The 144179-nt window shown below is 38.2% G+C and overlaps 5 protein-coding genes and 1 long non-coding RNA gene across 12 annotated transcripts; 2 read left to right on the forward strand and 4 right to left on the reverse strand.

Annotated features, from left to right (window-relative positions):
• Positions 1-4168: 4168 nt before the first annotated feature.
• LOC127438626 (antithrombin-III-like) lies at positions 4169-9994 on the reverse strand. The gene is made up of 8 exons (XM_051694326.1): positions 9861-9994; positions 8788-9152; positions 8252-8467; positions 7670-7807; positions 7363-7581; positions 7095-7269; positions 5476-5537; positions 4169-5353 (listed from the first exon to the last, which is right to left on the reverse strand). Exons 2-8 carry the CDS (start codon positions 9145-9147, stop codon positions 5174-5176), a joined length of 1350 nt encoding a protein of 449 aa, XP_051550286.1. The 5' UTR covers positions 9148-9152; positions 9861-9994; the 3' UTR covers positions 4169-5173.
• A 302-nt stretch (positions 9995-10296) lies between these two features.
• LOC127438621 (roquin-1-like) lies at positions 10297-40723 on the reverse strand. 2 transcript variants are annotated; one of them, XM_051694315.1, is made up of 20 exons: positions 40486-40723; positions 34583-35013; positions 31137-31257; positions 30744-30983; positions 30460-30635; positions 30122-30322; positions 28569-28701; positions 27998-28116; positions 27788-27900; positions 24277-24564; positions 23817-24016; positions 23342-23724; positions 23016-23189; positions 22761-22904; positions 19975-20173; positions 19534-19618; positions 19331-19421; positions 17815-17946; positions 17270-17361; positions 10297-16474 (listed from the first exon to the last, which is right to left on the reverse strand). In XM_051694315.1, the coding sequence occupies exons 2-20, from the start codon at positions 34811-34813 to the stop codon at positions 16339-16341; spliced, it is 3258 nt and encodes a 1085-aa protein (XP_051550275.1). In that variant the 5' UTR covers positions 34814-35013; positions 40486-40723; the 3' UTR covers positions 10297-16338. The 2 variants fall into 2 exon arrangements, with proteins under 2 accessions (XP_051550275.1, XP_051550274.1); XM_051694314.1 differs by having other exon boundaries at positions 19975-20176.
• On the forward strand, positions 28553-33006 carry LOC127438631 (uncharacterized). Its single transcript, XR_007896772.1, has 3 exons — positions 28553-28657; positions 32277-32379; positions 32611-33006. It is a non-coding gene; the product is annotated as an uncharacterized LOC127438631 (long non-coding RNA).
• Positions 40724-41022: 299 nt separating the features above from the next.
• On the reverse strand, positions 41023-56704 carry stil (STIL centriolar assembly protein). Its single transcript, XM_051694313.1, has 17 exons — positions 56419-56704; positions 56076-56162; positions 55758-55865; positions 55549-55664; positions 53425-53606; positions 50389-50630; positions 50174-50257; positions 49933-50019; positions 49272-49419; positions 48571-48680; positions 47137-47263; positions 45959-47017; positions 44252-44393; positions 43959-44160; positions 43464-43602; positions 43039-43328; positions 41023-42268 (listed from the first exon to the last, which is right to left on the reverse strand). Exons 2-17 carry the CDS (start codon positions 56159-56161, stop codon positions 41536-41538), a joined length of 3855 nt encoding a protein of 1284 aa, XP_051550273.1. The 5' UTR covers position 56162; positions 56419-56704; the 3' UTR covers positions 41023-41535.
• Positions 56705-58260: 1556 nt separating this feature from the next.
• Positions 58261-92016, forward strand: LOC127438623 (epidermal growth factor receptor substrate 15-like 1). 6 transcript variants are annotated; one of them, XM_051694318.1, is made up of 26 exons: positions 58261-58324; positions 59115-59156; positions 61417-61506; positions 61600-61647; positions 61770-61865; positions 61997-62062; positions 62203-62328; positions 62436-62495; positions 64687-64929; positions 65125-65282; positions 65391-65547; positions 66744-66806; positions 67505-67590; positions 69827-69899; positions 69985-70146; positions 71607-71804; positions 72080-72244; positions 74712-74817; positions 74951-75001; positions 76267-76403; positions 76495-76555; positions 77462-77544; positions 77685-77775; positions 83069-83274; positions 86881-86897; positions 87690-92016. In XM_051694318.1, exons 1-26 carry the CDS (start codon positions 58298-58300, stop codon positions 87757-87759), a joined length of 2682 nt encoding a protein of 893 aa, XP_051550278.1. In that variant the 5' UTR covers positions 58261-58297; the 3' UTR covers positions 87760-92016. The 6 variants fall into 6 exon arrangements, with proteins under 6 accessions (XP_051550278.1, XP_051550277.1, XP_051550281.1 ...); XM_051694317.1 differs by having other exon boundaries at positions 83069-83227; XM_051694321.1 differs by lacking the exon at positions 87690-92016 and adding an exon at positions 87613-87632.
• Positions 92017-97783: 5767 nt separating this feature from the next.
• On the reverse strand, positions 97784-100355 carry LOC127438627 (Krueppel-like factor 2). Its single transcript, XM_051694327.1, has 3 exons — positions 99983-100355; positions 98808-99717; positions 97784-98686 (listed from the first exon to the last, which is right to left on the reverse strand). The coding sequence occupies exons 1-3, from the start codon at positions 100052-100054 to the stop codon at positions 98511-98513; spliced, it is 1158 nt and encodes a 385-aa protein (XP_051550287.1). The 5' UTR covers positions 100055-100355; the 3' UTR covers positions 97784-98510.
• Between the last annotated feature and the right edge of the window lie 43824 nt (positions 100356-144179).

The following is a 144179-nucleotide window of genomic DNA, read 5'->3' on the forward strand; positions in this document are numbered from 1 at the left end:
GAGTCAAAGAAATACGGAGACGAACCAGAATGGACTTGAAATGGTCGTCGAAGCTGTTTATAAAACAGAAACCGTATGTCTGTGATGACTGGGAAACGACAAAATGCCACGGAACGACTTTAGTGTAAGATTTCCCTTCATCCAGTGGATGGCACTTTAACCTTTTGGGGTCAAGTGCCTTTACACTTGACTTACGAACAGATGTTTCCAGTTGGTGCTATTGATGTGAATTTACTGAAGCTCTCAGTAACCAAAGGAACCGATATATACAGTGCATCCGGAAAGTATTCACAGCGCTTCACTTTTTCCACATTTTGTTATGTTACAACCTTATTCCAAAATGGATTAAATTCATTATTTTCCTCAAAATTCTACAAACAATACCCCGTAATGACAACATGAAAGAAGTTTGTTTGAAATCTTTGCAAATTTATTAAAAAAAAATAAATCACATGTACATAAGTATTCACAGCCTTTGCTCAATACTTTGTTGAAGCACCTTTGGCACCAATTACAGCCTCAAGTCTTTTTGAGTATGATGCTACAAGCTTGGCACACCTATTTTTGGGCAGTTTCTCCCATTCTTCTTTGCAGGACCTCTCAAGCTCCATCAGGTTGGATGGAGAGCGTCGGTGCACAGCCATTTTCAGATCTCTCCAGAGATGTTCTATCGGGTTCAAGTCTGGGCTCTGGCTGGGCCACTCAAGGACATTCACAGAGTTGTCCCGGAGCCACTCCTTTGTTATCTTGGCTGTGTGCTTAGGGTCGTTGTCCTGTTGGAAGATGAACCTTCGCCCCAGTCTGAGGTCCAGAGCGCTCTGGAGCAGGTTTTCATCAAGGATGTCTCTGTACATTGCTGCATTCATCTTTCCCTCGATCCTGACTAGTCTCCCAGTTCCTGCTGCTGAAAAACATCCCCACAGCATGATGCTGCCACCACCGTGCTTCACTGTAGGGATGGTATTGGCCAGGTGATGAGCGGTGCCTGATTTCCTCCAGACATGATGCTTGCCATTCAGGCCAAAGTGTTCAATCTTTGTTTCTCATGGTCTCAGAGTCCTTCAGGTGCCTTTTGGCAAACTCCAGGCAGGCTGTCATGTGCCTTTTACTCAGGAGTGGCTTCCGTCTGGCCACTCTACCATACAGGCCTGATTGGTGGAGTGCTGCAGAGATGGTTGTTCTTCTGGAAGGTTCTCCTCTCTCCACAGAGAAACGCTGGAGCTCTGTCAGAGTGACCATCGGGTTTTTGGTCACCTCCCTGACTAAGGCCCTTCTCCCCCGATCACTCATTTTGGACGGGCGGCCAGCTCTAGGAAGAGTCCTGGTGGTTCCAAACTTCTTCCATTTACGGATGATGGAGGCCACTGTGCTCATTGGGACCTTCAATGCTGCAGAAATTTTTCTGTACCCTTCCCCAGATCTGTGCCTCGATACAATCCTGTCTCGGAGGTCTACAGACAATTCCTTGGACTTCATGGCTTGGTTTGTGCTCTGACATGCACTGTTAACTGTGGGACCTTATATAGACAGGTGTGTGCCTTTCCAAATCATGTCCAATCAACTGAATTTACAACTGAAGTTGTAGAAACATCTCAAGGACGATCAGTGGAAACAGGATGCACCTGAGCTCAATTTTGAGTGTCATGGCAAAGGCTGTGAATACTTATGTACATGTGATTTTTTTTTTTTTTTTCGTTTTTATTTGTAATAAATTTGCAAAGATTTAAAACAAACTTCTTTCACGTTGTCGTTATGGGGTATTGTTTGTAGAATTTTGAGGAAAATAATGAATTTAATCCATTTTGGAATAAGGCTGTAACATAACAAAATGTGGAAAAAGTGAAGCGCTGTGAATACTTTCCGGATGCACTGTATATATATATATATTGTGGAAGTCCTTAAACTCTTAAAGGAATAGTTCACCCAAACTCATATGACTTTATTCCATGGAACACAAATTGAAATGTTAGGCAGAATGTTCTCTGTTCCACAGAAGAAAGTCATATATGGGTTTCAAAACAAATTGGGGTGATTGGGTGAACTAACCCTTTAAGATTTGGAGGAAGAATAAAAGAGCTTACATCAGGCACTTAAAGATAGGGTGGGGGTATTTTTATTTTTATTTAGAATATTTGTATATCTATATACATGTCACTTATGCATATTTAGACAGATTTATACTTAAATGTAAAGAGGCAGTTTTTACAGTGATCAGCAAAAGGAAAGATGTTTTAAGCGAAAGTAAAACTGTTATTAATTATAATTTTTTATAAGGCTGTGAATCACAATCGGTTGTGACCGTTTTTTAGGAAAGGGTTTATGAATATTATAAAAAAACAGCTACTGATGTTTCCGATAAGGATTTTGAGCGCCTCACCTCATATCCACTTTTACCGTCACTCACATCTGTGAACACAGGTCAGCAGGTAAACACTTCTTACAAATATCAGGAACTCACTGTTTACTTTTTGTGTTTACCTTTTTGGTTTGTACCAAGTAGTTTTTCTTTCTTGGAATTCTGGCTCTGGGTAACTCGGGTCGCCATATTTCACAAGTGCAGCAAAAAACGTACACGCATATGAACATTTCCTCTCGATGTAAATACCCATCTCTCAAGATGCAGTCGCAGTGAAATACAATCCTGAAACTGTCTAATTTCAACTTCATTGTACAGTGCAGAACCCAGGTAAATAGAAGAGCATGACGCTTTTATTTGTCACAATGCAACCTCATATTAATAAAGAATGGCAGATGAATTTGTTAGTAAACTACATAATCATAACCTAATATGTTTTAAGAATATGAAAGGTTCTTTTAATGGACTTTGCCTTTAATTTTTAGAATTTTAAATTGGGGCATGGGCTTGTTTTGTGTATGCCAATCATATAAGACTTGGGTGATAGTGACTTAAACTCTCTCTATAAGAATGAAATAACAACAGTTTAATAACAAGGGATCTATATCTGTAATCAAGCATTCCAGTTATTGTATTGCACATTTTAGCAGTCTAAATTTAATATGAATTTGGGTTTTAGGGCTAATGATAATGAAATTTCTGCATGTTTTCCTTTTATGCATATCTATCATTGGCCTTCGAAACTTTGATGGTCAACCAACCTGACTGTTGTTTTCTTTTCATTGTTTTGAAACAATATTATTAATTCAAATATTATGTGTTTGGCTTTTGTATTTGTTTTTTAAGCTTTAGCACGGCAGAGGATAAATGTGTTGCTACAGTGTATATATTAGGCTGTAATATTTAATTAATGTTCTGTATGAAAATACATCTATTGCAGTTTAATGGTATTGACTGAACAATACCAAATTATGTCTGATCATAACACAGTGTTACAGAATGTGTAGTTTGAACTACCTACAAAGCAATATTTCACCCCATTTCCAAAATCGCCAAGCTGCTTTTAAATAAAGTGGTGCGAAAACTAAAAGACACCATAACAAACACCAATGTATTTTTCACAAGTTGCTCAAAATTATTGTTTTATGCCAATATATTTCAAAATTTGACCTAAAATTAAATGACTTTAAAATTAGAAGTTAAATGAAAAAGATTGTGTCTTCTTAAATTAAATTTTAAAGCAATTATGCATTTTGGCAAATGCAATTGAAATTAAGTGGGCAACACTTTTCGATAAGGTTCTGTTTGCTAGATATAATGAACAGTATGCTTTTACAGCATTTATTAATCTTGGTTAATGCATTAACTACTTTTAATTGAAAGAAATGTATTAGTACATGTCGAAAACATTAACATTAACCAATGTAAATACACGCTGTAACTGTTCCTTTGTTAACTAATGTCGGGAACAAATGTTAACAGATAGAACCATATTGTAAAGTGTTTTTCTTTTTTTTTTTTTTCATGAACAACATTGTGAAATGTGATAAATGCATGTCTCTACTTAATAGTTTTTTGGGAACACCAAATGACCACTGAACTATCACTTCAGTTTGTTCAGTTGCGTCACATCAAAGTCCCTCTGGAGCAAATATGTTAGAAGCAACACATTTCGGAAGAGGACATTTTAATGCAAATAGCCTCCACATATATCAACACTTTGTCTGAATAAGCAAGCAAACGTGATACTTTATCAAAGAAGTTGTCAACTGTTTTCTTACCTCAGAGTCTTTGTACAAGGAAACAAGACAATTTCTTTTTCTACTGACCCTCAGTAGAATTAGTTTATTTGCATGTTGTATTTGTCTTTTGTAATCGCCAAACATAGACATTTTTTAGGCATCTAAATTTGCACCAAGAGAAGCCAAAATATTGACCTTTACAATCTGTCCTGCTATATTGTTTAGCTCACAAAAAGCAATATAGTCTGTAAAGTTCTTTCCATATGTCTTATGAAATGTTACTCACTTTAATTAAAACCTTATCTTAAGAAAAATATTTTATTTTACATAACCATGAGATAAAACAAAATATAATAGGTATTTCATTGTTGAAAGTCCAAATTTCAAAACACAAGCATTAGCATCGTAGAAATCAATAAGTCAGTCTAATTTTAATAGCAAACCAATGTATATATTGAAACAGCAAATATATTCTGTTTTAAACGTTTAGAAATTATATTCATAGGCGATTAAAGGTATAATTAGTTATTTGATGTTTATGATTACTCAAAATGTTTGCGAGGATTTTGCCCTTTTAAAATGGTACAGGAAGAAGGATGATTAGTCGTAATTAATAATGTGAATGCCATTTTCACAATAACCACTATGTCTTTTTTTCACTGGCAGTATGTCAAGTCCATTCTTCTAAAAAGAAATAAAGCACTTTAAGTGTAACTGTGAAGGATTTGTAATTATGTTCTTTAAATGTATAATTATGTACGCCCAGATTGTGTGATACTGCTAAACCCAAATTTCTAATATGAAAAATAATAAACCTGTTTTATCCTTGTTCTGTGCGTGTACATATATTATTAATGCTATTCATTCTTTTTCGAAACTTAAAGATGCAAACTTTTGAACCTCTCGACATGCTCATTTCTAGTACTTGCTTGGTAGATTTACAAAAAAAAAACAGCCTATTGTGAGAAATTTTAAGTTATTTTTATACCAATAATGAAGAAACAAAGCAGCCTCATCAAGTTGACAATAAACCTCAATGATGATCAATAACCATCGTCGTAGTGCCAGATCCATATTAACTGCTCCCACAAGGATTTGCCACTCGGCCGGTGAAGAGCAAGGCATTGATACTGGACTCACGGATCAGCAGAAGGAAGGGCTTGTTTGCTATAAAATGCTCCCGGAAGATGTTAAAGGAACGCCCTTTGGCGACTACCGCTGTGGCAGCAGCTGCCACGCTTCCCTCCTCATTCACCTGAAGGGACGTAAAAATCAGGAAGAAAATAAGACATTTTGAATGGCAGGTCTTGGTCTGTCTTGCAGTGCAGTTACGCCAGCAATGGTTTTGTCATTTTAAAAGCAATACTAAAAATTTACCTCAAGGAACGCTTTGTGGTAAGCTTCAGAGATATACAAGGCAGGCCCCTCAGTAACCATGCCTAGAAAAAAGTACAATATAACCCCACGAAAACAATGGCAGTACGTTTTTGTTAGGCTTTTCAAGTAAAGTCTTATGCCGAAAGTATGCTTGTTTTCCGTCGAGAGTTGCATAAATTTCATCATCAGCAGTGTCCAGGCATAGCCCATTTTTTTTTGTATCCGTGCGGACCTGCAATGACCATGTAGCTTGCGAAAGTTCATGTATCCTGAAATCAACCCCATACTGATGAACTACTGACAAGTGTCATCCCCCATCAGACAATTTGCAGCAATTCACTTGATTAAAACTTTCCCTCTAGCACTACTGATTGCGCAAGCTTGAGTTCTGGTCCCATGGGAACCAGGAAGTAATAGCGTTCACATAAACAATGGTGTGATTTGGAGATTGCATTTTTGTTCTAAATTACATTTTTATTCCACTGACGGTTAGGTTTAGAGTTGGGGTGAAGTTAATCAAATATACATTACTGTTGACTGAATTACATCGTTTACAACTATAAATACAACTCTCTTTTGGCATCACTCTGTGGACATTTCACCTGGAAACTGTAGCTCACACATGCCCATATGTTTAACAAAACTTCCATCTTTGGGCACAGGGGGCAGTGGTTCGAATTTCGGTAAGCAAAGACCGATTTCAGCGGGAGAACTTTCAACGTACTGTCACTGAATTCACAGTGTGATCAGTCTGAAACAGTTGTAGTGCACATGCATCAAACTATTCTTTTTAGTATACTTTGAAAGGCTAGAACACTCAATTGAGTGCAAGACGTAACAGCAGGCGAAAAAACTAGGTATTCCTTCGGCTTAATTCACACTGCCCCAACAGATGTCAATAAACATGGTTTTTGGGTTTGGATGGAACAGTGTGTTAACCCAAAGTCTCTAGCAAGTCAGTCCACTGTCGGCCATCTTTGGAACGCTCTCGGTAGGCTATTTCTAATCATGCCAGTGCAGCTCCTATCTACTTGAATGGAGAAAGACCAAAATCTCAAAAACGGTTGGTCACGATTACGATCAAAGAACATATTTCAAATCAGCAATATAATCTGACAATTCTGGTATCATAAATTGTGATTCTTTACCTCATATTATGCTAAAAAACTACATTTTCCCGGCTTGTATAGAGAATGCACATGCACGTTCTAGATGTGATTGACAGGTGATGTCTGTATCTAACAGTTGATTGGCTCTTTTAACTATAAGGCGGGACTTCCTTTCTACATCCATTGACTGTTGGGCACTTAGAGCTCCTTGGTTGAATGTTCTAGTTTCTCCCATTCATTTTAATAGAAGTGGCCCGTCTCTGCTTAATTATCTCTGGTTCACCCCATTAGAGCAGTGTGACAATGACAGTTATGCTTCCTAACATTCTTAATTCAACATTCCACTTTAGAATGTTTGAAATGTTGGGGTTTGTTGGAGTATGTTGGGTCAGTGTGAATTAGCCTTTAAATGTGTAACCACATCGGAGTTCAAAAAGGCCACAGTATACATACTGTAGATGGACCAGTATCACTGGCATTGAATTTTGCAGCTAAAGTGTAGAGTCATACCTGGGAGACTGGCATGTGCTGGACTAAAAAGATGTTCAAGGCCCATTTTCTTCAGTTGCTCTTTGAGACGTAAGCTATCCTCAATTCGGAAACTAGGGATCTGCACAGCCACTGTGGTCTCTTTCATGGCATGTAGCCAACCAACAAGTTTCTTGAGGTTCATGCTTGCCACCACCTTAATTAGATACAATTATGTTACTTGGATTTCCAGGAGAGGATGTTTAAGGAGAACATTTACTTTTTTGCAAATCGTCTTAAAGAGACTTACTTCTGACAGAGATTTATCGTCGGTAGGTAATATGAGCACCATTGTGATGTCACCACCATTGTAGGGCAACTCAAGTATCTGTACGTTGTCCTCTTGGATTCTGGCATACTGGAATTTGTTCTCTTGGTACATCATGGGGACTGGACACTTCTGAATCCCATCAATGTGAAAGTCAGCTTCTACGACATTTTCCTTTTCAAACTTGTGCTTCCATTGACCCTAGAATGCAAAAATCAGACCTTGTAACAAAGCTTGAAAGTGGGAAATTGTAAGTTAAGGATGAGTACCTACATGTATCCACACTTACTTTGAAGTAGATGGCATTTACCAAGACTAATACGGTCATGGAGTCTATTGAACCTTCTGGCAGGGTGTCTTTTACTCTGTTTTTTGTCTTGTTGGCAATCCATTCATTTATCACCTTCCTTGAAAAATCAGGGTTCTCCTGGAAGACAAAACTTGAAAGATTAGTTCATGGGAAAGCATTGGATAGCCTGCACTGTAAAAACTAAAAGAAACACAAGGTGCTATTTGGGGTTCCTCGACTGCCATACTGGCAGAACCTTGTGGAGACCCCCAGGCAACCTTTTAGTTCTTTGTGAAACTTTTAGTTTCGGCAAGAACTCTAAAGAACTGTAAGGACTATCAACAGTTCCTTCAATAACTCCATCATAAGGGAAAGGCCTCGAGGCTCTTGAAGTATACCCTGAAGTTCCTTGAGTACATAAATAGGCCATGTGAAGCTCTTTGAAAGGGTGCCTGGAGGATCTCCTGAGGGTTCTGCCAGTTTGGCATGTGAGGAACCCCAAATGGAGCCTGGAGTATCTTTAAGTTTTACATTAACAGTTACATACTTCGAAACTTGTTCATGGAAACATTGACAACTGACCTTAAAATTGAGGGGCATCAACTTGGCTCCATAGACCATCTCACTGATCTGCTGGTAGGTCTCATTGAACACTGTAGATTTGTCTCCAAACAAACGGTTAGCGGAGATCAGTTCGGTCGTCTCGTGCTTTTTGCGGTACAGCCGACAATTCAGCTTGGCAAAGAAGTAGTGAACCTGGTCTGATGTCTTCTCCTTTATCGAATCAAACTCAAACACCTACATATTGAAGATAGAGAGGTTGTTGACCTGCATTTTATTACTACACTGTCTGAAATTGTTTTGCAAAAACTGTACCTCTAGGGGTACAACAGCTTGTCACTGGGGCAGTACCTTCAAAGGTACACCCACTGTACACTGTACCTAAAGGATACATATTAGTACCTTAAGGTGTAAAGAGTGTACAGTGGGTGTACTGAGGGTACTGCCCTAGTGACAAGCTGCTGTACCCCTAGAGGTAAAATGTTTGCACATTCACGTCAGTGTATAGTGTATTTATTTTTATTTTTTTGTGGTGTTGTAATTATTTGACAACTTACTTTCATGAGCTGCTCCAGTGTGGTGTTACAAGCCCCGAGCTTTGTCATGGCAAAAGCAGTTGAGATACTAATTGGCGACAGAAAGATATTTTCATCGCTGGGTTTTTCCGCAGAAAGCTGCTTGAACAACGAGAGGGCAAAACCACTGTTGGCTTTGGACAATTCCCACACACGAGGGTTGGTACCAGCTGGGATCTTCTCAGGTTCCTCAGTCGGTTCTAGTTCGGGGTCTGATCTGCGGTAGACACACATTGGCCCCAAGGGCAGGTCTTTGGGCTTTGCGTTGCAGATATCTTTGATTGCCTGAACCGAGCAGAGGGTGAGAACCCAGAGAGCCCACGTACATGCCAACAACTTCATCCTACCTGAGGTTGAAGGAGAAGTCAGTCCAGGAACAGTACCTAAATGAGATGACTACTAGCAGGTTTTCTTAGTCCTAAAATGTGGTCATCAATCAACTCAGAATTGCATGATAGTGATAGTTGCAAATTTGAAAATAATTTTTACAGTGGTACTGCACAAATTTTGTTACCAGTTTAGCAATTTAGGGTAAAATGTTTCGTAATGCTATTTTTTTTTTTTTAAACATTTTTAGAATGATCCACATGCAAGAAAACAAGACAGATTTTATATTAACTGCTAAAATTGATGTAAAGAAATTAAACAACTTGATGTTTACTTAAACTACTAGCCACAGTTGCCTTTGGCTTGCTAAATAGAGGTTTGTAAGGGACTATTCTGTTCTATTTCTATTTTTATAATGCTGCTTTGGAATGATTTATATTATGAAAAAAAAAGAAAAGATTTTTCTTTTAATTTATATTTTATTAATCATACATAGAGTTTCCATATTACACAAAGCTTTGACCTGAATTGCACTACCAATGATTGACTGCCCATTATTCAAGAATTATATCGAATTGGGATGAAAATAAAAATCGGTCTGTTATTACATCAAAGGTTAACCCTAGGATCGACCAAGACACATACAAATAATTCTTTTAACAAAACAATTCTTTCTGATTAGGCCATTTGTGCATTTAGTAAACTAATGCAGTATATTTTTCACTTACCTGATGTCGTCCTATTTGCTTTTTTTAAAGATCTGTTTGGGGCTATGTTCTACTAGAGTTGGCAGCAAACTGAAGCAAAACACTGCTCTCTGGACAGGTCAGTACCCTTAAGAGCACTCCAATGAATAAAGACACAAAATTTACTCAGACCAACCTTTGAGCTATTGATTAGTGCGGTTTTGTTAGTCACAAGAAGAGGAGATATGATTCATAATGTGGAATCCAATCAAAACAATCATTGTTAAAACCATCTCTTTCAACCCAAACAAAGAATAGTACTGAAGTGTACAACAAATATTCTGTTTCTTATCTGTAAAACTATTAAGACAGTGGTAACTTAACAAGGTCTTTAGTTCAATGTTCAAAACACCATCATCCAAAACTAGTGGTTGTGTATACATATGCATGAATTAGTAAAAAAGACCAGAAAAGGAGATGGTTTACAATATCATTTATTCATAATTCATGCCAGAATCACTGTTGCACATAAAATACATTTCTTATTAAATAATTTCAAGTTTCAATATCTAAAAAAAAAAATAAAAAAAAAAATCCAGTTAGTAATACCCACTTGCCCTCTCAAAGAAGAAAAGGAATTGTATTATACAAAATTGCAATCCAAAATTTCACACAGTGAAATCTTGTACAAAGAAGAAAAAGAAAAAAAGGTATTACAACTACATCCACATTGGAGAAATATAATTCTAAACATTCCTTAATGGAGTATAATATACAAACATTTATTTTCTTATTCATGTAGAAGTTAAAGTGTACCTTAATTTAAGCAGTCTAATATGAGATAACATGGGAGAAATCATCAAAAGCAATTATATTTCCCAATGTTATGAATCATGGTAAAAAAGACCACGAAACAGTCAATACATGAGTGCAAGCAATGAGTATGTTGGAACAAATAGACAGAAATGAGATGGACAGCACTCCCTTCAGACACATCAGAACACACACAATCACTCATTTCAAAACTACATCCTGCAGCTATAAGCTAAAACACTAAAGCCTGTATTTGTGTGCACAACCCTTATGTTTTCCAAGTAACATTGTGACTTCTCAATTTACTACTGAAATGCCCTCCTACGTATGTATGTGCAATGTATACTTTTCCCTCAAGACCAGGGAACAATATGTACCATTAATCATTTATCAGTGTGGGAAAACACTGCAATCTTGGGTGTTTCAGGCACTAAGTGTCAAAATTCAGTTTTCAGCCATTCCTATTTCCTCATATAAATCTTTGCAGTTTTACGACATTTTACACTAGATAGCACTACATTCTCATTTTAAAAGAGACCCTGAATGCATTCAACAATCACTGTTTTTTATATGCAAATGAGTTCCAATGAACACTGAGGCTTTTCATTGGACACTGATCATAAGTAAGACATACGTTGTTTTTAAAAAAGTCAGCACTGGGTGGGTGGATCCCACAGAGAAATGTCAAGGTCATATTGCAAATAATATTTTGCATGAAGAAAATTAAGCATATTTTCTATGAAGATTTTTTTTCATTGTGATGTTTTCATTTAAATCATAATTTAATTCAGCACATTATCTTCCAATTCTCATTACTGTAATATGACATTTTATTATTGTTACCAGAATGCAGTAATGAAAATCCTGTCCAGATGCATTTTTTCCCTCTCTTTAATTTAATTTAATTTTTTTCACATCACATCACAGTAACGAGAATGAGATTCTTGCAATACCGTAATAAGAATTAAAAGAATTTCATTAAGGTAATGAGAATGACATTTTTGCGTTACAGTATTGACAGACATTTTTTGCATTGCGGAAATGAATGATATTTTTGCATTCGGTAATAAGAACGACATTTTAGCATTAGGTAATGTGAAGGAGATTTTTGCTTTACGATAACGAGAATGGGATTTTTGCATAACCTTAATGAGAACTAGATTTTTGTGTTACGGTAATGTGAATTACATTTTTGCATTGCGATAACGAGAATGGGATTTTTGCATTACGGTAATGAGAATAACATTTTTGCGTTACGGTAATGAGAATTAGATTTTTTGTGCTTCATTTTCTTTAAACAAACAATATATATATATATATATATGTGTATGTATGTATATATATATGTGAGTGTGTGTGTATGTATATATATATATATATATATATATATATATATATATATATATATATATATATATATACACACACACACACACACACACACACACACACACACATATTTTTGGGGTGAAATATAACCTAGACATCTTGACAAGTTTCAAAAGATTCACCCATTTTGGTAAACATTTTGGTTCCCTATTTAAATCGAAGGTGATCCCCACTGGCTCATGGGGAGATCATGTTGCAACAATAGTTACAATTCTTTTGTACATTTTCAAATGGCTGACATCAAGTACATAATTTCAACACCACAGTAAATCAAGCCCTTCTTTGAGAGAGTAGTTCATATCTGCGATTCATTCAAGGAAACTTCAGTACAAAGGAACTGTCTACTATTTTTTAAATGGCTTATATGAAAATGGCAAACCTTGAACGTTTACCTGTATCCTCACCTTCGATAACATCATGAATCATGAAATAAGCCATGGTACTCCCTCTCTCAATAAGAAACACCACAAACTATGACAAAATACACAAATCAACAGGCTGTCCTCGTTTTCCTGATCCATTTCAAACCTTAACACCAAAAAGATGGAACAATCACCATCACTCCATGAAACACACTTAAATACTCAAGTTCACTTGTATGAAGATACACAAAATGGCTACAAAAAAACAAAACAAACAAATGACCTGGCAATAATTTCCTTTATCTCAGAAAGGATAGGCAGTACTCAGTTGGTGGCCTGAAAGCCTGCAGATTTTAAGAGATCATTTAATATAAATGCTGACTTAGAAGACTGAGAAGATCTGATTATTATTGAATATAAACAAAGATGGTTTGGCTACATCTAAACACCCAACACATTAATATTTGCAGATTTGTATAAAGGCACAGTCTTGAAGTGTTGAAACTGTGGTCGAACAAAAATCATAGTCCAGAAAAAAGTGTAGGCAACAGGGCAAAAGACGTTTACACCCAAATATACTTAAACCAACCCTCAGATAAAGACAGAGGTTTTCTTTTTAAAATAAAACAGAGAAAAGGATGAAGATCATTGCTAAAATGTAGATGTTATAAAACAGGAACAAGATACTCATCCAGAATCAGTAGATTGGCTCCACAGCGACAAAGCTTCCAGCTTTTCACCTTTTCTTTTGAACCAACTTTCCTTAAAGTCTACATTGTGAATCACAGATCAACAATTATCAAAACAAAAATGAAATCGAATTTGTAAAATTCCAATCTTCCAATTTTGACGATTGCTTAAATGCCAAAAGCTCAGACCGAAGCCATAGTAACACTATATCAAAGATAATGAGACAACGGAAATAAAGCAATAGCAATCAACTCCACCTTAAGAGAAGTTCCACCAAAATAGGTGCTTTTAAGGAATCTGTAGGATGTCTTGTGAGACCATTTCATGCTGGCAGAAAAAATAAAAAATAAAAACACTCTCCAAATTGACAGTGTTTTGTGTCAAGAGATGAGATCTCTCTACTGAGGAAGTGATCTACATGGAAGAATGTAAGTTTGAGATTTACAGCGAATAGTTTATATTTTTAATCATTTTGCTGATGGATTTAGTCGTGTTTGAATGCTATTGCATACAAAAATTTGTACCCGTAGAAAATTCAGTAGTATTTGAGCCTGCCATTCACAAATTTCGACACATTTCCTACCCTTTGCCTGTTCATCTATTAAATACATTTTGATTTTATTTTTGATTAAAGCTCATTTTAACCAAATGAGTGCTGTTCGTAATACTTCCAACCTGATTGTTCACTTTACGTGTGATTATATACTTAATTCCAGACAAATGCTTGATTTTGTTCAACAAAGATTAACAGCTAAAGGGTTTGTGTTCAACTTTATCATTAAACAACAACATCAATATTTCACACCCAACAACACACCATGTATAACCTATATTTTTGTCTGTCTGTGATGCACACAATAATAAAAAAAAAATGCTAAATACTTTTGCCTTGGGCAAACTTCAGTAAATAAACTGGAGTAACTTCAGAGAGCTCATTCATTACTAAAATACAGATAGAAAGGCTGGTGGTGGAGTACAGAGCTCACTGACATTGATGTAAAGAAAAAGCTAAATTTTTGCGGAGTAGGCGCAAAACAGAACCCAAATAACATACTAGTGGGGAAATATTCTGACCTCGCTTAGGGGTTTGGCTGTTTTGAAGATAAGACGTCCAACTCTTTCCAGTTCAAACAGTCCAACATCCTGTCCACTATCTCAAAGATTTTAGACAGGTCACAAGACTTCAATGTTCAGTGAACCAATTCATCCAGGGGCTTCGTTATTCCCCCTCTACAGCAAGTATATGAATGAAAGTGAGGAGAACTGGTCGCTCATACTGCCTGTGATTCGATCAAACCAGCCCAATAAAACAAGATGTTCTTCACACTTCAAAGAAGTTAAATAGAATTGAAAATGGAGGAGTCTTGTGGTGGTTTTAAGAGGATCAAAGTCTTTTTTGGACTGAATATCAATATGCCACATCATTCAGAAATGAGTTACCTTTAAGAAACAGTACATAAGAAATGTTCAAACATTTACGAATAAATCACCAGGCTTCCAGATTATGGAATTTATGCTTGTTTTTAAGATTGTTATTCCACTGACAAAGTGAAGTTTGATATATTACATCTGCATTCTTAAAACAGAATGTATGTTTATGTGTAGTCATAATGGCTTTCTTTTCATCCACAGGATGAAAAATTTAACTATACCCACTATATAAAAAACAAAAACTTTAAGTGGGGTACAAAAAGCATTTAAGTTTGATATCCTCCCAACCAACCACAGACTCCACATCCATATCTCTCTTTATACTTGTGCCATGCACAGAAAGAGTGAACTGGATTGGTATTTCAATTCATTAAAAAAAAAAAAAGAGGCCAAATAATGCATCCCTGAGAACAACTGCAATGATTCTCCATCATACGTAGCAGAAGATTATTACACCAACTCAATCGAAGTCTCCAGGCAGTTGAGAGAACAATATAAGGGCCCTATTAAGATCAGAAAAGGGTTTGTGGGCATGAGCAGAATTAAGATTAATTTAGTGAACCCTTGGGTTTACAAGCATTACTATTAAGTATTACAATGGACATTTACATCACGCTGTAAACACAGGCTGGTGAACAAATGAAGCCCAATGCAAATAACATCTATATATAGTTTTGACCCCCATCATGATGAAACTGATCACATGATAAAAAGTGTAACACTTTACCCTAGCCTGGCACAACACGATAAAGCGTCAAACGATAAAAGCTTTTTGTTTGAGTTTTTGTCCAAACCACCATTTTTTACATTACTAGGTTTCTATGTCTGCAGTGTTGTGCTAGTTTGCCTGTGTAAAATCAAAAAACTGGTCCAAAATCTTGCTCCACATTACGGCGCATTAAACATCAATTACATTCGGATGTGTTCGACGCATGCGCATTTGATGGGTTTGTGGTACTCTTAGCACAGCTGACGCGCAAGGACGTGGACTGCCCACGTATCTACTGTGCTGATGACGAAGTTTGCGTTAAGTACGCTGAATGTGAGGTGTAGTGGCATGCAGAAAAACTAAGTATACTTTGGCCTCAATATAGATGAAAATTGCTTATAGATGCAAACTTGTGCCGTGCCTGGTTAGTTGCTGTTGGATGAATATGCAGCAGTTCAGTTACTGTACTGTACATACAATAACAATTCTTATATTGATTTAAACACTGTAAACTATGTGACAGAATAAGTGTAAACGTGACTCCAAGCAAACTAAGCAATAGAGCAACTACCAAAAATGTAGCGCATATGACAAAAACTCAAAAAACGAAATTCCTTTCGAAAACCAAAACAGTAGACTTACCTAACGATAATTAAAACAACACTATTCCTGTCGAATTACTGTACACGTTGCCTGACAAATATTTAAGACTGAGGATATTTCTTATTAACCCTGGTTTAGAAGGCGGCTTGTCTCAGGAAAAAGGTGATTCACACAGCAAAAAAATTTAAATACTCAACAGAAGGTTCTGTTGTAAACAGAGGGCAAGATTGTGCAAGTCTGTTTAGGCACATCCACAGTGAATCCTAATGGACTCCACCCATAATTGCCTGACAAGTGTTAAATTGTCATCTAGCCCTTATCTATTTAACAGAACAACACTCAAGAACAAATGAAACAGAATTAAGCAAATGAGTGGTGTGTTACACAACCAAAGCTTGGGGGGGTGACGAAAGTACCCTGTAGGAGTGAACCTGGGATAGAGAAGCTGACTGGTGCCCAGGGCTCCATAGAGTGGGATGGTGTTAATGGAAATGGAAGTTGAGGTAGAAAGACTCAGAGTAGACTAAGAATGAACAACTCCGTTCTCCACCTGTTCCGAGGACAAACTGAGAGAGGATGTCTTGCTGGTCAATGAGGACATACTGCTGCTGATGAGACCACAGTCATGTGGCAAGACAATGGAGCCATTTGAGCTTTCACTACAACCAGAGAAGGAGAGAGAATGGTAAATACCGTGATGGACATATTGAATCATGTACAATCACTAAGGCTGGGCGATATGGGTATATTTGGTTTTAGAGTCATGACGCAAATGAATCATTGGTTCATTGGAACAGATAATTTGAACCGATTCACCCAAATTAATCAAACTTAGCATCTCTTAATGCTGTTTTCGCTACTGAAGTTTAAATGAGTGATGCTTTTAAAACATCTTAATGCTGTTCAAACCAAACGTGTTTTTGCATACGTGAGCTGTGTAACTTGTGCTAGGGGTGTCAAACTCAGTTTCGTTCCAGCCCTGCTCCAAAATGCCTCCTTGTAATCTTCAAGCACTCCTGAAGACCTTGATTAGCTGCTTCAGGTATATTTAATTAGGGTTGGAGCTAAACTCTGCTGGACTGTGGCCCTCCAGGAACAGAGTTTGACACCCCTGCGCTAGACGGTCGTCTTCAACCGTTGTTGCATGTCTCATGCAGGAGCACCACGTCTAGACGCCGTGTCAAGTTCAAAAGAACGTCAACTTTTAAAAACACTTCTCAAAACATCTGCGTTCGGCTCTATTCGCTTACTTCACTGGGTCTAGCTCTTTTCGGCGCATGAGCACATTCAGTCTTAATGGCCCTATACTCCAATTGAAATCACAAACATATCGCAGCCCTCGTAAATCAAAATTCATCCTAAACAGTGGGGGTAATTCATGTATGTCTGAAATCAAATTTTGACTTGTACTGAAAGACAGAGCTCTGTATTTAGGTTAAATAATAACATCTCACCTGCGAGTCAGTGGATGCTCGTCTCGTTGCAGAGCGCGTTCCTCTTGGCCGTTTTCGACTGAAACTAGCTTGTACTTGCCATCGTGGTTCTCCTAGAGGTGAAATAAATCAAGCCCGATCACAGGGATATAAATCATATGATGATTTTAACACTAGGTGCATTTCTGAAATCGGTCAGCATAAATATTAAATCAGCCACCGATGATTAATTAAAGGGATAGTTCACCCAAAAATGAATAATCTGTCATAATTTACAGTACATTTACTTTCCATTAACATTCTGCTTAACATCTCATTTTGTGCTCCACAGAAGAGGGGAAAGTCATACAAGTTTGAAAGACGTGAACGTGAATAAATGACAACAGAATTTAAATTTTTGGGTGAACTAACCATTTAAACCCTCTGATTCAAAGACTGATTCAAAACATCTCTTAGAAAGAACTTTGCCTAAAATCTAATTTCTGCTCATGAATTATTTACAGGTAATAGAATAGATTAATAATGAATGATTAATATAAACTCTACAGATTGCAAGTCTCACTAACCATAGCCATCCCCTGTGTCCTCATGCCGATCTCTCTCTCCACCTGGTCCAGTTCAAGACTCAGCTGTTCACTGGATAAACTATGAGAGGACCAGTCCACTCGAGACGGTTGAGACATCACAGAGCTTGAGTTCTGCAGAGAGAGAGAGAGAGAGAGAGAGAGAGAGAGAGAGAGAGAGAGAGAGAGAGAGAGAGAGGCTGAATCATCACACTACCACTGACTAATGGAACTATTAGCAAATGTTAAGTTCTATTATATTCAACCGTTCATCTCATACAGCTAGAATGCACTTTATGGCTTATTCATAACAAGTCCTAGGACTGCACAATTATTACAAAAATCATGATTGTCAATTACAATATTTATGTTTCTTTATGTAGGCAGCATGTCCAAAAGAAGCATAGAGCTGTGTTCCTGAATTACTTCATTTGCATGAAAAACAAAAATTGTTATTCAAATTTTGCTTAAATTATACACAAAGTGAGTGTAAGGGGGTTCAGTGGAAAGGAGGCGGCGAGAACCAGCTTGACAACTTAAATAATAATTTAATAAACAATTTAAACAAAACACACAACCAAAAACACACAGTACAGCTGCCTGCAATTCTCTCTCTCTCGAACTGTCGTCCCCGGCCGCCTTTATCCCTCGCGCGCCCCATCAGGCTGATTGGGGACCGGGTGTGTCTCATTCCAGCCCGGCCCCGCCCTCCTCGGCTCTACAGTGAGCAACTCAACGATTATAGAATACCAGGTTTGTCCTTACTGATATGCCGATAGACTACTGAAATTTAAACACTTCTGATTTGTTATTGCATTCTTGCACTTTCAACACAATGGACAAAAAAAACAAAAAACATTGCGAATATAAGATTTTGTCGCAACAGAAGTAAACCTAAATGGAATGCTGTAATTTACAATTTTCACAATTAGTTGATTGCAGCAGCAGTTATTGTAATCTTTATTATTTTTTCGATTAATTGTGCAGCCATAAGTCCAAAATCTTGGGCATGAAAAACATGCACAGGAAAATTTTAAACGAAAACAATGCATCTCAATTCCTCCAAATCTGTACCACAATGATCCATTGTTTTATTCATTCAGAGTCTATGTTGATTTTATAATATTTTAAATGTCAAACATCTCAATCAGGTCCTCAAACTTGTTAGGAAAATAACAAAAATTTCATTCGAGTTGTATGAACAGTTTTGGAACGAAAAAGTATTTGGAAAGATTTTATTCCACTTGTAGTACATCAAGCCCAAATTTTTGGAACAAAAAACATGCAACAGCATGTGTCTAAAACAAAACAACACATTTCTATGAACTCTTTCAAGCTAAAATTGTGTACTGCGATTGTTTTTTTTTTCATTCTGATGCTATAATTTTTTTTTAATTGTTTGCATATTGAACAATTGATGCCGAATCCAATTTTTGTGTCAATTTAATTGGATCTGACATGATGCTGTCTGAAGTGTTTACGTGGCCTAATACACAATCATCAGGACGGAGAATCTCACCTCCAGGCCACGGCTCTGTTGGCTGATCTGTTGGTTGACCTGTTGGAGCTCCATCCTCAGCTGTTCCCTCGCCTGCACCACAGGGGACAAACTGGAACAGCAGAATGAGAAAGAAATACTCACCATTTGCTACTTAAGGACATGTAATTTATAGGATAAAACATAACTTAAACGATGAGTGGACTGTAGACGGGGCAACATACCGTTCACTGAAGTGTCCCTGAGACATTTGGTGCTGCTGGTAGGAGTCGCTGCTCCACCCTCTGTGGTTCCCATAGGTGTAGTCAGCTAAATGACAAAGAGAAGATAACAACCATTCAACACATTGAAATAAACTTGCTGCCCCATTAGCAGCAATAGTTTTGCTCATTTGGTAATATTTACGACTACCAATAAAAGAGTTTGGTTAACACATTTTTAAATGTTTAAATCCATTCCACAAATATCCATAGATTTTGCCCAAACATCATTGCAGAAAATGCAGAAGTAGTCAGCAGATTCAATCTGGGCCTGCCCATTAGCAATGCTGCGGCAAAACGCGACAGATGAGAATCGAGATTCAGAGTTTACTGTCATTGGAAATTAAAAGGCATCCCAGAAACGGCAGTTCAAGCGCAGTATATCAAGCTGTAGGAGGAGTTTACCAGCAGAAGCTGTATGTTTGGCAGAGTTTGGCAACGGTGGTATTGGACTGTTTGGCGGATAGCCCGGTTTAGATGTGCGTGAGATGGCTCCAAAGCGGGACACGGTCGGCAGGGATCCAAAGGGAATGATGGGGTCATCGTCTTTGACATCTCTGCGTTGAAGCTCCAAGCCGTGCGCTCTTAGACCCTTGCCCGCATTCTGCTGGGGGAAAATCAGGAAGAAATGTGTTTACAATTTTGATTAAAGAGTTGTTTCATTGCCACAAGAACTAAATGGAATACACTTTGATTAACTTTATTGTTTCGATATCTCAAAAAATGTCATATAATCCAACCTATTACAATGAACAAGGCTAAGCCATCCACAAATTCACTGTTCCTCTAAATTATATTTATGGCCTTTGGTTTGTCAACAGTATTAGTACAAAGTAGACAGAATAAACAGATAACCTTCTGTACTGAAACACCTACTGTAAACACAGCACTTATTTGAGCGTGTGGGAGAAAATGAGACAAAATCTCTTTGTAATGTGAATCCTTCCTCTTAAAGTCCGTTTTATTGACTTTATTCTTACTTTAAGTCAATATTGACATAAGGGGTTGACCGAAAGTGGATTTTGCAGATACTGATAACTAAAGTGGTGGAAAAAGCAGATAACATATTAATCGCCCGATAGTTCTTAAAATCGATTTATTGAATGTTGACAAATTTTCTTAGTTTCCTTACTGTGAGATGCATAGACAAAAGAGGCTGCAAGAGTCCTTAATGAGTAAAATCCCATATGTGTGTTTGTTGTGCAACCAAAATCTCAAAATACACCAGGGACTTTTATTTTTAAATGTCTGTGATTCCAGCTCACACAAACACACAAGGGAAACAAAACATGCACTCTTACAATCATCTATAATATATTGCAATTAGAGCTGTCAAAATTAACACGTTAACGCATGCGATTAAAAAAGTTTAACACTTTTTTTTTTAATCTCGATTAACACATTTACTGTTAATAAAGCAAAAATCAGCAGAAACACTGGAACACAGGACCTTTGTGATGCATCCGTCTGTATTCACTACACTTACGCACACACCACAACACTCTGAGATCTGTGATGAAGATAGGACCTCCTATTGCTATTTTTTGTACAAAACAAGCCCAGATGGGACTTGTGATGAAAATCAAGTACTTTGCAGCCTCTGTAAGGCGTAATTAATTACCACAGAAGAACATTAAGTCTTAACGGAACACTCAGTAGTTTATTTCTTCATTTAAAAATGTTTACTTCTAAAGAAATGAATAGTAATTTTGAAACATATGTATAAAATCATGACCACTCACATGAGATGAGGACTCTAGTCATAACAGTAACCTTATAAAAGCTGTTTTATTCTACATGGAGAGGGTCCACATAGGGGCAGCCACAAAATACAGTTTTCAAATATATATATTTTTTACTGAAGCAAAAAAGATATCCAACACCTATATCACTCATGTGAAAAACTAACTGCCTGTGAAAAACTTAATAGCTGGTTGTGCCACCTTTGGCAGCAACAATTGCAACCAAACGTTTCCGATAACTGGAGATCAGTCTTTCAAATGCTGTGGTGGAATTTTGGCCCACTCTTCTTTGCAGAACTGCTTTAGTTCAGTCACACTGGAGGGTTTTCATGCATGAACTGCCCATTTAAGGTCCTGCCACAGCATCTCAATCGGGTTCAAGTCAGGACTTTGACTAGGCCACTAGCAGAATTCATGTTTCCCTCAATTATTTCCTCATCATTTCTGGAATTTCTTTCGACCTTGGCATAATGTGCTACTGGGTGAGACTTTTTAGCCAACTTCATGCTGCTGAAAACATTGATTGAACATTGAAAACAATATTGATTTGATTGAATAGGGCTGGCAGTAATCAGGCCTGGGTATATCTAGTCCAGCTGAACCCCATTATGAATGCAGTTTCATAGATTTGGGGATTTAGTTACTAAGGGGGCAAATACCTTTTCACACAGGCCCAGTTGGTATTGGATAACTTTTTTGCTTCAATAAATAACATTATCATTTAAAAACTGTATTTTGTGTTTACTCAGATTCCATTTGTTTTAAGTTAGATTTTGTTTGAATTTATGAAACAATTTAGTGTGAGATATACACAAAAACAGAAGAAATCAGGATGGGGGCAAATACTTTTCCACAGCACTGTAGATAATCAGCGATCGCTGATTTGAGTCTTGCTTTATATGTAAATATTATGCTTTTTGTAGCCTAAATATTCACCAGATGAAGGGGTTTGGCCACAGAGGAACACGGAAGAATAAAATAAAAAAAATAAAAAACAACCATCAGCAACTACATGTGTCGATTTTTGCCGATAACGATAGTTCCGCAATGTAACTATCGGCACCGATTAATTGGTAAAACCGATATATCGATCAACCTCTAAAAAGGGGATCATTTACCATGGGAAAAACACATTTTATGAGGGAAATGTGAGTGGTCCTTGCCCATGCAAAACTTGCCACCACAATGCTAGGGTGTTGTAGGTAGTTGCCAGGGAATTGCCACGTAGTCGTTAAGGACTTTGAGTGGATTTATTGCATTGCTATGCGATGGCTCAGGTACCTTTTCTTTAATGTATGTATATGATTTTTTTGCACCCGCCAAGTGAAAGTCAGAGGTCTAATAGCACAGAAAGTCAACAAAAAGCAGAAAATATCAAATTTACGAACTGCCTGAGAATAGTCAAACCCACACAATGTGTACCTATAAACAGGGAGATCATGAACTTACTTCAATGGCGTTTATGCCTTCTTTGGACTTCATATCCTTGCTTCCAATGTAGGAACCAAAGGTGTCACATGACCAAGGTGAATATGAAGCGGTGTAGTCCGTCTCCTGGATATGTCCGAAACCATGGGAGTTCTTCTCCATGTACTGCAAAAGTTACGAACATAGCCCATTTATTAGTGCTGGAAATGTTACCAAAACGATACTATGCCTTTTAGATTATAGAAATATTGGAGAAATATTCTTCTTTTAGCTTACATGGCTTTGTCCCCTCATTTCCTGAGGGTAGTTGGGGTCGTACAAGTGCGAGAGGGAGGATGAGGACCCAAAGGTTGGAGGCGAGACAACAGTTCTCTCCTCCAGCTGGGCCATGATCTCCTGTCTGCGGCGGTGCAGGTAGTCCAGGGACGGCTGTGCTCGAGTGTAGGCATTCTAGGGAATGAACAGCAGCACATTAGCAGGTTGTGTCTTCTTTGAGGTTGAGACACACTTCTTGTAGGACTATATTCTTAAAAATTTAAGTAAATGATGACAGTACATTCATTTTTGTGTGAACTATCCCTTTAAGCAAATCTGAAACTTACCCTGTGGTAATTCCTGATATGACTAGAGTGGTTATAGTTCTCCGTGGCGTATCTCTCCTGAGCTGATTCTGGAAAGTATGATGAAGCAGAACTTTGGGGCTGTAGGGGTGGGGGGACATCCAGAGGTGCTGGACTCCTCCTTACTAGCTCCTCCCGTGGGGGAAAAGCTTGGGAATGTGGGTGGCCTGAGTAAGCAGGGTGACGACGACCATCATGGTGTGAAGGGTATCCATAATTGGTACTGGAGGTTGGGTTGGTGTACTGGCGCTCTGAGGTATAGGAGTTGGGGTAAGAGTCCTGATATAGTGGCATGCCTGGCTCTGGAGGTGGAGCGGGGTGGCGGCCGTAGCGTTGGTGGCCGTGGTGGTGGGGGTAAGTATTACCTGTTGAAATAAGGGGAAATAATGACTTTTTTTTAAAAAGTACAAAACATAATATTCTTTGTTGATTCAAAGAACAATGTTAGTTTTAGTACCTGCAGCATACTGAGAGGATTCATATTGGGCGGAAGTGGGTGGTGCTCTTTTCTCAGGGTAGTATTGCTCAGACTGGTGAGGTGGATGCATGTGGGGAACTCTAGGCCCTGCAGACATGTGCCTCTGTCCGAATACACCATCGCCTGCCATCCTAGAGTGGGGGTTCCTGGGCATCCCTGTTTTTGGGACAGGGTCCAATCTGCAAATCATGAGAGAAATAAACATTTCTGTGCTTGCTAAATGGTTAAAAGCGCCCCGTTTTCAGGCATTTTCGCATAATGACTAAACTGACTGACTGATAACTAATACTATAATATATATACCACTACTATGGTACTCTACTGTATATAAGTTACGTATATACAGTACAAAACCATAGTAGTAGTAGTAGAGTGCATATATTTTATATGCAAACATTTACAATTAATTGAAAACAGTCAAAAATAAAAAAAAACTCACGAATCTGGAGGAGAGCCGGGTGCACTAAAGCTTCCAGAGTCCATCTTTCCTGGCTTAAGGGATGGGTCGAAAGATGGTTTTGAGCCTCTTGAAACCAGGTGGGTCAGAGTGGATCCAGGGCCTGCTGGTAGGATGCCGTTGGTGATGGGGGTGGGCTTATGTGGGAGTACCTCCATGGACAGGCCTTCCTCAGGCAACAGACCTGCACCTAGGTCCATTTCATTCAGGTGCGTCAGGGACTGGCTGAGTTGATGACGCATTCCCAAACGTTTATTCATCTTACGGTACCTGCCATCAGACAAGACAAGGTGAGACTAAAGGTAATGCCGAACATTAGTTTATGTGCTCATTTGTGTTTTAACAAGTTTTGCACTAGTTTGTTTGGCAACACTTTACAAAAAGTTTATTCTTTATTACTCAGCTACATTAGTAAACATGACTTATCAATGAACAATATGTTTAGGGCATTTATTAATATTGGTTCATACATTATAAACTAACATGACCTAACAATTAACAACTGGGTTTTTATAAACCAACATTGACCAAGATGAATAAATGCTGTAAAAATATATTGTTCATTATTTTATGATACATAATGCATTAACTAATGTTAAAAAATGGAACCTTAATGTAAATTGTTAATGTTTGTTGTAACTAGTTTTGCTGTAGTTTATCTGTTCTGCCAAGTTTTGCGTTTATGTGTTCTGTCTAGATATACATTCGATTGTTTAAACTAGTTTTGCACTAGTTTGTATTACAAATACTTTTGTGTAAATCTGTGTTATGCCTAGTTTTGTACTAGTTTGTTTTAACTAGTTTGTATTCTAAATTGTTTTGTGCTAATTTGTATACTAACCAGATTTGAGCTAGTTTGTATTCTAAATAGTTTTGTGCTAGTTTGTATTATACTGTAAATAGTTTTGTGCTAATTTGTATACTAAAATTTTGTGCTAGTTTGTATTATACTGTAAATAGTTTTGAGCTAGTTTGTAGTCTAAATAGTTTTGTGTTAGTTTGTATTCTAAATAGTTTTGTGCTAGTTTGTATTATACTGTAAATAGTTTTGTGCTAATTTGTATTATACTGTAAATAGTTTTGTGCTAATTTGTATACTAAAGTTTTGTGCTAGTTTGTATTATACTGTAAATAGTTTTGTGCTAGTTTGTATTATACTGTAAATAGTTTTGTGCTAGTTTGTATTCTAAATAGTTTTGTGCTAGTTTGTATTCTAAATTGTTTTGTGCTAGTTTGTATATTAACCAGATTTGTGCTAGTTTGTAAACTAAATAGTTTTGTGCTAGTTTGTATTATACTGTAAATAGTTTTGTGCTAATTTGTATTATACTGTAAATAGTTTTGTGCTAATTTGTATTATACTGTAAATAGTTTTGTGCTAATTTGTATACTAAAGTTTTGTGCTAGTTTGTATTATACTGTAAATAGTTTTGTGCTAGTTTGTATACTAAATAGTTTAGTACTAGTTTGTATTATACTGTAAATAGTTTTGTGCAAGTTTGTATTCTAAATAGTTTTGTGCTAGTTTGTATTCTAAATTGTTTTGTGCTAGTTTGTATACTAACCAGATTTGTGCTAGTTTGTATACTTAACAGATTTGTGCTAGTTTGTATACTAAACAGATTTGTGCTAGTTTGTATACTTAACAGATTTGTGCTAGTTTGTATACTAAACAGATTTGTGCTAGTTTGTATACTAAACAGATTTGTGCTAGTTTGTATTATACTGTAAATAGTTTTGTGCTAGTTTGTATTATACTATAAATAGTTTTGTGCTAGTTTGTATTCTAACCAGATTTGTGCTAGTTTGTATTATACTGTAAATAGTTTTGTGCTAGTTTCTATTCTAAATAGTTGTGCTAGTTTGTATACTAAATAGTTTTGTGCTAGTTTGTATTATACTGTAAATAGTTTTGTGCTAATTTGTATTATACTGTAAATAGTTTTGTGCTAGTTTGTATTCTAAATAGTTTTGTGCTAGTTTGTATTATACTGTAAATAGTTTTGTGCTAGTTTGTATTATACTGTAAATAGTTTTGTGCTAGTTTGTATTCTAAATAGTTTTGTGCTAGTTTGTATTATACTGTAAATAGTTTTGTGCTAGTTTGTATTCTAACCAGATTTGTGCTAGTTTGTATTCTAACTAGATTTATGCTAGTTTGTATTATACTGTAAATAGTTTTGTGCTAGTTTGTATTCTAACCAGATTTGTGCTAGTTTGTATTCTAACTAGATTTATGCTAGTTTGTATTATACTGTAAATAGTTTTGTGCTAGTTTCTATTCTAAATAGTTTTGTGCTAGTTTGTATTATACTGTAAATAGTTTTGTGCTAGTTTGTATTCTAAATAGTTTTGTGCTAGTTTGTATTATACTGTAAATAGTTTTGTGCTAGTTTGTATTCCAAATTGTTTTGTGTTAGTTTGTATTATACTGTAAATAGTTTTGTGCTAGTTTGTATTATACTGTAAATAGTTTTGTGCTAGTTTGTATTCCAAATTGTTTTGTGTTAGTTTGTATTATACTGTAAATAGTTTTGTGCTAGTTTGTATTCTAAATAGTTTTGTGCTAGTTTGTATTATACTGTAAATAGTTTTATGCTAGTTTATATTCTAAATTGTTTTGTGCTAATTTGTATTATACTGTAAATAGTTTTGTGCTAGTTTGTATTATACTGTAAATAGTTTTATGCTAGTTTCTATTATACTGTAAATAGTTTTGTGCTAGTTTGTATTATACTGTAAATAGTTTTATGCTAGTTTGTATTATACTGTAAATAGTTTTGTGCTAGTTTGTATTATACTGTAAATAGTTTTGTGCTAGTTTGTATTATACTGTAAATAGTTTTGTGCTAGTTTGTTTTAACTAGCTTGTATCCTAAATAGTTTTGTGCTAGTTTGTATTATACTGTAAATAGTTTTGTGCTAGTTTGTATTATACTGTAAATAGTTTTGTGCTAGTTTGTATTATACTAAATAGTTTTGTGCTAGTTTGTATTTTAACTAGTTTTGCACTAGTTTGTATTATAACTAGTTTTGCGCAAGTTTGTATTTTAACTAGTTTTGCACTAGTTTGTATTATAACTAGTTTTGCGCAAGTTTGTATTTTAACTAATTTTGTGCTATTTTCTATTTTAATTCGTTTTTCACTAGTATGACACTAGTTTAAGTGTTTTAACTAGTTTTGCACAAGTTTAACTAGTTTTGCACTCGTTTGTATTTTAACTAGTTTTGCACTAGTTTATGTTTTAATTAGTTTTGCACTCGTTTATATTTTAACTAGTTTTGCGCTAGTTTGTATTTTAACTAGTTTTGCGCTAGTTTGTATTTTAAATAGTTTTGCGCCAAGTTAATGTTTTAACTAGTTTGGCACTGTTTTTTTTTTTTTTTTTACTAGTTTTGCACTAGTTTATGTTTAAAATGTTTTGCACTAATTTATGTTAAAACTAGTTTTGCACTATTTTGTGTGCTAGTTTTAGTTAAACACATTGCTTACTTTTCCAGTTCTTCCTGAGAGTGGGCAAAGGTGCAACTTGCTCCCCGAGGACAGCCTCCTTTCTGTTTCATATCCCGGCACATGTAGGTCTTGAATTTGTTGTGCTGGGGTGGCTGTGGAGATATGATGAATATGCTTGCTCACATTTCTGTGGGAGTTATTTAAGTCTGTGATCTGTGTGGCTCTGACCGAGGCAAAGTGGTAACTGACCTGCTGCTGGTCACCTCCCTTCTTGCTGTGGTTCTGGATGAAATCCACCAGACCGTGCACCACTGTCCGCACTGCTTCCAACCCTTTGGCTAGCTGCTCCCATGTGGGTGCAGGGGCATCTATTAGTAAAAAAAAATGAGGCACAAAAATTCAGAAATTTAAGCTTATAAATTAAAACAGTGTACATAAAACTATTATAAAATATATTAAATAATATATATACATATTGTATTTGTACAAATGTATATTAAAATACATAGTTATATTTTTTTGGCCTTCTTTATTGGTAGATTATTATTTTTATATATAACTGATATTAATTGACCACTCCAAACAGTTTAAGTAATTGGGCTGTGAATGAGAGAGAACTTGATTGTATAAACATTGTATAATGGGTTTAGAACTGCCATTAGGTTTAAGGAAGTCCTCTAAAGGTATGAATACATGACTATGTGTGTTGACTATGTGTGTGTGTGTGTGTGTGTGTGTGTGTGTGTGTGTGTGTGTGTGTGTGTGTGTGTGTGTGTGTGTGTGTGTGTGTGTGTGTTTATGAAGAAGCAAGTAGGTGGACCTGGGCTGGGGTCAATGTCGGCCAGCAGTTCCAAATGGGGTCTGAGGCAGTTGAGATTGGCTGGATCTCCAGTTCTCTGCAGGGCAATGGTGAGTTCCTGTACGCTCTGAGCAAATGATGCTGGTGTCTGCAACTAACACACACATATCCACATAAACTCATACTTCACATACCGGAATGACAAAATCAACAAGTATGAATATGTTTTTATGTATGAAGTGGAGTTTCATTTTCAATAAACCCTACAGCATATTTTCTCTATACAGGGAGGAGTGTGAGTGGATAATGTAAACACGTAAGATCTGAACCGCCTTGAAAAACTATGGTGCCACCTTGTGAAATCTTAAAGTAATATCCAGAGAACAATCTAAGCACAATCAGTATAATAACCAAAAATGTCTCAAAAGCTTCTGTTGTTTTACAGTTTCTTACATAGATACATTTCTTCTTAAATTTAATAACCTTAAATTACAAATCCATAACAATACTTAAATAAATTATTGAATTAGCTTTAAATGTTCTACTGATGGTTGATAGATGTAGAAATGAATAAGCACAGCTGATGACAGGAATGAGCTTTAGTGCTCCTCAGCGCATATACAGTATTTAATATACTGTATGTGTCATGAAACATACCTAGTTCAGCACCAATCGTTCACACCTCAAGTCTCACGGAACAGGCGTGAACAAATGTAAAAATGTGGGTGGTTACAGGAAAGGCAAGTGGGAGGACAGGAGGGAGTCTACTTCTATAATATCCTTACAACAGAGACAGCTGAACATAATATTATGAGTGGAGATGAAAAAAAGAGTTTTGGGGCACTTTGTGGTCCAGTATGGACTGTGGTCCATTCTGAGGAGTGATTTCGATCTTGTCCTACATTTACATTTATTCATTTAACAGATGCTTTTATCCAAAGCGACTTACAAAATGAGATATCCTGCCCATTATCAGACACACTGAGATGAAGTGATGGAATCAGTGCTCTGTCTAACAACTTCTCATAAACAGCATGTTTGGAGCGCGTGTAGCAGAACTGCAGCCAAGAAATGCACACACCAGTCTGGTTATCCATTCTGACATGTGATTTCGTTCTCATCACACAGTTAGTGTAAAAGTCCATTCTCATATCTGTTCTGTGACTGCTGTTGAAGACTCGGCCCCTCCCGGAACAGTCGTTACGTCCATGAGTCCGCTGTAATGTGAGCTCATGCATGAGGCAGAGCTGTGTCTGGATGGAAGCGTTCCATCTCATGAACATTGTGGAGGAACGCTCATAATATACCTCATACACATATAACTAATTTTTGTGACGTTGCTTCAACTTTCGTTTTTTAACCCGAAGAACGAAATGGCTTAATAAAATGGAAAACATAACCACTTTCCCCTTAACAGTAAACATGAGTTCTATCATCATTGTAAATGATGTGCAACCTCTACATATCTGTTTACATCACAACATTTTTTGGGGGGGGTTTCATGACCTGTTAAATCAGTTTGATCAGTGAAAAAAAAAAAACGTAAATAACACTAATAATTTCAGCGTCTATACCTTGTCTATAATTGACTGCATGTGGGATTTGTGGGACTGGTCCCCATACAGCAGAGAGGACCACTGGTCGGGGGCAATTCGCAGTCCGCCCTCCATAGCAATCTGAACGATTTGAGAGTCGTGTTCCCTCCGAAGAGCCTCATATGTGCGAAACTCCTCCTTCAATTGCATCAAGGAGGAATCCTCATCACGTTTGGTGACCTGACGTGAAAAAAAAAAAAGCATACACTTAAGATATGAAGCAAATTCTGTATTGCTATCACTATAAATTTCAAAGAAATCTGCAACAAAGGGATTAATGGGAATTAATCAATAATGTAAAGGAAAAGCAGATGCACCTTGAAGCAGGAAGCCCTGTAGAGGAGCTGCACCACGTGTCCAATGCTGGTTTTTGAGGCCTGAGGGAAACGGGGTTCGAGTCTTTGGACCACAAACAGGACCAGAACCTTCCGTGAGAGGGCAGAACCATCTTCCAGAGCAAGCAAGACTAGTTTCAATGCCTCTTCCTGCATGGCTATAGAACGCAAAGAAAAACATCAACATTGATTGGCACCCACATAAAGAATCATTCCAATGGCTTTTGAATACAATTTCATAAAGTAGGTAAAACATCGGCACTTACCAGGGCCGAGAAATTGGCAGCCCCTGGCCCTGACGGCGGCCCACAGGTTGGAGGAGAGCTGCTGGGGGTTTTGATGCTGAAGGATGAGCTCAGTTACGGTACGATCACCCAGAGATCGGGCCGCCCGCATGGCCCTGATGCGGCCTTCCTCCTCCACCAGCTGACAGTGCACCAGAGTCACCAGCTTTCTTTGCATGGGTCTGCTGAGCATGCACTGAGCGGCGTCATTCAGCCCTGCACCTGCACGGACCAAGATGAACAACAATCAAGCACTAACAGTGAGCCTCTGTGTAAAGGCCTGTCTTGGATTTTTTTGCACTGAAAATGATTGACTTGCCTTGAATTAATGAATTAAGCATTAACATTTTTATTGGTTATGAAAAATGCAGAGACCTCTGGTATTGCTGAGGGGTTTGAGATAGAGGGCCAGGTCCTCCACACATGTGCGAGACTCCTCATAGTGCTTGATGTCCTCTGCAGCTGTCAGTAAGGTGACAGGCTGAGGACTGGAAACCTGTTTAAGAAAAGATACCATTATTTAACGTTCCATTATAAAGATTCCCGTACACCTAAAGATAGTTCCCAGTAGAGATGTGCATGAGTAATCGAGTACTCGCTCTGCACCAGCTACTCGACTATTAAAACAAATTAATTAAACTCGAATATTGCAAATTAATTTCCCTTTGTACATTTGCCTGCCGTGAGCAGCCCTGAAATACACTGTTTAACCTCTGAATCTCTCACCAGATCCTGCAGTTACAACTGGAGTACACTGGCGGGCACTGCATGTGTCACTGAGGTGTTGGGTGAGAGAAGAAGTAATACTGAGTTTTGAGCGCAAATACTGCATTTTTAAATCATTTTCGTTCCATTTTTAATAATGCGTATATTTCATTCAATTTTTGTCCCAAAAGAAAAGCATAGTTATCTTATTTTGAAACCGTTCTTGGTTACGTTTATGGATAAAACAAAATATAAATTTCACGTAAGTGTCATATCTGTCATTTTTAACATGCATTTTAATTTACGAGTAATCGGGTACTCATTTTTTGTGGGTTAGAGTATGTGACTACAAATTACTCGAAAATGGCCATGCCTACTTCCTGGAAACCTAAAGATAATACTTGTAAACTTAAAGATAGTTCTCGTATACCTTAAGATAAGTTCCGTGCACCTAAATATAATTCCTGTACACCTAGAAATAATTCTCATACACCTATAGATAGTCCTCCTCATTTACCTAAAGCTAGTTCTTGTGTACCTATAGATAGCCTAGAACACCTAAAGATGGTCCTTGTGCATCTATAGATAGTGTTTATACCCCTAAAGTTAACCATACACCTAAAGGCCTCAATATACTTCGAGTGAAAACGAAGAACAAACAAGTGTGACATCATTTCGAACAAAATCTGGCCTAAAAGGTGTTTCTGAAACACCTTCTTTCTGTCAGTGGTCCGCATCATCCTTGGGTGTGAACCATTGCGCCACGTACTTTGAGGCCGACAGCTAATTCCGGTTCTTCTTTCTGTTAAGATCAATCAACATGAACACACTGGCGTGCAGTTACCAAGCTGGTGCAAACCTTCAAACATCTGTAAAATCGTTCGCGTACACGCATCTTCCAAGACCATATCAGGTAACTTTTTAAACCAAATCTACTCAAACACTCTTAAGTGCTCACACATCTTTACATATCTGCAAGTGAGATATGCCTCTCTTATCATCACTCTTGTCTGTTTTCTGCTAATTTTATGACTGTCTGGCACCCTGCTACACACCCATATTTGCAGTAGTATCAAAGTCATGAGAAAATGGCAAAACAGAGGGTCACTGGTGCAAGATATGACCACGTATATTTTCAATGCAGGAAAAACCCTGTTCTCACAAAAGCTGAGGATTTAACTGTGGATTTAATGCTTTAAAATGTACAACAAGAAAACAAACTGGTATGGCAGCCATCTTTCTTCACTGAGAGTCTCTGTCCTCTACAGACTCAACAGTCCAGCTGAAATATATCAATCAATTGCACAATTGACACTCAATTGGATTGGAAGTATGCTTCAAAAAAATGTTTTAATGGACTTCTTCTATCCCACCGTCTCCCCGTGCCTCCCCTGCAGTGCTCTCGCGCCACACAACTTCAAGCGACTCATAGAAGCGGCACTGACCACACAGTGAAATGCCAGTTTCGGAGTTTCTACTTATTTACATGACCTGCTTCCTTATTATTTGAACTTTAATAAAGGATGCATTAAAGATGTAACACTTACTTGCCAAGGAGTTTCCTTTAAAAAGCTCTGACATGCAAGTATTGCTTAAGTGGAACGGCAGCTCCGGCTATGCTTTATTTAGCAAATGAGGCATGTAGTCATTGACAACACATTTTAATTTCATATTAGTTGATGTTTTACATGTAGTCTTGCGTGTTCTCATTTTTAAATGCTTCTCTAAACACCTCCCCCAGCGGTGTGGCCGATGTCTGAATGTTTGCAAACAGAAAACCGTTGCACGACTGTTTTGAACTTTTTTTTAGCTCTGAGCAAAGAAGAACTTCAACGTCAGTATATCAGTGCCTTAAAGATGGTCGTCATACACCTAAAGATAATCCTGTACACCTAACCTAAAGATTGTGCTTGTACAACCAAAGATAGTCCTCCTACACCTATAGCTAGTTTTCATACAACGAAAGATAACACCTGTATGCCTAAAAGGCCTTGTTTGCATTGTTGACATAACTGGGCAGAACAGATGAGCTTTTGAATGCTGTCAGCATTCCTCCATGTGTTCTTCCTCTACGTGCAGAAAACATTCACAACCACAAAAAACATCATGCTGAGCAATGTTCTCATAACAACGTCATGCGAGTTATAAATAACAAGAATAGGGAGAGGAACAAGTACTTTGCCCACATAATGGCAAAATATGACATTTTGACCTGCTAAATGTGATTAGCCTTTATTGTAAGAAGGGAACCATAAAAACGCTTATTACGCAAAAGAATTGCTAATTTGGATGGCAATATGTAATTGGAATTTAAAATGCACAACGATTGCGATCATCTCAAATTATCCCAATATGTGGATTCTGTAATAACTGCGAGAGGCCTACCTGTCACCAAGGGTGTGTTTGGTTTGTGCCTATCGTTGAATGGTTTTACAAAAATCTGAAGAACTGGGCTGGGAATGACAGATAAACAATGTTGATTCAACTGTTGTTGTCTTCCTAGTTCTCCTTGGCTGTCACTGTCAGGGAAGTGTGCGTATCAGTAAGGAAGCTTTAGACTGCATAAACTCTAAGTTCCCCTGCTCTAACCATGATGACTCTGATGAAATCTGCTGCTAGCTGGACAAACTCATACACAGGCAAAAATCTACAGACATGAAGACATCATACGCTTCAGGGCGTCACATCATGGCTGCAATCCAACCAGACCAGAACGACAAGCTGACTGTTTGAAACCTGATGCCCTGTGATCTATTGAATATTGAACTTCAGCTCTCTATCCTGCCCTTGACATGTTCTTTGCTACTGCTGCATCCTTATGATTCAGAAAGACAAGTGTGCATGCAGTAAACAAAAAATTAAAACTCGCCAAGCGCAGGTAGAAAAAGTTATCTGGCCAGTGGCTGGTAACTTTATAAGGAACAGCAACATAAATTTAATTGTAAGAACAAGCTAAATAATACAATTGCGATAAAGACAAAATATAATATTGCAAAAATTCAGTTAAATGACCGAACAGAAATATTTATGGCCGGGAAATTTTCTCAATTCATTCCGCATTAGCAGGGGTGGCAAAAAAATATGTTAGTACCCTCCCTGCACATGTCATGACTCACCTGTCCACTAACAAGCTGTAGAAGGGCTGTGTTGACAGGCAGTTGCTCGATATCTGTGTTGATTGCGGTCTGGTCGAACGGGCAGGCCTTGCGATGCAGTTTGTTCAGGCACATTTTGCACACAGTGTCCCCGCAGCCCAGGCTGATGGGCTTGCGGTGGCTCTCCTCGAAGGTTTGCATGCAGATGGGACACAACAGAAACTCGGTCCATTGCGGGGCTTGCACAGGCATTGTAACGAAGCACAGTCTGTGATGCACTGGTCCCAAAGATCTTCTTTTATTGCAGCATTTGTTTTTGTATTCGTTTCGAGTAAAACGATATGGCAAGTCCTATAGGTTCCACTGGAACTAATAATGCTCTTCCAAAGATCAAACTGTTTAAATATTTTCTGGCATTGTGGGCGTTCAGCACATAGTGTGAAAAACATAACCTGTAAAACAAAACAAATCACAAATTAGAGAGAATTCACAATGAGATTTTCCTGTAAAGAAGGTTCTAGCTTATCAAAACACCCCATATTAACATATGGTACATTCATGTCATGTCGGAATTACTGTAATTGACCCTTTGCCGAGCTCCGCCATTGAAAGCGCTTCTGAAAAACCCTGTCTTAGCAACTGTTGCCCTGCCGCCATTACTCTGACATGCGTTTGCTTTTTTCCAAAGACAGCCTATGGAAGTATTGTGAGTTTGAGTGCTTTTAATGCATGTTTTTATCAAAATAATTAAAAGAATTTAAAACACGTTGTTGTCAAGTCATTTGTCATTTCTTTCTTTTTTTTTTTTTTATAATCAACAATAACACCTAGAGTTGAAGTCAGAAGTTTACATACACTTACGTTAAAGTCATTAAAACTCATTTTTTAACCATTCCACAGATTTCATATTAGCAAACTATAGTTTTGGCAAGTTGTTTAGGACATCTACTTTGTGCATGACAAGTAATTTATCCAACAGTTGTTTACAGACAGATTGTTTCACTTTAAATTGACTAGATCACAATTCCAGTGGGTCAGAAGTTTACATACATTTAGTTAACTGTGCCTTTAAGCAGCTTGAAAAATTCAGAAAATGATGTCAAGCCTTTAAACAATTAGCCAATTAGCTTTGGATAGGAGGTGTACTGAATTGGAGGTGTACCTGTGGATGTATTTTAAGGCCTACCTTCAAACTCAATGCTTCTTTGCTTGACATCATGGAAAAATCAAAAGAAATCAGCCAAGACCTCAAAAAAAAATTTTTTTTAAAAGGAAGCAAGGAAGATGCCACTGCTCCAAAACCCCTATAAAAAAGCCAGACTACAGTTTGCAAGTGCACATGGGCACAAATATCTTACTTTTTGGAGAAATGTCCTCTGGTCTGATGAAACAAATTTGAACTGTTTGGCCATAATGACCAACATTATGTTTTGAGGAAAAAGGGTGAGGCTTGCAAGCCAAAGAACACCATTCCAACCGTGAAGCATGGGGGTGGCAGCATCATGTTGTGGGGGTGCTTTGCTGCAGGAGGGAATGGTGCACTTCACAAAATAGATGACATCTTGAGGAAAGAAAATTATGTGGATATATTGAAGCAACATCTCAAGACTTCAGCCAGAAAGTTAAAACTCTGCCACAAATGGGTCTTCCAAATGGACAGTGACCCCAAGCATACCTCCAAAGTTCTGGCAAAATGGCTTAAGGACAAAGTTAAGGTATTGGAGTGGCCATCACAAAGCCCTGACCTCAATCCAATAGATAATTTGTGGGTAGAACTGAAAAAGCGTGTGTGAGCAAGGAGGCCTACAAACCTGACTCGGTTACACCAGTTCTGTCTGGAGGAATGGGCCAAAATTCCAGCAACTTATTGTGAGAAGCTTGTGGAAGTCTACCCAAAAACGTTTGACCCAAGTTAAACAATGTAAAGGCAATGCTACCAAATACTAACAAAGTGTATGTAAACTTCTGACCCACTGGGAATGTGATGAAAGAAATAAAAGCTGAAAATAAATCATTCTCTCTACTATTATCCTGACATTTCACATTCTTAAAATAGTGATCCTAACTGACCTAAGACAGGGAATGTTTTCTACAATTAAATGTCATGAATTGTGAAAAACTGAGTTTAGATGTATTTGTCTAAGGTGTATGTAAACTTCTGACTTCAACTGTACATTTGCTCCAAGGTAAATTAAAGCTAAAAACTGAACGTTAATTCATTTAAGTATTGATTCAAGTCATTGATTCAAAAGCGATAGAAAAAACAAGTTCACAGCATTAAAATTAGTGTTATGAGACATTATAAACAGCTCTTTTCATTTACGCAAATGTTATTAGTTTTTAATCAAATTACTGTGTAATTTAACAATTTATTTTGCAAAAAAAAACTTCAGCTAAATATGCATTAAAATGTCACTCTTCATACCAGCCCATGTAAAAATATGATGCATTCCGTTTGAGAATATTTTGCCAAAAACCACGTCCTTCATGGCAATCTCCCATTCATTCCTATGGGGAGTTCTGCAGAGCTTGTCAGAGCGAGCAACCGTAACCAAGGGGGGCAGAGCTTAGCAAAGGCTCAATTACGAGATTCCGACTTGTAAAAAGCATGAACGCAGCATTAGGCCACATCCACTAATCGGTTTTTGTTTAAAAACTCAGTTTCAGTTTTCTAACTTCATCGTTTTCCAAAGTATGCTGTAATGGAGAGGTTTTATGAACATCTCTGTTTTTGGTGGAGGAAAACGGTGTTCCAGGTGTAGATGAGGAGTAAATGTAGCAAAATCAATGCATTTCCAATCGAAAACATATTAGTGAGGACATGGTCTTGCGCCTTGTTCACTTCGTGTCGGAATTACTGTTATAATGAAATGGTATCTTGGAGATTCTACTCAAAGCTGTTCACGTTCTACAACCTTGGAAGTTCAAAACGGCTTTGTTGTTGATGACAGCAAAAAAAAAAAAAAAAAATATTACTACATGAATTTACCTCTATATGCTCCTGCAAAATGTTTTAGAACAAAGATAACAGTGGCATAATAAAATGGCAATAAAGCAGAGATGTGTTCTCTATTACTCTTAATTGTTGAGGTCACTGCTGTTTTGGTTCTTTTTACATGATGTCATGAAACAGATCAATATTTAAGTCCTTTATCCTTCACTTTCACCTGTTTTTGGTGATTCACATTCTTCATGCATATTGCCCCCTACTGTACAGGGAGGAGAATTTGTGATAAAAAAAATGATTTACATTTTGATCTGTTTCTCACCCACACCTATAATTTTGTGTTGAACACATGGATTTAACCACTGGAATCATATAGATTACTTTTATGATGCCTTTGTGGATTTTAGAGCTTCAAAATGTTGGCACCCATTCACATGCATTGTATGAACCTACAGAGCTGAAATATTCTTCTAAAAATCTTCATTTGTGTTCTGCAGAAGAAAGTAAGTCATACACATCTGGAATGCCAGGAGGGTGAGTAAATGAGAGAATTGTGAACTATCCCTTTAAGGTGTTTACATGCAACACGAAATCGGAGTGATGGACAAAAATGTACCTGTGTCGATCGGTTTCTTTTTATGCCGTTTATGACCTTACACTGATAAAGGAAAGCAGTTTAATGCGTTTTCATGAGTATACACATTGTCAGTTTATTAAGCATAATCGGTGCAAGAACGTGCATGTAAACTTACTCATTGTCATGACAGTTACGAACATTTAAACCCCAATTCCCATTACTGCAATGCAACAACAACAAAAAAGTAATAGCCATTAAGACAGTCATTATGGCAATGTAAAAACAATGCTATATTATTTTAAGTAAGTAGATTTTCAAGATTTGTATTAAAAAAATAAATGCAATACAGTAAACAAGAGTAAAACATGGCTTAGTGTCCTGAAAACAATTTTACAATGCAAAAAATCTTAATGGTGCTTAATGCAGGCTTCATTACAACATAGTTTCTGATATTCTGTATTGTTTTGGGAATCACCACCCCATTGTAATGACAGCAAACCACCAAGAATGCCATCTTACCTTTTGCAAGATTTTCTTCTGTATTTTTAACCATCATTCTATCATGTGCAAGAGTGAGAATCATACCCTTCTGTGGAAACAACTCCACTTGAACTTTTTTTAATGCCTTTCATATCATGCGCCATTTTACCTAACAGTCACATGTTTACATAAGATTCAAATGCATGCTGTTATCTTCAGCAGCTGCCCATGCAACAAAGGTACTTCCTCTTTTGGCAGCCATCAAAAGCACCATTTTAAGTGGGCACACCCACTTGCTTTCAGTATGTCATACTGGTTCATTGGCACCACAGATTTCCCAAAGACTATAAATAGGTACGTGAGTGGGGTGATCAACTGGTTTTGACAAAAGAGTAACCTCTGTGGCGATACTGGTATGGGTAGCGTATAACCTGTCATATGAGCACCAGAAAGCAAGCCTGTTAAAAAAGGTAGCTTGGTAATGTGTAAACTGTATTTCCAAGTATCCTCCTTACTAGGAACTGATGCCAAAAATGCAATGTAATCATGAGATGACAATTAGTTTGAAAATGGAACTTAAGAGGGGACAGCAGGTGGCAATGACACGGTTTATCTACTGGATGATATTTGACTAACTAAAGGTAAAAACTATAATGATAGCTGATTTACATTTCTGTCACTCATTTACTTATTTCAAAATGAAGAACACTTCCAAAACCCACATGCCTTGCTACTGTAGTCATGGAAAAACTTACCATTCCTCAAAGCATGCTGAGGCACAAGACACAAGAGAATATCAGGCCATTTATATCCACTGGAAATCCCCTAAAGCTGTTTAACAAAGACTTGGAAGTATCACTTGATTAATATAATATAATTTAATGATATACTGGTTAATCACCTCTAGTTTCTTAAAAACCACATCCTATTAGATCTGTGCCAAGACAGCAACAAAGCATTTGAGTGCATCACCACATTCCCATGTGATTAATGGAGCATCATGAAAGAAGCCAAATAAAGCAAAGTAAATGTATTATAAAATCCTAATAAAAGGCCTATTGGGAAACTATGCTAGATTTCCATTCTTCATCACTAATATCAGGCCCTTCAGGAAATGGGAGAATGAGCAAATCCCATTGAATATGCATGGTCACAGTTGAAATACGATAAAATAGCAACATAAATCCTCCAATCTTTAAATAATTGGGTTTATTTCACGTCTAGTGCTTTATTCAAGCCCTAAAGGACTATAAAACGCTCTTAAATGGTCTGTTAGAAGTGCTAAGCTAGTCAGCTAGCAGGTTTACACATTGCAGGTGTTATAAACAAAAGCAAGAGTATTAACAATAAGAAGTCTCATAAATTGTTTCAAACATAAAATGCGTAAAAAAGAGAGTCAATTTTACAACATCAGCGCTGTTGTGAACTATTTTAAACCCACATGAAATTAGAATATTAAAAAAAGAAAACAAAAAACAGCGCCGGTGTGCTAACAAAGCTTGTAGCTTTCAAGCTAAACGTCACGTATTAACAATAAAAGTGGTTATACTACAAAACCCATAATGTCTGTAATACTATTTGTTAAAATAATTATTTTAAAGCCAACAAACTGAACTGTAACCGATTATAAAATGTATTTACACCTAAATTGTGATCGTGACCATTAGCATTTACGCTATCTTTGCTCAAGCGTCTTTGGTCATAAACTTGTTTGTAATAGTTTTAAGCTCTTTTTAACTTTAATAATTGCAGACAGGTCAATCTGATCATTTTATAAGCGATTCAGCCTATCCTAGTATACGTCTGCTGGTTTTCTTAAGCCAGTTCACACTGTGGAAGTCTTTGCGTTTATTATTTTATAATCATACCAGTTAAAGGGCAGTAAAACCACACGATATAAGGAGTAAATTGTGTACTTACAATATTTGGTTCAGCTCAATCTTCGCAGAAGAAGGGCGACAGTGAGTTTCGCCTGCTGCTGTAATGAAACTTTCTTTGGAGTGACTGAACCACAGATGGCACAAAATGTTTGTTCATGCAAAAATTCACCATCACGATGCTGGGATGTTGCTTTATGCTTTTGTGGTTGCTAAGGTTGTTTGACTGGTTTTAGTGCATTGCTAAGCAGTTGCTAGGGTGTTCTGAGTAGTTGCTAGGTGGTTACTTGGCAGCGAAAGCCAACACAGCCAATGCCTGAGTTTCTATGCTATTCTTGTCACTAGGCTCGAGTCCCTCCTCCAATGCAATCTATGGGACTTTCTCCCTTCCTTTGTTAATTTTTGGGTCCAATCACTTGGAAAAGAAATGGCGTCATTAATGTCCGAAGTTCAAACGGTGTGGGACCACCTACACCTCAAAGTTAAATATTTAGGGTTAGGAATTTGAACAAAACTTGCTCCATCAGCATAACTGAATTACAGATGCAAATCAAAAGAAAAAGTTATATAAAAATAATACATCACTCCATTTAATTGAGAGAAACAGATACATAAACATGAAGGAATATATAAGACATACAAAAGACAAAAAGGTATAAAAAATAAAAAATAAAAAAAATTCTCTTTCATCTCTGTTGAAATTAATTGCACCCATTTGAGACAATGCCAAAAACACAAGAAAATTGTCCAGTTTAAAATTGGTAAAAGAAGAAAAAAAAAAGACTGTACATGACACATAAGTACTCATGAAGCGACCATGTAAAAACCTTTAAAGTTTCCACAAGAAAGAAAAAGTTAAAGCCCCTCTGAGCTAGACAAAACAAGATGGTTACAGACAATAAAACATACTTAAAAACTTTCCGTGGAACGAGCTTGTCCACTTTTAAAAATAAAATCATGTTAAGACAGTGTAAACAATCAATGGAAGACCAAAACATAAGGGAGTATTATCAAAATCGAAAGACAAGATTCCTTGGATCCCTTTTACACATTTCGACAGTGTGGCCTTTTATGAAAATCCCCACAATGCATTTTAGAAAAGCTTGGGCAGCTGCCGTAACCTACTCAAATCCAGGAAATTTCCCACCGACCCCTGAGGCTCTGAGACTTCCCGTGTCCTCTGGTTTTTAGTTAGTGAAGACCTGGGCTGAGGCAGAACATTCTTTGAGACATTTTCCTTTTCCGGGTTTGTACTGCCCAGCACAAGAAGCTGCATTTTGGGCCGCAAATCCCGGATTAACAGCTCTTGAGAGTCCAGTGGAGACGGATGGAGATTGGCAACTGGTTGAAGCTGCTTGTTTGTAATGTTCTTGAGTGCCTCAGCACTTTGATCTTCACGTTCTAGCCTAACACTCACGTTCTTTGATGTTTCATGCTGTACAGAACACCCAATAGCGGAGTCCATCAGAACTGCATCCTCTCGCTCTTCCTCACTGCTGTTTTCTCCTTCAATGAGTCCATATTTCTTCATGTACTTACAGGTAGCTAGAGACATATTACTAGGGGACAATATACTGGATCCAACACTGCTCTTTTCTGAAGCGGATCTTCTCAGGAGAATTGCACTGGGGTCCGGGCATAGGCCGTAGGTCTGACCACCCAAAGAGAGTCTTGATAGTTGAGAGTCGCTTAGGTACTTAAGTGCGATGGCATTGGCTTCAAGGCTGAGGTCTACACTGCCGCTAGGTCCCCAAATACTGGTCCCAACAGATTCGGAAAGAGCCAGTCTTGTTATCACTGCCTCGGGGTTAATGGAAGCGAGGGTGCTAAAGAGAAGATGATGATAATTAAAATAACTTAGCAAGAAAGCAAGGCCTGAACAATAAATGATCATGTATGGTTGATAAAACAGCCAGTTGTTCAGAACATCTACACACAGCATTATGATCAAGCTACAGTGGGTTTTTGCATAGTCGAGCTACAGTCTTCATCTGTCTGTCAGAGTATACAATACACAATGCGTAATCAAATATTTGAAGGAACTTAGTCAGCTGAGAAAGTGACACTGATGTTCACCTTTTGCATCATTATTACCTTGCAAAGACGCCAGCTGACGAAGAGACGTAGATGTTGACTTATGTCAATTTAGTGTGTAAAACCAAACACAAAATATCAGCCATCTAGCTGGTGCGAAATCAGCATTGTATATTTTGTACATTCTTTACTTTTTAATTTTGGTACAAATTGGTAGTAAAAATGTATGTTCCTAACGTTCGCCGTGATACCTCTACCTTGCTTGTGTCGCATTCAACTTCCAGGTTTAATACTTCTCGTGTGTCACCTCTGTTTTTCAGAGCATGCGCACGACAGTGAGGCCAGTTGTGGTCTGTTTAATGTGTATACATGCTGGACAAAGCCGAGCTCTAGTTGCATTATCTAGGTCTGTTAGTCCAGCTTTGCATAAATCAGACTGGTACAATTTCAGTCGGACTACAGCAAATACATGACATTTTAAAAAAGACAAATTATTGTCTTAGTCCGACTGAAATCGAATATTTAATGTACATTTAAACATACTGATTGACCAAGTCTATACCTAGCACTTTCCGCAGTTGAACGCATGGTCTTTCCCTGGGCAGAGTCTAGCTCCATGTTCACCCCAAACTGCTGGAGTTGTCTCAAAGTGGCACTTAAGACTCGGTCCTGATCTGGTGGAGTGTCTCTTTGCTTTGTGCTCCGAGACTCGGGCATGAAGGAAGTTGGTGGCGATTTCCTTGACTGAAGGCGTACAGGGGACAGACTTTGTCTGTTTTGGACACTCTGTTGGTCTTGCTCCACCTTGTCCTCTTCACTAGCAGAATCTTTAAGACGACTTCTTACCTGTCCCTGAAGGAAGAATTAAAAAATGTAATAAAATAAAACTTCCTTTATAATATGTTTGTGGAAATACATTTGTTTTATAACGCTCCATTATTCATCATTAAATGTGTGAAAATATGTTATAATGGTATTTGGCCATACCAGTAGCTCTTGGTAAAATCTTGGGTCATCCATTCCTTTACTTTCAGAGAGATCTTTGCTCTGTGAATTACAGTACATGCTAGCACTTTCACCCAACTCTGGACTCTGAAATGAATGGGCTCCAAAACCAGATGATGGGCTGTATAAAAGACAAAGAAATCAACTATAAATGCAAAAGTATTGTTGGGTTTGAGTCCACCTCAGTAAAGTCAAGAGCAAGAAACCCCTTAACTTAAGAACACCCTGAGTGACAAACTTAAAATGAAAACTAAGGGTTTTCTAAACTTAAGGGGGTTTTCTTGCAACTGGGCCTTGGCCAAGTTAGAGTCTAAAGGGGGCAAAATTGGACTCAAGGCCAAGTCCATTACAGCCGAGTACAAATATTAGTGAATCTGTTCATGAATCTTAATTTGACATCTGGTCCAAATAATAGAAAATAAATGTCCTCAACACATCAGGAAAAAGGCAATCAAGAAATTAACATTTGATATTTACTCATGCTGTGGAGATGTTGGCTGTAGAGGAGATTCTGGACTCTGCTCTTCTGAGAACTGAGATGTATTTTCGGATCCGAGCCTGGAAGTGACTGTACTGCCATTTTGACCTCCAGTCTTTGGATCCATTTCACTTCGCCATTCCAGACTTGAGTCCTCATGTGCAGAGGCCTCCTGAGGCCCATTCCAAAACAAACTTGCTCCTAAATAACAAACAATGATGAACAAGAATTTCTGGACAGATCATAATAAAGGGAACTGGAAACTGATCCGTGACCTTTTTGTTGAAAGTACCTGTTCCTACAGCAACGCTAACACTTGTTCTTTTTGGTCGTGCAGGAGATGTTGGCATCTGATTGGTTCTCTCTTGCTCTCTGTCAGGCTCATCAGATGGCACTGGAGGAGTCTTGCTCTGAAACTCAAGTAGTTTCTGGATCTGTTAAAGAAAAAATTAACAAACTCAACTACTAACGAGGTGCGACAGATTAATATAAAAGTCATATGCATAGCACAAATACTATGGAGCCCCTTTAAGGACAGGGAGGGAATTTATTTTCTGATCTAGTTTAATATCAATTGCTTTATCATCCCTTTACGAAAAGTAACCATGGTTTTACTCCAATAACCATATTTTAACCATGATCCTCTTGGCAAAACCATTATAATACAGGAAAACCAAAGATATGTTAATTAAATTTCTGCTAGAAAACATGGTTAGTTTTAGTATAGTAAAACCATGGTTAATTTGTGGTAAACGTACCACGGTTTTTAAAACCATAGTTCTTACTAGGGATGTGCCAAGGTGGTTGACTAATCAACTAGTCCTCTAACAACTGACTATTCGATTAGTGGGGTCGACTACTAACATTAATATTTTTAGTGGTGGTGGTTTTAATGGGGGATGCAATTCTCAAATTAATTGAGATGCAACTTCTTAGAGAGCATTTTTTTGCGTGACGATAGCTTGGTGTGCTTAAGAGTAAATAACACTCAGCACAGTAAAACCCTCTGCAAAAAGTTGTCTCTTTAATGCTTTCATCTTTTTATGCACTGTTGTTACAGCAAAGTGCCCCACCAACAATACATTTTAAGACCATCACTGTCAGACATTCAATCCTCTGCTTTGAGTAATGTTCCCACATTTGTGAGGTGCTGTGAAGAGAATAAAGTCTTTTGCTGCTTCTATCTTACACTGCTTAAAAGAATAGTTGATGTAAAAAGGTTTAAACTGCTTGATGTTGTGAACTAGATGTGTACCCGCAATATTATCTTGTAGTTTGAATGCGGAGTGCAAGGAAGCACTCCGGTTGCATTGTTTCAAACAAACGACCGACTAATCGATTGTGAAAATTGATAGTTTTGTAAATCCCTAGTTCTTACCAAGTTACTACAGTCATGGTTACTACAGTTTTACTATGGTGATGAATAAAGCAACACAAATTGGGGCCTGGGTAGCTCAGTGGTAAAATAAGCTGGCTACCACCCCTGGAGTTCACTAGTCTGCTATCCCAGGGTGTGCTGAGTGACTCCAGCCAGGTCTCCTAAGCAACCAAATTTGCCCAGTTGCTAGGGAGGGTAGAATCACATGGGGTAACCTCCTCGTGGTCGCTATAATGTGGTTCGTTCTCGGTGGGGCACGTGGTGAGTTGAGCGTGGTTGCCGCGGTGGATGGCGTGAAGCCTCCACACCCGCTATGTCTCCGTGGCAACGCGCTCAACAAGCCATGCGATAAGATGCGCAGGTTGATGGTCTCGGACGCGTAGGCAACTGGGATTTGTCCTCTGCCACACGGACTGAGGCGAATCACTACATGACCACAAGGACTTAAAAAGCACATTGGGAACTGGGCATTCCAAATTGGGAGAAAAAGGAAAAAAAAAAAACAACAACAAAAAAAAAAAAAGCTACACAAATTGCATGGGAACCCAGAACTTTTGTGAGGGAATGTAAAACTGATAAATTCACTCACTGTCCTCTACGGGGCTCTGTACAGATACAAACCTGGAGCTGAAGAAGCTTTAACTGACGCTCTTGATCCATTAGCATCCTGTAGGCGTCAGCAGGAAGGAGACCCACAGTCCCACTGGCTGGATAGGCCACAGGGGTGTCCAAGCTTGCTGGATGGCTATATTGTACCTGGCAGCACTGGGCCTGACAGGAAGGCGCTACTTGTTCAACAGAACCTTTATTGGAATTGACTGCAGGGACACATGGACCATGTGATGGAGAGTAATGGACTGGAACAGCTGTATGACAAACAGGACTTTTGGTTGGGGAAATACGATATCCTGGAGACTGTCGAGATGGGGATAGGCAGAGATCCCCAGGTGGGACACTCTCAGATGTGCAATGATGACCACAAGGATTGTTGATGGCCATGTGCACTGGAGCAGGATACACAGGTGTTCCTTGCCATGTGTTATTTTGATATATAGGACCATGGCCAGGTTGGTTGGTGCAGCAACTGCAAGGGTTGGCAGCTGGAGTGCTGTGGAAGAGCCTGTGTTGAGAAGGATGAAGGATGGGGGTCTGCCCAGGCATGACCGAACTCTTTCTGGAACTGCTGTGACCCGATGATGGAGGTCCCATATACATGGCTGGCTGAGCTTTGGATGGGAGATTTTGCAAAGAACGTGGCCTTTGTTGATGAAATGAGCCATTAGGTGAAGCAGCGTTCTTTGGCGAGGAAGAGGATGAGGACGATGACACCGATGATGCCGAGGAGCCATCTTTTGATCTTCTATTCATCAAAGGTAACGATTTCCGACTCAAGTTAATTTTTGTTGTTTGCTGTCCAGGATTAGCCTGTAGTTTGTTTTTTGGATGGGAAAGAACAGGAGTTAGCGGTCTTCGGATTGGAGGAGGTCCAGGGATGCTACCTTGGTCTAAAAGCCTCAACCCTGAGAGGCCCTGGTGGGTGGGGCTAATGTTCCTCCACTGAACATTTGATTGGCTGTGATTAGGATGAGCAGAGTCTTGTGTATTTACCATATTCCCATCCAAAAAGCTGCCATCTAGTACCATAGAGAGTTCTGGTACTGAAGGATGAACCCGTCTTGTCTGAAGAAAAATATTTTAACAGGAAATTCACAGGAACAAAGCAAGTTATACAGCATGAAATATTGAGAGGTACATGAGGGGTCTAAACATTCTGAAATGCAGGTCACAAGTTAACAAACCTGTTGACTAACAGGATGAGGGTTTGGAGATGGCCGTGGAGAAAGGTCTTCATCTTCTACACCTGAGTCATGATCACTGATGGATAATTTATTCTGAGAAGCAGCTGCAGATGCTGCCAGAGTCCTCCTGACAGTGCAAGTAGTAGATATACTGTGTCATATTTTCGCTCACATCTACAACCCCATTTCCAAAAAAGTTGGAACAGTATGGAAGCCAATTAAAACAAAAAGGAGTGATTTGTATATTCTTTTCACCATGTGCTATATTGAAAACGCAGCTGAAGACCTGCAAAAGGGATGAATGGGGGTAAATTTCACTGGCTAAACTTAGTTTACCCCCAAAATTAAAATTCTCTTATTTACTCACCCTCATGCCATCCCAGATCTGTATGACTTTGTTTCATCTGCAGAACTCAAATGAAGATTTTTAGAAGAATATCTTAGCTCTGTAGGTCCACACAATGCAAGTGAATGGTGATCATATCTTTTGTAGCTCCAAAAATCATATAAAGGAATCATAAAAGTAATCCATAAGACTCCAGTGGTTTAATCAATGTCTTCTAAAGCAATCCAAAGTTTTCGGTAAGAACAAACCAAAATATACCTCCTTTTCCACTGTACATCTTGCCATTACAGTCTCTAGGCACGATCATGAGTTCAAGCTCGATTACACTTCCTAGTGCTTGACGCATGCACAGAGTGCTAGATGGTGCTATAGGAAGGGTAATTGAGTTTGAAATCACAATTGCCAAGGAGACTGCTGTCAAGGTTTATAGTGAAAAAGGAATTACATTTTGGTGTGCTCTTACCTAAAAACAGATTGGATCACTTCAGAAGACATTGATTAAACCACTGGAGTTTTATGGATTACTCTTATGTTGCCTTTGTGTGATATTTGGACCTTCAGAGTTCTGGTCAACATTCACTTGTATTGTATGGACATACAGAGCTGAAACATTACTCTAAAAATTTTAATTTGTGTTCCGCAGAAGAAAGTCATACACATCTGGGATGACATGAGGGCGGGTAAATGATGAGAGAATTTTCATTTTTGGGTGAAATATCCCTTTAAACTAGTGTCTTCAGTGCCCAAACGTTTAATAAGTGTTATTAAAAGAAATTATGTTACACAGTCGTAAACACTCTGACTGTCCCAACTTATTTGGAGTGTGTTGCAATCATCTGATTGGAAATGAGAGAATATATATATAAAAAGTTATTAGCATTTTCCATACTGTACCAACTTTTTCAGAATTGGGGTTGTGTGTGTGTGTGTGTGTGTATGTATGTATATATATATATATATACACACACACACACACAGTTTTTTGTATGGTATTGTATTTACACATTAAATCTCTCATACTCATTTGAACAGTGATGGATGAAAAATAAATATAATTTTTTTTAAATTGAGAAAAACAAAGACTTTACCCTGTTAACACTAACTGGGACAGCACTTCCTGAAACAGCACAGTCTCCTGATTTTGGTTCTCGGCACTGAGCTCAAACTGAAGAGGACGCCCCTCAGAAGGCCCTACGTTCTATGTATTGAAGAATTAGTATAAAAGAATAAATCATCAGTTTAGAAATACATCATACTGTACTACCCCATAGGAAAACATTAGATAGACTTCAGATTTCAATACACTAGCACACTAAAATACAGTATGTTCAAACAGAAACAATAGGAATGTTATTATCTAAAGAAGGACTCATTTCTAATGTAGAAAACAGTGAAAATTAGTAGTATGGATTGTACAAGGAAGGTTTGATTCTATAGACCTAAGAGTAGATGCATTATTTAATTTGCAGAAGATAAAAACGAGGACATGATGGAAAGAAGTCTGTTCAATATGTCGCACAGTATGTCTCTAGGTAATCCGTCTTGTCTAATTTTCACAACACGTGTTTTCCATACTTTTTTTTAAAGTTTCACTGGTAAAGGTGTAATTTCAATGTTTCATGAGCTGAATGATCGACACCAGGTACACAACAGTATGAGATGCTGAATGGACTGTACTGTGTGTTCTGTTGTTTTCGTTCCCACCAAATTAAATGTGGCATCTACTCAGACTATGGTTAATATTATTTTCTCCAAGGATTCTGATGGCAGTCTGGGTGGACTTCCTGACCTTGTAAAGTGTGAATGACTCTTTGCTGGTGAGCAGTTGAAAGCTCATTTGCTGTTGTCCTACACATGGTTTACACTGGTAGAACTCAGGATCCCGGTGCGTCAAAGAATACAGAACCACAAGGAAAGTGCCTGCCTCTGACGTCACTCTGGAAGTATAAACCCAAAGGTGTCAGATGCAAGCATGACCAGGAAAAGAGTGTTGATTTTCACAGATCAAAGATTCTAACCACAAGGAAGAGATATTTTCCGTGATTGCACTGATAACTCAAGAAATATTACAAATATGTTTCCCTAAACAGATGGTTATTTGTGGGTTGTTATACAACAAATTTTAAGACTGCACTTTTTAAGACAACACGAAGCAGCATTAGCAACACATTTTAATTCCATTTTGAGTGAAAGAATATTTAGCAGAAAATAGTGTTGCATAGGACTTGATTTTATCCATCAGGATTTGATTAGATCATGAAACATGGGCTTAAAAAACAAAAGGATGGCTTTTTGTGGTTACATCTGTTGAAAAGTATCAGGCTTTGAGAAAGCTACTACATTATTTTTTATTTTTTTTTTCATTTTTTTTTTTAAATCTAAGCCCCTCTTGGACCCAACTGTCTAATGGACCCCAAAGGAGTTAAAGAACAGATGGAGGGGACACTCACTTATCTTGGAGGGCAGAGCTGTACAAGTACCTCAGACACCACGCCCACACCAGGGGATTATGGATGTGTGTGACACCACTCAGCCATCTGCCACAGGAAAAGAACTGTTACACACCTACTCTGATCATCTTGCAGGATTCAAAGCATGTAATTAACGGAGCCAAATTACAATACCAGCCAACAGGCAGAATAAAGCAGCAAGAAAGTCACCAATTTCTAAACAATAAATAGAGTAACTTACATTCCTACTAGTGGGAGAGTGTAAGCCTTCGGATCAGATTCAAGTACGAGGAGAAGTTTCCGGGTCTGATCCATTGTAAGAAACCTAAAGGGGGCATTTCAACCATAGGAAACATAAATAGAGACAAGATATCACATTTTAAAAACACACAAAGCCATTTCACAGCCCTCGAGGACAAAATAATACCACATAAGCAAATAGATATAATTACTTACCCACGTTTCCTGCTGTTTTGGGCCACACCTGCTGGGCTGCTGAGGTTCCTGGCAAGTGCGGTGGGGATAACAGGCACTGTCCGGACAGGAACAGCGTCCAGCGTGCAGGCCAAAGTGACTGCTGCCCAGGACAGGTCAAAGGTCAATCTGTCCATGTTCTCGGAGCAGCTGAAGCGAGCACGCAGGGTGAGGAGTTTGGACAGCTCCAGTGTCTCTTTGCTGCAACAGCAATGCTGAAGCATCTAGAAAGAGCCCCAGGAATAATAAGCATTAGTGGTCAATAGGGGTGGGTAAAAATATCAATTTTCTGATTAATCGCAATCTTCATTTGAACGAACTTGATATCGATTCTTAAATCCCAAGATCGATCTTTAACTCTATCCGTAATCTACTGCAATGAGAGGAAATCACTCACATTTGCAACCAAATTTTAAGCTATGCGACTAAAATGTATATATTTGGCAACTGGCTGGTAAATATTTACATTTCACTCACCAGTAATTGTGTAGTTTAGTGGTGGAGTATTAAGCGAGATCCTTTCACTACGTGTGTAGCGTAAAAGTTGTTCTTTGTAAAGTGTGTCCAAAGACGAGATCCACGCGACCCATTTGTCATTGAATAATGTCTCTTTCAATACCCTTTGTTCTTTACAGTCGAAAAATAAACATTTAATCCTAATCATGCATAGCACAGATGAGGTAAAGCCATTCGAGTCCTCTCTCATTAACATGTGCATGTCTACAGACGCTCTTTACAGAAATGCCGGTTTTGCTAAAGAGACGGTTTTAGGGGGCCTGGGTAGCTCAGTGGTAAAAGACGCTGGCTACCACCCCTGGAGTTCACTAGTTCGCTATTTCGAATCCCAGGGTCTCCTAAGCAACCAAATTGGCCTGGTTGCTAGGGAGGGTAGAATCACATGGGGTAACCTCCTCGTGGTCACTATAATGTGTTTCGTTCTTGGTGGGGCACGTGGTGAGTTGAGCACGGATGCCGCGGTGGATGGCGTGAAGCCTCCACAAGCGCTATGTCTCCGTGGCAACGCGCTCAACAAGCCACGTGATAAGATGTGCGGGTTGATGGTCTCAGACGCAGAGGCAACTGGGATTCATCCTCCGCCACCCGGATTGAGGCGAATCACTACGCGACCACGAGGAATTAAAAGCGCACTGGGAATTGGGCATTCCAAATTGGATAAAAAAAAAAAAAAAAAAAAAAAAAAAGAGACGGTTTTAGCACTGTTCAACTAATCAATGTAAATACTTGCAAATAGTACAAATTATGCAATTAAACAATAAATATGTAACAAAAAATTATATATGGAATATAATATTTTATTTATTGATTTGTTCATTTTTAAAATGCCAAAATGTGACAAATTATGAAAAAGTTATAAAATATAATTAGTAAAATTAATATTTTCATAATGTACCTATTTGGAAGGTTCCCATCTATAATTAACAGCATTAGCTGGGAGAGAATTTCTTTCATATGCAAGCAAAAGGAACATTATAACTGATATAAACCCATATGAATTGAAATGGAATCAAAAGCTGGTGAATCAGAATCTAATTGGGAATTCAGTATCAATACCCAGCCTTAGTGGTCAACCAATATGGGTTTTCCAATTGCCAATGCCAATATAATCCTGATATATAGAATACAAATCAATTTAAGTTTTTGAAATTACCATAAATGTTATACAACATTATTTACCCAAAATTTAAATAATAATATTAATAAATAAAAAAAATATATATTACTGAGGAACAAATTGGCTAAGTGGACTTGGTTATCGGGCACTCTCAAATCTGTCAAATATTAACAGATCAGGTTAGTTTAAAGGGATATTCCAGGTTCAATACAAGTTAAGATCAATCGACAACATTTGTGGCATAATATTGATTAGCACAAAATGTTTTGACTCGTCCCTCCTTTTCTTTAAAAAAAAAAAAAGCAAAAATCTGGTTTACATTGAGACACCTAAATTAAAGTGAATGGGGGCCAATTTTTGAATGTTACAATACTCACTGTTTCAAAAGTATAGCCACAAGACAAACAATATGCGTGTAAACACGATTTCAGTGTGATACAATCACTTACTAACCTTTTCTGTGTAAAGTCATAGCCAATTTTACAACTTGGTTGCCATAACGTTGTAGTCAACAATCCCTAAAATGACTGTAAAAATTACAATTTAAACTTTACAGCTCAAATAATAAATGACTTTTAACAGAAGAATTAATGCAAGTGCTTTTATAAAATAAGCTTCACATTTCTGTTTAAACCCTCCAAAAATTGGCCCCCATTCACTACCATTGTAAGTGTACCTCGAATTTTGCTTTTTTAAAGAAAAAGAGGGACGAGTCGAAATTAATATTTGTGGTAATCAATATTATGCCATAAAATGCTGTCAATTGAGCTTAACTTGTATTGAAACCAGAATATTCCTTTAACAAGTATGGTATGCATGTTTTGCTTACATTTTAGAATTCTAAAATTTCCTTAGATTCAAAGATGAAAAACACAAAAGGCCAGTTTCATTCCATGTTAAACAATTAACAGAGAAAAAAAAAAATCCTCATTCAAAATTCTTAATTAAATGATACTGTATATGTGAGTGTTTCTTTAACTTCAGGCAATTTCATGTCCTGGGGGTTGATTTTTATCTAAGTAAACAACATTTACCTTTTTACATTTTATATGAAGGTCCCATTTTTTAATAGGCCATAATCATTTATTTATGTTACTTTTCAAATGCCTTTTATGTATTGATCTCACCGGTTTAGCCTTGTCCCTGAAACAGACTCCCAATATTAAACTATAAAAATACAAATTATTACATGTTTAAAACTATGATCATCTAAGGAAACACTCAGTCACAATCAGGACAGCTGTTACTGACAGGTTACACAGTGAAGTTGATTACTATAGCCTCAAAACATTGCCATAGCAACAGGAGAAAAGAGCCCCATTAACAGTCGTTAGATGCTAAACATGCGCGGCCACTAATTACAGATTAAACTTCAGATCGGCTACCTTAAACGAGATGTTCAAGTCATCCCCTGAGTGTACTGTACTGCCAGGAACATGCTGGGCTTCAAATACACATGGTACAAGGATGTCTCCGGGGAGCAAAGCAGTTGGTGCTTTCCCAGGGCATCCCGTCTGTTCTCTGCCTGGATCAAAACGATCCAGAGTGATCGTCACACCCTCCTCATCTAAAGGACCAAGTACATTTTAGTTACTAAAATGAAGTGAAATGCAATCAAGACATTTAAAGGAATATTCTGGGTTGAATACAAGTTAATCTTAATCGACAGCATTTGTGGCATAATGTTGAATACCAAAAAAATAAAAAAGAAAGAAGTAAAAATCTGGGTTACAGTGAGACATACAATGGGGCCAATCTGTAAACGTTAAATTACACACTGTTTCAAAAGTATAGACACAATTGTGATCAAATCGCTTAAACATTTCGGTGTAAAGCTACATCCAATTTTACAAATTTGTTGTCATGATGACAAAAGGCAGTAAACCCTAAAACGTCCATAAAAACAATGATTTAAACAACTTCAGAGTTTTAACAGAAGAATTAATATAAGTGCTTTTATAAAATTATTAGCTTCACATTTCTGTCTATAAACCCTTCAAAAATTGGCCCCATTCCCTTCCATTGTAAGTGCCTCACTGTAACCTTGATTTTTGCTTTTTTTTTAAGAAAAGGAGGGACAATCAAAATTAATGTTTGTGCTAATCAACATTATGCCACAAATGCTGTCGATTGACTTGTATTGAACCTAGAATACTCCGATAATAATAATTAAAAAAAATCATGATAAAGCCAGTTTATACTTCTGCATCGAACCTACGCAGGGGTCCACGAAAAAAAGTGTTAAAATGTAGAAAAAAGTTTGAACTTAACATATTTGACATTATTACGGTTTCATTCTGCTTTCTAAAAACTGGTTGTAAATCATGAGATTAATCATTATTATTTTATTCTATTGACAGACATAGTTTTTATAAGTTTGTGATCAAAAATAATATTTTAAAACACTTATTTGCTTGCTCACTGGGGGTTATAAGAACATTCTCAGTAAAACTGCTTTGGAATAATATTTATTATGAAAGCACTTTACATATATATTTGAATTTAATTTAACTTTTTTCTCTTCAGGTTTACATACAAACATTAATAGAGAAAATAAGATACGAAAAAGATTGTACATACAAAATAAATATTTTGGGAGATATTTCACAGATTATATATAAAACTGCTTTTATATTTTAGTCCCTCCTAAGGACATCATCATATTTGGGGGTTCTTGGCATCAAAAAGTTTGAAAACCCCTGAACTGCAGTACTGTGCAAAAGTTTTAGGCACTTGTGAAAAATGTTGCATAGTGAGGATGTCTTCAAAAATAATTACATATAGTTTTCATTTATAACTTAATGTCATACAAAGTCCAGCAAACATACAAAAGCTAAATCGATATTCAGTGTGACCACCTTCGCTTTTAAAACAGCACCAATTCTCCTAGGTACACCTGGACACAGTTTTTCTTGGTTGTTGGCAGATAGGATGTTCCAAGCTTCTTGGAGAATTAGCCACAGTTCTTCTATCTATTTAGTCTGTCTCTTTATGTAATACCAGACTGACTTGATGTTCAGTGGGGGGCTCTGTGACATCTGTTGCAGGGCTCCCTGTTCTTCTATTCTAATCTTTTCTATTTGTAAAAGTAATGTTTGGGAGTCTAACATTTATATTTCCTATTGACAGACTAAAGCTGAAGATATAAATAACCATCTTAAAACAAATGTTTTTTGTGAAACATCTTATGTGCCTAAAACTTTTGCACAATACTGTGCATCAAGATTTTAGATTAACTTTCATATGAACGTATAAGTAAGTGTATATATTAGGTCAAGAAACTGGTCATTTCTCATCTGTTTTTTATTTTTTTCTCCAATTTTAAACACCTTCATTTTAAATGTCCTGCTGCAATGTGAAAAATGAATAAAGTACAAATAATACACATATTCTCAAACAATATGAGGTTATAAAAAATGAGTGCATAAAATAACTAGCAAAATGTTAAAATAGTTTTAGATGGCGTGTACGGCATGTCACACTGCATGGCATGTCAACTACCCACTTACCACTGTTGACTGCCAACGTCCCCAGCAGGAAACAGCAAAACGGAGGCTTGTTGCTTTGTCTAGCATGCCGATGAGCTAAACGTAATGCCTTTTCCACAAGATATAGTCTTGGATTCCTGAAACAGGCCAAATGTTAGAACTCACGAAACAGAAAAAAAATTATTTGTAAAAATCCATGAATCCATTAATACGATGGACATGAAACACACCTGTAATATGAAAAATGAAGACTCACAACATCACCGTTGGGAGTCGGATCCCAGAGAGAAACTTTAGATTTGGGGAATGCCAGAGGAGTGAGGACATTGTCTGAAGACCTTTAAAAGACCATGCCAATCCATTGAAATCATTACTTTTATTAAACAATTAAAAATGCATTCTATTGGTAGTTTGGTTGCAATGCATTAAGTCCTTAAAGACAATGCAAATCCATTTAAATCATTACATTGTTGAACAAATTAAAAAAAAAACAGCATTAAACTGGTGGTTTGGGTGCAATGCAATGGAAGCATCATGCATGTAAGAACCTGAGATTTTGCAATGTTTCTGGTCTGACACTGTTCTCCAGGATGTGGGGTGGCAACCCTTTAAAATCCACCTGAACACGATTCATCCTGTTGAAAACAAGATATCTCGATGAATTGAAGCGTATCTGGTCTGATGCACACATATATTTGCTTAAATAACTGAATAATGTCATATATACTTACCAGAAAAGTCAGTGTTAATTGTTTGTGGTAAGAAGTTTGGCAAGTTCAGTAACTAGCTTGCTTGCTAGCATGGCAATCCCAGTAGATACCACTGAAAAAACTACATCCCTAACAATAAACCTTATAACTTATGTAAGATGCAAGATGTTTAATGTCTTACCTTTGGGCTGCTTGGACTTTTCGTCGTGTTTTTAATCGAAACACACTCAAACTCCAGCTCCGCGTGAGGGTGTGTATACGGACATATATGTGTTAAAACTGTCCTTCCAACCTGTCGAGCGGTATTAACCGCGCCAAGACGCGTCAAAGTTAATAATTGAACTCCTTCAGTGAGCCAGAAAAGGTAGAAATACCAGTTGTTGTCGTCAATAAAAGACAAACGCATTCAGCAAACGCAACAACTCGAAAATAAAGCGCTGTTTCTAGGTTCCAATGGCGGGGCGCTGCAGTTGGGCGGCTCAGCCAATAGAAATTCACTGACGAGGTACGCTTGACCAATCAGAAGCCAGGAACCGACCCGCTTGCTGGAGGAGCGTATTTGAATGGCTCTCTAATATCTCATGTAGATAATGAAATTGTTATACATCAAGTGAATGCTGTTATACTGTCAATAACGGCACTGTATAGCTATCAGTATCTTTATGGTCTTAGCTTCCTTGACTACATATTTGACAGACTTTAAGTCAACATTGTACATCCTGTATATAAGATTATATAAAATATGGTCAGCTTTTGTAAACAAATTATCTATATTATAAGGTTTAAAATGGAATTCCAAGTGAAACTGTACCGTAAATAATTATGGAGGTATTTAAAACATTTTATTTTTATTTTAGAACAGCATTTGCAATACTGTATATATATATTGTTTTATAGTAGCACACTGACAACTGATTGAAAATGTACAGTAGCTTGCCAGGCCACAAGCTAATCATGATAAATCATGATTTATAGTTACAGTATCAAACTGGAATATATCAATGTAAATAAAAAAAAAACAATGAATAAAACTATTATAAATGCAAAAATAAGTAAAAAAATTTTTTTTAACTAATTGTATTTGTATTTGAATCAGCGCACATTTTTCCTCTAAATAAACCATCCAAATAAGCCACTAAAAATAAATAAATAAATAAATAAATAAATAAAATACAAAATGAACTCGATTTCAGAACACAACATGGGAGCAAAGACATTCCATGAGTGTTTTTGATACAGCAGCTGTAGTACAATGTATGCATGTATGCATTAATTACAAATGTAGTACTCACTCCAAATCAAGTATGAACTTGATTTGACTTGAAAAATTTGTGATTGTGAAATATAAAGTTGCAAGCGCAAGACATAAAGTCGTAATTGCAAGATTTAAAGTCGAAATTGTGAGATAAATTTGCAATTACAAATACAGAAGTCGTATTAAGTCACAATTGTGAGATTTAAAGTTGTTATTACGAGAAAATAAATTGTGATTGTGAAATATAAAGTTACAATTGCGAGACAAAAACTTGCAATAACAAGATATAATGTCACAATTCCAAGTCACAATTGTGAGATATAAAGTCCGAATGACATAATATTTTATTTTTTCATCTGTTGTGGGATCAGGGCACAATAAGTGAGTGTGAATACTACTGAATATTTATCAGAATGTGTTCTAAGTGGATTATTTGTAGTAAATACAGTACAATATGCATTATGTGTGCACTGTAGGCTATATACCAATGAGGTAGGTGGATATATTCTAACTAGTGCATTAAGTGCAACATACCATACTGGTATATCATACATAGTGCATACTATTCTTTGTAGTAGTATGCACTGTGAACTACGTATGATACAGTATGTAAATATATTCGAAATACTGACCCAGAATTAAATAGTGTATTTACAAGTAGCCTACAATATGCATAGTAGTATTTAGTACTATTAGTGAGCACTGCTATTAGTATGCTCTACGTACTAAGTAAACTGTAGTATGCAGCTGGCCACTTATATACCCACATCCCTCCATCCGCCGTTTCCGCAGCAACAGGGAAAATATGGCAGCCCTCGCGACACTCACTCAGGTAATACAAGCTTAAACATCCAGTTCACGGGCATTTCGAGGAGAAACACCGGTATGCAGGAAAATAATCGTTCAATTAGTGAAGAATCGATCCCGTTGCTTGTGTCACCGGGTAGTTTAATCGCCATTTAAGGCGAAAATGTCACGGGCCTCAGATTGCTAGCCGGTTAGCTTGCGTGGGTCATTCAATATGAGATAATGAAGGTAGATTTCATTGAAATTTGCGATAAACTATTGGCAGCAATAACATAAGTATGTTGTGCATTTATATGAATGACATATATAGTAAATGGGGTTTAAGCAATGTAGCTAGCCGCAACACATCAGTAGAGCATATACTGTAAAATTAACGTTTAAGGTGCTGTATAAATAAAGTCACATTTCATAATGCATTTATAGTTTGTTTTTCAACAAGGAAAGATGTCAAATGGCAATAGACAACGTTATAACATAGTTATTAGCTCCCATAGAAGCTAACGGACGTTGAACCGCTAGTTTAGCTTTAGCAGTGATGGGAATTAGTGAGCATCAGTAATCTCTATGCAACACTGCTTTATCACAAAATGTAATGGATTTACATGCTTTTATTTGTATATTTTGTGGCATTTTAAGTGTGGGTTTATGGATTAACAACTGTTTTTGCAAGCATACATTATGTATACATTAAATTGCACAGTTCTCTACCTATGAGATGATAGATCTTATGTGAAACATTTTTTACATTATCTTGAACCAAAATTGATCAATTTAATCAGAAAGTATCCTTTACTTTCTTTTTCTGCCTCTCATAGCTGTCAAGTGGGAACCCTGTATATGAGAACTTTTACAGACAGGTAAAACCATCATAATATGTTTTGGTGCATCATGTTTGTAATCCCATCTGTGATCAAACCTTATGATACAGTGTGGATATTTTTGAATGAAACTGTCTTTTAATACTGAATGCAAAATCCTACACTGAATGATTTGTATGCTTTGTATGCCAGCTTTTCCGTAGAAATTTAAATAATTATTGCATGCTTAGCTTGGCTTAATTTTCATCAGTGTGTTCAACACAAAATATCAACTAAGAGAGTAATATAAAGTAAATGGATAATCATAAGTTCCTTGAACTTCTGTAGCTTAAGAATCCATAAAATTAAGATTTTAAGTACTACTAACTCAAACAATCAAGTACAGAACTAAGGTTGTTTGGAATACCCATAAACCCTTGCGCTTGAATAATTTAAGCATGTTTGTTTGGTCTAAAGGAACTTAGGTGGGCATTTAATTAGTTTATTAGCCACACTGACAGCCAAAAGTTTGGAATAATGTACAGATTTTGCTCTTATGGAAAGAAATTGATACTTTTATTCACTAAAGTGGCATTCAACTGATCACAATGTATAGTCAGGACATTAATAATGTGAAAAATTACTATTGCAATTTGAAAAAAATTAAACTACTTCAAAGAGTTCTCATCAAAAAATCCTCCATGTGCAGCAATGACAGTTTTGCAGATCCTTGGCATTCTAGCTGTCAGATTGTCCAGATACTCAGGTGACATTTCACCCCACACTTCCTGTAGCACTTGCCATAGATGTGGCTGTCTTGTCGGGCACTTCTCACGCACCTTACAGTCTAGCTGATCCCACAAAATCTCAATGGGGTTAAGATCCTTAACACTCTTTTCCAATTATCTGTTGTCCAATGTCTGTGTTTCTTTGCCCACTCTAACCTTTTCTTTTTGTTTTTCTGTTTCAAAAGTGGCTTTTTCTTTGCAATTCTTCCCATAAGGCCTGCACCCCTGAGTCTTCTCTTTACTGTTGTACATGAAACTGGTGTTGAGCGGGTAGAATTCAATGAAGCTGTCAGCTGAGGACATGTGAGGCGTCTATTTCTCAAACTAGAGACTCTGATGTACTTATCCTCTTGTTTAGTTGTACATCTGGCCTTCCACATCTCTTTCTGTCCTTGTTAGAGTCAGTTGTCCTTTGTCTTTGAAGACTGTAGTGTACACCTGTGTATGAAATCTTCAGTTTTTTTTTTTTTTTTTTTTTGTGGCAATTTTAAGCATTGTATAACCTTCATTCCTCAAAACAATGATTGACTGATGAGTTTCTAGAGAAAGCTGTTTCTTTTTTGCCATTTTTGACCTAATATTGACCTTAAGACATGCCAGTCTATTGCATACTGTGACAACTCAAAAACAAACACAAAGACAATGTTAAGCTTCATTTAACGAACCAAATAGCTTTCAGCTGTGTTTGATATAATGGCAAGTGATTTTCTAGTACTAAATTAGCAATTTAGCATGATTACTCAAGGATAAGGTGTTGGAGTGATCTCTGCTGGAAATGGGGCCTGTCTAGATTTGATCAAAAATGACTTTTTTCAAATAGTGATGGTGCTGTTTTTTACATCAGTAATGTCCTGACTATACTTTGTGATCAGTTGAATGCCACTTTGGTGAATTAAAGTACCAATTTCCTTCAGAAACAGCAAAATCTGTACATTATTCCAAACTTTTGGCTGCTAGTGTATATTTAGTATTATTGTTGTTGTTTTAATGTAATTAGCTCTTTCGTGTAAAGTCGTCATTAGGGTGATTAGTGTTCCATAAATAGTCAACTAGGATCCTGTTAAATCCATGTATTTTTCTTTGCGCATGTAAATATGCATAGCTAATGTGCAGCTTTATATGCACTTCTTGCTCTTTGGGGAATCAAGTTTACTGCCTGACCTCCGTTGTTATTGTCTTTAGAACAAATTAAATTAAGTAGAAAGGGTGATATAAATCTTAATTTGAAACAACTTGCTATTAGTTGCTACATTTTATTCACGTGACATTCATTTTTAAGTAAATAAAATTGAATGAACTGATACATTTGTGTACATCTAACAAAGTTTTTCTAGTTGAGCTGAAACAAATGACTGTAAGTTGATGCAAAACGTGATGCAAAAATGCTATGTATATATTTTAAGTAAATCCAACAAATATTTTTTTTTAGTGTAGATATGTAGACCTTGCCATAAATGATATAAAGATTTTCCAGTTTGCGTTATTTTGCCGCCAAACCCATCTCTGACCCTTTTCTGATTTGTTTTTTGAAGGTGGATCCAGGAAATACAGGGAGGGTTGGACCCACAGAGGCTGCCTTATTCTTGAAGAAATCAGGCCTACCAGACATCACTTTAGGAAAGGTTGGCGATTTGAATAAATGTGTATTTGTTTAGATTGAATTATAATTTAACTTTGGCATTCTCAATCCAAGATTGTCAATTGTCTTTTCTCAGATCTGGGATTTAGCTGATCCAGATGGCAAAGGTTTCTTGGATAAACAGGTAAAGTAGTTATTGCTTCTTATAGTGTCTTCTTAATCATCTTGGAAGACAGCATAAGAAACTGGACATTAATCTACCTTTCAACATGATGTCCAAATTTGATTCTTGTTGTTTCTTATTAGGGATTTTATGTTGCTCTGCGACTTGTTGCCTGTGCACAGAGTGGGCACGACATCAGCGTGGCCAGTTTAAACCTCCCTGTTCAACCTCCAAAATTCGTAAGTCTCCATTCACCTCTGCTGTTTTGAGACTTTTCCCATTATGGTTATGGGAATAGTTAGTGCATGATATTATCGTAGTTGTTTCTAGCTCATGTATGAGCTCATCGATTTTCTAATCTCTCTTCTAGAAGGACCACAGTAGCCCATCACTGAGTTCTGTAACAACGTCAAATGAAAGCCATTGGGCAGTGCGGGTATGTTACAGCATTTTGAATGTGTTTAGACTTAGCTAAATTATGTTTGTCTCTTACTCTTCTTAGATTTTTGGCCTGTGACTGCAAATTAGTAGTTTTTGAATCTTTATTTGAAAACCTCTTTATATGTAATTCTTCAGCCAGAAGAGAAGAGCAAATTTGATGGTATTTTTGAAAGTCTTGCCCCAGTAAATGGATTATTGTCTGGTGAGAAGGTCAAACCAGTCTTAATAAACTCCAAACTACCTGTGGACATCCTTGGAAAGGTAATAATACACCCACTTCACCCTTTTAGAAAATTTTGATCTAGTTCTATAATAATGTAATCTTACAACCCAAAACCACAGTAATAAACGACTCTTTATTCAATCAGGTTTGGGATTTGAGTGACATTGACAAAGATGGGCACTTGGACAAAGATGAATTTGCAGTGGTGAGTGGTTATTATTACAGTAGTAACAAAGTAATCAATGACTGCTCTAAAAATGAATGCTTTCTACAGTTAAACCAGTTATCATGCTATACTATGACCCTAACTGTTAGGGGCCGTTCACATCAAACACGTTTTTGCATCCGTCTGCGCTTTTCTATATAAACGTGCTAAACAGACGCTTTCAGCTGTTGCGCAGCATCTAGCTGTTTTTGCAGCATCTCACGAAGGAGTGCAGTGTTTTTTAGTCACAAGTTTCGAGATGTTTTTCGAGATTTTAAGATTTTTTTGAGCAAGAACGCTTTCCGTCTGATTGGCTGTGTTTTTAATGGAATGCTAGCATATTTCATTCTGCACGCTACTGCTTTCTATTTCTTTTATGTGAAATAGTATGCAATATGCAACGATTAAACATTTCAAACAGTGGTATGCTACAGTACATTGCTGTCACAGTACCTCAGGATGTTGCATTTTTAATTTATCAAGTGTCGTTCAGTTATTAGTTTTGTTTGTTATTAGTATCTATTATCAATCTTGCATACCAATTTGTAACCTTTGGCAGTCCATTAAATATTAAGTGAAGAAGATGTTAAAAATTGCAGTTGTTCTAGAGGACTTGAAAGATTTATCGGTTTTGCCGGTTTATCGGTTTTTCCAATTAATCTGCACCGATAGTTGTTTTGAAACTATTCATTGTTGGCTGAAGTCAGTGACAGTAGTTTACAGAATAGTTTACTAGAGATCGACAGATATTGGTTTTTAATGACCGATATGACACTACGATTATTTTAGAGTTTAAGTGTCTGTTAACAGATATGCATAACTGATTTCTCATTCTAAATTTATTTCTGATTTTGAGCACATTAACAACTTAAATAATGTATCATTAACCTCTGGTTTACTGCTTAACAAAACTAATATTGTGCACAGTCTACAAAACTTCAATGTTCTTTAGTTATTATTATTTTTTTAAATAGTTTTAGTAAGGGATAATGTACAGTCAGCCGGTTGTTATTGCACAATAAACACCAACAGGGTGATCAGGACGCAAAGCGTAGAACTCTTGTATCACCCTGAAGAGGTTTATTGTGCGATAACAACCGGCTGACTGTATGTACATTATCCCGCTTATTACACGGCTACTAACCAAATAAATACATTCATGGACATAAAATATTTAATTGCATTGAAATTATGTAATTTGAGAAAGAAATCGCTGAATAGCTGGAATAAACCTATTTTCTGTCAGAGTTCTGTTAGTTTTTACTTTGTAAAACATTACCATCTGACTCATCAATACTTAGCCTATTACAAGAATACTTGCTAAATAAACAAATAAATGGACATGAAACATTGATTTGCGTTGAAATAGTGTAATTATGTGAGAAGAAAGAAATCGCTGAACAGTGGAAATCAACCTCCGGTTTGCGTCGGAGTTCTGTCGGTGTTTACTTTGAAAAAAATTACCATTTGACTCCTCAATATTCAGCCTATTACAAGACTACTTGCCAAATAAATAACTGCACATGAAACATTTATTTGAGTTTAAATTATTGTATTAGCGTACTTGTAGAGATCGCACAGTGATCCGAGAAGCAGGACAAACGGCTCGCAGAACCAGGATGAGCGGTCTGATACAGTTTAATCCCCAGATGTGCGGCTGTGACAGAGCAATATCTCACTGCTGGATGGCGCCATTGACCAATTAGAATCGAGTATTCCAGAGAGCCGTGTAATAAACTGCAATATACACTTGTCCAAAGCCCCTCACTTAATTAATATTTAAAATATTAAGTCTTTTTTGTCCTATTTTATCAGTAAACCCGATATTAAAGAACCGATAACCGTTTAAGTGGCAAAGTGTAAATATCGGTCAAACCGTTTATCGATGTATCTCTATAGTTCACAGTTTGTAAAAAACTATTGGCCAATTAATGAGTTATTAACCTTATAATTATAAACCTTAGTCAATCAGATTGCATTGATGGATACAGTATTCCACTCATCACGTTCCGGTTGTATACTGCACATTTTGGCAAATATAGCAAGCAAGTCATCTGGGTGTTTTATGGATACAGAAGATTTGTGTACTCCTCACAGTATACATACTGCATACTTCAAAAATAGTATGAGTAGAATAGTAGAATGCCTGTCTGAACATATTGAATGTCTAAATTTACTTTCTTGCGTCCAGGCTATGCACCTAGTGTACCGCGCCCTGGAGAAGGAGCCAGTGCCCTCCATTTTGCCCTCCTCTCTCATCCCTCCATCCAAAAGGAAGAAGACCTCAGGCTCTTTGTCCAGCATGGGGCCAGTGTTGCCAGGCAGCCCACCGCCACCAAAAGACAGTCTGCGCTCCACACCTTCTCACGGCAGCATGAATTCTTTGAACAGTGCTGGGAGTTTGTCCCCAAAACACACCCTCAAATCCTCACAGGTATACAGCCCTGCTAAATCAACAGATTGCTGAACCTTCTGTTAATATGAGTAGTCAAAATTTTAGGACCATTTTTAAAAATTCCTCACAAAGTTTAGTCAGTTTTTGAAAGAATGTCTTTGATATGTTTGTGAAAATAGAAGAATGAGGAAGAAAGAGTGCCTGAAGACTTTTTTTTTTTAACTCTGTCATCAGCATTCAGTAAACTGGGTGGTACCAGTCATAGACAGAGGCCGCTATGATGACATCTTCCTCAAAACTGACACTGACCTTGACGGTTTTGTCAACGGCCATGAAGTTAAAGACATTTTCATGCAGTCCGGGCTTCATCAGAATTTCCTGGCACATATTTGGTACCATTAAAACATGCCTTCATTCACAACCTCTCAAAATTCCCCATTTTCAATCACACTTCCTGTCGTGATTACGGCAGTCATCACTTACTCTGTTGTCTTTGTCAGGGCTTTGGCGGACACCAGGCAAATGGGCAAACTCACACGGGAGCAGTTTTCCTTAGCCATGCATTTCATTCAACAGAAAGTGAGCAAAGGTTTGGACCCTCCACAAGCTCTGACTCCAGACATGATACCGCCGTCTGAACGGGGCACTCCGGGACCAGTGAGTCAAACCAGCATGTTTACCAATTCTTTGATTTGGTGACTAAAAACAGCCAATTGGCTCCTTAATGTTTCAGTTTAAGAGCCAATGGCTCCTAAGTAATTTTATTTGTCTGGAGCCCTGAATTAAGTGAAAAGTTACATCAAGCATGATCACCATCGATCATTGTTTCCATGATCGATCATTGCTGCCACGTCCGAGTACTCGAGTACTTGTGCCCATCTCTAGCCTGAAGCAAATGACAGGTACAGATACAGAACTGTTTAAATATTTAGACAAGAAATACCTGCGATTTCACGGAAAATATAGACAAACCATATATATATATATATATATATATATATATATATATATATATTTTATCCCCCTTTCTTCCTTCCTTGCTTGCCACATACCCCCATCAGCAAACTCAGGTTGGGGAATCTCTGGTCTGTGACATACTCCCCCACCAGGGAGGGAGCGTTGACACATCAGGATGGTCTCCGGGTCTGACCCGCACGTGCCTGGGAGTGGGAACAGGACGAGTGAGAGGTTGGGGGAGAATAGAGAGAAAGAGGAGAAAGAGAGAGAGACAGGCTCGCCAGCCCCGGACATGCCATCGACAGGCCCTCAGCTCACTGTACTGCTGCCATCCGCATGGCACTGGACCCCTCAGCCAACCCTTTCGGTTGCTGGTTGGCGCAGAGCTCCAGCGCCACCGGATCGAGCACTACCTCGGCATCGCAATCCTCAGTCAGCGGCGAGGACTCCTTGACGGTGCGTCCTTCCTCCTCCCGGGTTTCGGCACCACTGTAACAGTATAAGGATGGGCAAGGAGGAGGCGGGAACCGGTTGAACAGTCAATGTAAAGTTTAATCAGAAACTCAACATAAAACAAACATAAACATAAGGACACACATGCAACGCGGCCACGTGCGTCTCTCTCTCTCCCGAACCGGCGTCTCCAGCCACGCCCTCCTCCTCGTCACAATTGCGATTTTAACAATGTTACTTAATGTTATATAACCAGTGAAATCATCACAAATTTATTGTGAATGTTAGATATACCGACCAGCCCTGACTGTACTGTTGTCACTTTATAAATCAGCATTGAATGTAAATTACTAGTTAATATACAGAATCTTACTTGCTTTTATGGGTTAATGTGCAGCACCTAGTCTTATATCATATTTGAAGAGATTTCTCTCTCTTTTCAGAGTCTATCAGGATACATGACACCAGTGGGATCTGAAATGGCTGCACTGACAGAGATGCGCCGGGTAAACAAATCTTTTTCTCAGTCTCTCTGTGTTCTAGAATATATACAGTATAGTGTAAATTGTAGTATTCACATACTTATGTTTTACAATGTTTTTTATATGATTTTTCTAAATGGATGTCAGAGTCTTTATTGGTAGTTCTTTATTGATAGAGTTTTCATCAAGTTCTAATCATATATCAGATTAAATTGTAGCTCTGTCATTTACAACACGGTTAGAGAACCGCTTAAATTTGATTTAATTTGTGTTGACCATCAGAAAAAGGATATTTCAAAACCCTAAATGCATCTTAACGACAAATGCCTTACCAAACATTCTTGTTTTCCTCTTTATCCATATTTCAATGCTGCTGATGTTTATGCTTTTATCACTGGCTAATATCAGGCAATAATGTTCAAGTTATGGGTAGGTAAAGTTTGTAAAACAGACAAAACAAACCAAAACAAATGCTTTTGGTGGCCTATTAGCAAAGACGTTTAGTTTAAAAAACATTTGTGACAGATCCAGTGCTGTGAATGGTGCTGTGCCTTGACTTCCCGGTGTATTGATCGTAGAGGTGGAAGACAAGCACGTCTCTGCACTCTCTGCTCCTGTGTGGTGGCTCCTTGATGTTCTCTACCCCTCTTTTTTGTGGTGCTGTGCTTCTGTGATTAGACAACAGCAGAACTGATTTTATTTAATGGCCCTCCCTCATATAGGACAGCTCCAGCTCTGTGGGTTCTGGCGAGTTCACCGGGATTAAAGAACTGGATGACATCAGTCAGGAAATCGCTCAGCTGCAGAGGTAATACTGTACACTGGGATTTAAGAGTGGCTTGTGATGTATTTGAACCTTTACAAAAGCAACAGAATGACACAAATGAAAAGACATTTTAATTGAAGCTCTATATTCCACTTAGAATTTTTTTATAAAGATATATTTTTTTTAATAGTGTCGCTGAGCTTGAGAATAATGGATTTGTATTTAGATAAATATAAACAATGAGCATGCAACTTGTTTTAACAACTGCTTGTGCACATGTGGAAATGTCAACATGTAATTTTGCTCTGGTGACATACTACAGAAACCAAAAAAAACAAAAAACAAACAAAATTGAAGACACAGAGGAGTGTATTCTGTAACTGTTCATAATTTTTACTTTTGCCTTCACCCAGAGTTTAATAAGATGTTAACTCAGGGTTAAAAGTGGCCTTAACCTAGAGTTTAATACAATGTTAACCCAGGTTTAAAAGTGGCCTTTCCCTGGAGTTTTAAAAGATGTTAACCCAGGGTTTAAAGTGCCCTTACTTCTGAATTTAAAAAGACGTTAACCTAGGGTTAAATGTGGCCTTAACCTAAAGTTTTAAAATACATTAACCCAGGGTTATAATTTGCCTTATTCCAGGAATTTAAAAAGACGCTAACCCAGGGTTGAATGTGGCCTTAACCCAGATATGTAAAAACTTTTAACCCAGCATTAACAGTGGCCTTATTCCAGAGTTTTATAAGATGTTAACCCTGGGTTAAAAGTGGCCTTAACCTAGAGTTTTAAGATGTTAACCCAGGGTTTAAAGTGGCCTTATTCCGGAGTTTTAAGATGTTAACCCGGGGTTAAAAGTGGCCTTAACCTAGAGTTTTTAAAGACGTTAACCCAGGGTTAAAAGTGGCCTTATTCTGACATTTTAAAAAACTTTAATCCAGGGTTAAATGTGGCTTTAACCCAGAGTTTAAAAGACATTATCCGAGGGTTAAAAGTGTCCTTAACCCAAAGTTTTAAATGACGTTTCCAGGGTTAAAAGTGGCCTGTACCGAGAGTTTAATAAAATGTTAGCTAGGTCTCCTAAGCAACCAAATTGGCCCAGTTGCTAGGGAGAGTAGAGTCACATGGGGTAACCTCCTCGTGGTCACTATAATGTGGTTCGTTCTCGGTGGGGCACGTGGTGAGTTGAGCGCGGATGCCGCAGTGGATAGTGTGAAGCCTCCACAAGCGCTATGTCTCCATGGCAGCGCGCTCAACAAGCCACGTGATAAGATGCGCGGGTTGATGGTCTCAGACGCGGAGGCAACTGGGATTCATCCTCCGCCACCCAGATTGAGGCAAATCACTACGCGACCACGAGGACTTAAAAGCGCACTGGGAATTGGGCATTCCAAATTGGGTGAAAAAAAAAAAACGTTAATCCAGGGTTAAAAGTTGTCTTAACCCAGAGTTTAAAAAGACATCAACCCAGGGTTAAAGTGGCCTTAACTCAGAGTTTAAAAAGAAGTTAACCCAGGGTTTAAAGTGGCTTTAACTCAGAGTTAAAAAAGTAGTTAACCCAGGGTTAAAAGTGGCCTTAATCCAGAGTTTAGATGTTAACCCTGAGTTTCTAAAGATGAAAAAAGTGTGAAAAGCTGTTTATTTGGTCATCAAGCATCTGCAGGCCTTGGCTTCCTTTTTTTCCTGTCTTTTGATAGGACAATAAGCTGATCTTGTAATTTCACTTTTTTACACAAGCCTTTTTTATGACTTTTAAGTATTTTTGAGGGGGTGTGCAAGTTGTTTGAATTTCGCCTCCTCCCATCTATCTCCATTGTCCTCCATTTTTCTTACTGGCCAGCCCCACCAAACCCAGTAAATCTTTCCTTTTTCTGAACAATTTCCCCTATAGACGACTCACCCCTGAAATGGCTCTGAGTCTAAAATACACACTTCAAAAGAAGAGGAAAGGTACCAGAAAGCTCTTGGTGGTGGATGAGTTTTCCCTTCCTTACAAATCCTCATCTCACCTCCTGTCCCGCCTCACAGTGTCCATTTAATGTGTGTATTTTTTACGAAATCTCTTGTTTTCGCTTGCTTATTCTTCATGCGGCCTCAGCACACTTGCTTTCACACACTGGGATACACTCAGGTAAAACCTTCTCTTGGCTGTCACCGTTCTTGTTTTATGTATGCCGGTATTTGTGTGTGAAGGAGGCAGGTATAAGGGTTTTTTTCTGTGTATGGTTGCCAGTGGTTAATAAAGTTTTGTGTTTTATGTCTTCTTTATTTTTTTAACAGAGAGAAATACACATTGGAACAAGACATCAGAGAAACAGAAGAGACCATTAGAAACAAAACCACAGAGGTTCAGGTAAAAATGGCAATGCTGTGTTAAAGCAGTACTTACAGGAAGGGCGACATCATGATTGACAGGATTTACATGGTCTGATTGACAGGAGATGCAGAACGATCTGGACCGAGAGACGTGCAGCCTCCAGGAGCTTGAGGCCCAGAAGCAGGACGCTCAGGACCGGCTGGAGGAGATGGATCAGCAGAAGGCAAAACTAGAAGACATGCTCAATGACGTCAGACAGAAATGCCAAGAAGAGTCGCAAATGGTGAGGGAGAAGTCAGAAAAATTATTTTTGGCACACATAGGTTCATTTATTTTTGTGCAATTAAGCTTAAAGTTTGTTCACATTTACATTACATTTAGATGTATTCATTAAGCAGATGCTTTTATTCATAACGACCTACAAATGAGTGCCAAAAATGACTTACATGTGAATGCTACAATCTGTAAAAACCTCTAAAAACATACCAGCACAGTGCTACAACATAATTGTTCACAGGGCCGGTACTAAGATACAATCTTAGGGAGGTCATTATTTACTTTAGGGTGGCCAAGTGGTTGTTTCTTCATCAGACCGGGAGGCACAAGGAAAATTTAGGGGGGCAATGTTTCCACTAGCGCCCCCCTTAGACCCGGCCATGATTGTTTAGCTTTTTGATAGGTAATTAAACATTCAGGTCCCTTTGATATTCTTTATATATATATATATATATATATATATATATATGTATATATACCGATTAGCCACAACATTAAAAACCACCTGACTAATATTGTGTAGGTCCCCCTCGTGTCGCCAGCCCGCATTTCATAATAGCATTCTGAGATGATATTCTTCTCACCACAATTGTACAGAGTGGTTATCTGAGTTACCGTAGACTTTGTCAGAGTAGTTAGTTCGAACCAGTCTGGCCATTCTCTGTTGACCTCTCTCATCAACAAGGCATTTCTGTTCACAGAACTGCCCCTCACTGGATGTTTTTTGTTTTTGGCACCATTCTGAGTAAATTCTAGAGACTGTTGTGTGTGAAAATCCCAGGAGATCAGCAGTTACAGAAATACTCAAACCAGCCCATCTGGCACCAACAATCATCCATGCGGTTATCTAATCAGCCAATCATGTGGCAGCAGTGCAGTGCATAAAATCAGGCAGATACAGGTCAGGAGCTTCAGTTAATGTTCACATCAATCATCAGAATGGGAAAAAAATGTGATCTCAGTGATTTCGACCATGGCATGATTGTTGGTGCCAGATGGGCTGGTTTGAGTATTTATATATATATAAATATTAGAGTTAGGTTTTGTTGGAATTGTAATGACTGTAAATTGTTTAGCTAGTAAAAATGTAAGCATTAACTTAATTTTTTCGTTATCAAACATTTAACCTGTTCACTTTGAAAACCGTTGCAGTCAGAGGTAATTTTTTACACATTTTAATGAAAAAGTAATTAATGACGGATAAAAATAGAAAGTGATGGAAATTTTACATGACAGATAATTCCAAATGCTGTCCGTCATTTCAACAGATAATAAAACAAGAAAAAGAAATAGTTACAATATGATATGATACAATACAATATTATTTTTGCATATTTTAATGCAAATGACCCAAAAAAAATAGACAGTGATGGAAATTTTACTACGCATAACGATTATTTGTAGCGCAGCCTCAGGTTGCAATATTAATAATTTATAAACAACACTGATCCACTGTATTTCTGTCAGATCACCTCCCTACAGAACCAGATCCACTCTCAGGAATCAGACCTGCAGAGTCAGGAAGAGGAGTTGGGCCGAGCAAAGGCTGACCTGAACCGCCTGCAACAGGAAGAGGCTCAGTTAGAACAGAGTCTACAGGCGGGCAGGATTCAGCTTGAAACCATCATAAAGTCTCTCAAAGCCACACAAGACGAAATCAACCAGGTTTTGCTTTCAATCAACTTTACTTATATATGAACCAAAAGTGTAGTTCCACATTTGTTCACCAGAGAGAGACAAACACAATTATTTTTGTTCTCCGTTTCAAATGCTTTCATGCAAATGTGGTTGCTCATATGGTTCTAGAAAGCAGATGCTATAAATTCTTCTTCTGGTGAACTGTGGGAAAAAAGACATTTGGTGCTTATCAAAGCAGTTACCTGGTAAACTGTCCTGTGTGTGTATGTGTGTATAAACTGGCCTCTATGTTTGTGTTACAGGCTCGGAGCAAACTCTCCCAGATCCAGGACAGTCAACATGAGATCAGTAAGAATATCGAGCAGTACAGCAGCACTCTGAACGGAACCCACGGGGGCAGCATGACCAACCTGGCCGACATGAGCGAAGGCTTCCCAGAGAAAGAAAATGGAGGCTTCAGGGCTATGGTGAGACTGGGTTCTTATATAGAGTCAAGCATTTTATACTTTCTGTAACCTAATAAAAATACTTAAGTTAATTAGAGAGGCACCCCGTTGATTAAAACTGCAATGCATCGAGTAGTTAATGATGTTTGGTTTCAGCCAACTAAGAGCCTTAAAAAACGTGATTTATAGGGCACATTTAATGTAAGTAGTAGCAAAGTACTTTAAAGATAAGTGGAAAGAATAAATAGTGTATGTTTAAAAAATGTAGCTACAAAAATGTAATAAAAGTACAAAGGTATATGCAAAGACCTGTTCTAACTAAAAGCCAAATAGTACCTTGTCATAGTTGACTTTTCTCTGAATATATGAGGAAATGGATTTAGTAGGTATACTGCCCTTTAGTATGCATTCTACATACTATTTTTGTAAACTGTATGCATTCAAATGTATTAGAATACATTATACATGTTTTTTATACATACTGCTTGAATGTATACTGAATGTAAACTACTTTTATTATTATGCATTATTATGAGATTTTTAAAAGGGGAAAATTAAAAAGTCCTGCTAACAAGTTGGTAAAAATTCACAACCACCTCCACTGAGAATAAACCACTGAATTTTACAATTTGATTTTAGCTATTGGTTATTAGCAAAAATCTATGCGGATAGTTGTCGAAAGTTTTTTTGGGGGGGAAACCTCCATCTTTATCAGCAAAAATCTGTGCCGATAGTTGTCGAAAGTGTTTTTTGGGGAAAACCTCCATCTTTATCAGCAAAAATCTATGTTGATAGTTGTCGAAAGTTTATTTTGGGGAAAACCTCCATCTTCATCAGCAAAAATCTGTGCCGATAGTTGTCGAAAGTGTTTTTTGGGGAAAACCTCCATCTTTATCAGCAAAAATCTGTGCCGTTAGTTGCCGAAAGTTTATTTTGGGGAAAACCTCCATCTTTATCAGCAAAAATCTGTGCCGATAGTTGTCGAAAGTTTATTTTGGAATAAAAATCTATGCCAGTAGTTTTCGATAGTGTTTTTGGGGGAAAACCTACATCTTTATCAGCAAAAATCTATGCCGATAGTTGTTGAAAGTTTATTTTTGGGGGGGGACCTCCATCTTTATCAGCATAAATCTGTGCCGATAGTTGTCGAAAGTGTTTTTGGGGGAAAAACTCCATCTTTATCAGCAAAAATCGATGTCGATAGTTGTTGAAAGTTTCTTTTGGAGAAAACCTCCATCTTTATCAGCAAAAATCTATGTCGATAGTTGTCGAAAGTTTATTTTGGGGAAAACCTCATACACAGCAAAAATCTATGCCGATAGTTGTCGAAAGCAAAATCCACTAACCTCTGATATCAGCAACAATAGAGATTTAAAAATGAGGAAAACCATCATTCTAAAGCTATCAAGGCTTGGAACTAGGGCTGCACAGTTAATCGGAAAAATGATCGAGATTACAATTACAGCTGCTGCAAATAACTAATCAAGAAAAGTGTCAATTACAGCATTCCATTTAGATCTACTCCCGTTGAGTTCTAAGCTTGTTTTTAGAGGTGTAGCTTACATAAAAATATGGATTGTAATTTGCCCAACAACAAAGGAATTTAATGTAAATTCTATTAATCGAAATTAATAATCGTGATCAAGGGAATTAATTGGCCCTACTTGGAACTTTAATACTATATTACAAATTATATTTCCTCATGATACTTTACTAAAATAAGCCTGACCGAACATATAGAGTTTCCTTATGATCAGATTACAGACTCATACTTACACACTATGGCACTTCGAATTTGTTTTTCTTATTTAAACTCAATAATCAGAGAATGTAAGGTTAAGCATAAACCTTACTCATATGTGACTGCAAACTATTAAGAGTTGAGAAGAAACTGCGATTGAATTCTTGTTGACATTCTCTTGTTTCTGAAGGAAAACTTCGCTTGCTTTTCTTTTTGAATTACACCTCACATGCAAAGGTACAATTTGGAAACCCAGCACTTTTAACAGAGCGTCTTATGTTGTGGCTATTATTTGGAACAGCTGAATTACTGACTAAAAATCTTCAAATTTAAACTGTAAGGTTCCTATTACAAATGTTTCTTCTCCCAAGAGTTACTGCTTTGCAACTTTATTTTAGTTGAAATACCTGTGGTGTAGAGGTGGCCTGTTTCTTAGATATTTGGGTTAAATGCTTGTTTTTAAGTTTGGCAAGTCTGACAGGTTAAACTGTTGTTAGGCTAAACTATGGAATGAATGTGACAAGATATCTACAGTGTGCTCCAGAACGTAAAAACTCTTGCTTTTGAAGAGAAAGCCATATAATTATAGAGTCAGACACAACAAACAAGCTCTGGGCAGGAATTAACCTCTTGCGGTGATCTTTACTTTTATTTTATTTTTAAATCAGTGAAACAGGCCTCAGATCAGTGCGAAAGGAAATATTTAGAGTTAATTATATTAACCCTTATTATTTTAACCCATTACAGGAGGATCCTTTTAAGGTGAAGACCACAGTGTTCAACAGCTCCCCTCAGGAGATACACACAGACCCATTCCAGTCTGAGGACCCATTTAAAACAGATCCATTCAAAGGTGTTGCTTATTATCTCATCTTCTCTATCTCTTTGTACATGTCTGCTTAAATAAAGCACTGTTTGGGCCAAGATTGAGGCCTTTGCTAATGGCTACTAAACTAATCTTCATCTGTCTTTCCACTATGCTTTAGGTGACCCTTTCCAGAATGACCCTTTCTCAAAGCAGACCACCACAGTTGCAGGTATCCAGTCCATCTATTGATGCGCGTTACAGTTGCACCATGGGAAAGTGATAAAGTCATAAATGGCCCATATTCATTCAATTTATTTTGATCTTTCAATAAAGCAACCACAATTATGGCACAAAGATTGCAGCTGCATGGTACTGAACATCATGTTCAGTTATCTTGGCACAGTTCCCTTTTAGTATTATATGAGGCTTTCAGTTCCCCAACTCTCATACTATGTTTAAAATGTACGCTAAATATAGATACATGATAAGATGATGATATCATATGAATTAGGATATTTAAATGCATGTCCCTCGGCTCTCTGGGTTATTGCTTTTAACAGGGCTTGATGAAATGGCTACAAATATTATATCTATATAGTAGATTTGTATAATAACTTGTAGCAGTTACAAATGTTTGGAATCGCGCAAATGTGTGAAACTTCTACACTTTCGTTCACAATGGATGCGAACCACTCTGAAAAAGGTGTATTAAGAGCCCCGCGCATGCACACAGAACACGTTACCCATTCACAAACTGGGGGCCTGGGTAGCTACCACCCCTGGAATTCGCCAGTTCAAATCCCAGGGAGTGCTGAGTGACTGCCAGGTCTCCTAAGCAACCAAATTGGCCTGGTTGCTAGGGAGGGTAGAGTCACATGGGGTAACCTCCTTGTGGTCGCCATAATGTGGTTCGTTCTCGGTGGAGTGCGTGGTGAGTTGAGCGTTGATGCCGCGGTGGATGGCGTGAAGCCTCCACACGCACTATGTCTCCATGGCGACGTGCTCAACAAGCTCATCAAGTGATAAGATGCACGGGTTGGCGGTCTCAGCCACCCGGATTGAGGCAAATCACTACGCGACCACAAGGACTTAAAAGCGCATAGGGAATTGGGCATTCCAAATTGGGTGAAAAGGGGGGAAATCCCCCCCCCCAAAAAAAAGCACACACAAACTATGTATTAATTTGATTAAAGTGCAGTCTTTGCAGTTTAATAATAACATGATCGATATTATTGCGATTCCAGTGTTAGAATTAATTATGCAGCCCTTAAGGATAGTTAAATTAGTCTAATGATGCCCTCATTAGGAAATGTATTGGCCAAAGAAAAAGCACATTAAAATATTCACAATATTGCTTAATTTTATACTGGCAGAAAAATCATAGTGATTTTATCCTGAATATTCAATATACTGTATCGACCAGCCCTAATTTGACACTGTCAACCCATTTGTTTTTAAGTTCAAACATTTACGTTATGCTCCAAACTCTCTCAGATCCTTTCGGTGGAGACCCTTTCAAGGAGACCGACCCATTTATGACCTCTTCTGAAGATTTCTTCAAGAAGCCCTCAAAGCCAGACCCCTTCAGCAATGCCGATCCATTTAGTAAAAGTGCCACTCTTCCCTCAAAGGTAGAGTGAAAGTCACAATCCACAAACTAAAATTTCAGAAACGAATGGGACTTATGTCATTCTCAGCCATCTCATGTCTTCTGTCTTGTAGAGTCATCACTTCTCAAGCAATGACCCTTTCAGCTCCACCAGCCCCAAACCGAAAGGCCAAGGTACCATTTGCATGCCTCTCGTTTTTTGCTGAATCATATCACCCCTGCCACTCCCTTTCTTTGCAGATGCTGATCCAAGATCTGTCTCGTATATTCAGTGCAACATTCTAAAAAGAACCTGTGAAACTGATCTGGCATCAGCTTTAAAGACCTAAAAAGCCCTGTTTCCCTCTCGCCTTGAGCGACTTGCACAACTCAAGCTAGATGACACTTTCACACCTCATGCCCAGTGGCGACACTTTTTTTTTTTTCGAAGACCATTCAGAGCGTTCTGAGAGAAGATGTGTGAAGAAGCTGTAGAAAGAGTTCCCATGCAAGACGTCTGCTCGCTCGTGGGGCCTTCAGCAGTCTGAAGGATGTGACATTCATCTGGTGTTCAATTAAATGGTTAATGCCGTCGGTTGCAGCATTGTTTGACACTGAGGCGATGCCAGGAAATGCTCAACACATTTTTTTTTTTTTTTTCTAACCTGAGGGTTGAAAGGAAGAAAATAAAACAAACAAAGAAAACAAAACAGCTTGGAGCTAATTCTCAAATTCTTGAGATGGAGAAATAGATGGTCGTAATTGCTGATTGCTCCAGTCTAGGTCTATGTACTAGACTAGTGTAAATTATCTTCTTTCTCTCACCCCTTGGTTTTCTGTCCTCTCTCATCTATGACTGCCAACAAAAAGTGGCAAAAATGGAATGAAAAAAGGAATGAGAAGGGAAAGGCATTTGCTCCATGGCTCAATGTTTCAGAGCATGTACACTGACTGCTAGGCCAATCTTAAAAACATCATCTTTCAAATATAGCTCCATAATATACTGTAAATATTATAATCCCATAATAAGTCAAAACTGTACAAATATCTACCCTAATTTGTCCTGATGTTTAACACCATTACATGCGTTTATAATTACAGATTTCTTCGGTACTTTGGACCTTTTCGGTAGCAGTTCGTTTGGCAGCAACAGTGGATTTGCCGACTTCAGCCAAATGTCAAAGGTAGCCAACAGCTTTTCAGTGTGCAACTTTCTCACACATCTGCAACATGACATTTGTCATCTCGCTGGTAATTTGGAGTTTTTGTACCTTGTGGCTGATAATGACTCACCGCTTCTCCGTTCTTTTGTGGTTAAATTCAGGGCTTTGTAGATGACCCCTTCAGCCGAAAACAAGACATGCCAGCTCTACCGCCCAAGAAAAGCATACCACCTCGGCCTAAACCATCAAGTGGTAAGTATTTCACTTTCGTCGTCCATCTTAAGGCCCACAAGAAAACATTTACCCTTTTTCGAAAGCTTTATATACACTTATAACCAAATAAGGTGTTAAATTTGACTTGTTAATATCACACAATAAACAAATACTGAAACTTCACTTTTTCTTTGTTCTTGGCACTGATATTTAAGAAGAAATATCTTCAAAGTACTGAAGAAAACACATGACTTTTGTAACTATAAGCTGTTATTAGTTGTTTATTAGTGGTGAAAGCATAACAGCTTTATTGTGGAAAGTTATTGACCTCAGCTTACACGTTCACGTAAAAACCTTCTAGTAAACGGACAGAGCTTGTGAGAACATGCTGGTGAAACCGAATTTTGATTAACCACAATGATATCTCATACATACTGGGTGTCAACAGGAAATTGAGGTACAACTTAAAAAGAAGTTTAGTTTCTAGCAAAAAAAACAAACCAAAAAAAGTCCAATATTGCTTAATAAAAACAGATTTTCTCAAGGAGAACTAGCCAAAATGTTTAATCTCTGTCCACTGTAAATCACTCCATTGTGCACAAATCTCTAATCCTGAATGGAACAGAATTTGTGACTTAAAATAAATGAAACCGTAACTGTTTCCTCGGCAGTCATCAGTTAGAGGAAAGGGCAAATCTGTGCAGCTCACTTATTTTGCAAGTTTTTTTTCCATCCTAGAAAACAAGGGAGTGCTTTCCTGGTGTAACAGAGGTATAAAATTGGGTTATGAAGGTTAAAGAGGGAGGTTTTTTTGGTGTGCTTAGGGTTGTATAGCAAACATGTTTTGTTGATCTGCGGTTAGCCTGCACTGCCAGCATCGTGCACTGATCTACACACCCCACCCTGCTTCCTGTGTGTGTGTGTTTACACACTCTAGTGGGTATTATAGCCTAGCTGCCACAACTTTTCACACCGAGTATTTCACGTATTACCTTTTGCTTATTGTTCTTCCAAAAGACATTTTTGAATTTGCTGAACCCTGCTGCTTGAATAATAAGTGGCATTAAATTATGTAATTGTCACAAGATATTAGCTTTCAGGTAGTCATGTGCATAATAGCAATAGTAACAGAATCATTTTGAATTAAAAATTAAAAGAAATAGTTAAAAGTAGTGTTGGGTCTGAGTCCACCTTAGTCAAGTCCGAGTCAAGTCCGCGTCTTTAAACAGTCGAGTCCAAGTTGAGTCCGAGTCCAAAAGGGGCCGAGTAGGACTCAAGACCGAGTCCATAACAGGCCAAGTAGATTCCGAGTTCGAATGAATCTGTTCATGAATCTGAATTTAAATTGTAACCGTAAACTCAACATCAATATTTTAAGCTTATTTTAAACTTCACAACTAAGAAAATTTATGTCAATATAAATGTAACTAAAACACATCTGTTGTTTTCATATATATATATATATATATATATTTTATGATTAGTATCCTGCTGAAAAGACTTCAAAGTGGTTTCAGAATGACAGTATATGCTTTAGGTGTATGAAGACAAAACTGTCCTTCAACACAATTCTTATTGCGTTCTGCTGACATTTCAGTTATTTGAAATCCCCTCCACTTAAATGAAGACTAAAGAAAGTGAAAGCTGCATTAGTCATTACAACCAAGGTTATTATGTTTCAAATTTTAATGTAGTTTTTATTTCTACTTCATTTTCAATTTGTCAATTCAATTTAATTTAGTTTTATTTAAAATTATCCCTATCTAAAGAAATAATAGTCTATACTGAGATTTCTTTCTGAATCTTTTTTCTCTATATGCTGACTGATTTGGGAAAATACATACCGTACAAATGAGTCAACACAGTAGAAATTAGCACTCGATGAGAAGTTACGTCTCACGATTTGACTGCAAATGCTACATCCAAAAACACTGGAAAAGCCCACTGATAATATTAGGGCCATGTCGTCACGGACATGATTTTCTAGTTAATTTGCAGGAAACCGCACAATGCAAGGCAGTTCTGTGTGCTGCTCGTGTACCTAAATCCCTGATGCATCCGTGTGCATCTCACAGCAGCTGCCGCAGAAGATAAAAATAAATACAAAAATTGATATTTGCTCCAGGAGACCTGGCTGGAGTCACTCAGCACGCCCTGGGATTCTAACTCGTGAACTCCAGGGGTGGTAGTCAGCGTCTTTACTCACTGAGCTACCCAGGCCCCCTTGTTTTTAACCATGATGAAACCGTCTTGGCTGCACAAATGCCACATGCAGTTTTACCAGTTGTCAGGTCCCGTGTCGTGTGAAACTGCCTTGTTTAGTTTCTATTACATTGGATACATACCCGTCTTTATGTTTTCGTCGTGCCAGCCATCTCGGTAGTCGATGTTATACAGTAGTCTCTGTAGTAACATTCAAGCGTACTGGTTGACCGATGAGTGTGCCTGTGCACGTGTGTACATGTGTGCGCGTGTGTTTGCTTAAACACAGTGAAACAACTCTGGCTACGTCTACGACTTCAGGGGCTAATAGAGCTGCATGCAGACAGAGATGTGTTCATTAATTTCTGTTTTGTTATTTATTTATTTTTTTCATTGCATCACAAATGTCATGGACTCGGAAAAAAATCCCAAAGGCTCGAGTCCGAGTCAAGTCCGAGTAAAAATGCATTCGAGTCCGTGACAAGTCCAAGTCCATTGAAATTGGACTCGTGACTCGGACTCGAGTCCGAGTCCAAACTTGAGTACCCCAACTCTATTTAAAAGTACAATAGTTAAAAAAAGGAACATATTTTTGCAAATTGTACAAATTTTGTGTGAAATCATGAGAATGAAGAACAAACAAAAGCAAACAAAAGTTCATCTATTAGCTTATAGATTTGTTTAAACATTGAAAGTCAAAATAGATCAAAATTATGCAATAGAAATTAATTTTTTACAAAAGTAAAAATCCTTGCGTAAAGTTTTTTGCGAGATCACCATAATAAAAAACAAAACCAAACAAAAATGTGTCTGTTAGCTCATTTTTTCTGTTTTAGCATTTTTAGATTCATTTTAGCATTGAAAATATTTGTTTTGGTAGATCAAAATAATGCAATAGAAAAGTAATATACTTTTGCAAATTGCGTAGTTTTGTGTGAGATCGACAGTATAAAAAAACAAACAAAAAGTTGTCTGTTAGACTGTTAGCTAATAGATTTGTTTTAGCATTGAAAATCACTTATCAAAATAGATCAAAATAATGCAATAGAAAAGTAATACACTTTTGCAAATGATGTAAAGTTTTGTGTGAGATCACCAAAATAAAAACCAAACAAAACCAAACAAAAATTGGTCTGTTAGCTCATAGATTTGTTCTAGCACTGAAAATCATAGATCAAAATGACGCAATAGAAAGTAATACACTTTTGCAAATTACGTAGTTTTGTGTAAGATTTCAAAATAAAAAACATATAAAGCCAAACAAAAACACGTCTGTTAGCTCATAGATTTGTTTTAGCATTAAAAATCATTAAGCAAAATAGATCAAAATAATACAATTGAATAAGAATATACTTTAGCAAATTTTGCAAAGTTTTGTGTGAGATCACCAGTATAAAAAACTAACAATCCGAACAAAATATTTGTTAGCTCATAGATTCAATAGATAACATTGTATTATTTATTTATTTATTTATTTATTGTTTATGCTGTGTTTTATTGAAGGGCACAGCTTTTTTGTGACCTCTTTCCCTCAGCAGGGTGGAGTTCTTTAATACGGTATAGTATTCTGTTTACTTCCGTTTGCTGGTCTGGTATAAATAACAGCCCTATTGAAAATGTGGTTAACACCTTTAGAGGAACCAGCAACCATTTCAAAGTTCTCACGAGTAAAGAGCCAGAATGCCAGTCACTGCTAATGGTGCTTGGGAAAAAAGAAGTATACATAAGCATTTTTCTATCTGAAGATCCTCACTAGTTATGTGTGTGTGCGATCATGTTTTCAACTTGCGCAAATTTCTATAATTAGCAGATTGCTTGTGCAAGGATTTCTTTTCCTATAAAACAAATGACAGCTTTTGAACCATACTTAGTGCTCTTGTTGGGTGTATGTGAGAAAGATACAGATGTCGGTGTTATTTTGCATTCAGAGAGATAGTTACCGCATCACACAATCTGGAACCACCAGTGGGTTTTTTGGTTGAGCTTTCGAAGGGATAAAAACAAATGACATCCACACTAATAAACAATCATTTAACTTGTTTTTTAAGTGGGGTTTTTTTTATTTATTTTTTTAGATTTTGCTGAAATGCTGGTTTCCTCTTGTTCATTGTACCCATGGCAAGGGCAGTGTGGCTAAGTGGTTAAAGCTCTGGGTTGGTAACTGAAAGGTTGCAAGTTCAAACCCCACAAATGAGTGATTTAATGAACTTTGACCATTTTGCTTAATAGAGCAATTGCTTTAAAGAAAAAAAATCAGCTAAATCTATCTTCAACCTTTTTCAGGCCAAGGATGTCTTAGTGGATAGAGAGACAGAGCGTGGACCCTCTGTTACATATTGTATAAAAATGAGTGTACTGCATTTTAAGCCTGAACAATAATAGCCAGTGTAAGGTATTACATACTTTGCCATGGTACTTGCATCACAAAATCATTCAAAAATCATCATAAACATTCTCTACACTTAAATTTTACTTAATACATTTTAATTTGGAAGGAATAATGAAACTGTGAGCTTTAACTTTAGCTTCACAACTTTAGCTTTGTTCAAAGTATTTTTGTTTAGCACATATTTTCATTTTTTCACTTAGCATTAGGTGATTTTTGTGCTAAATGACTATTTAGTAAATTATGTGGTATCTTGCAATTTTAGATTTGCATTTTTGGGAAGTACATTCTTTGATTTCAGTTATCATTAATAAGTACATAAAGTTTCACTCTACAGTACTCAAACATGTTTCCTAAACAGGTACGGTGCGACAGGTTTCCACCGATAAGTTATTCTTCTGTACAAACTGAACACGAAAATTCTGTGCGCTGCGACACAATCGCAGCCAATCAGAACATATTTGATATTTTATAAACATTTATTTGAGGGATTTTAGACCAATGAGATTTCACTGTGGGTGAGGCTATTTAAGGTTAGACAACAGAAATGAAACCGAGAGACTGGCAAAATGTCATACCGCTCATCAATTATTGTGGTTGCTGCTGGTTAAAGACAAAAACAATTTACATGGAAGAGTGCTTGCCGTTTTATCAAATTGCACCTGGTTAGGACACGGTAATGGTTAGAAAAATGCAATGTCCTTCCTTTGGCCAATGAAAACTTTTATTTCCAAACCTTTCCAGGTAAAAGCACTCCAGTAAACGTGCCCGGATCTGCGGATTCAACCAAGACGAGCGATCCCTTCCAACCATTCAGCGCTGACCCCGTCGACCCTTTTCAGAATAAAAAAGGGGTGGGAGACCCGTTTAGTGGCAAAGACCTGTTTGCTCCTTCTGCCTCAAGTAAAGCTTCTAAAGACTCTTCATTGGGTTTTGCAGACTTCAGCTCTGTAAGTTGAGCATAGTGATACTCTTCTCTTGCCCAATCCACTTGTTTCTTTCCAAAAAACGAAATAAAACCAACAAACAAACCCAAAAAATGCTATCTGGTGATCACTAGTGAGGTGTTTTAGAGCAAAATGCACCATTGGCTTCTGTTTCGCTCAGTGTTGCCTTGTGCCGGCTACTCATTTATTTCCTCCATGTCTGCAGTCCATTTCTATCTGTGATTAACTCTCACCAGTGCACAGAGATTTTGGATAATAAGCCCTAATCAACCAGCCAGACATCACCTCTATCTCTCAGTGACTCAAATACAGTTGTTTGTGGCACACTTGGGTATGATGTCATCTTTCGTATTGCTCAGCTCTTGCATGGGCTTGTGGGAAGAGGAGCAGTCACACTTTGTGACTCCAAGTGCTCTCAGCTAAGCTAATGTGGCTTCTCGCTTTTCTTCTGTGACTTGTGAGAGTTTTTTTGTTAGCTTTTATGCAAATGTGTCTCTTATTGTTTTTGAGGAATAATATTCAGGTTGCAATGATTATTTAATAGCAGTCTATAAAATATGTTTACTCGAGGTTAATGCTTGGTTTCAATGTCCTTTGAAATCAAGATGAGATACGATTATGTACTTTTTGATAGTAAAAATTTAGTTTTGAGCAAAGGCCTTTGCAGAGCCTAATTTAAAAAAAAGTACCATATCAATACTAATTTCCTGTAACCTATCAGATATTTTTCTGTTTATTCATAATTCTTCATGTGGTTAGCTGCGTTTATATTAGAATCGATGTGCCCAGTGTCAATATTTTCTCCTCATGATCCTTCAGCATAGATCATCTGATTGGCTCCTGAGAGAAACCAAAATTTTGGAAGCGTCTTAAAAGTTTGTTTGTTCGTTTGAATAAAGCGTCAGAATATAATCAGTAATTTCACCTCATGATCCTTCAGCATAGATCATTTGATTGACTCCTAAGAGAAACCAACATTTTGGGAGCATCTTAAAAGTTTTTGTTGGTTCGAACAAAGTGTGAGTGTTTATAATATGTTCAGTATTTTCACTTTATGATCCTTCATCATAGATTATCTGATTGGCTCCTAAGAAGAACCAAAATTTTGGGAGCGTATTAAAAATGTGTTGGTTCGTTTGAACAAAGTGTCAGTGTTTATAGTATAATCAGCAATGTCACCTCATGATCCTTTAGCATAGATCATCTGATTGGCTCCTAAGAGAAACCTACATTTGGGAGTGCCCCTCAAGTTTGTTCATTCGTTTGTTTGTTCATTAGAAAAAAGCATTAGTGTTTAGAGTATAATTCGTTTTTTCGCCACATGATCCTTCAGGATTGATCATCTGATTGTCTCCTAAGAAAAACCAAAATTTCAGGAGCATCCTTACAGTTAATTTGTTCGTTTGATTGTTCGGACAAAGTGTAAGTGTTATAGTATAATCAGTATTTTCGACTCATGATCCTTCTGCAGAGATTGTCTGATTTGATCCTAATAAAAACGTACATTTTGGGAATGTCTCACAAGTCTGTTTGTTTGAACGAACAAAGGGTCAGTGTTTATAATATAATCAGTATTTTTGCATCATGATCCTTCAGCATAGATCTTCTGATTGGATCCTAAAAGAAACCTACATGTCGGGAGCATTCCGCAAGTTTGTTCATTCATTCGTTTGTTCGTTAGAAAAAAGCATTAGTGTTTAGAATATAATCAGTATTTTTGCCACATGATCCTTCAGGATTGATCATCTTATTGCCTCCTAAGAAAAACCTCAATTTTGGGAGCATCTCACAAGTTTGTTTATTTGAACGTACAAAGCATCAGTGTTTATAATATAACAATAATTTTCACCTCATGATCATTCAACATAGATCAGCTAATTGGATCCTAAGAGAAACCAAACTTATGTGAGCGTCCCGAAAGTTTATTCTTTTTTATCTTTCTTACAGCTATGGCTGTCAACAATGTCAAACAACTCAGCCCTTTTAAATTGACTCTTTCGCAACCTACAGATAGATCTTACATTCTCTTATCAGTCATCAGTTCATTTCAAGAAGTGTGGGCAGCGTGTTTTGACACATCTGCCACATGGTCACACCTCCACGAGCAGTTAGTGGAACAAGCATAATCAGCATTCATCTCAACCTTATTTGAACCAATGTATTTTCTGCCCACTTAAACCCTCAAAGCCTCACGTTTATCCATCCGAAACAAGACTGCTTTGAAGATTTCGTTGTTTTACAAAGAGAATTTCATTGTTTTCAAATGCACCAGATTGAGGTTGATCAGGGCGAATTGATTGACGTGGGAAGTGTCAGTATCACTACTCAGCTCTCAGGCTGTCGTTTTCTCAGCATGGGTTCAGTGTTCGCTCTAGTGCTGCCTTACTGCAAATCCGCTTGGTCCTAGAACCATGGTGTTTGACGTAGCATCATCTTCCTCTGCCCTGCCTTCTGTCCATAGTATTGCTGTGCAACTTGGGTGCAATGGACATGCTAAACCATCTTTGATTTATCACATGACCAAAAACATCCTGGAAGAATTTTGATTATTGCATTGTTTCTATTTGATTTTTTACGTTTGACCAAAGATGTCATGACCTCATAGGTGGTATCTTCGAAAACCAATAATTTTGTATTTATTTTTTTATTTTATTTGGAATGCCCAATTACCAATGCACTCTAAGTCCTCGTGGTGGTGTAGTGACTCCCCTCAATCCGTGTGGCGGAGGATGAATCCCAGTTGCCTCCGCGTCTGAGACCATCAACCCACACATCTTATCATGTGGCTTGTTGAGCACGTTACCGCGGAGACAAAACACGTGTGGAGGCTTCACGCTGTTCTCCGCGGCATCCACGCTCAATTCACCACGTGCCCAACTGAGGGCGAACCACATTATAGTGACCACGAGGTGGTTACCTCCTGTGACTCTACCCTCCGTAGCAACCGGGCCAATTTGGTTGCTTAGGAGACCTGGCTGGAGTCACTCAGAACTCCCTGGGATTCGAAATTGCAACTCCAGGTGTGGTAGTTTGAAAACCAGTTATTAAAATTGTGGCCACAAAGACTGAACTGCTTAGAATATCTATTACAATTTCCAAATAATATGTAGTACAGTTTTGGGGGGGGGGGTAACAATTGAAGAATGTTTTAGTTTAAAACTTTGGGCAAATCCAAAAATTATCCAACAGAAACAACAGAAAAACAAATGTTTTGTGAACATCAACTTTTCCAATCCTCCATGGTGGTTTAGCAATGCTCTCATTCACCTGCAGTCAACTTGGTGTGCATGTTACATTGCATATATTAGGAGTCTATATATAATTGTACACAATATATAGCTATCAATGAAAAAGCTTTGTATTGTCTTTTTCTTCTGTCATTATCTTTCTGCACGAGATCAATGCATGTTTTCACATTTCCTGTCCATGACATCATTCAATATTAACGACTAATTAAAAATGTCCCTCATGACTCATCAGTGGTAGTGGTCTGTTGTGTCCAATCAGCATATGTGTACATGTGTGTGCGTTTGTAGTTCAGTGGATGGTTGTGTGGTGGTTTGGTGTAAATCTCTTTTGTGTTTTTTGTAATCCATTCCTCTCTTTCAGGAACTGAGCGAATTAAGGTAAGATCTGCCTGAAAATGTGACTCAAGTTCTTATTTCTGATAGAAAATATTTCTATAGTGCTGTTGATACAAAATAAAAAATAATGTCACAGAATATAGTGACTAAGAATACGTTGAAAATCATCCATGCATGCTTAAATTTGTCATTTCTACATGGGCAGTTTCGAACTGTACATTTCATGCAAATGATTTAATGATGGAACCATTGTGAAAGACTTGGCAGACATGTAGTTAGATTAATCTTGAATCTGTCTTAATCAGATATACTTAGATCACTTGTCCAGTTTACTTTACTTACTATACAAAAAAGAAAAGTGTATTTTCGGTGTGTTTAAAGTGTGTTATTTCAGCAACACTGGTCCCACCAAACAGAATTGCAAAAATAATGACTGTTTTCAATGAAGATTCAGACACTCTCCCCACTTTTAGTGTTATGTCCTGCTTGGTCGGGCAGTTTAAACTGATTGCACTTCTGTTTGGTGCCACTAGTGGCACAATGTTTTCAGCAATGAAATGTGACAGCTCTGTTTTTGTTATAAACTGTTATATTTGTGTAGCTGTGTATATATACCGGTACGTTCTATCTCTGTCATTTATGATAACTTTGGACATTTACAGTAACGTTTTTTAACTATATTGAAAGCATTAAATAGTGTGCATCATTTTTACATAGTACACCTGTGTTTACAAAAACTATCAACTCATACCAACAGTACCATGTAATGCACACCACTATGCAATCTGGGATCGATGGGTCTTAACGTGGCCTGTTCCTGTTTTTCCGGCTCAGTTTGGGAATGAAGCCCAGCAGATGGAGTGGGCGAAACGGGAAAGCGAGAGAGCGGAACGGGAGCGGCTGAAGAGACTCCGGCAACAAGAGCAGGAAGACCTGGAGCTGGCTATCGCTCTTAGCAAGGCTGAGATGTCCAACGCCTGACCCCTTCCACCAATACCCTTCAGATCCACCCCTCTGTACACTACAGCAATGTGTGTGTGTGTCTGCGTTCGAAAGCTAATGGGCCGCTCACACCAAACCCGTTTTTGCATCCGTATGCGCTAGTTTGGCCTTTTTGACCGTTGCGGCGTGTCGCACTGTTTTCCAGCGTCTCGCGCAGGAGCGCCATGTTTTTTAGTAAACATCTCAATCTCAAGAGACACTTGCGTCTTGCTTTTTTTAGTGCAAGAACACCTTTTGCCTGAACAGCCCCTGAGGGACTTCACAGGCAGTGCTTTGTTTATAAAGGTACATCATAAGGAAACTAGTTTCAGACAATTTTTCAAGGCGCCATAATGTCATGTCTAATGAACTAAAACAAATCCAAGTAAACTGTAGACATAACCAAGTAATATACTTATTTCTAGGTAGAAATGGAGTCGAAAGTTGAAAAAAAGAAAAGAAAAACTGGACATTTCTAAACTAATTTACATCATTTTTATTCTTTCAACCAATTGCAGAACTGCACAAACGTGATTTTGGGAAATCGAAGGCAGCAAAGGACACATCTATGCTGCCTTCAAAAATGAATGACTTGATGAAGGCATCTCCGTAGACAGCATGTTATGCAAATATTGGATTCGGACATGTTTTCATGCCTTCCTGCTTTCGGACGCAGCCATCGTGTGTATGTGTGTGATGGACCAAGATAAAATAAATGCAAGTGGGCAGGGTGCTGTATAGACCTCTAGCCTTTTGTTTTTTTAATATGAGGATGGGCAGCCTTTGTTTTGCGAGTCTGCTAATTTACTCTACATGCACTGCATTAACCTCTCAGATGGAGTAAATAGTTTATTTAAAGTGTTTTAGAGTGTGTACGTGTGTGTGAATGTGCATCAACAGAGCCATGGACATTGAAGACCATTATTGGTCTCCGCAGGTCATTATCTCCACTGTGTCTCCCACTCACTCACTCTAATTGGTGGACTAAAAGGGACTAAGAAACCAGATTAAAGTTCTGTGTGAGTTTTAAATAGGGTCAACCCCGCATTACCAAGACTGCAGTCCCTTGTGCAAGGCACTTAATTCCAGGTTTCTTCAGTTGCAACTGAATTCAATTCTAGAAAGCGTACTGTAAGTCGATTGGGATAAAGACTGTGGGCTAAATGATAAGTTACTGGCTCTAGCTGTAGCCAGTATGGTACAAACTGGAATTATAGCAGCGCCTGGCAGACTAAATGTCTGTAAGAGACTCTTGAGGTGACGTGAAGCTGAATGAGGGATCCTCTGTTATCTGTCGGTGTCGTTTGAGAGAGCCATTTGATTCAGACTGGAACAAAGTAAATAGGTGTGCTTTAATAGCATTATTCAGAGTGAGGTAGAGGAGAATGATCCACATAAAGTAACTTGGACAAACTGCACTGATTTTTTTAATTTATTTTTGTATTATTATTATCCCAAGTGTTATAAAACACCTACCTAGATCAAGAAGGTTGAGTCCACAATGACCGCATTTAACTGCACTTCAATACTCTAACAAATATCAAAAATCATTAATTAAAGCACCAACATTAGAAACCTGCATTTATATGAGATTTGAAATCATCAGATTATTCTCTGCTTTTAACATTAAAACGTTAGCGCACATAGGATAAGCCGGTAAGAACACCAGTAAATGTGTTTACATGCAACACGAAATTGGAGTAATGGGCAAATATCTACCTCTGCTGTTTTTGCTTAAACCATTTATGACCTTACCCCGATAACATGTAAACCTTTAAGGCATTTACATGTTGGTTTATTAAGCATAATAAGTGGAAAAATTGTGTAAAAGTACTCAGTGTTGCATGAACAACAACAACTAATTTCTAGATTAGGGATGAGATACAGTATGATCAATATTTTTGTTTGCCATTAAGATTCATTGCTATTTAGATTTTCACTTTTGTTGTTTGGATTATGTCTTTATGCCGATAACAGTAAGCAATTGTTGATAAATCAATCCATGGGCCTAAAAGCACAATTCTGTTGTGGTGGAAGGTTCTAATATCGTTTTTGCAAAACATTAACCCGTAAGTAGGCCCAGACAGAATCTGTAAACTTTTTATGATTTTCTGCACTGTTTTTGAGAGAAAGTTGTGTGCTAGATTTAAATATGATGAAATATGTTAAACAGAGTTGAAAGTACTGCACTTTTATTTGTAGCTGAAAGCGCAATCAAATTAGCAAAAGAACACGCAAGGGGTGAGGAATTCTCAAAACTTTGCAAATGACTGTCAATCCAATCTTCGGAGCTTTCTGTGGCATTCCAAACAACAGCATGTCTCTTGCTGGGGTTCCCTAACTATTTTTATGGCAATTTTACATTTGCGCTTAAGAAAACCTGAATGGAAATGCTTGATATGCGCATAAACTTTTCAAATTCGCTTAAAATTTAATGCACTAGACAGAGGTGGATTTTCTAGTCAAAATGCGCGTTAAGGTGATGGAAACGGTCTATTCGTAAAATGATGATGTATTTTGACCATTTGTGCATGAAAGGTCCGACCTTGTCACACAATTCTTCTAACATAGCCCTTTTATTTTAACTCACAGCTGGTTGTTAAAGTGCATCCAAACAATCCGTCAGAACAGTTTTGACCGCGGGTGCTCCCAGGTATACGGAGGCTGGCGGCGTATGGGCATAGCTGCTACTTCAGCCCTCATCATATGAATATTATGCTCATTCTGCAACATCTGCTGGCAGCATTTAATAAAACGATATACATTTGCTCCAAAACCGCAAATAAAACTCCTCGAAGCAAGTTGGTCATTCAGCTGCTCCATCATGACTAGGCGGAATCCCTCAGAATAACGCGCATGATATAGTGGATGAAAACGCGCAATGATTCGGATTTTCTTCAGCTTAATTTTTAGAAATGCGCTTAAAAATGTGAAACATTTGAATGGAAACCCAGCTATTGTCATTTTGGGTTTTGCTATTGGCATATCCCAAACCTTTAGTCAGTATTGAATTCAATTCTTGTTTTTATCAACTTTTTGTGATACGACTGTGGTTTAATTATCGTAATATTATCAGGTTTTGAAACCCATCTGCTGTTCTCAAATGGTAGACACTCTCTAACTGGTACTATAAACACTTTTTTTAAATGATCCCCATTCACTCCTCCAACCTCATTTGAACAGCTGTTTCTTTATACTTTGAGTATTTTAAATGATTTCTGAGTGTGTTATGTGATGTGTGTCAATTATTCCTGTAAAGGAAAAAAGGTTCATTATAGCCTGTGTAATGATTGATGTCTAGTGTCCAACAATTTGGACAGAAATATTGTGTAATGTTAATAAGAACAACTGTGACATATCCATGTACACTGCTAATTTTCAGCAATGTCAACTTTTTCTGTGATGTTTTTGGTTTGTTCCTCTTTATCTTTTTCTTTTTACGTCCAGCTTGTGTTTTTTGACCTCAAATAGCTGCTTGACACTCCTTCGTCATGTTAGTGTCACACTAAACAGTGTTACATAATCTTATTGAAAATATGTAAAGTGTATGTACATTGGGCCCAGCTCACACTGAAACTGTAGTGCCGTGTTTTTTCACGTGAATAATTCCAACCTAAATTTTGCCTATTTGATTCCAGTACACTAATCTTAAATCATATGTGTCATTTGAGCATTGTAACAAGCTGTAACTACGTCTTTCGGACTGGAATCGAAAGGGTGAAGATTGAGATGTGGTTATGGGACAACATGAAGGTCCCAGATAAGGATAAAGGCCATTGGTGCTGGCTTTTCTGCCTTTTTTGCTGTTACAAAAATGAATAGAACTGTTGGAACTGAAAAACAAACCTTGTGTTCGGATCCATCTCTCAAACATTTTGTCGTAGCTCCTTTTATGCTGTTTTTGCCCTGTATACCTCCATTGTGCAATAGTTTGTATATTGTATTTGTTGTAATACCTGTAAATTCATTTCAAATTTTAATATCCTGTTTTGTTATCCAGGTTTTTTCTTTTTTAATAATGAAAGTGGTTATTTTTTTAGTTGCTGTCATAATTTAGGGCGTATGCACCACAAAACTCAAGCTGAATGCATTCCTTTTTGGCCTGCCTTTAACACTCTCCTATGTAGATAAGATATTAACCTCATTAAGAAATGCATAAAAAGTATACATAAACCATGTATATTATGTGTTATATTTGTCTGACAAAACATGAGTAACTGCACATGTCTAACTCGAAACATTTTAAGGATTTCATACTGCATTGATAGTGACTAGTGATGCTTGAAATTCCTTTGGAAATGTGCTTGCTCAGTATGTTGTCCCTTGAATAATATTTCACAGAATAAAGAAAAGATAACATTTCAGATATATGCTTACATCACCCTTATATTCATTTCAAATGTATTCATTAAGAAACTTGTGTAGCATCTTATACAGTGGCCCTAAAAATATTTGAACACAATTTGAAAAAATTGCATTAAATAACAGAATTTGAAACCATTTGGCACTTATTTTAAAGAAAGAAAGTAGAAGCACACTTCTCAAGCAAAACATTTCACAAAAAGATGTTTGTTAGGTTTTAAATGATAACACAATTGATATACTGTATAAAATTAAAGTAATAATCCGTGTTTAATACAAGTTAAATGACATTCATACATTTTTAAGTGTGGCTTCAATGTCCAAATACCTTTTGGGGTCACTGTATTTAGTTTCACTTGAAACTCAAGAGAACCTGCACACGGAATGTTAACCACAATGGACCAACAAGAAATTCCTAGATTTACTTAACCTTAGGAATCAAACCCATGGAAATGGTCCAAGGAGATGGATATTCTTGCCTTCCAGATTCAACTTGAGATGTTTATTCCGCATGCATGCTTCCATACTTTTTCATAGTGCTGAGTAAAAATATACATTTTCCAATGCATCGCAATCTTCATGGAAACTATCTCGATTCTCGAATCCCAAGATCGATCCTGCCCTTTATAATGCAAGGAAATCACTCACATATGCAACCAAATTTGGCAAAATGCGACTGAAAACATATGATTAACCACTGGCTAGTAAATGTTTAGATTTCACTCACCAGTGATTGAGTAGTATATTGGCAAATAAGTACTGAGATCCTTTCACTGTGTGTTGAGAGTAAATGTTTGGTTTGATGCTTTCTGTGTATCCAAAGACGAGATCCATGTAATCCATTCGTCATAACATAATGTCTCTTTTAATACCCTTTCCTTACAGTCAGCTGTTGACCTAAAACAACATGCACATAGCATGGATGCAGTAAAGAAGCTGTGCGATTCCACTTGTTAATATGTTCTCAGCCAAAAAATTTATTTGAGATGCTCTGCTGAACTGCTGCTATTCTTAAAGAGACAGTACCATTTTAACACTTGTTCTACATAGCAGTGGTAATACCTGTAAATAGTACTAATTATGCATGTAAACAATAAACATGTAACTATATATACAGTATATGCAATTTCAAGACAGTGGTTAAACTCAAATGTTTTAGTTGTGAACGCTTTACATTTCTAACGGGAATTCTAAAACTCTGGTGAATGAATGTCTTAAGGCACCTGTTTATATAACGGACATTATAGACACCACACCTCAGCTTAACGTACATACTGTATATATATATATATATATATATACAAGTATTTTCTGGAAATCGGTGCATACTTCAAGTCAAGTGAGACGATCCAGGTGCCAATAATGTTATATTCTGTTTTACCAGAGCAAGAATATCTTAAATATCTTATTGATATCTTAAATGCGACACACATGTACATCAAGAGGTCTGGAAGGGGTCATTAGTACTGGTAACGAGATCCTCTGTATGTGCTCACTTGGGTACGAGGGGACCCTTTGCGGTCATGAGCGTTTTGACAGCTGGCTGTGAATAGTTGACCTGCTCTTGCGTGGATAATTATTTGGAATGAGTATTGATTTGAATCAGCATGTTGAATGATCTGGGCCCGATCTGCCCGTGAAGAGCTCCAGACGTGAGTGACTTGAGATGGATTGTGTGTATTTAATCAGCTGGGTCTACGCTGGGAAACAAGGGCTCTCCACCGAGTAATGCTGCCCCAGGGATGTTGCGGTGCACTGACGGACACTCTTGCATGCTCCACCAGGACGTCAGTAGAGGTATACTGGGAAATCTAAGCCAGATGGCCGCTATCCATTATATTGTCGCACAAACATGGTTTTGCATCAGCCATGGGGATTATCCTCTTCCGATCTTTGTTTTCCTATGTTCAGACGTGACTTTGGAGGGCTGATATACAGTATACTGTAGTTTTATCACCTCTCAATACAGGGAACTTTAGATTTGGAATTATTCCATGTCCTGACGTTGTGTTCCATGCGAAGAATCATTACAGATAAGTTTGGACATATAGCTAACTAACAAAAAGTAGAGACGCTACTAACTTAACTAACTTTTGGCAGTAGCTGAATTATTTTCACAATGTACCTTATTTTCAGTGGTTCCATCTTTTTTATTTTGGACAGAAATGAAAAAGAGGCTGTGTGGGACAGACTTAAGGCCAAAGTATATTTTGATTGTCCGCGTTACTGATCAGAATGGTCACAGTTTGCGTGAAACAAATTGTGCAGACTGTCCATGTGCAGTCCAGATTTTCTCAACAGGCATAGAGATACATTCTCGTCTTGTGCAGATCGCCAGTGCATGCACCTGCCATTGACTACACTAATAGAGTATCACAAAGCAGTCATAGTGCACATGATTCGAATGCATTCGTATTTGCTCACAGTCAAAATAGCATACTTTGAAAGCCTGAGCGCTAGATCATGTGCGAGATGACCCGGAACACGGAAAAATATAATCGAGCCTTTACTCTGATAGCACACTTAATCTCCCAGTCTATTAAATGTGTGTGTTTACATCTGGAAGATGTATTTTTTTATGTAGTTTGCTCATCTGAAATATATCCATAAGGCGTTTGCTCTCGGATGGCATTAAGACATTCAGCAGATGTCTTTGAGACGTTTATGATTTAGAGTGTTTGTAAATCAGATCTTTTTAAGATGTTTAGCAGATGTTAATTAGATTGTGATGCTTTCTATATGAAACGCTCTTAAACAGACATCTTGGAGACATACGTATGCTATCTGGGTAGCATTTAGCATTGAGAACTTCAGTTCATTTTATTGAGTCGGTTCATTCGAACTGTTCATGTAAACTAACTAGTTAACAGTAGTTACGTTATGATTCTAGTGAACAAGTTAATTAATTATTCACTAATTTAAGTGAGCCCATGCGAGGCCTTAAATGGACTTTGCCATCAATCACTTTCTCCTTTTTTTAATATAAGTGAAATGTGTAGTTAACTGCTGCTGTTTATCACTATATTTTGACTCGGTTATATAAAATAGAGTGTTTTCTAGTTGTACTAGTTTATATTCTGTATAAATGTATAAGTTCAATTTAATGTCACCCTAATTAAAAACCTATCATGTGATATTTAATTCCGCAATCAGAACTTCTGATTTAAGAATGAAATAATATCATCTGATTGTTTTGATATATTTCCTAATTTAAATAGCTTTAATGTAGTTAGCTACTTTTTGTTAGTAACTTGTAGGCTAAAAACTTAAAGGCATATTCCGGGTTCAATAAAAGTTACGCTCAGTCGACAGCATTTTTGGCATAAACATTTTCCCTTCGTTTCTTTAAAAAAAATGCAAAAATCGAGGTTACAGTGAGACACTGAATTGAATTGAAGTTGATTGTGATTGTTGACAATCGAAGTGATTGTGGCCAATTTTTGGAGGGTTTAAAGGCAGAAATTTGAAGCTTCTTCTGTTAAAACTTCTGCTGTAAAGTTGTTTAAATCATCATTTTTACAGTCATTTTAGGGTTTTAGGTTGTAAACTTGGCTATAACTTCACACAGAAAAGGTTTGTAAGTGATTTCATCATATTAAAATCATGTTTACATGCATGTTGTTTATGTCTTCTGCCTATACTTTTGAAAAAGTGAGTATTTTAAGGTTTAAAAATTGGTCACAGCACTTCCATTGTACGTGCCTCACTGTAACCTCGATTTTTGCTTTTTTTAAAAAATGGAGAGACAAGTCAAAAATAATTTTTGTGGTAGTCAATATTATGCTACAAATGCTGTTTGAGGATTGAGCTTGTATTGGACCTGGAATATTCCTTTAAAAACATAAAAGTGTAGCTTGACTGTTGTTTAACTAAAGGTTATGAGTACCTTTTACCTTGGGAAGCTACAGTTTTAAGTAGCTTCCCCAACCCTGAATGTCTTGTTGGAAAATTAGTTGGGATGATTCCTATGGAAGTCCAGCAGGTGGCAAACTCTTCCCATGACATTCCGATGCTTTCCAAAGGAATGTGCACCAGAATTACACAAGAAATGAAAAATTCTCCCTTTACTACACTACAAATGCTTAATTATGTACTAAAGCAGCTACACTGATGCTTTATAGACTATCAGACTGAAATATCCCATCTTATAGTACACACTTCCCATATTACAAACTTCCCATTATGATCTCAAATTCAAAGGGACATGGAAAGTCTCAAGGCTAGCCCATTGCTTGGAGGCCTTTGTGATTGGTCTCCTTTGAAGAGAATGAAAAAGATTTAAGATTTCGTCAGTGGACATAATTTATATACTGTATTTTTTTAAGTGGTTTTGCTCCTAAAGAATACCCTCTAGACATAAATGAATAGCTTCCAAGAATGTAAAAGATTCTTGATTTTATCTTTCAGCATGAAATCTGAGGAGTTCTCTGGCTTGAAGCCAGACGATTAACATAATCCTAAATGTGTGAATGGAGTCAGAGTTTCTTATTTAGGTTAAAACGCTTCCCAGGTGAATTGTGTCAGATCTAGGGTATCTCAATGGATGTAACCTTATTTTTATTTTTATTTTTTGCTGTGAACAAAAAAAGGTTCTTTTGATGATTAGGGAATTGTTGAAAGCTGAAACGGCATACATTTACCCGGCTGATTTGTCAACTATAGAGCAAATCGGAAAAGTGATCTGAGACAACCTGAAAGTGATATGAAAATGTTTTTCTTACTTCACAAAGTAAGCCATCCATTGAGACAGTTTTAGTTCCACTTTTCCTCAGAATAGACCACACTGTGAATAATACCTCTTATACAAGTGAAAGGTATAATATTTCCATGCCACTGCACAGGGCCCCAAAAACAAAACAGAAAGGTCTAAGCATATTATAATACAATACTAAGTCGGGAGCTCTGTTTTCCACACCATTAGGCACATTATTCTCAGAAAGACTTGAGTGGCTTATTGGATGGGATTGCTGCCTTGTGACCTGAATGCACACACTGGATGTCCCTTATTAAGAGATGGATGCACAAAAAATTGCAAGTGTTTTTGTTTTCTTGGGTTTTAAGTGTCTGGAAGACTTTGTCTTTTGTTTAATCAAGAATATTTTATGCAAAACTGCCATTTACATAAAGACTTGGTGCCAAGTACCCTTGAACTCTTGATATGACTGTCAACTTTTACTGAAAAGTGGCCTACCTTTAAAGTTTACAGCGCCTGAAAGGTTTAAAGTTTGAATTCTTACCCTTAAAGAACTTAACCTTCCCAACCATAAATATCCCACATTTACAATTCTTTTTCCAAGGAGACAGAGTTCACCTCTCTTAAAATGTGGTGTAGCCCTCTGCCCAGACATGGCTATATTCAGTCTCAACAATTATGTAAATGTAATGTTTGTATTTATAGGCCTAGCCACAGCCCTCTGGCATGGTAATATTGCAGCTGGTAAAGATTGTATTCTCCCTCAACCCCCATAACATATTACAGTACCAGGAATATGTAGATTTTAAAGTGTACAACCGATTAAAACATTATGTCCAACCGGAATAAAGCTGGAATAAAGACGAAAAACGTAACAAAACAGACACAGATGTTTATATCCCAGTTAGGTTTAATATATACATTAAGTACAATATGTACAGTGTATAAATTATGTACAAGTCATACAAAGGTTGCTCCAGATCAACTCACATAGCCCTTATCATGTCATTTGAACATGGGACAGTCTGCAATGCACATTAAAAACATGAATTGTAAGAATACATTAGAAAAACAAAAGAAAACAAAACAACCAAACGACCCTGATTTTTAAAATGTTTATGTTGATAAATGCACAAATTACTTCAACCATTCAGTTAACGTCCCTTTGTTAACTTTTAAGGCAGTTTTAAAAAGAGAAAAACATTGTCTTATAAAAGCTTATTTAGTTTCATGAAACAATAGCATACATTTTGAAAAATGCCAAGATTAAAATTGGCACTCGTGAGATGTATACATGTATTAAAAGGCACTATCGTGATGTTCATAGTAGCAACATCATGTTAACTTACACAGTTTTATTATTCTCTGATTCCAGTTGCATCTGTGGTTTAGGTCCAGCCTAACATGAGTTGAACTTGTTTTTTGGGCATTCTTAAAGCTCATTGGATAAAAAATATTTCTTGATTTGAAGTGTAGAACCAGCTACTTTGCAAAAGACTGTATGGCTATAGGATTCAGCAATAGGTCATGTCAGTTCATGATAGAGAAAATGCTTGCTTCAAACATCATCCGTGATGTTCATTGTACAGTGCATTTAGTCCAAATATTGGAGTCCATTCCTACATATGGCGCTTCATATGGAGGGCGAGATGGTCAGACCTGGAGAAGGCGCGCTCGCACAGGTGGCACTGGAAGGGTCGGTGCCCGGTGTGTTTGCGGAAGTGGCGGGTCAGTTCGTCGGAGCGGGCAAACTTCCAGCCACAACCTTCCCAGCTGCAATGGTAAGGCTTTTCGCCTAATAAAAGAGAAAAACCATGTCAGATTAAAATTCATTCATGTACAGCTATCAATTATGATGCCATGACAGTGGTGTGACGCAAGATGCAAGAAAGTTACTTCAAGTGACGTTTATTTACCTGTATGCGTTCTGTGATGCGCCTTCAAGTGGGAACTCTTCGTATACGTTTTGCCGCATCCTGAAAAAGTGCAAGTATGAGTCGCAGTCCGTTTCCTCGGCCAGGTGCGTCTACCCCTCTTTGGTTTGGTATCCAGCTCCAGGGGAGATGAAGGAGGCGTCAGAAGTACTCTTTGGTTGGCGTTGGGCATCCCGAGCCCGTCGTCGCACACGCTGAAGTGATGCGCATTTGGGTACGGCAGCTGCATCTGCGGAGGCGCTGCGTGGGGGAACCCCGCACTGGCTTGGTAACCCTGTGTGAAAGTCATTGCATGGCACATCTGTGACTGACAGTCCGTGTTGATGAGCTCCGCGGGGCTCTGCGGCGGGGTCATGCTGCCCGCGCCCAGCGGAGAGTTGGCCAGCCTCGGTTGCTCGTACGACCGCATGCATGCACCACTTCCCTCCAGTTTGACTTTGGGAACCATTCCCCTAACAGGTCCATAACTGTCCATGCAGGGCTCCACTTTGATACACTCTGAAATGTCCTGATTGGGAAATGCACACCTGACCAGGAATCTTCCCTGATTGTTGTTAGGCAGAGATGGCTGGCAGAAGGTGTCTACATCAGATTGCAGAAGCTCTGCCATAAGGCTGGTACTGTACGGTGGGGGTGATGAGTTGATCTCAGGCACTGAGTAGGTGCTGGGAGGCACCGGTGGGTTGTACATGTTTCTCGACTCTTGCATTCTGTAGTCACCACCCAACCCCTGTCCGAGATTGTCTGAACCGGCGGTGTTGGCCAGAATAAACTCCAGATCCAGATATTTATCGAGATCTTCGTCGTCTGTTGATCTGCAGAGGTTGTCCATGTTTGAAATGTCAGCCAAGCAGCTGGTGTGCATGGACCTGTCCAATTCATCCTTCCACCTCTGCAATGGAAAGAGATTTGTGAAAACTATGAATAAACTCAACTTAATCAACTTTATTTGGCAGTTATGTTTCATGACATTTCTTAAAATGTTCAGTCGTGGCCAATAAAGTCAACATATTCAACTTTAGCAGTTATGTTTCATGTTTGGTATGTTTAGTAATAGCTATGGTGCATTAGAAACCTCTAGTTTAGTTATGCTTAACTACATAAGCATAATAATTATTATTATTATTTATGTAAAAAAAAAAAAAAAAAATACTCACGTTTTCCCAGCATTTTTCCTTCTGTGCTGAAAATGTCGAAATTGACGGTAAAATTGTTCCACTTAAAGCCATTTCCAGTTGTCCCAGTGCAAATCAAAATTCAAGATGCAGGGACCAGTTGCAATCCCTCGAAGAAACGTTGGTTGTAGTGAACTACAACTCGGGTTTCTGTTCCTTTCGCACTGTGTTTCAAGCTCATGCAACAAGTATGAGTGGTGGAAGACCTTATCTTATAAATATAACGGCAGTGGAAGCTGGACCAATTGTACGAAGCGGAGGAAATACGCACTAGCCGTTCCTAATTTTAGCCCCGGTATATAGCTGGTGTTACTCTTCGACGAGTGTGCCTTTCGTCTTGTGTTGGATGGTGAGAGCGCACCAGCTCTCTTCTTTAAATCCACTCCACAGCACTCCACGCCCCCTCGGTAAAAACGAGTTAAACGAGTATAACATGATGCGAGAGAACCCTCCTCCCCCCCCCCCCAAGGAGAATGGGAGCAAATACACATCATTAACACGTTGTTTCCAAATGAAAAGTGGCGATCCCAAATCGCGCGCGCCAACTGTAAGCCCCCAAAACACATTTTAACAAAGGGGATTTTTTTTTTTTTTGCATGGGCCATTTATGCATTTTAGAATAATATCACTTTTTTTCTGGGTCAAGAGCAAATAAAGAATTAAGTCTTAAATCAAAGCAATACGCCAGGAAAATCCAGCGATTAAGCACGGGTAAAAGTTAAAATGTTCTTAACTGTTGTATAATTATGCACGGTCTCGAGAGGCTTATTGTTTTTTATAAGGGGACAGCTTGAGACATGTAATAAAACACACCAATGTGCAATACATTACGAAAGTAAATACATGCATTTATTACCTTAATGCGCTATTTCTGCTTGAACAAACCTTTAAAAATGTTTTTTTTTTTTTTTTTTTTTTTACGTAAATGACTTGTTTTTTTATATGCAGTCAGATGGATTCAGTCAAATTTAAACCAGTTAATTTAGCCCATTTTCCCGCTAAATGACTTACCTTTTTTTTTATTATTATTATTATTTTTAACAGTGTACGATTATTATGCTACTAATAATAAAAATACCCCAAATAAACAAATCTTCATAAACAATAGGTAATTAGTCTAACGGTACGGGTTGCTAAGCAACGATCGCGAATTGGCGCTTAGAATTCAACGGAAGCCCGCTAAATGAGCGAATATTTCTAACATGGCGCATACAGTCCGAAAGTCGGAATTAACCGACTGTTTGCATATTTGTTTTGTTAATAAACAAATAAATAATGATATGATGTCAATTTTATGCTGTCTTGAAATGATGTTATGTTGCTCCTCGCACCTGCAGCCGCAACTTTTACCCATTGAATTAGCTTATCATCATACCGAAGCATTAACAATAACATGACTCGTGCTTTTTAAAACCATTGCAGCCACTGGGCGCCAAATGTATCTGTAGCATCAAGCTCTATACAAAGCATGTGCCATTAAGCTCTTAAAGCCCTTTTCATTTGCAAATACAACTGGTAAGCAAGGGGTGGCTGTGATTCATTCCCCCAGTGGCAATGGTAATAAAGAATGGTTGGTGAAGCCAACCTTTTTTTTTAGATGGCACCAAATGTCAAGGTGTAGTCACTATCCAGTGTAAATCATAAACATAGATTGGCAGTTTGTGTGAAATTACATCACTTCTTTATTTTTAAGTGTCAAAAATAACACGCAAATGGTTGAAAAGTTAAGAGCAAGAGGTCAAACAAGATGCCAGCCGGGTACGACATGAAATGTTCCCCAAGTGAATGCCATGCACAACCCAAGACTGTTTCAAAAGGACTACATGAATCAGAATTCTGCTTTGATCTCTTTCTTATTTCCTTTGCACCTTTCCAAGAACCAAAAAAAAAAAAACGTGATTCATAGCCAATTTTAGAAGTACTGTATGTAATTCGGACTGCATTAACCACATAATTAATTTGCTGATGAGTCTTAAAATGTAAGACGAGGGTGCAGTTTTATTATATAGTACAACATGTTCTACCCTTAGGGCTGTATAGACAAAAAATTGTCTTCTGATTGTGTTAGGAACATGTGCTTAGGAGGTTGCCTTGCTGCCACGCCTTTACATTCCATCAGGTAAACAGGCCTAGGTAGTCTGTAGCTGTTCAGTCATAAAACAAATCTATGCTTATTTATAATTATTCAAATACTGAGACATACTTTATAAACTAATATACTGTAGATTAGGGTTCAAATGAAAACAAACAGATTTCTGTCTTTCTGTTATCGGTGCCATCAGATACTGTATAAACACTACAAAGAAATTGCCTGTTTTATTTGTTGTATCCAACCTAGTTGTTTACTGTACAAAAATTTCAACCCATTAAAATTCAAAATTTAAGTTGAACTTTTGCCTTTAAAGGGATAGTTCACTCAAAAATTCTCACATTTACACACCCTCATGCCATCGCAGATGTTTAGGACTTTCTTTCTTCAGCAGAACACAAACAAAGATTTTTTAGAAGAATATCTCAGCTTTGTAGGTCCATACAATGCAAGTGAATGGTGACCAGAACTTTGCTGCTACAAAAATAACATTAATTAAACATAAAAGTAACCCATCTTTCTCCAGTGTTTAATCCACGATATACAAGTGTGGGTGAGAAACAGATCAAAATATAAGTCCTTTTTTTACACTAAATCTCCACTTTCACTTTTACATCTGAATGTCACATGCCTGTTTAGTTTCACTTTCACATCTGAAAGTGAAAGTTAAAGTGGAGAGTTAACTTTAAAGTTAAATTTTGATCTGTTTTTTCACCCACACCGATTATATCACTTCTGAAGATATGGATTTAAACACTGGAGAAAGATGGATTACTTTATGTTTAATTAATGTGATTTTTGGAGCTACAAAGAATTGTATGTACCTACAGAGTGGAGATATTTTTCTAAAAATCTTCATTTGTGTTCTGCAGATGAAAAAAGTCATACACATCTGGGATGGCACGAGGTGAGTAAATGAAGAGAGAATTTTCATTTTTGGGTGAAATATCCCTTGAAGTTCATTGTACTTTTTTTGACCAATTTGAATTTACTTACAGATGAAGAAAACCATTAAAATACTCTTACAAATAGTCATAAAATCAAGTAGAAATTACAAAGTATTGATACAAAATAAATGAATGAAAACAAGCACATTATAAAATTTTATTTTACAACAAAACAGTGGTGGTATCTACACAGCAGTGTCTGTTTTTTTAACAAAGCGCTAGCAACATGATCACTTGGGAAGTCATGTTGTTTCAGAGAGTTCCAGTCCCTGAAAACTGCTGAAAACAGCTTGTTTCACAACTCGCTTTTGGCGCCCCTCTGTAGACTTTTCACCTTGAAATTGGAGCTGAAACATACCCATCCGGCCAACAACATTTACCACTTTGGCCACTGGGGGCAGTGTTTCGAATTTCAGAAAGCACAGACCAATTTTCAGCTAAACAAACGTCAATCCACTGTTTCCAATTTAACTGTGAGATCAGTGTGGCGCTATATGGGTTCTTCAGTGTGCCATAATTTATGTTGTGGCCAATGAATATAAAATCTCTGCCCTGGAGTCTCTTCAAGGTACACCAAGTCCTTGCCCTTTTAAACGTTCTTGTCATTTTGGAAAAGGTATTATACTTTGCATGTGAACTGATCTCAAGTAACATGCTTGGCATCGAGCATTTATTTGGAAAAAGCATATCCCCCCCTTTGATTATCCAATGTAATGCATAGTTTGCTGTTGAGTCAAACCCTGGGAAACACCTGCTCTTTCTTCACAGCAGGACGGCACTGTGGCTGCACTGGGCCCTGCTTTCGAGAGAGGAGGAAACCGAGAGTCCTGCCAGAAAGTGTACGAGTGAGAGTTTGAGCCGAAATGGGATTCTGAGCAGACCTTTATATACGGCACTATTTTTAACCCACTCCCTCTCGCCTATCACAGGGCTTCCTCTCTCGGATGCTCAGGAAGCAAGCTTGGCTCAGTTTCCTGCCTGCACGCCGGCCCGTTCAGAGCCAATCAGGAATGGATAGCGCTGTGATGACCAGGCACTGAGTCAAAAGGAAAACGAGTCAAAATCATGGCACATATTTGCATGATTAGATTTCAGTGAAGCAAGTGATTTTTATGAAAGGGAGTTTGACATGTAACTGTGTGAATCGTGTTTTTTCAGCCTTCAAGATTAGTGATGAACTCTGGAGAATTAAACCAAATGGCCACTAACTGTATTTATATGAGTCCTCTGGAACAGCATTGTCTAACCTTTTTTTGTTGTATATGCATTTTTGGTTGAACTATCCCAACATACTCCTGGTTGGGAATCATTGCCTAAGAATGTAGCTAAAACGTACTCAGAATGACTTTGTTTACTGACGATGAAACTCAGAAATGCATGTCTGTATTTTCTCAGGTCAACATCAACAAGGAGTTTCATAAACAGAGTTTCTCTAGCCTACATCTACTCAACGATGAAGGAGGAGTTGACAGCGCAAGATAGATTATATTCCATGGGGGAGTTTTGAATTCAGCTTTTTCCGTCGGTTCAAGTGGATTTAATTGGTTCGGTAATTCTCCTGGGAGGCAGCCAATTTATAGCCTGTTAACACTTGACATCATGCAGGTCGTGAGTTGTGAGCACAATTCGTGATTCGTTGGTTGTGAAATATGCTTGCAATGACAAAAAAAGTAATTACGGCAATATTTATAGCTATTAATCAAGAAAAAACTTTTTTCCCCCTCGTGTAATGTCTTAAACTTCCGCTTGAGGTCCACTTCAGCCCTAGAATTGAAATGTCAAATATGTTAGTGGCTTCTGGATAACATGTTTCTAATCTTCGTCATTTTACGGTTTCGAAATGTTTGATATGGTGTTGATTCTTTGGCCCTCCGAGAAAACCGACCGGATTGAATCTCATATTTCAGAATGGTCACTGTAGCTTGACCAAAAACATAAAAACATAAACTGAAGTCATGTGTAATTTCAATCGTGATCCCAAAACAATCTTTTTTCCCAGTTGAAGTGATACCATGAGAACATTACGATATTGTGTTGTGAGTGATGAATCCAGAGACAGTGGATTGGAAAATTATAAGCTTGGGTTGAAATGTTTTGCAGTTGAACCTGGCAGCATGCTTGTAGTTTCAACATCTCTGTATTCCACTGTTATAAGTCTTAAAGCCACAGGAATTGCCGTGGTGCGCTGCCAAAATACAGTTCCTTTTCATGCAGGAGTAGGAATTATGGACAAAGAGGGAGAGAGAGTTACAATGGGGAGTTAGTCTCTATAACCAGGCAGTTTTTAGACACCAGTCTGACCACAAACGTGTCCGTGTTTCCTTAAATCATGCCAGCTGCATAAATACACCAGCCTGCACTTACACACAGGTCTCTTTCTAGTGTGGCTTTGAACTCCTTCGTCTAAGTTGTGCTTGTAAAGTCATGTATATAGCTAAAATGGATCACCCAATCCACAAATTTGCCAGACATTCCTGAGCTGTACGTTGGGGAATTTTCCAAATAGAAGCCCCTCGTGGTGTGAACCAATGTACACGGATTAGTACTTCAGAAGATCCAAGAATTCACCTTTCTTTGGAAATGAACAACATCTGCCTCGAACAACATATTCACACAAGAAGAGTGGATTAAAATATGAATTGAATCCATGCCTGCTATGTACCCAAACATCAGGTTGTTTTTTCCGTTTGCACCATGTGAACGTTTGTTAAGTTCAATTAAGGTGATGCGTACAGTGTGTGCCATCAACCACATGTTGTCTTACCCAGTTTCAATGTACTGTACTCATGTTCTAAGAAAGGTACGTACATTATTATTGAGGAATGTAGTGTGGTATGTCTTTCCCTTCTGCCAGAATGTAGTGACACACATTTGCCGCACGTGAATTACAGCTCTCAGGCAACATAAACTCTTCGTGAACAATCGTGCGCTTGGGAACAGTGAGTTCTGCGTTCCCCCCAGGCCATTCATGATGGGTTTTCCAGGATTATTGTCGAGGCATATTAAGTTTGAAAGATGGCATGCCAGCCTTGTTCCTTTTAAATATTATTTTCATTGACTGACCTTCTTGGGCCTAGTAGGCATGTACTAATAATGTGCATCCCTCATCTCAGATCTAAATAAAAATATACATGTATGTATAGAACCGAAACGGGTTTTACAGTCTAATGCCATAATAAAGCTTTTTAAAGTTTCTATAATGTCCTAAGAGAACCTTTTTAAGTTTGTATGATGCCATTGGAGAGCATTGTAAAGTCTTATTTGTTTGTTATGTTTACTTACTTGTGAAGCCACTAGAGAACATTTTTAATTATTTTTCCCGCTAAAATAAAATGTCAAGTTCTTATGATGCCATGGGAAAACTTTTTAAGTTCTTATTTCATAAAATAACCTTATTAAGTTCTTATGATGTCATTGGAGAAAATTTTAAGGTCTTATTTCACAGAAGAACTTTTCTGTGTTCTTATGATGCCATTTGAGAACATTTCTTAAGGCCCCAGCACACTTAAGGCACCTGCATACTTCATACGAAATCGAAGAACGAATGGGTGTGACATCATTTAGAACAAAATCTGGCCAAAAAGATGTTTTTGAGTTTGTTTCGGTGGTTCGTAACAGCTCGCCAGGGCAAACTTTCAGGAAAACTTATGGGGCCTTTACAAAGAAGTTCTTCTTTGTTCTTCATTTAGAAGTAAAAAGAAGTTCAAAACAGCTGAGCAACAGCATACTGTTTGCGAACATTCAGATACCAGCCACAGCGTTGGGGAATGCGTTTAGACTGAGGTACATTTAAATATGAGGATGCACAGGACTACAGTTTAAACATATGACTAATATGACATTAAAATGTGTTTACAATGACTCCATGCCTCATTCCATGAGTAGAATTCACACAAGATCAGTAAAAGAAGCTGTTTCAATTGCTCAGTGTTGATTTAAAGTAATATATATGTAGTAGATAATGTGTAATTTGTAGTATTTACCTTTTGCATTAATGGAGCTAATGCGCTAACATGCAATATGTGGCCATAATATGCGCAAGTAAGAAGGTGTTTAGCAGCCGGTACAAAGTTTTCCTGAAAGTTTGCCCTGGTGAGCTGTTATGGACCACTGAAACAAACTCAGAAACACTTTTGTTTTGGCCAGATTTTGTTCTTAATTATAACACACCTGTTCATTCTTAGATTTTGTATGAAGTATGCAGGGGCCTTTATTCCATAAAAGAATGTTTTCATGTTCCTATTATGCCACGGGAAAACATTTTACAATTTTTATTCCATAAGGATACCATTTAAACTTCTTACAGTATGATGTCACTGGACAAAGTTTTTAAGTTCTTATTCCACAGAAGAACCATTTTGCATTCTTATGATGCCATTGGAGAACGTTTTTAAGTTCTTATTCCAAAAATAACTTTTTCATGTTCCTATGCTGTCACTGGAGAACATTATTGAGTACTTATTCCATAAAAATAACCTTCTAAAGTTCTTATAATGTCACTGTAGAACATTTTTGAGTTCTTATTTCATATTTTCTAGATCCCCTTCAATTTGCTTATCGAGCAAACAGGTCTGTGGATGATGCAGTCAACATAGGATTGCATCATATCCTGCAACATCTGGACAGACCAGGGACATATGCAAGGATCCTTTTTGTGGACTTCAGTTCAGCTTTCAACACCATCATCCCAGCTATACTCCAGAATAAATTACACCAACTCTCTGTTCCCATGTCTATCTGTCAGTGGATTACCAGCTTTCTGACGGACAGGCAGCAGCTTGTGAAACAGGGGAAACTCACTTCTAGCACCTGTACACTCAGCACTGGTGCCCCCCAGGGATGTGTGCTCTCCCCACTACTCTTCTCTCTCTACACCAATGACTGCATCGCTAAGGACCCCTCTGTCATCGGCCTCATCCGAGATGACGATGAGTCTGCATACAGAAGGGAGGTTGAACAGCTGGCTGTCTGGTGCAGTCAAAACAACCTTGAGCTAAAAACGCTCAAAACGGTGGAGATCATAGTGGACTTTAGGAGAAACACCCCAACACTGACCTCCTCACCATTCTAAACAGACTGTGGCAGCAGTGGAGTCATTCAGGTTCCTGGGCACTACCATCTCACAGGACCTGAAGTGGGAGACCCACATTGACTTCATTGTGAAAAAGGCCCAGCAGAGGTTGTACTTCCTTCGCCAGCTGAGGAAATTCAACCTGCCTCAGGCGCTGCTGATACAGTTTTACTCAGCAGTCATTGAGTTTGTCTTCTGCACTTCAGTAACTGTCTGGTTTGGTTCAGCTACGAAATCAGACATCAGAAGACTACAAAGGACAGTTCGGACTGCTGAGAGGATTATTGGTTGCCCCCTGCCCCCCCTTCAAGAACTATACACTTCCTGAGTGAGGAAAAAGGCTGGAAAAATCACTCTGGACCCCACTCACCCTGCCCACTACCTTTTTGAACTGTTTCCTTCTGGCTGACGCTTCAGAGCTCTGAGCACCAGAACCATCAGGCACAGGAACAGTTTTTTCCCTCAGGCTATCCATCTCATGAACAGTTAAACTGCCCCATTGAGCAATAACTATGTGCAATACACAGTTTAGTCTTTTTATGTTTATCCAACACATCCAACCTCTTCTGCCATTTCATTCCTCTGAAAAAACAAAACAAAAAACAGATTGTATTAGATTTGCACTATCCATGTGTCTGTATGTATGTGTATAATTAGATTTATTTTTTATTTTTTATAATTATCTATGTCTTCCTGCGGTTTTTGTATTGTTTTTGTATTGTTGTACACTGGAAGCTTCTGTCACCAAGACAAATTCCTTGTATGTGTAAGCATACTTGGCAATAAAGCCGATTCTGATTCTGATAAAATACGTTTTTTGTTTTGTCCCTATGATACCATCGGAGAACATTTTAAAGTTCTGATTCCATAAAAACCCTTTTTATGTTCCTATAATGCCATAGAATAACCTTTTTAAGTTCCTTTGATGCGATTGGAGAACCTTATTAAGTTCCTATGATGCCATAGGAGAAACTTTGACAACTCTGTTCCTATGACATCATAAGACAACATTTTTAATTTCCTCAAAAAATAAATAAATAAATAATAATAATAATAAAAAGATTCCATGAGTTCCTTTGCTCTTTTGAAAACCATCTACATATTGGTGCTTTAAAGAACCTAGGAAGGCTTTACTTCTCCTTTGTTAAAATGGCAAAAATGGTTAGATAAGAAAAGAGTTCTGCAAGGAAACACTGAAGAACCTTTGCCTTTCAGAGCATACGCAAAGTGACATAAGCAATTTGTACTTCTTCACACACATTCTCAAATTAGTTGTATGAACATGTACAAAGCTTAAAAGGAAACCAAATCATGACAAGAGTGGTTAACAAACATCACCTTTAGAGTTGTTCTGACTCATATTTTTTGGATTCGGTTGGATAGGCCTCACAGTAGAGTGCATGTGTGACCGTTTGATTTGCTCGACAGGGTGTAGTAAACAGATCGAGCTCTCTTGTAAAGCTGTGTTTTTCATTTTTAGTGTGAGTCAGATAGACCTTTTGTGGTTTTGCAGAGTGTGCGATCAGATTGACAAGGCCTCCCTGTACCATTGGTTCACACTTCAGTATGCTGCACTGAATGCATTGTAAGTCAGTGAGGGTTTTCACTGTGCAGCTACAGGATGTGTGGTCTGTTAAACCGCACCTTAGTTTCAGTGCAGGCCAGATCTTCAAGCAACCATGTGCCCCACACCCAAAAGCTGCACACTCTCAGCAAGATGCCAATACCAATACTTGTCACCTTCTTAAGACAATGTAAACATGGTAATGTCAGTAAACTGATTTAGTTTGCTATTGAGTCTCTACAAAGAAAATGCTTGGAAAATACATTTTCCCTTAGATTAGTTCTCAATCCTGCTCATAGAAAGAAAAATCATAAATTATTTTGTTTTTCCTAGACAACAATGAGACTGAATGGAGACTAAATGGAGACTTTAGCTTAAGTTTTTCAGATTGTTCATCAGAGAAAATTGCCCCAGTAATCTTACAAGTGTCTCAGATTTGCCAAAATACCAAGGTCTGCAATTAGAAGTCAAAATTCTGAAATTCAGGCCGAATGATCTGAGCTATGCAATCTACATTGACTTTATTTCTCTATTCTCTTTCTTTATGTCTTTTTTTAAGCTGAGACAACACAAAGGCAAAGTTGATATTTGAATATTTGAATACTTACATCGATGCTTGTCTTTTTTTCATAATGGCACTGTCAGGCTTTCATGTAAACAAACTTTTTTTAATGTACACTATATTGCCAAAAGTATTCACTCACCCATCCAAATAATTGAATTCAGGTGTTCCAATCACTTCCATGGCCACAGGCGTATAAAATGAAGCACCTAGGCATGCAGACTGCTTCTACAAACATTTGTGAAAGAATGGGCCGCTCTCAGGAGCTCAGTGAATTCCAGCGTGGTACTGTGATAGGATGCCACCTGTGCAACAAGTCCAGTCGTGAAATTTCCTCGCTACTAAATATTCCACAGTCAACTGTCAGTGGTATTATAACAAAGTGGAAGCGATTGGGAATGACAGCAACTCAGCCACGAAGTGGTAGGCCACGTAAAATGACAGAGCGGGGTCAGCAGATGCTGAGGTCGCCAACTTTCTGCAGAGTCAATCACTACAGACCTCCAAAGTTCATGTGGCCTTCAGATTAGCTCAAGAACAGTGCGTAGAGAGCTTCATGGAATGGGTTTCCATGGCCGAGCAGCTGCATCCAAGCCATACATCACCAAGTGCAATGCAAAGCGTCGGATGCAGTGGTGTAAAGCACGCCGCCACTGGACTCTAGAGCAGTGGAGACGCGTTCTCTGGAGTGACGAATCACGCTTCTCCATCTGGCAATCTGATGGACGAGTCTGGGTTTGGTGGTTGCCAGGAGAACGGTACTTGTCTGACTGCATTGTGCCAACTGTGAAATTTGGTGGAGGGGGATTATGGTGTGGGGTTGTTTTTCAGGAGCTGGGCTTGGCCTCTTAGTTCCAGTGAAAGGAACTCTGAATGCTTCAGCATACCAAGAGATTTTGGACAATTCCATGCTCCCAACTTTGTGGGAACAGTTTGGGGATGGCCCCTTCCTGTTCCAACATGACTGCGCACCAGTGCACAAAGCAAGGTCCATAAAGACATGGATGAGGGAGTTTGGTGTGGAAGAACTTGACTGGCCTGCACAGAGTCCTGACCTCAACCCGATAGAGCACCTTTGGGATGAATTAGAGCGAAGACTGCGAGCCAGGCCTTCTCGTCCAACATCAGTGTCTGACCTCACAAATGCGCTTCTGGAAGAATGGTCAAAAATTCCCATAAACACACTCCTAAACCTTGTGGAAAGCCTTCCCAGAAGAGTTGAAGCTGTTATAGCTGCAAAGGGTGGGCCGACGTCATATTAAACCCTATGGATTAAGAATGGGATGTCACTTAAGTTCATATGCGTCTAAAGGCAGATGAGCGAATACTTTTGGCAATATAGTGTACCTCGCTGGCTGAATTACAAGTATGATAAATAGCATGGATGCAAAATACAATGAGCACTTTGTCTGTGGTTTTGCCTAAAAGGACTGCTGTGCTTTTGCATTCTTTGAGCTCAGGAACAAGGTAGCTTACACCAATGGTTGCATGGCACACAGTATCAGTAACCATAGTGTCACCTCTGATATTTACAATAATAAATCTTCAATAGATTGCAGATGATATCAGTTCAAGCTGCACTGCCTAAAAGCTAAAACAGCTCCAGAAATAACTTGTAGGCTAAAAACACAAATTATAATCTGGTAGATAAGCTTTTCTGCGTGCCGTTCCATCTTGTGCATGGTCGAGCACTCAATATTTCAAAGTATACACTGTATACAGATGCATTTGATGCATGTGCACTAAGACTGCTTTGCAATACTTTCTTAGTACAGTTTACGGCAGGCAGATGTGCAACAATGCGCAAAAACACGGACTGTCACGTGTCTAGAAAATCTAGGCTGTATGCGGAGAGTCTGCGCATATTGTGCATAAAATTTGCGTATTGCACTCTGCTTGACACGTACCAGTAGGCGGGAAACACACTTTGGCCTTTAGCCATACTGTTAGGTACTAACAGCTTCAATCACCAATCACTTCCACATTCATAAGAGTTTGGAATAACATGAGGCTAAGTAATTTTCAGTTTTTTTTTTTTTCGGGGAACTATCCCTTAAAGCAAAACGATAGAGGTGTCACTGCTTTAGGCAACTATTTGTTGTGGTAATACCACTAATAGCCTACAAGTAACATGATTTGCAGATTGTACCTTCAAAGACTGGTGGTTGAGCTCCAAGCAAAGGCGCAGAGAGTCGATCTGGGTGTTCCGTGTGCAGCCACAAGGCAGCCATGTGTCTTTAAACCCAATGGCTGTTTTATTAGAGCTGTAATTACACATCCACTAGATGGGGGGTCGGTCAGCACTGCAACAACAGAGGGACCTCAAGGCTCTTGCAGCCACTTATTACCACTCAGATCAACGTCTCGATATAATGGCCTCAAACCGCTAGTGTGGCCCCTCTCAAGGGGTTTGACTTTGAATAAGCAGGTCCCGCTTATCTGGGGTTTGACATTGCCTTCCTGCTTCTGAGCTGGCTGTCCCCAGATCTGTGATTATGGAGTAATTAAGCGTCTGCATGATGGCACATCAAAAAGAACACAAAGTATATTTTTCTGTATTCTTTGCTTCAAGATCAGAGGCAAAGTAGTACCTTCTGTACTGCAGAGAAATCGCACTGAGAATAAATTTTTTTATGCATTTCCCTGGAAACCAACAGACTGATCAAACTGTGAATTCGGCAACAGAAGGCCAGAAGTTCTTTAGCTGAAATCGGTCTGTACTTATCGAAATTCGAATCACTGCCCCTAGTGGCCGAAGCTGGAAGTGTTGTTGAATGTGTGGGCATGTATCAGCTCCAGTTTCTGAGAGAAATGTCCACAGAATGGCGCCAAAAGCGAGTTGTATTTTTAGTTATAAATTACGTAATGCAGTCAACAGGAATGTATATGTTATTAACTCTACTTCCTAACCCAAACCTAAATATAACTGCCAGTTGAGTAAAAAGTTTAGAAAATGCAATTTTAGAGTGAAAATGCAACCTCTGAGTAACGCTAACCGTTTTTTTTATGTGAAAGCAATTACTTCCTGGTTTCTATGGGACCTCAGTCCCAGAGGCTACAGCTACAGTCACTAGGAGCGTCACAGGAAAAGGTAAACACATTCGAATTGATGCAAAGATGTCTGATGGGAGATGAATCAATAACTCGGCAGAATGGGGTCAATATCACCGTGCCAGAACATTCTATAGAAACATTTCTATTTCCCATGTGATCATGTGGGCATCGGACCCATGACCTTGCGTTGCTAGCACCATGCTAGTTGAGCTACGAGAACACAAAGGTCTTCAGTTATTCAGAGTTCAGCTTGGTGGGGGTTCAATTCAATTAAATGAAGCTTTGAAAATGACTCACAATATCACATTTTACCTTCGTTAAGATGATTTGGCAACAGATCATAGCTGAAATTGCTCACTGCACTAATAAAACATGCACAGAGATGTTTCACCTTCCTACTCTTTCATTGTGAAGACTGAAAATATTCATCTCAAGAAACACTCCCTCGGAAGCGTGGTGACTTTCAGAACTGGTAATCACTTCCTTCACTTGAAACAGAGTAACTGTCAGGTAGAGAAGCTGATATTTTTCAATTTGCCCTTTGTTCACCCAAAAATTTAAATGTTGGTCATCACTCTCATGTTGTTCCAAACCCATATGACCCCTATGACATATTAAACAAAGCCATATGGGTTTTGAACAGCATAGGGTGAATAAAAGATGACCGAATTTTCACTTTTGGTTGAGCTATCACTTTAAAACTTTAACTTTAGTTTACAAACTAAAGCTTTTGGCATGCTGATCTGCTTACCCTAACGTTGTTCTAACACATTTAAAATGCATGGCTCTGACTCACACTGTTTATATGGGATCATGTGCTTTCCACCGAAGTCCTCTTACATCAGCGGTTGAGTTGATGTCTTTCATTCATTTCGTAATTATGTCAGCATCCAAGTGCATGGACGATGTAATGAAAAGTTGCCTGTGTGAGCATGGAATGTTTTTAACTTTACAAAGTTGCTGCTCAGCAACAGCAGATGTTTGAAAGCTGATGTTGTGTTTGTTGCATCAAGAAAATATTAGTTTTTTTTAAAACCGTGTGTCTACAACTGCAAAGCCACGTGAAAAGCTTTCAGAACACAGCTTGTGCACTGCTTTCTCAATTTCTACTCAGTTTAAAGGGATAGTTACCCCAAAATTAAAATGATGTCATCATTTACTTACCCTCATGTTCCAAACCCATATAACTTTCTTTCTTGTGGAATGCAACTAAATTATGCATGCGTTCATTAGTTGAACTAGAGCCAAGATGAATTCCTCAATAGTCATAAGCTGCCCCTTATCTTGGAGAACACATCTGCAGAACTTCAGCGGTCTTAAAATTGGATCATCAAGATTTGGACAAAATTCCCCATGATGAGGTCCAATGAGGTGGATAACCTTTGTTTTTCAAATGTTCAACTTGGTGTTCTTATTCCTCAACAAATCGTTTGATATGAGGCAATATATCAGGCCAATATCTCTCTCTATGTTATGAATTAATTACATATTAACCACAACATTCATATGTGGTCGGCTAGTACAGTAAAAAATGAAAGAAGTTTCATACTAATAACATGTTTGAAATCTGAAGTAGGCCCCTAGCATCATTAAATGGAGTAGCAAAAATTTATTTTTCAAATAGTCTTCCCGAACACCCTCCCACGTCTCCCGCTGGCCAAATGGGTTACTTAGAAACTTTTTTTTGACCTAAAACGACACATTTCAGCTTTAAAGAGAAAAACATTACAAAAAAAATAATGTTTAAGCAACTTTACTTGAATTGGGAATTAAATCATATGTGATGAAACGGGCATAACAATTACAGTTTTTATTCACTTTTTTTGTTTATATTTGTTCTGGCTCAAGATTTAGAGAGATCATCTCATGACTGTGCTGTTGTGCTTCAGATTTCAACCAATGATAAGACTTTGTTTTCCTTTCAAATGTAAGTGAAAGCAGGTGTGTATGCATGTCTTTTCCTTTTGAATTGTAACCACTTCCTTTCCATTTTGTGTGTGCAGATAAGTTGTATCTGAAGTCCGTTCCTCTTCTGAGTGTCTCGCACACCCTTTGAAACCAGCTAATTTGTAACCAACAGCGGTGCTAACATATGTACGGAAACACCCACTCCTGTCAAGGGTACACTTGTAAACATTTGTAAAATAATTCACTCAATTATACACAAATATCGATTTAATATTGTATTGGCAGGTCCCTTCAGATTCTCACCCCTATTATACAAGTGGACAAGATGAAACATTATACCCAGAGCTTTTGTTTTGGTGGCTTGTGTCTGCATGGACAGACATTATTATGGAAGCAAGTAAGGCAAACAGATGTTGGTGTCTCTTTGGAAGCATGATGACTCTTTTAATCTCCTCTGTGGTGGATACTCAATCCACAGTCATGCAGAAAAACAAGCATTTTTCAAAGTGGTTCTGCCTAAACCCAACTGGCTAACAGCTAAACCTCCATTTTCCCTCTGCTTTACCACATAGTCACACATTTTTTGGTTCATCCCACTCTGTTGCATCAGCATAGTGATCTTTAGCAGTCTTTTTCCTCAGAATGTATAAACAACATAAACTGCAAAAAATGTTTTCCTCTTGTGTATGCACACACATTTACACCCATGGCTGTTCTGAGACCTGTGTTGAGAAGTTGCTGTACACTACTCCAAAACAGATCTTTTCAATAAGATGAAGTGAGTGCCTCAGAAATGGAACAAGACTTTATTGCAAAGTGCTGATTAGTGGTTTCTTTCAGTCAGCAGCACCTGCGAATTACTATGATGTTCCTGTCAAGTGGAAGTTCATGCAGTGTAGACCCACAATCATGTTGTATTCTCTGACCACAGAGATCTGAGCTGAAATTGAGCTGAGCAATTGGTAATATGTCGATAAAATGTGTGTTTTTGAAGGAGATGGTCTTAAGGCGGGTATAATGTCTCTGAGTTTACAGTATACATTAAATTTGATGTTCAAAGATGATGTAAGCATTTTTTTCAATGGAATGTCAGGAATTTGCTTTATGTACTGTATATCTGCAACTTCTATACCAGCTAACAAATTGTAATTATTAAACGTTGTCCAAACATTACATTGTGGTTGTGGGAATGTGAAAATGCCCAGTTTTCTTAACGTCAGTCGAACGGTTTTTAAATGTTAGCATAATATTCACGAAAATTAAAAAAGTTTCTGAAAACGTATATTGCCAACTTTATCAGTTTTCACTCTTAGAAAAAGGACATACGAATAATGTTGTACCATGATTGCGCGAACTTTTATCGAATATCAATAACGTCATTAATGCTATGTTAAAGTGATCCTAACCTTTATGTAACATTAGCTAAATTTGTTGGAGCATTCGTTCCCTGTAAGATAGGACATACAAACATTATGACAGACAGCGAAAGATTAAAAAAAAATTTTAATGTTAAAACAATCATTTTTTTTGTTTGATGTGCAGAGATAATTTTAAAAGAATAGTTCAATCAAATATTGAACAGAACAAAATTCACTCTCAAATCAATTCATTAATAAAGCACTGAAACCGAATATGGCAGCTATGAGACACGATGACAACCAACAAGGTTTAATGTTATCGACGTAGCACCATATTTGATTTTAGCGCATTATTAATAATTTCATTTGAGAGTGAATAATGACTTAAATATTCTGTTAATCGCACAAAGTGATCAAATGGCTTTAGAAGATTTGAAATATAGTGCTTAAGTCATATACATTTCTTTTATCATGTTTTACCATTTCCTTTTTCAATCTTGACAGATCAGTGGCAGACAGTGTTAAGTAAATTTTTTAGGAATATCCTTGATCACCAACTATTCACGTGATCAGCATTTTGCATTTTCGTAACCCAGCAGCACCCATGCGTGTTTAGCAGCAATATTCCCTCTGCACAAGCATGGATGAATTATTATGGGTAACAGCTGGAGGTTTTGCAATAGGAGTCTACCACTAGCTGGTACTAACTCTCACTGATTTGGCAGTGCTGGTGGAAGTATTTCCTTGAGACAGTCAATATGGAAAGATAGTGTGCTTTTCAATCTCAGCCCACCATAATGATGTAGATAAGTTCTGATTTGGTTGGCGTAGCCAGAGTGTACACATGGAATCATACATTTTTTGTGCTTGTTGCTAATGGAATGTTGGCAGCTTTCATTATGTACAATACTGTATATCTGTACCTCTTACCAAATGCCCATTGTCCATTGTGGTTGTGGGAAAATGTCCACATATTTTATGTCATATTTATGTAAAATATTTTGTATGTCTTGTTGTGATACTTTTGAAACAGTGAGTATTTTAACATTTACAGATTGGCCCTATTCACTTCCATTATACAGGTCGAAACAAATTCTTGTGAGATCAACGTTATGCTACAATTGCTGTCAATTTAGCTTAACTTGTATTGAACCTGGAATATATCTTTAAACATTTTAGCATTACATTCACAAAAGTGTTTTCAGTTTTCTGAAAACTTAATTTGCTACAGTCATTCATTTTTTTAAAGAAATGTACTTCAAAAGACATACAAACAATGTTGTACTAGGAACATTTTCGCCTAACATTGCGAGAACTTATATGAATAACAAATAATATCATAAGGATGTTCCATTCATGTTATTTAAATGTTCATTCCTAACCGTTACATAACATTGGTCAAAGTAGTTGGAGCGTTCCCTGTTAGAGTCTATGTCACATGCTATTAAATCTGCACGGACTTCGAATTTTATGACTGATGGCAACAAAAACGCGTTCCAGAATGCATACTCACACACATCGAACAAGCTAGCAGGAGTATTCGCTAAACTTTGCCAGGAGTTTGATAAAATGGAATGCACTGAACTTGAATCTTTTTCACATGTTTTCTTATAACCAATTGCATTGCGAGTTCCCAAGAATTCCACAAGGATCCTAACGTTAGCCCGCACACAGCATTCTCCTAAGGGGAAGATGAAGAATGGAGGGAGGGTTATAGGTGGAGGAAGGGGTGATTGCTCCATCCAATGCTGTCAGAAAGCTGCCCGCTCCTGTTGGCCACACATCTGCTGTGCATTAAGGTTTTGGTGATGAAGCCCAGGCTTGGCTTGCAAGGGGAAAGCCTGTGATTGGAGCATTGGTGCTCTGTTGACTTTGGGGCTTGGAGCCCAAATCATCCCTACAGCTGGGTGGGTTTCCCCCTCTGTTGCCATGGTTTTCTTCCAAACAAGTAAAGCAGGCGCCTTGCAAAAGCATCTGGGCCCCCTCTCCATGTCGTGGTGTTACATCATATCAGTGCTTTGAGCTCAGTCGCTGTTCTCAGCAGATTCCAGCACTTTATCTCCTTCTGGTTGGTGTCCATCTCCCATGGCGTCTTAAGGCAGACTTAGACTTTTTTTTTTCAAAATTTTGATTTTTCAGTTTCAATTATGCTACTATGAATAACTGATAGTGACCTGGACTGTGCAGATATCTATGCATGTTGGGATTACAAATGTACATTTAGCCTTTTCATCTGGCAGACACTTTAATCCAAGGCAATTTAAGGCTGATTCACACTGCCCCATTTAACAAACAGCAACAAATTAAGTTCCAAATGTAAGTTCGGGAGGAGCTTATTCATCTAGGTATGCCAACCATATTCCAAGGATATATAAGTGGCTGCTTCCTCAAAAATAGTTTGAAGTGTGTTGGCATTGGTTGGGGCAGTGTGAACCTATCTTTGCAGTGCATTGAAGGTATACATTTAAGGGCCGGTACTAAGTTGTGATCTTTGGGGGTCATTTTGATCTATACGGTGGGCAAGTGATTGTATTGTATTGGACTGGGAGGGGGTGTCAGAGGTTTCTGGGGATGGGGCACAAGGAAAATCTAGCCCAGGCCATGGTTTGCATGTTCGCTGAGAATCGAACCCATGATCTTGGCATTGCTAGAACAGTGCTCCACCAATTGGATCACAGTGATTTATATTTTACATCTTTTGTTGGTCCAGGAACAACATTCCTATCAGAGAAGCATAGTACTAACCCTATACCCCTAACCACAACCATAACCATTCACTACCCCTAAAATCAGAGGGAAATGATAGGTTTTTAAGAATTTTGCTCAAGCCCCTAACACCAGCTCTAAGCATAACCCTAACTATTTCCTTATCCCTAAAATGTTGATCCAGGAACATATCTTACTTTAAACAATCACAGTCTACCTACTAATTGAGCTGCAGGAACAACTAACTGGTTCTTAACAGGAGCAAATTAACAGGCCAGCAAGGGTGCCATGAATCACATTTCACTCGTGTTGCATCTTGATACACTTCACAATCATAAAAACCTTGATTCCTGTGGTTTGATTTTCAGAATGCCTGATACACATTAAGTAAAAATTGTGTGAAAGGTGTTTGTGCCACTAGTAAAAAGATTCACGCAGCTGCACATACCACTTTGGTATCCCACACCTGCCACTGCTTACAAAGAATCAGGTCACTCTTAGCTGCATGCACTGTTGTGGTTTTAGCAGAAGTGATAACTCAAGCCTGCATGTTTGTGGCAACCCCCCCAATAAAACAAAACAACAAAAAGAGAAGAAAAACTATGAGCATCTGTTCACAATGTGGTCTGGATGCAACCAAACATCGGTTAACTTTACCCTGCATTTGGGCGTAGAACTTTACCAGATGAGATTTTAAGGGTAACCTGTGATTAGTAACCATCACGAGTTTAGGTTGCAAGGCTAGATGTAGAGTTCAATGGTCATGTAAACGCCTTAAACAGTTTCTTTGGGGTAAAGTCATAAACAATTTAAGCTTTAACCGATCAGCACATGTAGATTTCTGTCCATTACATTTGCATTGCAAGTAAACATCTTTACCTTTCAGCATTCTTACCGTCTTATCCTTATGTCCTAAAAAATGGAGAATAACCTGATGATTTCAAATCTCATATAAACGTGGTTTTCTTGCTTTGTCTGATTTTTTGAATAAGCTGAGTTTTGGTAATTATCAGTACTGGTGTGCATGTAAACACGCTCTTTAACTAATAATTGCGAGCAAGTTGCGCAATTGGTTGCATATCCCAACTGAACCTGGCTTCTCCCAATGTTATTTTTTTCCATAAACAAAACTTCTTAAGGAGTTTTGTGTTCCTTGCTACAGTCGCCTTTGGCTTGCTCACAGAAAATTTTCTTATGCAAATATTTCCTCTGGATTTACAACAGGTGCATACGCACATAAACATGATTTTTACCCTGGTTGTAATGTTGATGAATCAAAATTATTCTAAAAGATAGAGTGTGTTGCCCAAAATTTTCAATTTGAATAAAACCCACCCAAATTATTTCCAAATAAGGGCCTTCTGCACAACTTTACTGTGCAGCCATTCATCACTCTCTGCAAATGTATCCTTAAAGAAGCACTCTCACATGAAAGTCAAGTGTGCCATTCTCAAAACTAGTTGAGACACAATAAACACCTTTTATATAATTCTAGACATGTGATTGGCTACATTTTCATACAAACTATCTTAGATCAAGATATAATGCACACCATTTTTTTCCCCTCTGAAATATGCATAACTTATTGTAGGGTCACATTCAATTTCTAATACATATGTAACAATAATATTTATATTAAAAAAACATATGGGTTTAATATATTCCACGTTACTAAGGCCACCAGGAGTATGTGATATCTGCATACATGTGGTTTCAGTCGGTTCTTAATTTTACCCTAAATGTAGGACAAATTTAAGTGCAAACTTAAATTTTGTTCACACTGTTGTCACCGTTCACACAGACTGCACAATATGCATGCTTGTTTAGTGTTGCTCAACTGGAAAATAGCCCTTCAACTTTCTGATGACAAATAATCTTCTGATGAGAAACTTCCCCTTCCAAGGAATTCCAAGGGTATTGATGATGGTAAGTTACAGAAGGTTTTTTAAGTCTTATGCATTGACACTGTCCAATCCTATCCAATTTAACCAGCCTGATTTCACAGTGAAATCGGAAAGAGTAGACGAATTTTCTTTCCTCAAAATCGGTATATGTTGACCGAAATTTTGAAATACTGTCCCTGGTGGCCAAATCGGTAAGTGTTGAAGGGCATATGGGCACGTGTGAGCTCCATTTATGTCCAGGAGAGAGTTGTTTTCAGCTTTACAGGATGTTATACAATGAAGAGAAAAGCATATAAATTCAGCAAAAAAAGAAATGTCCCTTTTTCAGGACACTGCATTTTAAAGATAATTTTGTAAAAATCCAAATAACTTTACAATTCTTTATTGTAAAGGGTTTAAACAATGTTTTCCATGCTTGTTCAATGAACCATAAACAATTAATGAACATGCACCTGTGGAACGGTCGTTAAGACACTAACAGCTTACAGACAGTAGGCATTTAAGGTCACAGTTATAAAAACCTAGGACACTAAAGAGACCTTTCTACTGACTCTGAAAAACACCAAAAGAAAGATGCTCAGGGTCCCTGCTCATCTGCGTGAACATGCCTTAGGCATGCTGCATGGAGGCATGAGGACTGCAGATGTGGCCAGGGCAATAAATTGCAATGTTCGTACTGTGAGACACCTAAGACAGCGCTACAGGGAGACAGGAAGGACAGCTGATCGCCCTCGCAGTGGCAGATCATGTGTAACAACACCTGTACAGGATCGGTACATCTGAATATCACACCTGCGGGACAGGTACAGGATGGCAATAACAACTGCCCGAGTTACACCAGGGACGCACAATCCCTCCATCAGTGTTCAGACTATCCGCAATAGACTGAGAGAGGCTGGACTGAGGGCTTGTAGGCCTGTTGTAAGGCAGCTCCTTACCAGATATCACCGGCAACAACGTTGCCTATGGGCACAAACCTACCTTTGCTGGACTAGACAGGACTGGCAAAAAGTGCTCTTCACTGACGAGTCGCGATTTTGTCTCAACAGGGGTGATGGTCGGACTCGCGTTTATCGTCGAAGGAATGAGTGTTACACCGAGGCCTGAACTCCGGAGCGGGATCGATTTGGAGGTGGAGGGTCTGTCATTGTCTGGGGCGGTGTCACAGCATCACCAGACTTAGCTTGTTGTCATTGCAGGCAATCTTAATGCTGTGCGTTACAGGGAAGACATCCTCCTCCCTCATGTGGTACCCTTCCTGCAGGCTCATCCTGACATGACCCTCCAGCATGACAATGCCACCAGCCATACTGCTCATTCTGTGCGTGATTTCCTGCAAGACAGGAATGTCAGTGTTCTGCTATGTTGAATCGGAGGGTGAGGGCTAGGGCCATTCCCCCCACAAATGTCCGGGAACTTGCAAGTGGAAGAGTGGGGTAACATCTCACAGCAAGAACTAGTAAATCTGGTGCAATCCATGAGAAGGAGATGCACTGAAGTACTTAATGCAACTGGTGGCCACACCAGATACTGACTGTTACTTTTGATTTTGACCCCCCCCCATTTCTCTTAGTCACATGTCTGTGAAACTTGTTCAGTTTATGTCTTAGCTTTTGAATCTTTTTATGTTCATACAAATATTTACACATGTTAAGTTTGCTGAAAATAAAAGTAGTTGAAAGTGAGAGGACATTTCTTTTTTTGCTGAGTTTATTTATAGATTCTATCCCCCAACCCAAACCTTACCTTAACCATTAGTGGAGTAAAAAGTAATGTTAGAGGGAAAAGTGAAACCTCTGAATCATGCTCATAAACCACTGCAAACATGTCTGATAAAAATGCTGCATGTCAGCGCGTCAGCATACTGTCGATGATCCTAGGGTACCGAAACTATCGGAAACATCATGCCGACTTCACATGTGATCATGTTGACAACCCAGTAACGCAGTAGAAAAAACAGCCATAACCACTCAACTAGCCATGAAGTATGCTTCATTATTAGACAACTCATAATCCTTGATTCTTATTGGTTAGTTGCAGCATTCTGCAATCAAATATTTATGTCATCATGATTATACAAGAATTTGGCTTGGTGCTACCAAATGTCCCAGTATCATAATGTCGACTAAATTCTGCCACGTTATTGATAAGCACTATCTCCCATCACACATCTTTATACACAAATTTGTGTGCCTTTTCCTGTAGTGCTACTGGTAGTGCGTTGCGTGGGCATCTTCAGAGACACGGGTTCTGGTCCCATTGAAAACAGGAAATAATCGTTTTACATAATCAATGTTGAGCGTAAATGCGAGGTTGTGTTTTCCCTCAAAGATTACATATACTCAACTAATAGTTAGGGTTGGGGCTTGGGGTAAACGCTAATAAAATACACATTCCTGTTGACTGTATAACATCATATACAACTAAAAACTACTCGCAACTCTGTGGACAGTTCACCCTGAAGCTGTAGCTCACACATGCCCATATAACACTTCCAGGTTTGGCCACTGGGGGCAGTGGTTTGAATTTCCGAATTTTAGCTAAAGAAATTTCAACCTACTGTCACCGAATTCACAGTGCAATCTGTTTTTGTGTATTGACACAAAACTATATAATTGACCGTTGTCCTGGGAAATTATTTTCCTAAATTGCTGAGCTAGTTTCATGTCTCTCAGATCACTCTGCGGTTTCTTTCTTCTCACATAATTATTTATTTTTTTTAAACTCAAATCAATATTTCATGTCCATTTATTTATTTATTTATTGGCTAAGCAGGATAATGTACAGCCAGCATGTAATTATCACAAAATTAACCCCTATACCCCTGGGTTTATTTCACTATAATGATCATGTAACTGTACATTATTCCTTACTTATGTTACAATGTAAAAATAAAATAATCAGGTAGCCTAAAACATGTGCTTCATGTGGTAACATCTAACATCTAAGTCACATTTTTTATTTATTATGACTAAATCAACATGACTGTATGTAGTTACACCAACAAAAGTAATTTTAAAAGGTCAAATGAAGTAGACATTTTTTGTTAAGGTAATAACTGCCTGTATTCAGTTATTACAGGTCAAAATAAAATGGAAAATGAAATGGGGAAAAGATTCTAATCGACCCATCTTAAGGAATACGGTGATGTAATCACAGATGCCTCTGTAAAGTAGCACAGTTGAGGACAGGTGTGAAATCCCTCATAAAAACCTCCCCTCCCCGTCCCGTTGTTAAAATCAACAAAACAGGTGGAACATACCTCACAGCTTTAAACAGGTGGAAAACTATGACAAAACAGGAAAGTATTGGGCAATCTTGTAAACAGATTTTAGGAGAACACTGGCGTTGGCTCATAATCTGGTGTGCTCCTAGAATGCAAACTTTGCTGATCAAATCACACAGCTTACTTTGATGTAAGTCCCACATCAGTATTATCTTATTTAGAATTTTTCCAAACACCATCAGCTTTTAATGTGTCTTTGCAATGGAAAAGTGCATAGCCGTTTCATTCTGATGTTTCTTTCTGGACAACTATAATGCAACTGTCAATCATTGTGTTCGATTTAACAGAGTGTTAACTCATAAAGTGGCTAGTTTGACATGATCTAACCATTTTGTTATCTCCATAGCACTGGCATTGTTTGAAAATATATTTTTAGTGGCGTTTTGCTAAGGCAAGACTCACCACTCACAAAAACTGTTATTTTGGTTAGCAATAGCTAATGAGTGGCAACTGTTAGCCTACTCTCCAATTATAAAGCTGAAATTATTTGTAGAATGAAAAAGTTTAGGCACACATTAAATTAAAGAAGCTTACAATTTTTTTTATTTTTATCTGGCTTGGAAACTGAGCATACAAAAAGATCAAATCTGTATTATTCATGTTTGACTTCCATGTATCACAGAGCTAGCGACTCTGCTCAACAGGATAAGCTAAGCACAAGCTTAGCCAGGCTAGTAAAAATTCCTGGGTGCAGGTGTGCGGCAATAAAGTAAAGGGCAAAGCCTATTTTCCACCACTGCTTTTCCACTACCCCAAATCAACTGTCACTCTCACTAATAGTAACCATGACTCATGGAATGGTTGCAGACAACACTATAACTTTTCAGTATATATGAGCTGCATAAACAGGTGTCACGGTAGACAATGATAAATATGTCATTCCAGTCAGTAACCACAAAACTTGCAACACACTGTTACACCTTAATATGAGAAAATAAGTATATAGGCAAGTTGTTTAAAGAGATAGTTCACCCGAAAATGAAATTTTGATGTCATTTGACATAATTGCAAGTAAATAATAACAAACTTAGCATTTTTGTGGAAACTAACCCTATAAGACTGAGATATTGAGGCCATATGCCAACCAAACATGTGAGACACATTAAACGAAGAAAACCATTTTTCCAAACAGGAAAACTGCTGCTAACACGCCCAGCGCTTTTCATAGACTTCAAACTTTTATAGAGAAGCTTAAAATGTACCAAAAAAATCAAATTGCTTTTGAGTTAATGAACTGAAACGGTTGGTGTTTGCATTTAGCGTGGGTAAGAATTAGCAAAAACATAAGGCCAAGCAAACATGGCTTGATTATGGAAGCGCTGATAGCTGTTATTGTGGGCACGGATTTTGGAACAACATACGCTAACATAGTAATTGTTACATTGTCTTCAAAGTGCTATTTTCCGTAAAGCTTCTTGGAAGCTTTGCTTTTGTTCCCCTTTTTCACACTATACAGTACTAGTCGTTTTTATGGCTAAACTTAGAAAGATTTTGCATTCGGGCTTGGAACTGCTAAAAACCTGATAAGGCAACCACTGGATTTCCCAGCACTGATAAAGTGTTATTGCTGTAAATGTGACGCTCAGTAACTCTCTAATGAAAGGATTTCAAAGCATATTGCTGGTGTTGTAATTATAATCACGCTCTTGTTAAAAGGCCTTGTGTATACTCATTTCACAGTGAAGCCTTGAGTTTTCTTTAAGTGCTCTTTGACTGATGCCAAAAGGCTCCATTCTAATTCACAGGATCCCTAAGCAGTATTTACTGCCCCTTACACACTCAGCAGGGAATATCTGTCGAAGTTATCTTCAGTTGATGAAATTTGATCATTTGCAATGTTATCAAACATACTTTGCACAGAAATAAAGTCAAACGCGTTTGAAACATGAGGTTGAATAGCCTAGATACAGGTTTTTCCTTTATGGTTAAACTATTTCTTTAAGTTTCTAAGATGACAACTTCCTAATATTAGTTTTGTTTTTACACAACTCATGAGCAATGAAACTTCTTGGCCAATACTCTGACTGGTCGTCTTTGTAAGCCTTGAAGAACATCCCGTTGCATTACTCGGTTCACCAGGAAGTTTCTATCCTCTACCAACTACCTCATGCGATTTCTGACTGATTGAATGCTCAGGCAGTCCGCTTATATAGCCGCTCCCAAAATAGCTGCACCCCTATTGGTCGAAAAAAAAAAAAAGTTCTCACTGAATCACTTTGGGCAAATTAGAGAGGAGCACTTCCTGTTCTGTGAAAGATGTTTCCTGTTGATAGCCAGGCGCCAGGGGACAAGACATTGCAAAGCTGGCCGTGTGTTGTGACTGTAGAAACACTGTTGGCGATAGCGGCTAGCCATGCACTGGAACACATGGTCCCGTCAGCTGCGTGAGAGCCAATGTTTTGGTACAAGTGTAAACACACGAGCTGATGAGGTGCCTTGACTATAAGCACATGTGTCTACACTGGTCTCCTATTGACTCAGTATGACACTAATGATCCATTAAGGTCTTTTTATTTGAGCTAGTAATGCATTAGCTTAGGGCTAAACAGTGTGCGGTTGTATACAAAGTGTTTGATTGTATTTAGAGTTTTCTTTGCAACTAATAACAACACTGTAGCTTGCTGGGAGCAGTTGATCACATTTTCCAAAGAGTTTCTCCATCAAGGGTTGACACTGCAACACTATAATCATGTAATCTGATGAATTTATCCAGATTGTTTATGGAAAATAGGTCCCTTGAAGGGAAATGTACAAAAAAATGAAAATTCCATGTTGTTCCAAACATGTACTGAATGAGGTTCTTTCTTCCGTGCAACACAAAAGGAGAAGATTTAAAGAATGTTCACACCACTCTCAACCATATAATCCCTTACAAAAATCTTAACTAGCCACAAACTTGCCTCAAATTTGCCGCTCATTATTTTCACATGCAAATAAGCTTTTGATTCGCCACAAATGTTTGCCAGAAGTTTGCAACTCTTCGCCAGTAGTGGTAAACATCCGAAAAACCTTTGGCAACAATGGACAATTTGCCGTAAGTTTTCCGCAAAGCTCATTTGCATGTTAAAATTATCAGTGGCGAATTTGCGGCAAGTTTGTAGCAAATTTGCCATGAGTTCTCAATTTTCATAATGAATGAAACTGGATTGGGACCAGGTGCTGTCATACTCCAAAAACCACCATAAGATCATAAAAAAAGGTAGTCCATATGACTCCTGCTCTGTATAGCATGTCTTCAAAAGCCATACGATAGACTTGTGTTAGGAACAGACTGAAATTAATTTGTTTCTTCAATGAAAATCTTACATAGTAAAAAAGAAACATGGACATTCTGCTATTACCAACGTTACAACCAAACTACTTCAGATTGATCCAGCGCCAAACACAAGGCATCCAGGAAACTGTGTTGTATTCTGAGACTGATCTCTTGGCCAAAAGCCTGAGTTCTTTGTATGTGCTATTCTCCCAGTTGTGAAAACAGTGCATTTCCTTGGTTATTAAAACAGACAGTCGGGTGATTAAAGCTAATCCTGCTGTTGAGGAGGCGCATGGCCACTTTCACAGCACTTTTAAGCAGAACTGCCACTTACCAAGTGTACTTTACACATAATGTACTTAAAGGAATGTTCTGGGTTCAATACAAGTTAAGCTCAATCGGCAATTGTGGCATAATGTTGATTACAACAAAAATATATTTCGAGTAGTTCCTCCTTTAAAAAAAGCTAAAATTGAGGTTACAGTGAGGCACTTACAGTAGAAGTGAATGACAATTTTCGGAGGGTTTAAACACAGAAATGTGAAGCTTGTCATATTAAAAGCACTTGCATCAGTTCTTCTGTTAAAACTCATGTATTATTTGAGTTGTCCTTTGTGTTGTTTAAATTGTAATTTTTACAGATGTTTTAGGGTTTTAGGATTTGTTGACATCACATCGTCATGGTAACGAAGTTGTGAATTTGGCTATAACTTGACACAGAAAAGGTTAGTAAGTGATTTTATCACACTAAAATCATGTTTACACGCATATCCTTTATGTCTCGTGGCTATACTTTTGAAACTTTTTGTTTAAAGAAAAGGAGGAACGAGTCGAAATTGATTTTTGTGGTAATCAACATTATGCCACAAATGCTTTCGATTGAGCTTAACTTGTGTTGAACCCAGAATATTCCTTTAAATGCACCATAAATAGTGTATAATTGTTCTTTAAAAGTATTTCCTAAGATGTTGGCTTTTTAGGCCTTGGACAAGTCTATCAAATGATTATTAGTTTTGGTATGTTAGCATTTTACACCACAATGCCACTGATCAACTTTTTTCTTCTTTTAATGACACTGAATTTATGTATTTATACCATGACATTGAGCGCATTTACATGCACAATCTTACAACGATTATGCGGTCATGGAAACGCCTTAAACGGTTTTCCTTCATCGGGGTAAGATCATAAACTGTTTCAGCTTAAAGTGATCATCACACGTAGATTTTTGCCAGTTACATTGATTTTATGTTGCATGTAAAAATGACCGGCTTTTCCAATGTGTGCAAGTGTTTACATTTTCACGGCAAAAGTAGAGAATAACCCAATGATTTCAAATCTCATGTAAACGTATTTTTGTTGCATTGTTTGATTTTTTCAAGAAGCTCATTTTTGGTAGTTATCAGGGTGTTAATGTGAATGAAAACGTAGTCATTGTTGAATTGATTGATTCTGATTGGTGGAATAACATTTCAAGGTGTTTATTATTATTTTTTATAGGTGGCTGTTCAAAAATTAAACGGCCCTGAGTCAATTATTCCTTACATGGGACGGATCTTTTAATATTTAACTAAACTTAACAAAAGTTTAAAAGTAAAAGTGTTGTTATAGCAACAACCACACTTATTTATCCTGGTTACGTTGGCAACATAACGACTCATGTTATTAATGATTCATTCATTTTCTGGGCTGTTGTGGTTGTATTGAACTCACATCTTTTGATGTTCGATCATGAACTTTTTCATTCTCTTTCGAAAAACACACAAACATATGTACACACAAAACTATTGCTTATATCCTAAGCATGCTTGCGGTGTGCTGGCTCTCAACTTTTGTCGCCTTTTATTGCGACTGCGTGAATGACTAACAGATGACTAATGAGGCAATATTTTTGCACAACTAAAACTCTAAAACTTTATATCTATTTCCCATGCAATGGAGACTACATTAGAGCATTTACAGTATGAACGACAGCTCTTTCCCTGTTACTTTATAGGTAGTTTACTACCAAGAGATGTGAATATGAATTAAACCTCCTTTTTATTTTCACTGTGCATGTTGACGAGAAATCGTGCAAAGGGATGACATCCTTTGTTTGTGTGCCAAAACTGTTCGGATATGAAGCCAGAGTCACGTTAGTCATTGAAGAAGGCAGAGTAATCACAGAAACGTTACGCTAAGAACAATGGGCCTTCCGTTTTTATCATGTTCACAGGAATTTTACACAGAGGCATTTTCTTTTTTCTCAAACAATGGTTGATTACTACCAGGGCCTTAGCTCGATGTTCTCACATTGTGTCGTTGTTTGAGTGTGTTTTGAACACTAACGGTGAGGTAATATCCTTAGCACAGAGCAGCCCGTTTGAAGTTTGTTGTTTGACACAAAGACAGAAGGTTTACCTCATGATGTTAAGTTTGTCCTGGGGTACAATGGTTCTTGTTTTTCTTGAAAGGTTACTTCCAGTAACTGTGCCATCTTAATGTAAATTAAAATGAATATGTCAATTAATTGTGGTAAATTATCTCTTTAACTTTGATGGCATTAGTAAGCGACGCACTATACACCAACCCACACTGCTACTAAAAGTGACAGATGGTAAATTGCGCAGTATCAAATAGCGCTTTGAGAGGGATGGATTACAATATTGTAAACATACCTTTACTGTTGACCTACACTAAATAAAGGCTCTTTGGACGATCACGTGAGCCATAAAAGATTCTTTTGTGTTGGAAACAAAGGCTCAAATACATTTCTTGCACCTTTACCTACAGTTGTGCAGTAATTTGGAAAGATTAATGGCTGTTCAAGTACAGGTTTTTGTTTACCCTAGTTGTGTTCTGCCTAATAGCAAAAAAACCCAGATAATTTATGTTATATTTAATAATGAACTAATCCATTTAAAGGAAATATTGGCTTTGGACAACATTTATTTTCACAGATTTGACATTTTGGAGGGCATTGTTGGTCCATTGTTGGTGCATTATGGTGTCCAAACGTCTAAGACCACTGGTAAAAATGCTTCTATTTTTTTATTATCATTTAAAACAAAAAAAATTATTACAAATTTGATTCCATTTGACTAGTGCAGAATCTTAAACATTTCTTCTGCATTTTAGACCTTTTGTTGAAACGCTAAAACTTTCCATGTATTTCCATGTTTATGTAAAGTGAATCCCAGATTTTCCTTGTGATCTGAGACTTCTGGACCCCACTGTACCTCTGGTTGCATCTTTTAACCTTAAATGAACAGAACACAAACTGTACATTCAGACAGGTTAAGTGAATTTAGGATAAACAATCCACAGGTACAGGATCATAATGTATTTGCAGTGTGAAACGTTTGCAGCGAGACAGCCCCAGGCGTTTGCAGCGAGACAGTGAACATACAGAACTTTATGAGAGTTCACCTCGACGAAGAAATGATGAAATGAATTCAGTCAGTACAAGATCTTAAACAAGCCAAAGTTGATTTGCTGGTCTATAGATGGTGGTCTAAGTGGGTTTAAGATGGTCTCCCTGCCTGACCAGCTAAAAAGTGCACAAAACTTCTTTAAAACCAGCCTAAGATGATTTTCTGGTCTTAACTGGTCTAAAGATAGTAGTCTAAACGGTTTAAGAAGGTCTACAAGCCTGGCCAATCCGGTCTTCATCTGGTCTCCCAAACTGACTAGCTGAAAAGTGCCCAAAACTTCTATAAAACCAGCCTAAGCTGATTTGTGGTCTGAGACCACCACTGAAAATGCTTCTATTTTTGTATTTTTTATCATTTGAAACGTTTTATTAATTTTTTTTAAATTAGCTTCCATTTGATTAGTGACCTAGAAATAGTGCAAAATCTTAAAAATTTCTGCTTAATTTGAGAACTTTTGTTGAAACTCAAAAACTTTGTTTATTTCCATGTTTATATAAAACTAATCCCAGATTTTCAGTGTGATCTCTGACTTCTGGACCCCACTGTACTTCTGGTTGCATCATTTAACCTTAAATGAACTGAACACAAACTGTACATTAGGACAGGTTAGGTGAATCTTGTACAGTTTCAGGTATTTAGGATAAACCATCCACTGAGTACAGGATCAGAATATAATTGCAGTGTGAAATGTTTGTTCTAATAATGTACAGTACTGTAATGTTCAGAACTTTGTTATGAGCCCCAGGCGTTTGCTGCGAGACTGTGAAAATATTTGATGAGTTCACCTCGATGAAGCAATGGTGAAATTAATTCAGCAAAGCTTTCAATTTTGGAATTGGTAAAACAAGATCTTAAACCAGCCTAAGATTATTTGCTGGTCTAAAGATGGTGGTATAAGCAGGTTTAAGATGGACTCCCAGCCTGACCAGCTGAAAAGTGCCTAAAACTTCTCTAAAATCAGCCTAATCTGATTTTCTGGTTTTAGCTGGCCTAAAGATGGTGCTCTTAATGGGTTGAAGATGGTCTCCAAGCCTGGTCAAGATGGTCTTCATTTGGTCTTTCATCCTGACCAGCTGTAAAGTGCCAAAAAAATTCTAAAACCAGCTTAAGCTGATTTGTTGGTCTTAGCTGGTCTAAGATGGTCTAAATATGGTAGTATAAGATGGTTTAAAATGGTCTTCAAGCCTGGCTAAGCTGGTCTTCATCTGGTCTCTCTGCCTGACCATCTGAAAAGAGGCCAAAACTTCTTTTAAACCAGCCTAAGCTGATTTTCTGGTCTTAGCTGGTCTAAATATTGTGGTCTAAATGGGTTTAAAATGGTCTACAATCCTGGCCAAGCTGGTCTTCATCTGGTCTCTCAGTCTGACCATCTGAAAAGTGCCCAAAACTTCTCTTAAACCAGCCTATGCTTATTTTATTGTCTTAGCTGGTCTAACGTTGGTGCTCTAAATGGTTTTAGGATGGTCTCCAGGCCTGGCCAAGCTAGTCTTCATCTGGTCTTCCAGTCTGACCAGCTGTAAAGTGACAAAAACTTTTCTAAAACCAGCATAAACTGATTTTCTGGTCATAGATGGTCTAAGATGGTCTAAATGTGGTGGTCTAAAAGGGTTTAAAATGGTTTCCAAGCCTGGCTAAGCTGGTCTTTATTTGGTGTCTCAATCTGACTATTTGAAAAATGCACAGAACTTCCCTTAAACTAGCCTAAGTTGATTTTCTGGTCTTAGATTGTCTAAATATGGTGGTCTCAATGGATTTTAGATGGTCTACAACCCTGACCAAGCTGGTCTTCATCTGGTCTCCCAGTCTGACCATCTAAAAAGTGCCCAAAACGTATCTTAAACCAGTCTAAGATGATTTGATGGTCTAAATGTGGTGATCTATACCGGTTTAAGATGTCAACAAGCCTTGCCAAGCTGGTCTTCATCTGTTCTACCAGCCTGACTAGCTGAAAAGTGGCCAAAACTTCTCTAAAACCTGCCTAAGCTTATTTGATGGTCCTAGCTGGTCTAAACATGGTGGTCTTAATGGGTTTAAGATGGTCTAAAAACCTGGCCATGCTGGTCTTCATCTGGTCTCCTAGCCTGACCATCTGAAAAGTACCCAACACTTCTCTAAGACCATCCTACAGACCAGCCTGGCCAGGTTGGGAGACCCACTAAGACCAGCAAACCAGCTTACTGTGGTTTAAGATGTTTTTTTTTTCCAGCAGTGTTTGAAATATTTTGTCTAGACAACTCGCTCAAAACAGATGCAAATTGCCTAACCTGGACGTGAATCCGTTTATAAAATGTTATGGCTAAGCACTGTTCCTGGATTAGTTATACAACTACAATATGATCATAAAATAAATTGACCAGTCTGTCAATAAAACAGTCAAAACTTAATCAGTGATGCCAAAGCCATATGAAGTTTTTAATATCTAACTTGTTGCTTGGCAACCACTTGTTTGTTTTGGTTTTGATCTAAAGCAATCAATAAGAGAAAAAAAGGAGCCATGTACTGCAAGTATCCCTGCCACATTCCTTTAGATCGTTTGATGGGAAAGAAAGGATTATACTTGTGAATGTTTGCAGAATGAGTCATTTGCGGTGTGGGTACATATTTGTAAAAGGTCTCACAATGACAACAGTGCCAGTGACAGGATGAACAGGAAGGCCAGCAGGAACCTTTGTACAGAGGGAACTCTGTCACAAACACAGCAGCAGTTTCTTGGGCCTCTTGGTGAAGAATCTATGGTGAATTCCTTTGTGTGATGCACAGGCAGTTACAAAAGATGAAGCATTACTTGACAAGATATCTGGGACTTTTTTATTTTAACCAGGGATGGGTCACAATCAGGGGCATAACTAGAGGGAGAGCAGGGTGGGCAGCCGCCCTAGGGCCCGGAATGGGAGGGGGCCCGCAACGGTCAAACAAAAGAAACCATAAAAATGACCGCTAAAGATCCAAGTTATGCCACTGGTCACAGTGGTTGACTAGCCATCCAACAACCACCTAGTGGATTAGTGTTGTTGACTAGTTAAGCAAGATTATTGTAAATATTACACAGAGAAATTGAAAAGTTGCTACTGAATCTGAATGTTACCCTGAAATTGACCACATATTACTGAATTACTGACAAGTGCCATCTCCCATCAGACATTATTGCAACAATTCAAATGCATTTAACCTTTCCAGTGTACGATAGCATATTGCACGAGCTTTTGCCTAAACCTAACCAATAGTGTTTTAAAATGTAAATGATACATAAAAAAAAGACATCCTTACCTTATCAATGCATAAACCTAACCATTAGTGTTATAAAATCCGGAAGCAAAATAAAAAATCTAATTTTCTGATCCAACCACATAATTTTGTGCCTCTTCTATGACTCTGTAATGTCACTTGTCAGCTTGAATTCATAGCTGGACTTGAACCACGGTCCTCCATCTTGAAGTCCAACACCCTAGGTGAGCTAACGCACAAGCTAATCATATTGGAATAAGCGTATATATGTAGGTGGGTCTGTAATACAAGCATTAAAATGTATCGTTTTTCAAAAGATGTGTTTGAGTAAAAGTGCGTCGATATCATAAAATAACAGGGGTTGAGTAATACAGAGAAAAATAAGTATTTATGATGTAATTTATAGCTACTAAAGTCATGATTTGAGTGAAAGTGACTAAAACACACAGTTGTTGTAGCGCCTCTAGTCTTCATTTCACTTGGAAACTGCAGTGAATTGTACCTGGAGACATGTATAACAAGTTTTGCAAAAATGTATATAGAGTCATGTTTTCGCTATGAGACCAGGATGCCCTAATTATATCCTCAGCCTAACTATACAAGGATATCTCACAACTGATTAGCCAACCAGTCTTTCAGGCAACCTACCGGCTAATCGATTTTGGAAATATGCCGTTTTGCACATCCCTAATCTAAACCTGCCAATAAACAAAAAGTTTTAGGATTTTGAAAATCGTAAAAAAAAAATGTTATGATGTAACGAAGAAGAAACTTAAAAAAATATTTTACAATTATATCTAGTTAACTAATCTGTTGTGAGCAAATTTTCTAGACGTAGCATTTCAAAACTAGAGATGAGCAGTGATTGCAGTACTGATTTCCAATTTAACAGCTGAACTGAGTTCATTTCATCATTCCTTTTACAAGTTGAACTCTCATCAATGTACGTTCACATGTAAAGGAGTCTCACAGCCAATGCCTGCGGCTCATAACACGGATCTGACAATTACAGCACATTTTTAGACCAAACATTTCAAACCGCAAATACATTCTGATCCTGTCCTCTTTAACAAGGATGGTTTATGCATAATACTTGGAAATGTACAAGATTCACCTAACATGTTCTGATGTACAGTTTGTTTTTCAGGTCATTTAAGGTTAAAAGAAGCAACTAGCAGAACAGTGACATCAAAATTTGGAGACCACATTGAAAATCTGGGATTAATTTAACTTAAACCTGGAAATAAACCAGGATTTAAAAAACAATGTAAACAAAGAAAGTTACAACATAAAATGATGCAGAAATATTAAAGATTCTCCTCAATTTTGGGGTCACTAATCAAATGGAAGCAAATTTGTGACATAAACGTCATGGTTACTTGTGTAACCTCCGTTCCCTGGTGGAGGGAACGAGACGTTGTGTTGATGTAGTGACACTAGGGGTCACTCTTGGGAGCCCGAGACACCTCTGGTCTTTGATAAAAGGCCAATCTAAATTGGCGAGTGGTATTTGCATGCCACTCCCCCGGACATACGGGTATAAAAGGAGCTGGTATGCAACCACTCATTCAGGTTTTATGCTGAGGAGCCGAGACAAGGTCCGGCCATTTCAGCGGGTAGTTCAGCGTTGTGGCAGGAGGGACACAACGTCTCGTTCCCTCCATCAGGGAACGGAGGTTACACAAGTAACCATGACGTTCCCTAGACCCTGAAGAACTACAGAGAGGTTCCATGAGGGAACGAGGCACGGTCTGGAGGGATTCAGCCTCCTGGCACCTCTTAGGAACCTGATGATCAGGTCGTGCTTCCCTAAGGACTTACCGTCGACTGCGTCGTGGTGTGCTGCTATGGCGGCAATGTACACCTTGAAGGTGGAAGGGGACAGCCTCCCTTCCAACCTCTCCTGCAGGAAGGAAAGCACTGATCCAACTGCGCACCTCTGGGGGTCTTCCCATCGGGAAGAACACCACTTAGCAAACAGACGCCACTAAAAGTCACATCGGGGGCGGATTTGTGCCACAGCTGTGCGCTCAGGGGCGGGAGACCACTGCTGGAGCACCAAACCTGCCAAATAGAGTGGTGGAAGATGGTCGTGATGACGGCTGTGTACACCGGATATGTGACCCAGGGAACAAGGAAACCACTCTTGCTGAACTCTTGAGTACTGCAGCCACTTGGGCATGCTGCGCAATTAAATGCAAAGGTAAAAAAAAGATTCTCCTCCCGGCCTTCGCTCCAGAGTATGAGTATGGGGCAGGATATGCCGGATAGCCTCCGTCTACTGCTCCACCGTCGAGAACTGCTGGGAAAATCCTTGACGGTGTCGCCGAATTGGCCAGCCTGGGAGATGGGGGCAGCAAGGAACCGTGTCCTGTCAGCCTCACCCATCTTGACCAGGTTGAGCCAAAGGTGGCGCTCCTGGACCACTGATGTGGACATCGTCCGCCCGAGAGACCGCGGCGTGACCTCCATCGCTCGGAGAGCAAGGTCGGTCACCGAGCGCAGTTCCTGCATCAATCCCGGGGCGGAACTACCCTTGTGCAGTTCCTTTAGTGCCTTGGTGGACTTGCAGGAGAGCCATGGCTTGCAGAGTGGAGGCGGCTTTTCCAGCGGCACCATAGGCCTTGGCCGTCAGAGACGACGTAAACCTACAGGCCTTGGACAGGGGCTTTGGGCACCCGTGCCAGGTGGCGGCGCTCTGCGGGCATAGGTGCACCACGAGCGCCTTTATCTACCGGGGGATTGCCGAATAGCCTTTGGCCACCCCACCATCCAGGGTAGTGAGGGCAGGGAAGCTGAAAGATCGGGACCGGGCAGTAAAAAAGTGCCTCCCATGACCTTGTCAGCTCTTCATGCACTTCCAGGAAGGAACGGGGGAGGGTATGGCTTTGAACGGCGCCGCGAGCCCAGGAACCAATCATCGAGCCGCGAGGGTTCAGGGAAGAGCAGAGGGTTCCACTCTAGCCGACGCTCGCGGCTGCCCGGGAAAGCATGTCGTCATCTCCGCGTCAGCCTGTGACTGGGCAATCATCCCCGAAGGGAGGAGCCCAGCTGAGGCTTCCGCGTTCGACTGGATGAGCCCACTCTCCGATGCTGCGCTCGAGAGCTCATCACTTTCGCAGGCTCCGAATAAGAGGTCGAACTCGCCGTGAGACGAGCCGGCAGACTCATCCGGAAGCCCGATCAGGGCAGATGAGCGTGCTGGGGAATGGGAGGTCTGTGGGGGGATACCTGGCGGAGGCGGTCCCATTGGGGTCCCCAAATCACCCCCAGTGCTAGCCGCGCTGGCCTCATACCCATGGGTAAAAGGACCGAGGCGGGGAGCCTCTGGGGTGGCTTACTTTCTTACGAAGGCAAGCCGCGACCGCATCGTTGCCATGGACATGTCCTCGCAATGAGTACATGACCATCCACGAACGCTGTCTCCGCGTGAGCAGTGCCCAGACACGAAAGACAGTGATCGTGACCATCAGAAGGCGAGAGATAACGAGCGCAACTAGGAATAACACACAATCGGAAAGGCATCTTTAAAAAGATGCGTCTTTAAAAAGACGTTCTGTGTGTGCCGCTCTTTAAGAGAAATATACTCTTTTAGAGAAATATACTCTTTTAGAGAAATATACTCTTATTTCTGCCGAAGCGCCCAGGGGCATTCTCTGCAGTGCACCAGTGCAGAGGAGGGAGAAGCCACTGAAATGCGCCGTCAGATCCAGCAGAGGTGAATGAACAGTCGAGGGAATTCAGCTCAGTGAGCATGACCGTTCGGCTCTGAAGAGAAAATCTGAATGAGTGGTTGCATATCAGCTCCTTTTATACCCGTATGTCCGGGGGAGTGGCATGCAAATACCACTCGCCAATTTTCATTGGCCTTTTATCAAAGACCACGGGTGTCTCGGGCTCCCAAGAGTGACCCCTAGTGTCACTACATCGACACAACATCGAGTGAGTGACAGATAGGGAACCAAGTTAACTCCTTAGTACAAAAGGTTTAAAGAATATTCTGGGTTCAATACGAAGTTAGGTTAAGCTGTCGAAGTGAAGCTCAGTTGACAGAATTTGTGGCATAATGTTGATTACAACAAATATAAATTTTTGACTCATCCCTTCTTTTCTTTAAAAAAAGCAAAAACCGAGTTTATAGTGAGGCACTTACAATGGAAGTGAATGGGGCCAATTTTTGGAGGGTTTAAAAGCAGAAATGTGAAGCTTATAATTTTATAAAAGCACTTACATTAATTCTTCTATTAAAACACGTGCATTATTTGAGGTGTAAATTTGATTAAATCGTTGCTTTTGTGGCATTACATGGTTTATGGCGTTGTCATCATGGCATCAAAGTTGTAAAATTGGCTATTACTTTGCACAGAAAGTGTTGTGTCGCCCATGCCTAAATCTGCCACTGGTGCATGTTGTCATTAAAGCAAAAGGGGGACAAACTAAATCCTACGAATTATCATTTTTTTCAATTTAACTTTTCACTCAAATTGTTTTGCTAATAACATAATTTGTAATTAAAAAAATTAATACATTTAGAAAAAAAAACAAAAAAGAAGCTTTGTCTTTTGGTCTCAGACATTTCGACCCCACAGTATAAAGTGAAACAAATCGTCACTAGCATTGCAGTGACATATAGCTGCTTTCACTTATGCTTTAAAGTTTCCTTGCAGTGAAACTGTGAATTAATTGTTAAAAATTTATCATTGCTTAGAAATAGCTTGTGCACCTTCAAAATGGCAGTTCGGGTCTTCGTGTTAAACCGAGAGACTGTTTTTAGGTCTGTTTAAACCGGTCTAAGAAACTAGCGGATGTATGAAGGTCACCGCGAGGGTAGGAGCCGATGGTGGGCTGCACGTGATGACCGTTGTGAGCCTAACTGTGCATGCACTAAAACTGGTTTAATGGAGTATGCAAAGGATACACTTTTGTCTTGCTACAGCCGTCATCAACTGTAAATGCTGTTTTTGCCCTAAATTACGGTGTTAGACTTGTGTCAAGTCAACAATTTTCAAGACTGTTGCTGCGCAAAGCCTTTGAGGTATAGTTATGGGCCATAAAACGTAAGACGCAGCGAGGTTTATTGTGTTGGAGCCAAAATGGTAATTCCCTTTGTGCATTAACATGAGACCTTGTAGAGGGACTTGGATCCAAGGGTTCGAACAAAAATGTTTCCTTTAGTGGAACATACATCTTTGTTTATCACATTCCCAAGAGATTTTTTTCCCAAGCCATGGCTGTTACAGCTGTTTTTGTAGGTGGTTATATTTATAAGCACCCGAAGAAAGCCTTCTAAAAGGCTTTAATGGAATGGACGTGTTTACATTGTCATAATACATCAATAGATGTCCACATGACAAGTGTGAGTTAACTGTTTTGACTCCAGTCGGTCATAGGCGTTTCTCAGATTGTTGCTTCTCTGAAATAGATAAAGTGATAGTACATCAACGCAATGGATGACGTAGGCGGTCTTATCGCCTAGACGGATGTCTTGAGCACATAGTAGATGAAAATTTATGGAAGAAGCCTCCACGACTTGTCTTTGAGTGTCTCCGCAGTGCAACCCTGCAGTTAATCTTTGTTTAACCCCCCCCAGACAGAGTTTCAACAATCGACTCGACATGATCATAAAAACCTCTTTGTCCCAGCAATTTATTAGGGTTTTGGGCGCTGTGGAAAATCCATGATGTACCTGTAAATTTGATAGCCCACAGGATCAAAAGGAATGATTGGTAATTAGCCTAAAGTTACAGTTAATTTTACCATAAAAGACTACCGTTAACTGTTTTATGGGTTTACGCTGTAAAATATGGGTCTCTGCTCTTCCAGGAGGTTGGGACTGAATTCAAAAGCATTGTATGCTTGTATTTGCCATGTAAATAATTTAATGCTCTGTGAAACAGTTTTAGAACCCAAGATGAGTGATTTGAGCTTGACGGATTTCGATGCACTGATAATCGACAATGCACTCCTGTTGCATTGGCGTCTAAACAAACTCCAAAATTTGGGGGACTCAATTTTTAAAGGCGATTGGATCAAATAAAGGCGTAGTTCAGGCCAGTTGGAAGTATACAGTATTTTCATGCAATGCCTCACTACGAAACCTATTAGATTACAAGGTCTTCACGCCAACACTTTCAGATAATTAAGACCACCAACATTTTAATAGAAGTTCTGGTAAACCCCATTGCTTTGACCATCTTAGTATGCTTAACCACACTTAAAGGCATAGTTCACCCAAAAATGACAATTCTGTCAACATTTACTCACCCCTGGTATTTTTCCAAACCATGACTTTTTTGCTTCTAAGGAACATAAAAGGAGATGTTAGGCAGAATGACAGCCTCAGTCAGTATTACCTTTCATTGTATCTCTTTTCCATACAATGAAAGTGAATGGTGACTGAGGCTGTTAGTCACTAACGTTCTGCCTAAAACCCTATTTCATTATGAACTCAAAGATGTCTCATCAAATACTTCCAAGACCAAATTATCATGGCCTTTGCTATCCACATGAAATTTTATAACTCTATACTCAAGAATTGTCTCGTTTTTATTTACATTTAATACAATTTTATTTTATTATTTAACATTTTATGAGAAATAAAAGGCATTTAAAGATAATTTTAACAGAATAAAAGAATACATCTAGAATTAAATTTTTTATGAGAAGCATCTGAGACAAAGTTATAGATGCACATAACATTTTATAGCTCTATACTTATTTTTAATTTAATTTTATTTTAGGTTAAATAAAATATATTTTAGGATAATTTTTGCAGGATAAGTGAATGCATCTCAAAGAATTAAATATTTTGGGAAAAACATCTGAGACAAAGTTATTGATATACATAAAATGTTATAGCTCTGTACTTATTTTTATTTTATTTTATAAAATATATTTTAGGAGAATGTCAGCAGAATAAAAGAATACATATCCTAGAATTATATATTATATTTTAGAAGAAACATCTGAGGGTTGATACTTAATGGAGTCCTCAGTTATGTTTCATTTATGTTTCCTGAGCTATGAAAGAGCAACCGCAGAGCCATAAAAGTTTCTGTGTGTACACTTTGATATTACAGTATGTATTGGTCTTTAATATTGCTTCACAAGAGGAAATCCAACAGGTAGAGCTTTACATTTCGTGTTCTAGTTTGCCCAATGCTTTCAAGCTCACACAAAGAAGGATACATTTCTGAAAGACCTCTTTATCTGCCTGTTCTTAAAATTTCATCGCGATTCATTAATAACACCTTTTTCAAACTTTGTCCAACGTGTGCCTAGGTAGAGTAAACATGAGAATGTGTCAGAGGGCATGTGTGCAAACATGATTATTCAAACGTCAAAAAGAGATCCAACACCATGTTAGATACTGAGTGATAAGAACGCCAAGGCTTGTTTTGTTTACCCTCCAACAAGCCTCTGTTTGCCTTGGTCACTTAAGGAAGATATCGGCATCAAACAAATATGGGTCAACTAATTACAGTTTCAAGAGCAATTGATGAAAACTATGTCAAGCAAAGTTCAATGCACTGCATGACTTTGTGCAAAAGATCTGTGCCAGCTATATGTTGCAAAACAGTTTGTTTTTAAAAACAAAAAAGGGGCTGTTCAAAATGAACGTAGTCTTTTTTTTTTTTTTTTTAATTTGGAATGCCCATTTCCCAATGTGCTCTAAGTCCTTGTGATGGCATAGTGACTCGCCTCAATCCAGGTGGTGAAGGACAAATCCCAGTTGCCGCCGCGTCTGAGATCGTCAACCTGTGCATCTTATCATGTGGCTTGTTGAGTGTGTTACTGCTGAGACATAGCGCATGTGGAGGCTTCACGCTATTCTTCGCGACATCTGCGCGCAGCTCCACCGAGAGCGAACCACATTATAGCGATCACGAGGAGGTTACCCCGTGTGACTCTACCCTCCCTAGCAACCGGGCCATTGGTTGCTTAGGAGACCCGGCTGGAGTCACTCAGCACGCCTTGGGATTCGAACTTGCGAACTCCAGGGGTGGTAGCCAGCGTATTTACCACTGAGCTACCCAGGACCCCCTATGAATGCAGTCTTGCGCTAAAAAAAGCAGGACGCAGCGCAACAGGTAGAACAGAACGCAGGTGTCTTGAGATGCATTTTACAAAGTTGAAGTTCCTGTGTGAGATGGCAAAAACAAAAAAGAAACAGCGAGATGCACTGCAAAGGTTAAACATGTCCAAGTAGCACAAGTTTACATAGAAAAACTATTGAAAAACAGAGTAGATGGACACTTTTGTGCTAATAGAAAAAAAAAACTATAGGCAGCACAATGCGTAGAACAGAACATGGGTGTCTCAAGACGAGTTTTTAAAAGTTGACTTTTTAACTTGACACAGCATCTAAAAAACATGGTGCCCCTGCATGTGACACTGAAAAACAGCAAGACATGGTGCAACGGTAAAAATGTCAGGCTTGTGTATGTTTACATAGAAAAACAATTGAAAAACAGTGCAGATGAATGGACGCTCTTGTTCTTAAACAGCTAGACACAATGCAATGAGTAGAACAGAATGCAGGTATCTCGAGACGCATTTTAAAAATATGACCTTCTTTGTAAATTGACACTGCGTCTAAAAAAACATGCCGCTCCTGCGCAAGACACTGAAAAAACCAGTGTCCAGTGTATATTTACATAGAAAAACAATCGAAAAACAGTGCATATGGACTGACGCACTTGCGCTTAAAAAGCTTGAGCATAACAAACAGAACAGAACGCAGGTGTCTTGAGACAAAAACACAGTGCTCCTGTGAGACGGGTCGCAATGGTCAACAATGTCCCGCTAGCACGTGTTTACAGCTAAAACAGCTAAAAAACAGCCCAGATGAACGAAAAAACATGTTTGGTGTGAACGGCCCCTACAATGGCAGTAAGGTCAAAAGGAGCACAAAGTAAGATGTAGGTATTTACTGTGTTTACATTTATTTTCTCATCAGAGGTAATGTTTGCCATTCTTCCGTTGTTTTTAAGCCTTCCTTTTCAAATTTTTTAACCTCTAATTTGTGAAAGTTACGTTTAAAAGAGCACATAGTATATAATTATGACCATTTTGTCTAACCTGAAGGTGTTTTGTTCGCAAAACTGAGCGTAGAGCAAACATTTCCATTCAATTGATTTGTTGCGGTGAATACTCTGTCAGTTTGTCTTTTTTTCAGTCAGCCGCAACTTTGGTGGGCCTTAAAAGCAAACACGCATACAAACACACAAACACACACACACACACACACACCATCCTCTTTCTTTCAAGTCAGGTGTAGACACGTAATTATGTGCTTCATTCAGTTTGAAGTTACAGGCCGTGCATTCTGCCTTTAATGCAAGCCCAATTTTGAGTGTTTAAATGGAAGTTCAGTGGCTGTTTGTGTTTCCCCCTGTTTGCATCTTAATACTGATAAAAGGGAGGCAAAAAGCAGCTTGACCGAGTGCTGGTGAAGTGACAGTCATTTGCCTGGAACAAAGCCCAGGCAGACAATGTGGCATGATTGGACAAACTTTGACATTTTCAAATATGAAAGCTTATAAGAGCACACTATTTTGCTTCCTTTGTGATGTTCATGGTTCAGTAAAATACATGTGGTGGTAAATAAATGTTCAAAAAAGGTGAATAACCGCAAAAAAGCTATCGAAATCTGGAGTAGGCATGTGGTGTTCAATTACATTTGGTTTTCACAAAATAAAAGGTAACAAATGATTTAATATCTCAGTTGTTTCTCCTAGATTGCAATGAGATTAAACAGAGAGCAAATGGATACCTTTGACTTTGAGTTTCCTGCTTCTTAGATATTTTTCAGGGCAAAAAGACAAAAGAGATCT

This window comes from Myxocyprinus asiaticus, chromosome 50 (assembly GCF_019703515.2).
Source record: "Myxocyprinus asiaticus isolate MX2 ecotype Aquarium Trade chromosome 50, UBuf_Myxa_2, whole genome shotgun sequence".
NCBI lineage: Eukaryota > Metazoa > Chordata > Actinopteri > Cypriniformes > Catostomidae > Myxocyprinus > Myxocyprinus asiaticus.

Bases quoted from the DNA above. Each gene is read 5' to 3' on its own strand.
- LOC127438626 (XM_051694326.1), bottom strand. From the start codon at position 9,147: ATGAAGTTGTTGGCATGTACGTGGGCTCTCTGGGTTCTCACCCTCTGC. The intron at 7,270-7,362 runs GTAAGTCTCTTT...TATCTAATTAAG, and splicing joins ACGATAAATCTCTGTCAGAA to GTGGTGGCAAGCATGAACCT. The intron at 5,354-5,475 runs GTAAATTTTTAG...ACGTCCCTTCAG, and splicing joins ACCACAAAGCGTTCCTTGAG to GTGAATGAGGAGGGAAGCGT.
- LOC127438621 (XM_051694314.1), bottom strand. From the start codon at position 34,813: ATGCCTGTGCAAGCCCCGCAATGGACCGAGTTTCTGTTGTGTCCCATC. The intron at 28,117-28,568 runs GTCCACCTACTT...TTTTACTAATAG, and splicing joins CGACATTGACCCCAGCCCAG to ATGCCCCTGCACCCACATGG. The intron at 19,619-19,974 runs GTAAACTCCTCC...TTTGTCATTTAG, and splicing joins CAAACATACAGCTTCTGCTG to CTGACTACACCTATGGGAAC.
- stil (XM_051694313.1), bottom strand. From the start codon at position 56,161: ATGAATCGTGTTCAGGTGGATTTTAAAGGGTTGCCACCCCACATCCTG. The intron at 43,603-43,958 runs GTAAATATCAAA...TCTTTTATACAG, and splicing joins CCAACATCTCCACAGCATGA to CCCATCATCTGGTTTTGGAG. The intron at 42,269-43,038 runs GTATAGACTTGG...TCTTCTCTTTAG, and splicing joins TCAACTGCGGAAAGTGCTAG to CACCCTCGCTTCCATTAACC.
- LOC127438623 (XM_051694316.1), top strand. From the start codon at position 58,298: ATGGCAGCCCTCGCGACACTCACTCAG. The intron at 61,507-61,599 runs GTTGGCGATTTG...GTCTTTTCTCAG, and splicing joins CAGACATCACTTTAGGAAAG to ATCTGGGATTTAGCTGATCC. The intron at 71,805-72,079 runs GTTTTGCTTTCA...TTTGTGTTACAG, and splicing joins CACAAGACGAAATCAACCAG to GCTCGGAGCAAACTCTCCCA.
- LOC127438627 (XM_051694327.1), bottom strand. From the start codon at position 100,054: ATGGCTTTAAGTGGAACAATTTTACCGTCAATTTCGACATTTTCAGCA. The intron at 99,718-99,982 runs GTGAGTATTTTT...TTTCCATTGCAG, and splicing joins AGGAAAAATGCTGGGAAAAC to AGGTGGAAGGATGAATTGGA. The intron at 98,687-98,807 runs GTAAATAAACGT...CTCTTTTATTAG, and splicing joins GCATCACAGAACGCATACAG to GCGAAAAGCCTTACCATTGC.